The 144,179-nt window shown below is 37.8% G+C and overlaps 2 protein-coding genes across 3 annotated transcripts; both read left to right on the top strand.

Annotated features, from left to right (window-relative positions):
- Nucleotides 1-25,890: 25,890 nt before the first annotated feature.
- Nucleotides 25,891-83,819, top strand: LOC149817952 (callose synthase 3-like). Of its 2 annotated transcripts, none has more exons than XM_089985930.1 (43): nucleotides 25,891-25,965; nucleotides 26,459-26,647; nucleotides 45,024-45,124; nucleotides 46,367-46,488; nucleotides 46,615-46,708; nucleotides 46,892-47,002; nucleotides 47,096-47,212; nucleotides 47,330-47,422; nucleotides 47,558-47,649; nucleotides 47,908-48,034; nucleotides 48,242-48,379; nucleotides 48,484-48,560; nucleotides 48,647-48,740; nucleotides 55,709-55,831; nucleotides 55,923-56,040; nucleotides 60,616-60,947; nucleotides 61,087-61,139; nucleotides 61,207-61,267; nucleotides 61,402-61,483; nucleotides 61,545-61,594; nucleotides 61,680-61,766; nucleotides 62,051-62,185; nucleotides 62,308-62,408; nucleotides 62,537-62,621; nucleotides 62,708-62,868; nucleotides 63,007-63,130; nucleotides 63,232-63,329; nucleotides 63,429-63,555; nucleotides 63,638-63,789; nucleotides 76,127-76,236; nucleotides 76,342-76,461; nucleotides 76,578-76,646; nucleotides 76,737-76,926; nucleotides 77,001-77,145; nucleotides 79,275-79,394; nucleotides 79,477-79,595; nucleotides 79,683-79,766; nucleotides 81,051-81,163; nucleotides 81,252-81,481; nucleotides 81,563-82,360; nucleotides 82,455-82,505; nucleotides 82,752-82,937; nucleotides 83,338-83,819. In XM_089985930.1, exons 2-43 carry the CDS (start codon nucleotides 26,476-26,478, stop codon nucleotides 83,584-83,586), a joined length of 5,811 nt encoding a protein of 1,936 aa, XP_089842056.1. In that variant the 5' UTR covers nucleotides 25,891-25,965; nucleotides 26,459-26,475; the 3' UTR covers nucleotides 83,587-83,819. The 2 variants fall into 2 exon arrangements, with proteins under 2 accessions (XP_089842056.1, XP_089842057.1); XM_089985931.1 differs by lacking the exon at nucleotides 25,891-25,965 and adding an exon at nucleotides 26,044-26,207.
- Nucleotides 83,820-99,140: 15,321 nt separating this feature from the next.
- LOC149817951 (putative protein phosphatase 2C 25) lies at nucleotides 99,141-121,513 on the top strand. Its single transcript, XM_089985258.1, has 4 exons — nucleotides 99,141-99,665; nucleotides 112,819-113,183; nucleotides 120,426-120,662; nucleotides 121,095-121,513. The coding sequence occupies exons 1-4, from the start codon at nucleotides 99,374-99,376 to the stop codon at nucleotides 121,359-121,361; spliced, it is 1,161 nt and encodes a 386-aa protein (XP_089841384.1). The 5' UTR covers nucleotides 99,141-99,373; the 3' UTR covers nucleotides 121,362-121,513.
- The last annotated feature ends 22,666 nt before the right edge of the window (nucleotides 121,514-144,179 follow it).

Here is a 144,179-nt window from a genome sequence, read left to right as displayed (position 1 = left end):
AAGGGCGATGCTCGCTTGACCCCGAGTCCCTTATTTTGAGAGCCCATCGATCCGCTCCATGACTCAGGATCAACAGTTGACTTATCCTCTTAGAGAGTACTTCACTCACAATGCTTACACTTTGGCCTCCTGCATCGCGAGACCCGTTGTAGGAGCACTGCAGTTCAAGATAAAGGTCAGTATTATATAAATACTACCATCTTTCTATGACCTAAACAACGAAGACCCCTACCGTCATCTCAACGAGTTCCTCAAGATCTGCTCTACGGTGCAGATCAATAATTTTGTGAATAATGCATTGAGGCTGAGGTTATTTTTGTTCTCCCTCAAGGATAAAGTCAAGCACTAGCTGAAGGCCCTCGATACTGTTTAGATTACTACTTTGGAACGCATGCAACATGAGTTCTTCAAGAAGTATTTTTCAATTGGTAAGACAAAATAGTTGCGTAAAGCCATTAACAATTTCTCTCATATTGAGGGAGAACAGTTCCATGAGACCTAAGAGAGGATGAAAGATCTTCTCCGAAAGTGTCTCCAGCATCAGATGCTCCGTTGGCAACTGGTGCAGTACTTTTACGATGGCCTGACCGAGAAGGACAGGCAAATGATTGACTCTTCGTGTGGGGGCACGTTCATACTCAAGAGCAAGGATAAGGCATGGACATTATTTGATACATTGAGCAAAAATACTATGCATCATGCCATGTCCTCGTGACTTGATAGGATCACACATGTTTCTAGTGGTCCTAATAAGATAGAAATTTATGAAGTTGGAACCGAACATGATATGCAAATCAAAGTGGACTAGATGACCAAAAAAGTTGATCAATTACTAGCCAACCCAACTTCATCAAATCAAGTAGGAAAAGTGTGTAAGCTATGCGCTAGCCTTACACACTTTATTTCTGAGTGTCTGGCACCACCACTCTATCCTGAATTCGTTTAGGAACAAGTGAATGATGTCCAAGGTTTCGTCAGACCGGTGCATGACCCTTATGCACCTGCCTATAACCCAGGATTGCGAAATCATCGCAACTTTTCGTAGAGAAATCTACAAGATCCACCCCACATGCCTCCCCAGACACAACACAGACTGGGAAACCTCCCACAAGGTTACCCGCCTCCCACGTTTCCACAGGCTCCTCTCCAGCTTAGTTTGCCTTCTCTTGAGGAGCCCATATCAAACTCATCTTTTCAGGAAAATATGCTTGAGGTCTTTTCTGACATTAAAGCCAATCTCAGTTCCCACACACAGTCGATAGCGAAGTTAGAGACCTACATGGGATAGTTGGTTGAGGCAATGAGTGTTTGCTTGGCACTCCTCTAGAAAATAGCTCCTTTGACCAACAAAAAAATATAGCCTGACGTGGATCTGCGACTGTCTTGGCATCCCGCAAAGTCAGAATCAAAATACTCATTGATCTCCAACTGATCTGACTTCCTGTATGTGAGCATGTAACCTTTTGTTCTTTACAAATTCTGCATAACCCGTTTGGTTGCTTTCTAATGATCCATACCTGGGTTACTAAGATATTTGCTCAACGTACCAATAATGTATGCTAAATTTGAACACGTATATACATGAGCATGCATAAGACTTTCCATAGCAGATACATAGAGAATCTGTTTCACAGCCTTAATTTCATATTGGTGTTTGGGGCACTGAGTGAGACTAAACTTGTCTCATTTAGCAACGAGAGTATCCCCTGATTTGTAATCCTTCATGCCATACCTTTCAAGAATCCTTTTGATATAGTGCTTTTGTGATAATACAAGAATACCCCAAGAACGGTCTCGATGTATCTGGATCCCTAATACAAAAACGGCATCTCCAAGATTTTTCATTTTAAATCTCTTCGTCAGAAATCTCTTGGTTTCATGCAGTATGCATATCATTACTAACAAGCAATACGTCATCCACATACAAAATCAGGAAAATGAATTTACTCCCACTGAACTTATGGTATATGCATTCATCAACCACATTCATCTCAAAATTAAATAAGAGGACAACTTGATGAAATTTATGATACCACTGACGAAAAACTTGCTTAAGTCCATAGATGAATTTCTTTAGTTTGCAAATCATCTTCTTGGCATCGTCTGAGGCAAAGTATTCTGGTTGGACCATGCATATTGTTTCATCGATGTCTCCATTAAGGAATGTAGTCTTAATATCTACCTGATGTAGCTCTAAGTCATAATGAGCCACAAGTGCCATCATAATCCTGAAAGATTCTTTCATAGAAACTCGAGAGAAAGTCATTTTGTAGTCAATGCCTTCCCTTTGAGTAAACCCTTTTGCAACAAGATGAACCTTATATCTTTCCATATTATCCTTTGAATCCCTTTTGGTTTTAAATAGGGGTGGCAATTTCTGACCCGACCCGCCAACCCGCCTCTTAGGCGGGTTCGGGTTGGGCTTAAGCCAACCCGTTTAATAAACGGGTCGACCCGCGTAACCCGTTTATTAAACAGGTCGGGTTCGGGTTGGGGGTATGCCAACCCGCCAACCCGACTGACCCGTTTAATAAACGGGTTAGGTGGGTGGGTCAACCCGCCAACCCGTCTGCCCGACCCGTCAACCCGCCAACCCAACCCGTCAACCCGACCCGCCAACCTGCCTACCTGCCAACCCGATCCGTCAACCGCCAACCTGACCCGCGAACCTGAAAACCCGTTTACCCGACCCAACCCATTTATTAAATGGGTTGGCGGGTCGTGTCGGGTTACCCGTTTATTAAACGGGTCGGGTTCGTGTTTGCCACAGCTGACCCGTTTAATAAACAGGTCGGGTTCGGGTTGAGGTATGCTGACACGCCAACCCGCCAACCCGACCCGATTGCCACCCCTAGTTTTAAATATCCATTTACAACAAATGGGTTTCACACCTTCAGGTAATGAGACAAGATCTCACATGTCATTGTTCCTCATGTGGATTTAATCTCCTTATGCATTGTTTCAACCCACTTTTGAGAGTTAGAACTTTGTGTAGCTTGATGGAGATTAATTGAATCATCTTTCATTAGGCCAATATCATCCTAATGTTCTTATAGAAAGATAATATAATTATCTGAAATTGCCCTTCTCTCTCTAGTGGATTTTCTTAATGACACTGGTTCTTGAGGTTGTTGAGTTTGAACTCAAAGAGTAAAAGCTTGATTTTGGATAGGAAGATCTAAAACATTACCGTGATCCGAATTTGTGGGAACAATATCAAGAATGAAAATGTGATCATTGTCATCCACAACTGTAAGAAGAGAAAGAGACTCTTCTTCAAAAGTAATGTCTTTTACTTTATCACTCCTCCCAAACTCAGAACCCTCAAAGAAACAAGTGTTTCTGTTTCGAAAAAGAAATTATTCGCATGGTCATAAAACTTATAGCTCGTGGACCTTTCAGAATAGCCAACAAAATAGCATCTAGTCGTTTTGAAATCCAGTTTCTTTTTCATATGGCCTATAGGGCTTAGCCTCAACTGGACATCCCCAAATATGATAATGTTTCATACTAGGCTTTCGGCATGTCCATAATTCATATGGGGTCTTGGTTACTGTTTTAGAGGATACTCTGTTCAAAACATAAGTTTCAGTCTTTAATGCTTCTCCCGAGAGGGAATATGGTAAGGTAGAATGAGAAATCATACTCCTTACCATATGCTAAAGAGTCATATTTCATCTTTCAGCAACACCATTTGTGCTAAGAGTGCCTGACATGGTATACTAAGGAACGATCTCACATTTCTTTAGGAAATTAGCAAAAGGTCCTGGATGTTGTTCACCTGATCTATTATATCTGCCATAGTACTCATCACCACAGTCAGATCTAACAGCCTTAATTCTTTTGCGAAGTTGGTTTTTAACTTCGGCCTTATATGATTTGAACACATTCAAGGATTGAGACTTTTCATGAATTAAATATAGGTACTCATAATGAGAATAGTCATCTATGAGCATAATAAAATAATATTGACCATTCCAAGAAGCTATAGAGATGGGTCCACAAATATTTGTATGGATAAGTTCTAAGACATATGTTCTCTTTTCGATACCTAATTTTCTAATGTTTGTTTGTTTTTCTTTTATACGCTCAATACAAACCTGAAAGTCAGTGAAATCAAGGGAATCAAGAATCTCATTTGACACAAGCCTTTCAAATTTGTTTTTAGAAATATGACATAAGCACTTATGTCATAGCAAAGCAGAATTCTCATTTATGAATTTTTGTTTTGTACCACAAGAATTTAATTGCAAGGTTTCATTAAATGAGACAATAATATCAAGCAAATAAAGGTTATCAACTGTGGATAAAGAACTGGTGCCAATAAGATTTGAATCAATAAATAATTTAAATTTATTATTTCTAAATAAACAAGAATAATCGTATTTGTCCAAAATGGAAATAGAAACCAAATTTTGCCCAAAACAGTACATAATAAATGTTTCTCTCAAATTTAAATAATTTTCAGTCTTTAAAAGTAACCTAAAAGTTTCTATTACTTTAACTTCAACTGTTTTGTCATCGCCCAAATAGATGAATCATTCTACATCAATTGGCGACAAACAACTTAGGCGACCCTGCATAGACACACTTATGTAAGTGGTAGCACCAGAATTCATCCACCAAGTGTGTTCGGGTATAGAAGTCAAATTAACTTTAGAACAAACCAAAGTAAGGAGTGTACCTTTCTTCTCACGCCAGGCATGATACTTGGTACAGTCCTTCTTCATATCACCCTCCCCTTTGCAAAAGAAACAACTAGACTTTGGGTCCTGATGTCTTTTTTGTTTATTTTGCGATTTAGGGTCAACTACAGCTTTCTCAGTCCTTTTTTTTTAACTCGTCCTTAGAAGTTAATGCCAAATGAGCATTTTTAGACTTCTCTTGTTTTATCTTATCCTCTTCTTGCACACAGTGAAAAATGAGCTCATTAAGAGTCCATTTTTCCTTCTGATAGTTATAACTGACCCTAAATTGGCTGTATTGTGCAGGAAAGGATATCAAAACCAAGTGCATGAGTGAGTCCTCAGGCAATTATAACCTTAATGCCTTAAGTTTTGAAGCAAGATGAGACATCTCCATGATGTACTCCCAAATATTTTTTTTGCCCTTATACCTTATTGAGACAAGACTTGAAAGAAAGGTACTTATCTCAGCCTTTTCATTTTTTGCAAAACGTTTTTCAATTTCTTCAAGGAAATGGTTGGCATTTGCCTCTTCGAACATGGTGCCTCTGAAGGATTCAAGAATTGCATGTTTCATGATCATGAGACTCATACGATTACATCGATCCTACCGCTCGAAATTCTTTTTATCCTCAGTAAAACTCCTATCCGTAAGAGCAGGTGGTTGATCTTCTCATAGTGCAAGATCCAGATCCATACATCCAAGCGCAATCATAACATTTTCTTTTTGATTCTTGAAATTAGAACCGCTCAAAATAGGGATGAAATTGATGTTTGCATATATCATAGAAGCAGAGGTATTAACTGAATCAAGAATAAACAAACTCATGATTAACTTACATTTCTCACATACAATAACATATTTAAATAGTGGTGAACCCCATTACAAGATACCCAGCACAACATTGACACTTAGTCTTTAGACATAAGTGTCAACTTGTGAGTGGTACCCTCAATACAATAATCAAAACATGGACAATCAGTCCTGTCAAACAATGAGCCTTTATTTGGACCGACTCGTTATTCACATGAAAAAACAAATAATTGTCCCATATTTATTACTAAAAGTATATATTTGAGTTCGGCCAAATAGTGATCTTCCTTTAGGCCGATCACTATCCGCATGAACCACAAACATATAATCATTACAATATTTTAAAATGAACTAACCAACACAACATAGGTTACTTTGACAACATATTGATTCAATTAATTCAATTTAAAATATTGGACCTAAAATCAAAAATAATATCAACGTTCAAATATGTCAACACATGCACTTGAACATAATCAAGCATAATCAGTAAAGTGTATGGGCCAAAAAGGTAACTGAAAATAGACGCAGCAAAATGACCCATAATGCATGCCATATAGCCTTAGAAAACAATAAAATTCTCATGTTTTTTTTATTGTCTAATGCTAGTGCACGGGTCTGGCCGAACCCACCTGTAGGTCCTATAAGTGGTCTAACCTGGATCAGGTCGGTCCTTGATGGGTTTAGTTTCAGTAATCCATCGAATTGAATATTGGTCCATGTCGTAGGTCGGGTCTAACCAGGCCTGACCAGGCCCAATTCATGGCTTGATTTGGTTCACTCCCCAAACTGGATGGGACTAAACCGAGTAAGCAGGATTGCCACTCCTTGAACAAGACATAAGCCAATTTGGCCCCGACTAGGTGTCGAACCAAGCTTGGGTCACCTGAGAAGGCAGTACCCGGTAATACACAGAACCGAGTTAGTCTTGTGTGTTACTAAGGAATCAACCTAAAATGAATGCCCAACTCGACCCGAGGTTGGTACCCGAACTACCCTGCCTGACATACTCGGCAATGGGCGTTGAAAGAGTCCCTAACTCGATCGAGTGGAGGCCAAACCACCCTTTGGTTCAATTGACTTAGAACCAAGCCAGAACCAGACCTTATGGTTGATTTAGTTCCTCCAATCGAATCGGCTGAACAGGGAACCAGTCCAAACATAATGGTCGAATCAGCTTGGACTAGGATGGCCAAAATGGTTTGACCAAAAAATTATGCCTGATATACGAGTTACCATATACAGGCAGCTAAACCGCCTTGTTCCAATCCAACTCGGCTCTTAATCTAATAGTTGAATCAACTGGAACCCAAAAGCTTAATTGGTCATGCTGGATCACGAAAGTGCGTCGGATCGGTATGGAAGCTGAACCGATAACGACCAATGTAGGTCAGAACTATGGCTGATGCTGACCTCAAAACGTTCGACGATGGTGGCTGGCGAGAGCCGAATGCCATGTAGACCATCATCGGCCAATCGAAGACACCAACAGTGGCTTGGGGCGTGCCGTATGCTCCAGGTCACAATCGATTGCCAACCGATCGACAAAAAAAAAATCAATCGATCAGGCAGACAAAGTAGGGTGCAACAATGGTAGGCTATCCGATCAGTAATAGTACTCCTATTGGCCGACGATCCAAAGGACAGGGAAAACCCCTTTTCATCCGGCCAACAAATTGCTTCTTCCCCACGCCGACTCAACCGAAACCAAGAGGGTCGATCCCGACACTGAAACTCCTCTTGTCCGACAATAGAGTTGGATCCTAATGTCCAATAAAAAAAATTTGATCCAGAGCAAAAACCAACTCTGCCCGAGAGGTTGATTGACAACAAGACTGAACCTGATCATCAGATCGATAGAGTCGTCCAGGGATCGAAGCAGACAGACGCCCATCCAGCTATCAAACCAGGCATTTACCCATTTGGTAGTTTGAATAGGGTTAAACCATGTACTACCCGATGGCAGACTAACGATCAGCAAGTCGGAGAAGAACGACCTTTTCGTTTGATCCGTAGAGAGAGGAAAGGCCCAACGACCCTCCTGTCTCGCAAGGCTAAATGGGGGTAACTCCCTGGTCGCATGGCGGCGATCTAAAGATCACGATGGACCGTCACCGAAAACAAGAAAAATATATGTATATAAAAAAAACTGTATTTTCAATGATTCAATGCGAACATGTGCTCTAATACTAATTATTGGATTTAGAAATCCACCAAAAATTAAAATGACTGATTTATATGTTCTCGCTAAATCATTGAAATTAAAAAAAGTAGAAACCAAACTTGATGCAGAAATGTACTTGAATTCATTGGTGCTCTGATAGATCGTTGACGGTATAATCTTTCAGAACCTGTATATATGACTATTTTTCTTTATCAAAACTTAATGAGAGAGGGACTGAATTCTCTTTTTGACTTATGAAGAGCCTAAAGAGAGGACCATTATATAAGGTTTGTGAACCATAGCCTAATCTATTTAGGAGTCTGTCTCCAATTCAACCCATTACAGAATTGTAGACAGAGTATGTCTCTCTACATAGTATACCATACCATATGAGATACATCAGGGCCCATGCGGATTAGATCACATAAATCAGGCTTGAACTTGAGACCGTTTTACAATGTGTGGTTCAACATATGTAGGCCCACATGATTTTGTAACAGTAGTGCCTTTGCATGAAGCAAAAACTTAAGGGTTTTCAGGAGCTTCATAGTAGCAACACGAATGAGGGTTTTCTTTCCTCACAAAAAAGGAGCCATTTTTTCAACAGTGACCAATCCTGTTTCTCAGAATCGTTTTCACAGAGGGGGGGGGGGGTCTGATTCTTTTTTCAGCAGAGCCCTCTTCCTCAGCACCCAAACGCACCCTTTGTAAGTGCTCCTGCTACTGCTACCACTGACTCAAAAGCCCATGGAGCACTATACATCGGCCCTATACCAACGGGATTCCTTGTGCATTGGTATTTTCTTAATAATTATGAGTGCACTTTTTTGTGTAATGTCAAGAAGGAATCCTAGAAAGACGGTCGACCTTGCTTTTGAAAGAATATTTTAGTGGTGACTCAGCATATCTGCCAAGAAATCTTACAGCTGAGCAATGAGACCTATGCTTACCAAGCTAAGAAAACATAGTGCAACAGGACAAACCAACTTTAAAATTGTACTTTTTTTTATATTTCCACTCACAAAATAGACCATCTTTAACTATCCCACAGACAAAAAGTATGGTAGCTGCCTAGTGTTTTCTGAAATTGCTCAGTAGCTGCTTATGTTAATATCCATCCAAGTTAACTTTTAGGCACGTTTGGAAGTGAGAAAGATGCAGTTAAAGTGATGCAAAATGGAAAATCAGTGTCGCCCTTGTGTTAAAAGACTTTTTAACCGAAAGAGTTTTTTTTTAATTTTACTTTTTGATAGAAAAAAATTTTCATGCGAGTAGAGGAATGTTTTCCACCAAGAGAAATTTTATTTTTACACTTCCCACCATCACAACCACCATCCATCACACAACCACCCACCACCATCCTCTTCTCTCATTTTTTTTACATTTTCCACTTTGTTTTTCTCATGCTACACAAACAAGCTAAAAAAAAATCTTTTGAAAAACTTCTCATATAAAAAACTCTCGTACTCAAAACTTTCTTGTGTTATGAGAGTTTTTCTTTCTTCCAAACATGCCTTTAACCTTGCTTATTTAAATAAGAAAATGATCTTTTTGACTTTTGCCTTTGTTTGGACGCCCTAAGCAATAATGTTCCTTCCAAGGTTGTGTTCTTTGCAGTGGAGTTTTATGCCTCTTGGACGACGCAAGGTCTGCAATTTCAAATGCAGTTTCTTCAAGTAATAAATCATTAAAAAAAAAAAAGTAGTAACATAAGAAAGCCTTTTAACCCAATTTACAACCGTAGAGAAAAACATATAAAAGCACCAAAATACACACCCTTGTCATGCCAACACGTAAATGAGCAAATGATATCCATAACGTTAACATTTATATATTTTATATAAATGACATACATTTATATATTTTACATAAAATATAAAGTTAATATGACCCACAGAGCCACTGAGTTGACCCGGTCGAGTCACGGGTCACTCAAGAGAGAGCCGAGTGACGAGTCACCGGGTCTTAAAACCATGCTTATAACCAAAGGTTTTGATCTTTTGCCCCCGATGGAATGCACCTCAAGCAGGTAGGAGTGCGAGTTTTTGAAATATGAGGTGATTGTCTTAAAAATTTTAAACCTTAGGTGGTTAAAACTAATTTAACAATACTTTAGGTGCCTATAAGTAACTGACCTTAAAAATTAACTACCCTGTGCCCTTTATAACTGAAGCAGTGAAAAAGGACTCAGTAAACCGTACAACCACATGGGACTGCTGTACGTGGAAGAAGAGCAGAGAGAGTTTTTGAGTCATGGGTGACATGGAAAGGGCAAAAAAAGTAATCGATTTAGAATCTATGCTTTTGACCGGTGCCGCTTCGTCGGTTTCAATAATTTACACGCTTTGTGGTTGCGTGTAGTGGCTTGGACCCTGGGTAGCAATAAAAAACTGAGTCCATGCTTGCTCTAGCCCAGTCAGGACTACCCTGACCCTAGCTGGACTCGGTATGAGCGGCCATCCGACTGGGGCCCGTGGGCTGTCAGGTAACCCGGACCCGTTTCGGGTGGGCTCAGGCTGAAAAATGCAGCCTAAGCCAGACTAAATTCAGGCCGAGCCTGACATGATTAGATATTTGGGCCCAAATTGAGATGGGTCCACGTGCAAAACTCATAGAGCTCGACTGGTCTCTCCGAAGGGTTGTTTGATGGCTTGTCCAAGATTGTAGGAAATGAACCAACAGAACGAAAATTGGTACGGTTGGTTTTGTTTTTTTTGTTTATAAGTTCAATAAATGTTTGTTGTTTTATGGGGAAGAATCAAGAACAAAAAGACGCCTTAATCAATAAAATCAAATAAAAACTTAATAAAATCAACAAAAAAAGCCTAATATAAAAAACCCTTAGACGTGAAAACCTAAAAATACCTTAAAAAGAAATTTGATTCAAACCGAAATAAAAAGAAGAAAGAAAAAAGAAGTAAATAGAAAAAGAAAAAAAGAAAAACCTCGCTGGCAGCCTCATCAACAGTGGCCTCGCATCGCCTCGACGGTGGCCTCATCCCCGACGTCGATGACCCCTAGACGGCAAAGAAAAGAGAGAGAGTAGGGGACTCCTATCCCTAACTTCTTTTTTTTAATGTGTTCCCCGCGTCTTGTTCTTTTTGTAATAAGGGGAGGGGTGTTACAAAAATAACATATTTTTAAGGAGGTAAGTAACGTCGTTACGAGTGTCCGCATCCAACGTTTGTTGAAATCATTGTTCCTCACGTTCATTTCATTCTATTTTGGGCGAGAGACGGTGATTCAAACATACCCTGCGGGCCAAGTGTGGGCATCGATCCGACCTAACCCTAGCTAGTTTAGAGCTTGGCCCGACGAACTTTAAGTCTGGTCCAATGTGGAGATTCGGGTTTTGGCCCATTTTTTAACGAGCTTGGGTTTGATGAGCAACCCATGGCCCAACCGGTCAATGTGAAGTGGGTCGGGTCTGGCCTAGTCCAACTCAAATTCATTTGTAAATAGCAATCATTAGCAAATTCTTTCACTCAATTAATTATATTTTAGTTATCATAAAATTAATATAAATTAAGTAAACTGTAATAATTACCAAGTTACTATTCAATAGTTAATTTTTAAATTTCTATAATATTAAAAATTAATAATAATTCAGGCCCAGCCAGCCCAAGCCCAGCCTACTTATATAACTGGCTCGAGCCTAAAACCTTGGCCCAAACCCCGCTTATGACAGGCCCGGTGGGAGCCTTTGCCCACCCCCCTACCTGTGGTGGCCCGACCTTATTTTCAGCCCCCCACGTGTAAGTTGGTGATTGGTTATCCTTTCTTGTGGAAGCCAACTCATCTCCTCACACCGCTCCAAGTATGTGGCAAAGATACGTGGGTGCAGATTCAACCCTCAAGTTCGTAAATTTTTCAAAAGTGATGAACGAGGACGTAGAGTTTTTTTTTATTTTAATAAATAAAAAACTTTGTTTCATATCTCAGTATTTAAAACTGCTTTTCTATTAAGATGGTATTATTAATAATAAATTGTGGAAATGTTCAAATAATGACAGCACAATTTCATGTCCGCATTATTACGTCTGTGTCACAGGATGCAAACACTCAAGCTTAGGGGAAAATTGATCGGGTCGGCCCATTGCCATCATTGAAACAAATTGGTTCATTCAATTTCGCCTTATTTTAACTGAGATTTAAACTAAGTTAATGATTTATGGTAAGGTTAGGCTTCTATTTGGCAGTTTTCAGGAAAATAAAAAAGAGGCTGCTATCAGAAACTTCATATGCTCTTTTTTGGGATTAGAGGCAAAGGTTAACCCTGTAATTTGCCATTACTTATTAATCCAATCATGAGATACCACAAAATTGGATTTGGATCCAAACTCTTTTTTTAACCTTTCATGTTCAAAATGTTTCTCTCGAAATTACTTTTGTCGATATTTTAAGGACAGAACTTCATCTGATATTTACTTTATAATGTTATATTGAAAAGGTCCTGTTTTAAGTTTGCCAAATACGGGTCCACCCAATCATATCCATGATTCCAATGCTATATCTATGTCCGAAGTGGATATCTGGAGCCAAATTGTGTCCAGATACGTATTTCAACACCCGAATTCGGACCTCCCTCTCGACGAACAGTACTGATCTGATCACCCGTTGATCCTCCGAGATCCAACCCGTTTCGTCCCTATTTTCAAATGCAACAATACAGCGTGGAAGTGTTTTTGGAAAAATATGAGACGATAGAACCGGAAAAACAATTAAGGTTTTCGGGCTAAAAGATCAGGTGCAATTTGATGATTGTACAAATATTTGTGCATTAAAACACCTGAACACCCTCCATCTTGGGGACAGGGCCTGTCAGGTGTGGGGCCCATTTAATGCACAATTTTTGTGCAATAAAATTGGACTCGGTTTTCGGGGTTGGTCTGACACGTTGGTGTATGGGCTCCCACCTTAAAAGCGAGTGGTCGCTTTCTGATGCCTATGTATGGTGGGCCCAAAGCCACCGAAAGAAAAGCTTATTGGACAAGTAGTCAAGGCGGATTGCTTTTTAAGCTCAGACACCAAAATTACCAAAAATACATTTTTCTTTAGATAAAATACCCGAGGCATCCCACTCGCACGATTTCATTCAAGGTTGTCGGAATGAAAAACGGAAACGGAAAACGTCTCGGGAAGCCAGGTTTTCAGGCACGGAAAACAAGAAACAAATGTTGTCTTCGTATCAGAAGATACGTATCGTATCGGTAGAACATCGTTGGCCAAACGATTCAGGAGCGATACCCTGACGACATTGGGAGAAACAAACGAGTGGAAAAACGCATGAGAAATATTTTTTAAAAATAAGTGATATAATAAATTAATGAAATAAGAAATAAAAAACATACTTCAAAAAAAATAAATGTTTGGGGAATACCAACGCTGACGCTTGTTCGGTAGGAGATGGTTGTGCACGTCATCATGTGTTGGGACGTTGAAAGTTCGAAACCCAGTGGTATGGTGTATAACTGGTGGGCTAACCCCAGCCTGCCTAAGTCAAGAAACGTGTGTTGTGCGGGTTCAATATCACCAATTCTCGGTGATATTGAATATGACGTAAACTTTAACCTCCTTGGTTGGTAGAAAGTGAAATCAGCAGGAATTGATTTATCATCAACCAAACGCCACAAATAAAGAGATTTGGTTCCCATTGAATAAGTTACTTATCACATTCACTTGTTCGTGAGTTCTGCCACATTCCATTTTCAGCATTTCCAGAGATGATCCACGCGTTTATCTGGATGGATGAGAATCCAAGCACAGACTCTTTTAGGATATGTTTGTGACGCCATGTGACTTTTGGATTTTCTTTTTTCTTTTTTTCAACTTCCCGTGACTGCAAATCAGAATCACAACACTATTAACATGAGGGCACGTTGGGAAGTGAGGCAATGGTAAGAAAAAAAGTGATAACTTTTCCATCTATTTCAAACGATAGAAAGTTTTCTAAAAACTCATAGAAAAATTTTCCTCTTACCTAAGAGGGATAGAGGGAATTTTTATATAAAAGTCATATTTTTGCAATAAAAAAAAAAATAATTCATTACATTGGCAGTCATTCAGTTGCCTTTCTCCATCTTCATACGGTGCACCTTCATCTCTTTCTCTCTGGGCTGGTCGACCCACCCCTCCCTCACCCTCTTTATGAAACGGTCTGATTGATCTGCTTTTCCTTATCTTTAACATGATATTATCAGGTGAATGTATGAGGGACGATCACGATATTCTTGGCTGAATCGGAAGATAAGGATCACCATTATCGTGATCCCATCACATTAGTTGTCGAGGTTTCCATTTGTATTATTTATATTTTATTGCCTATCAATCTCAATTATTATGTGATCTAAATCTTAGGCGTAACTTATAATGCCTCAAAATTTCAAACTTATAAACATTTTCAAAAAGTTCAAAAGTCTGTCAATTTCTTTTTTTTTTTAGAGTTTTGTTTAATAAATCAGGAAAAACAATTTTCTTTGAATGAGAAAGATGAAAGGCAAGTTGACAACCTTGGACGCGTTAACGTAAAAATCCACATTTCTAAACAGAAGTAATTTGCAAACATTTTAATAAGTTATTTGTATTAGAATTAACTTTAAGTTGTACAAAATTAGGATTTCTTAAGGAAGCCCTTGCCAAAAACTAAAAAGTCCATAACACAAGATGCTAACATAAATAGTAGAATCTTGAGATCATCTTGCAATCGCGTCATTGCTTATCTCGTAACATATTCATCACTTGTGCCCATAAAATGAGTTAGTTTCACGAAAAAATGATAAGTGCATAAAAAACAGTAGAAAACAAAATTAAGTACTTGCATTTAATTCTATCATGCTTAGCAGTTTAAACAATTGAAAAACTACTATGAGGATTAACAATTAATCAACGCAAGAGAAATGCTACAGCTAACATTAACAGTAAATCAACACATAGTGCACATTCAACAAGTAATGTGAGCAGTATAACTTTTATTTCAATAATTATCTGGCCTGCGGGTACGCACAAGGCACGAATCGTAGAAACAAATGAGACTAGTTAAAGAATCTATTATGCCATGTATTTTCAATGCCCCAAATAGCTAGCTGAGTATGCTCTTAAGGAAATTGTCGGTAATCGAGAGAGAATTCTCCAAAGATATACGTAGACAACTGATGCATCCTACTTCTACAAAAGTCTATGAGATCTACTACATAGGATAATCTCTAGTAGTCTTGTCTCCTAACTTCGATGACTGGGGACACTGAGTCATTGCCCAAGTGGTAATTGTTAACAACTTGTCCATCAAAGTTTTTGTACCATCCATCCTCCCCCTTGACGAGAAACAACTGGTTGAATGGGTGCTTCAGGTTTTATTTAACTGAAGATTCATTTTGCATGCTTTGGTCTTTCAACCCAACTTGAGCATCTTGCCTGTAAAGGCAAATCATCACTTATTTATGCGATTTCAACATTGTGTTAGTAGCATGATTCGAGATCGCATGACAGTCTCATCCAATCATCGTAGTACTGATATTGTAATGCCCCAAAATTTTAACCCATTTTTTTGAGAATTTTTTTCATACAACAACAAAAATAATTAATACTATGAGATTAAGCATTTCAAAACATTATAGTAAGGAGCAAGCAACATCACTTATTTTATTTCATAATCAAATAAATAACAACATCATAGTTTCAATGACATGAACTAATAAATCAAAAGAAAATCAAATTATCCCGGGAACAATATATTAAATCTTGATCGAAGCCTCATCCCGTAGTTGCTTGTAAACTCTAATCTTCACCTGAAAAATGATAAATTTATGGGAATTGGACTACAACTGTCTAAGTAAAAAATACTGTAATTCTTCTTGTAGGTATATCATGTGTCAAGTATATGATGTGGGTACCATGTGTGATTTTCAATATATAAAGGATCACATAAAGAAACTACACAACAATAGTAACATATATATCATTTAGCTACCAACCACAACATTAACATGAATAACATTTAGCTAACAAATACACATTAACAGGATTCAAATATGTTACAATTTTTAAAGTATGCTAAAAGTGCAGAACTATATTCTGAAAGAGTTGTGAAGCTATAAAGCTATAAATTTACTCAGTGTGATGCCTAAAATGTTCTAATTAATGTTTATCTTTAATTATCTCGCAGACCAAGGCAACTGTAACAGAAGAGAACATTCAGGAGTTTATTATTCATTGGTGTTTTATTAACCCAAATATTCTAATTGAAATTGAAAATCCTAAGGGAGCGGTCAGTGACCGAGAGAACCTCCCAAAGGCCAAAACCAAAACATGATGTATCCTTAACTTTTGCAGAAGAACATGAAGCTACCATCTATGACACAATTTGGTAGTCCGGGTCCCCTAACTCTGAGAACTGAGGACCAATGAGCCATTTTTGCTCGAAAAACAAAACACTTATCTTCAAAGTTTTGTACCACCTACCCTTTCCAAGGTAAGTCTGAATCTGAGTGGGTTGATCTTTTAATTTATTTAAATCATCCCAAAGTATAGGGGCATTTCCCCAAACTACCTCATACTACCATAGTAGTAGGTCCCCAACCTTAGTCATTTTACCAAGACATACACATTCTAATTTTATTTTTTTATACTGATTGCACAAACCACTCAGAGTGCTCTGGTACCTTTAAATCAATCAAGCATTGATGCCCTGATACCTTTAAACCAGTCGGGCCCATAACATTTAAGATTAAGTTTTTCATCAGTTTTATTGTCATAGCACACAAGTTCACAACCCAAGTACTTGCGTCGAGTAATCAACCCATATTGCCCATTAGGTAGGTTTTCCCAAGCGATACTATTTGTAGTTTATTCAGTCCATTCTTGGTTCTATTTTAGTATAATATGTTGGTTCCAGTTAATATGATTGAGCATCGTTTATATCCACACAAACAGATAGTGAAACATTACAGAAAATGAACACGACAATCTAACTAGAGCATGCTAACTTTGAACCCAACATATGCATGAAATAAGTCTTCACATGTGCATCAAAAAGTTGAGGAAATTCAGAATAATAAAAAGAAGAACACAGTACCAACTACAATAGCTGGACCTGATAGTGGAATTATAATTTATGTCACACGTGTTTAGAAATATCAAAAGGAAAGGTTGCAGTGAAACAATAAAACTTTAGCATCAACTGACGGAATGCAAAGGTCTCCCAAGTCCAATCTGTTTTATTATCCTATGTAGGACCAACAAGCTTGACATTAAATAAAATGTAACTAGAGATTAATATACCTACTGGACATGAAGTAAAATATAACTGGCGATCTATATGCATGTTGGTCATGAAATAAACTATATTCAAAGGCATACCTATGAAGTACAATGTAACCAGAACTCTCTCTCTCTCTCTCTATCTATCTATATATATATATATATAAAATTTTACTTATTAATTCTTACTATATACTTGAATCCCCTTAAATGATTTTACTGTATATCTAGATTCAACACATGTACATAGATAAAAGCAGTTTTACTTTTTTTTTGTATGCCCGAATCAGCCCATAGGTAGTACAACAATTTCCTATGTGACTGAATTCCATGCATTATAATCAATCAAATTCTAAGTACATCCAGGTAGTCTAGCATAGTAAATTTTAGCCAAGTCCATGTGCACTTGCATTCAACGCACACCCAGGAGATTTAAAACCCTTCCCTATCCACTGACATTCAGCACAAGCCTTCACTTAAGCCAAAACACAGATTTGTTCATTCTAGAGAGTACACTAATCAAGATATTATGAAAAACCAAGCTTATTTGGTCTTTCTTTAAATCAGAACATGCAACACAGTTTTTCGGGTTAGAGAACACCCGCGGAACCAAGGTTCTGCGTTTGCACAATCCTAACCCCATACAATGGATTATGATGTAGGACTTGCATGCTTGAAACCAATACCCCCCCCCCCCCCACACACACACACACAAAAAAAAAATCATTGTAAAACCCTACATTACATGATTTAAACATGGTATATTCGGAACAACACATTCCTCTGGTGACATATGAAATCCAAGAAATTTAGCAGGTATTAAACCGACACACTACAAGAATCACAATGAACCTACTTTCAGAATCCAAATGCCCAAAAAAAAAATCACAAAACAGTATCACGATTTCAGAGACATATGTTAATGCTGAATGAATAAAATAATGTTGAATACAAGGGAAATCCCTTCAACCCCCCTTTATCTTAAGTTTTTTTTTTCAAATTGGGGTTTCACAACACCTAATCCCAAAATGTTTGAATTGGGTTTCCTTTCGTAGTAGCTGAAATCCCCATTTTTTGTTCAATTAGGGTTTCCTTTCATGGCAGCCGAAATCCCCAATTTTGTGTTTAATTAGGGTTTCCTTTCATGGCAGCCGAAATCCCCAACTTTCTGTTCAATTAGGGTTTCCTTTCACGACAGTCGAAATCCCTAAATCGATTGATTTGGGGTTTTCAGACGACCCACATAGCATGCATGACTCCATGCTATACCCAAACAAGGAGAAGCACAGTAAACCCTACCTTAATCGGTGAGAGGAGGAAGTGGTGACTGAGCAGGTTGGTTGTCGTTGACGATCCCACTATTGCGCACGAAAATGAGAGGGAGATAAAAAGCAAAGGGTGTCAACCACATGTGGGAGTGCTTCCACAACCCTCAATTGCTCTGGCACCACGAAAAAGGCTTAAGGGGGAGAAGGACAGAGAGATAGAGGGAGAGAAAGAAAACGAGAGGAAGATGAGAGACAAAGGGTGGAAAAAAAGGGGTTTAGGATCCCTATTTGAGGATGATGATCCCCAAAAAGGCAGAAGCACACCATCCTCCCAGCGACAACGCATCTCTTCTCCCCATTTCCATTAACCAATGGCATGTGTTAGGGTTCTGAACCCTAACACGCCCTTTTATCGGGCAGCCCGTATCGGGCCCCCTTTGTTTCATTTCACGGGGCGCGGCCCGGGTCCGAGACCCAACCGTGTGTTGGATCTGCATCTCCCTCACGATGTGGATCCATGAATTGGATCCAAATGGATCCAACTGTGGGTCCATGTGTTTAAATTTTTATTTATTTATTTATATATATATATAGAGAGAGAGAGATTTTAATTCTGTTTTTTTTTCTATTGGCAAGCAGGGGTTAGGCAGACCCAATCAATTACGCAAATATATACATTACATATCATCAAAACTTAGGAACCAATATGGAGGTTTGTCCTTCAAGATTCTATCCTATTGAGTAAAGAACAAGAGAGCAATGTTACATGGAGCTAAATTATTATATTTATTCACCAAGTGACATTGAAACCTATTGAAACTAAATAACATAGTTTCCAACTCATAAGACATCATGTGTGGCACTACACGACCCTCAAGGAGACCAATGGTTGCAACAACATCATGTCAGGATGATTAAATCTCTACAAGGATGAGGGTCAATAGCGGTGACTTTTCTCACCGTCATTGCAATATTTATCATTGTTATCGGTCTATAACGGCGACAAAAAATAGCCATCAATTTTTTATTTTAGTTGAACAATAACGGCGACATTTATAGGTCATCATTAATGTGTGACCCAACACCGTTGAAGAATCTCTACAGAATTGGGAACACCAATAGTGGTGACTTACCCTATAACAACAACATTTTTGTGTCATCGTTATTGCTTATAATTGAGAGAATTAACTCACAGTTATATTTGATAACAACAATAAGTAATTCATATAGACAATGGATAACTCATCGTAGTCGATAATGAGGAGAAGTAAAACATACAACGAGAATTAACATTTATAGGTCGTCATTAATGATCACATTTGATGAAGAAGGCAACAACTATAAGATATATTTCCAAACAAACCATTCTATGCTCAGATTTCCTTTGTCATATGGATAATGCAGCCCAAAACTAAACTGAACACTTCAAGATTACGAATAGTGAAACCCACAGACCAATTTGATATAGAGATGGTAAAAACAATGACTTTAAACCAGCCTATCAACATACAACGATGAAGATCTCATACTTATGAGGACATGCAATCTGATTTCATTGCGAAAGGTAAAAGGGATATGCCATTGCATTAAAACGATTGCTATAAGAGATGATTTTACACCGGATCTCCCAATTGTTGCGATCTAAAATCTAGAATAGGGATGACAATGGATCGGGTTGGATGTGAGGAACAAGGTCTCTATCCTCGCTTCGTCTCAAAAATTTGCCCTCCATCCCTGTCTTCATTTCCGCATGGATTTTGATTTTAACCTCCATCCCCGTTTCATGTCCTCCATCCCCATTTCAAATGGGGCGACATGGTGTGGGACCTTGTTTTCCCTTGGTCTACTGCCATCCCTACAGGAGGAGGTCAAACCATCGAAGACAATTTTAATTAATTTACTAACGGGGATCAAGAGCACGATGGGGCGGGGCGGGGCAGGGGAATGCGTAAGTCCATCCCCCCATGGGTTTTGATTTTAACCTCCATCCCTACCCCCATACCCATTTCATGTCCTCCATCTAAAGTCCAAAGGGGGCGAGGCAGGGTGGGGCCACATTTCCGTGGGTCCATTGCCATCCTTAATCTAGAAAGTGACTAGACATGCTTTTTTAACAGTCGTATATTTAAAAGCATTAAAAGACCACCAAAGAAGATCAAAGTTTAGAGGTTTTGAAGGCATACTACGCCTTCTAAATAAATGAACAACTCTTCAAACGATCTTGAGAAGGAAGCTTATAGCTTAAAGTAAACAACTCTAGGATCATGTTGTGGGAACCAAATTAATTTATATAAAGAGAAACTACTTTTCTTCGAACGAGTATATCAGAAATACTTGGATATCTGATTTTGTGCATGAACAAGCCTTGGTATGTTCTCAAAAGCCTAAATAAGAGGATTCTGCAAAGCTTGACCAGTTAAGACACCGCTGTTTGTATATGAATTAACCCTGGTTTTCTTATTACACACAACAATAGAAAAAATTTCATTAAAAAAATTGCCTAGTATAAAAACTTCTTATGAGAAAATTTTTATTTAGTTATGAAACAAGAAAGTGTAAGTTAGTGAGATTTTTAATTGTAAATGCTACTCAATTGAATCATGAGAAAGTTGGTCACAAGATTAGCTTGTAATAAATACTCAAGGTTTTTGGAAACAAACATGCCTTTGATTGTTATAGAGCTTCCACCTTTGTCTTGTGCGCAGAGAATATTTTTGAGTTGAATTACGGTTTGTTTGGAAACCAGTGCTAGAGGGATTTGTAAGAAGTTGAGGGAAGTACAACTACTATACTTCAACCAAAATGGATTTCAAGCATAAACAAGTCTTTCAAGTATTCATGCTTACTCTTGATTCTTCATTGTTCCGAACATGTAGCACGATATTTGAGTAGCAAAGAATGTGGAGACAAGTTATATCAGATTTAATTGCATCATTGACATTTAATTTTTTTTTCGTTTTACAAACAAGTGATATTTATCAATAGAAAATCCAGTGAAAAATATGACAAAAAATGATTTGTGGCTTATGATCAGTGTTGTGAAAAGCGTTGAGGCGTAGCGAGACGCTCCACCAAAATCTGAGGCAAGGCATAAAGCGTAAGCCTCAAAGTTTTTTTTAAACTTAAAAAAACTATAACAAATATCTAAAATTATAAATAAATAAGAAATTCTTTATTGATGAAGCAACAACCAACAAGAAATAAAAGTTCTCAAATAAATACTGAAAAATATGAGATTAACATGTAAAAATAACATTTATGCAACAACTTGATCTATGTAAGTATTTAAGAAATAAAACATAAGCATTCATTAAATAAAAAATTAACATTAACAAGGAAATGCATATTCACATTAACAATATCATGTCATAATTAGAAAATGCATTTTAGCATTAATAACCAAATATTAATATATATATATATATATATATATATATATATATATATATATATATATATATATATATATATATATATATATATATATATATATATATATATATATATATATATATATATATATATATAGGGTTCTGACTGCATGTAATTGCATGACTTGATTTTGCCACTAAAAGGGTTTAATGTCACATTCTAGAAGAGATTATTGCTTCTACGAAATTGAATACATTGAACAAGTTGACACAGTGATATTAATTTTTTGTGAAACGAAGCAACTAATTTCAATGAATTCATTAACGTGGTTGCTTTGAGTGTCTATTAGATTGTAAATTGGTGAACCTGTTACTAAGGGTGTCAATGGATTGGGTATGACCTGATCCTGACCCATATTGGATCTTATAGGGCCAGGGTTTGGTTGCAAAGAAGGGATTCTGATTAATTATTCAGGTTGGACCCATGAGGTTTGATTATTATATAGGTTGGGTATGGTTTATAAAATTTTATACCAAACCAGGTTTGACCGATGTTTCAGTTAGGATTCTAAAATTTCCAATGTAAAATAATTTAAAATATTATTTTGCCAGGTATGTGATGAGTTGTGGAGCCCGATTTAGAGTTTTTGTCCTTGCAGAAAAGGGGGTCCGGGAGCTCCCCTCGGTGCGGATTCCGCTACGCGTTCAACGGGCGGTCTTTGGGGGGCAGCGCCCCCAAGAAGGAAGTTTTTTTTTGGGCTTATGTTTGAGACCTGATCTTAGAGATAATGACAAAGACACTATATAATATCATCCATTGTGTGATTTTAGTGCATAGGAATTTTTACCTGAACATTGCATATGTAAGTTCGACTCCACAATGGCTCAAAAACAAGATTGAAAAATCTCAGAACGATACGATTTTCAATGATGTTTCTTCCCAGAAGATGGTCGATTCTGAAACAAGTTGGGAAAAGCATGAAAACATACTATATATATTTTAGCTTTTGTTGAATAAGGCTCCAGTTAATTCAAGCAATAATCTACTAGAGAGAAGATGGATAGGCACACTTGAAATAATAGCAAGCCAACAAGATATAAACTTGTATATCTGCTTCTCTTCAAAATTTGAAAGAAGGGACTGTGTCAACACAAAGGAAGACTGCAAATCAAAGCCAAAAGGCTTCTCAATTATTACTCTGTTCCAAACTCTTCTACTTTGAGCATTCTCAGCCAATGATGATGCAACATCTAGAAGTGTCTCTTGTGGAACAAATAGGTAAAATATATGATTGACTTCAGAGTGACCCTAGAAAGCAAAGAATAAACAAAATTTCAAAATTTGAGGCGTGTACGCCTCGGCTTGAGGCACGCCTCACCTTGAGGTGTGCGCCTCAAGATGCATGAGGCGCATGCCTCGAGGCTTTTGCACTTTGTACATGTGCCTCAAGGCATAAAGCCCCTTGCCTTGAGGCGAGGCAATCTTTTTGCGCCTTGAGACACATTTTTAATAACACTGCTTATGATATTGAAACAGGAAGACAACCAAAATGTCTAATGTATAAAAATCAATGTCACGGGTGATGATTTGGTGAAAGTGCTAAGTGCTGGTTGGCCACAGGTAGCCCATCCCATACAGACTTAGTTTGTATCCATTTTTAGCCTTAGCATGGTCAGGTCATGGCCAACAAATGAGATGGCAACCCCCCCCCCCCACCCCCACCAAAAAAAAAGTTGGGCCGAGCTCAAACCCATGTTTAGTCCCTTGGTCGGACCTAGACTGGACTTAGGCCCAGACAACCTGTTTCCCACCTCTATTTCTATGATTAGCAGTTTGTGACTCCGTAGTAGGGGTGGCAAAACCTGACAAGACGCGCCAACTCGACCTACCAACCCGGCTCTTAGGTGGGTTCGGGTTTGGAAAAAATGAACCCGTTTAATAAACGGGTTAGGCGGATGGGTCAACCCGCCAACCCGTCTGCCAACCCGCCAACCCGACCCGCCAACGTGACCCGCGAACCTGAGAACCCGTTTACCCGATACAACCTATTTATTAAATGGGTTGGCGGGTCGTGTCGGGTTACCCGTTTATTAAACGGGCCGGGTTCGTGTTTGCCACAGCCGACCCGCATAATAAACGGGTCGGGTTCGGACTGAGGTATGCTGACCCGCCAACCCATCGGGTCGACCCGCCAACCCGACACGATTGCCACCCCTACTCCGTAGGCAATGGTTATATCTTGTTCTCATATAAAAAATTCTTCCTATTTTGTATTATTTCACTTATAACAGACAGTTTAGTACATGAACTAAATCTAACTTTTAGTAGGTATAAGACTGGACACGTTGGTGTATTTTAAAACTAGTTTGAAATTTTGTGCTAGTTTCTCACAAATAAAATCGGCACACACTAGCACAAACATTATAAGCAATGGGAGCGGGAGTATCTGTTTGAAAGAGAAGCTACAGTGGGCAATTTATATGCAGCATGGACATGAAGTTGAATCAAATTATATAAACTCTCAGATTTTCAAGGACTCATTGAAATAGATCATTTACTGTGGTAAATACTGTTATTTTTTTAGAGAAAAATGCTGTAAACAATTTGCTGTGGTAAATGTAGAAGAGACGCAATGTATGCAGCATTGGGGAGAGTCAATATATACTCTTAGATTTTCAGGAACTCAGTGGAATAAAAGGCATTTGCTGTAGTAAATGTAAAAAAATTATTGTGGTAACTGTTGAAGGTACCCAACGTGATAAATAGGGCATTTACTGTGGTAAATGCTGTAAAAAATTCAAACCATCTGATTTTTAGTGACACCATAATCCTTGTGAATCAAACATGAGTTCAAATGGTGTACTATATGGAGTTGGAGTTGGTTGATTCCCAATCGTAATTATGGGTTCCCACCAACTCCTTATCTCAAGCAAAAATCAAATCTTCATCCACATTGCCAAGCAGGATAACTGTCTCCGGTGCTCACCCAACTCCGGTGCCATCTTCCCAAACACAGCTTTAGATCAACTTATTGGAGTGTTTGTATTGCTTGTAGCTCAAATCATTTTCGATTCTTAAAGAGCGTTCAAACTTGAGAAATAAGCTTGGTAAGCCGAACGCGAGCAACAACTGTTGGGCTTCGCTCAGTTCTTATGCACTCGTTAACTAGTAATAAATATATCTCACACATATATGGTTGAAGTGGTTGGCTTACAAACAATAAGTTATAGAGTTCAAATTCTGTTTTAGAACAATACATTTATTTTGCATATAAGCTAGTTTTGGTTTAATTGGTTGGTTTAAAGTCCAAATATTATAAATGTGTGTATTTTTTCAAATGATGTTAGCCTAAGCATGGACACATGGAGTTTACCAACGGTGGTTGTGGTGTGGTGGTGGTGGTGGTGGTGGTGGGGGGGGGCTCGCTTGTGTGGCAGGAGCAGTTAGTGCATGTCACCTTGTGTTGGGACGTTGGACCTTCAAATCCCTACGATATAAAATCCGGCTGACAAAGAACTCAAGCTCAACTCAGCTTGCAACAAAAATGAACAAAGCTTAAATGCCTGCTGTTCGGTTGATTCTTTAACCAGCCTTATATAAAAAAAAGATTACCAAGCTGTGGTAGGTTTTGGTCGATAAAGTTAACGAATTAATGAATCAACAGTACAAGTATAGATATTTGGTGATCCAATCGTACCAAAGTCCGGACTCTACCGACCTAACCCTGAGAATGGAGAGCAGATCGAGTGATCTGTCAAGTCAGTGATTTGGCCATCTCACTGTCCACAATGTGCACAAAGACCATGAGGTCCTTTGAGATGAAGCAATGGACGGTGAAGATGTCAAATCACTTTCTTAAAGTGATTCGACAGATCACCTGATCTGCTCTCGCTTTAAATGCGGTCATGCGACAAATAGAAGGGCTCGAGAAATTCAAATTTCAAATCACAAAAACTCACCAAATTTGTAGCGCGGATAAAAAAAAAGATAGGGGCATTATCGTCATCTAAATCCACAACGGCCAACCACAGGTAGAAGGGTATTATCGTCATTTATGAGAATCTGATACCCTTTCTACGTGAAGCCTCCAAATCTCTGATTAGAAAACGCATTACCGTGGAACGATCATCCTATGAGTCCACGCGATTAGAGTAAAGAGTCCTTTTAGTACCGTAATTACAAACTAACCCCTGCTTAGAGAACTAAATGCCCGAACATAACTACTTAAATGAAAAAACAGGGCGGTTTTCGAAGAAGGGTTTTTAAGTAAAATTCTCGATTGGATTGTTCGCAAACGTCTTTTCTGTTCATTCTCGCTCATGCAACCACATCTAGTGAAAGGGAAAGCGAGTCACTCTGCTGCTCAGGCTCCCTTTGCTCTTGCTCTTCATCTTTTCCCGAGCTAGGGTTTGCATCTTTTCCCCTTCCTTTCTCTTCTTTGCTTTGAGATTATTCTCCTTTTAGTTTTGGTTTTTGTATATTTTTGCTGTAGTCTATACGCTTTTTTTTTCACTTTGTGATTTCTTTTCTTTTTTTTTTTCGGAAGAAAATCTCCAAGGCTTTATTGTTTTGGTGTAATTTATCCTGATGGAGAGCTGAGAGTTCTAGGGTTAGTGTTCAGTGGTTGTTTCCAAGTGAAGACTCGCTAGGTATTTTCGATGAAAAGTTTCCCCCCTTTTGATGTCGTACTGGTTTCTGTATGTTTTGATGTGTTTTATGGGTTTTCTTGTTGTTTTTTGGTTGATTCGGTGTTTGTTTTCTGAGGTTTTTGTTGAGAAATCTCGATCTTGTGTTCAATCTCGTTGAGAGCTCGAGATTCGTCCTCTTTCTCTGGTTGTTCAACGGTGATTGGAACTGGAATGGAGAATATGGAGTTTGATTTGCCCTGTTTCTGTTTCAGGAAATTGTAGCGGAAAGATGTCGAGGAACGCGGATCCGCTTCAGCGGCGGTTATCGCGAACGCAGACTGTCGGGACCCTGGGGGACGCCTTCAACAGTGAGGTTGTTCCCTCTTCGCTCATCGCCATAGCGCCGATTCTTCGGGTTGCTAACGAGATCGAATCTACCTACCCCCGGGTCGCTTATCTCTGTACGTTTCCGTGAATTTGATTTGTGTTGTTCTGCTTCTGTTGGTACTGAATGACGGTCGATTGATCTTCTTAATTTCCTTTTCTCCATCCCATGCAGTTTAAGTTTTGGAAACCATACTTTTTTGTTCTTTTCTCTATAGTTTTAGTATTCTGGCGCTTTCATGTAACAACCAGTGTAATATTGTCCGTGAAATACCGAGTGAATGCTGATTAAGCTAATAGGTAGAAACTCGACGCTGCTCAAATACTGCAGTGTCACAGGTGATATCTAACATTGCTTTTCTGGATGTGTGTCTTGATGGAATATTTGAAAATATGGAGTCTTATGAATAGCAAAATGACTTTCGGTGTATGTTGGACATGGTCATACAGTGTGTTTTTACATGAATACCTCTTGGGATTTAGTGAAAGATTTTCTTTAGGGTGTCTTCCTCTTGGACATCTGTCATCTCTCTCCATGAGATGAAGCATTTCATAATAGAGATGGTCTACATGATATGGAAGGATCCTCTATATGACAGGCATACCCACTATCATAGGAAAATCTGAACTTGAGAGCAGAGACCAAAAGAATCAAAGATGACGATGGGTTACTAAGATTATCTATTTACATATACTATATTGTTTTAGCACCATTTTATGCCTTGAAACGTGTACAACTGCACTTAGATGCAAGAGAAGTTGGGGGTGGCTTGGTTGACATGATAAAGTCAAGTAATTCATATTATGTATCTTCCCGCATACAAAGTTTAATAAATCTCCCTATGTACGGCTTTCACAAACAGATACTCCTTTGTCAGGTAATCTAGCACTCAATAGTCAAACTTGGAGGTCATTGTATTGCAAGCATAAGCCTAAGATACGCATCTAACTCTAGAAAGACCAAACATACTTGCGTTACAAGAGTACTAGTATCTGTTGGGTGTCAAGAAAAGTGGCAATAATTGTACATCTATGTGCCCGTATGGTTCATTGGAAGGTAATGTGTATTAGGAGTTATATGAAATAGGGCATTTTATTCAAGCAACCAGGGAGGTGTATCTAGTTGAGTGTGGTGTGACAAGGCTAATTGCACATAGGAAAGTTGGCTTGGTATGAAGAAAACCTAAATATTCTTTGTGTGTTTGATTGAGACACTATAAATAATGAAAAGTTGATATATGCAATTCTAGTTGGATTTTAGGATAGTCCATAAAAGTTGCTCAACATGTTTACAAGGTGGAGAAATATATGGTACTATCAATGCCTCATAGGCATGGGTACAAGTACGGAGGATATGATGCAGAAATTTCTTAAAGGTATGGGTAGCAGGGCAGACTATATATCTTTACATTTCTTTTGAAAAATTATGTCATATACCTATTTTTGCATGCATATGCATATATGTTTATGTGTTGTAAATATCATATCAAAACCCATATTAGAAAAGCTCGAGATGCAAGTGTATTGTACCGTATTGTAAGATGCAAGAGATTTTTTTTGCAAAAATAAAAAAATTATCTAAAGATTGAGAAGAAAATCTAAAACTTATATAAAAAATCAGAAAACAAATCTAAAACTTAGAATACAAGAAAACATATATTTAAGCATGATAAAAATAAATGTAGACTATTGACATGTCATGAATACGAAATAGAGTTCAGTAGTTTATTACATAAAGTCAATAACATAGAACATGGAAGTTCACCACATAGTACATAGTTTGCTACATGACTACAAAAGCCAAATGACTTAAAACAACAAGACTCCACACTCGAAGTTCACTACACAAAGTCAATAACATACAAGTTCATTAAATCATGGTTTAAAAACTCGTTGACTTGTCACTCGGCTCTTTCTTGAATGACCCGTGACTCGGCCGGGTCAACTCGGTGACTCGACCGGGTCATGTTAATTTTATATTTTATATGAAATATATAAATATATGTATATATTATATATATATTTTATCAATATATTATATATACTATGTCACAGGGATTCAACTAGCAGGGTACCACACCCGTGTCGACGCGACGCGGGTGCGGTCAACCCGACCCTGGGTGCGGTCAACGCACCCAGGGTCATTTTGGTCCAATTTTCGGACTTAAAAAAAATTTGCCAAGGATTTTTTTTTGCCCTATATGTCACAGGGATTCTCCAACTAGGTGCCGCACCTGCACCCAATGCGGTCAACCTGACCTTGGGTGCAGTCAACGCACCCAGGGTCATTTATGTCCAACTTTTGGACTTTATATATATATATATATATATATATATATATATATATATATATATATATATATATATATATATATAAAATTTTATTTTTGCCGCACCCCCGCACTCGGGTTTTTTGAAAGTGCCGCACCCGCACCCGCACCCATGTGACATAGAATATATAATATACATTATATGATATTTTATAATATATTAAATGTATAATTTTATTAATATATGTTTAATCATATTTTTATATATAATATACATAACATTTAGATTATATTTTATATAATATATGTAATTATATATGAATGTTTATGCATGACTTGGTTGACTTGCCCCATGACTCAGTTGACTCGTCCATGACTCGGTCGGGTTTTGTTCAAAATGAGTTTGTACTCGTTTTTGACCCAGTAAAGGGCGATCCGAGTTGAGTCAACCGAGTCACTGGGTTGACCAGACGAGTTTTTAAACTATGCACTAAATAGTTCACTCTATGACTGCAAAAGTCAAAAGACTCAAAACAATAAGACTCATCATACGTTGTCGCTATCAAACATTTCACGTTTACAATTGTTCATTACATCTTGTTGGCCTCATCATTTGGTTCATCTCGTTGTGCCAGTGCATGAATCTTCTGTGCACGTGCCAATTCTTGTGATCTTCCATCCTCTTATATGTTTTAAGATTTATGATCATTACAACTTGTACATCATCTGGAACTTGAATACATAGTCGCATTGTTACCCCGAGCAATGTGTTAAGTAATGCGATGCAAACCCCAACAAATCAATGGCTGGGAAAGTCTACATCTCAAAACATCATGCCTGCATAGATCGTCAACAACCTGACAGAACTGCCATTCTGGGTCATCAAAAAATTAAGCCTTTGCTAAATCTAATTACCATTACGTAAAACACCTCTAGGTATCTTTGCACAAGTTGTTTTGATCAATTTCGACCTCATGGATGGATTTGACATGTTCAAAATAGTAAGTGAACTATTGAATCATGTTTTTTTTGATAAAAAACATGTTTTTATGACTTCAAAAAGTATATTGTAGGCCCTCGATTCAAAGCCTTATAAATACCTCCCTACTTGTCGTAAAATATTTAGATCACATATATAAGGTTAGTTTCATTAAAAACAACCAAACAATAAAAAAAGTCATTTGTACTTCATGTCACCATTACCAAATGTTACCCCATATATATACATATACATACATGTATATTTATATATCAGCTTAGTGATTTTCTCTGTTTCATACACCATCCATTAGCTTGAGATGTTGATGGTTCATCTCCATTGTTTGAATTAGGGACAATTGTAGTTTTTCTTCGACCGCTGCATGTGCTTGTGTCTTTATTTTAACATCTTATAAAAGTCTTGTAAGAAGTTCATCATAAACCTTTGTGGGAATGTGATGGGTACATACCAACGGGGGCTCCACTTGTTTGGTCGGAGCTATTAGTACACTTCACCTTGTATCAGGACATTTCAAGTTCAAAATCCAATGGTGCAGTTGTATAACTGGTGGGGGTCTACCTAACCCCAACTTGTGTATCGAAAAAAATGCTTGGTACATGATTGCATGGTGAAATTGTTTTGCCCCATGGCATTTAAATCTATAGAATCCACATGCATCACAAAATGACAAAAATTACACTTAACTATCCTCCCAAACCTGCCCCCCAAGTCCAACAACTATTTCCATGCTGGATCATTTGGGAGGCATCTTCCACCCTCCATGGACCTCTTACGACACAATTTTTAGGCTTAAGGACACAAAAATATGTGATTTAAGGTGAAAATATGTAGAAATAATTTTAAAAATATACCTGGGTCTAATAGAAAAGACATAAAAATTATTATGAAAAAATATCTTTAAATAACATCAAAGGAAATGAGTTTATACTTGGTTTTCGTGCTTTAAAACCTCCTCCAACTTCAATCTCACACAGATCAAACTGCTAGGTTTCGGGTATGAGGGTTAGAGGTTAAAAAGGTTGCTTAGGATGAAAATGAGTAACTTGGATCTAGCAAACACTCTAATTTTGAGGTTGATTTGATATAAAAAAAATCAATGGGTTTGGAAGAGGTGGAAAATGGGATTAAAATGACACCTAATGGATTAAAAAGAACAACCCTAAGTAGTTTTCACCACTTTTCTGGTGGCGACAAGGTAGAAACAAATAATGGGGACAATCAACTCGTACAATATGGGGTGTATCTCATGATATAGTATGATACACCCAGTGTTGTGAAAAGTGTTGAGGCATAGCGAGGCGCTCCACCAAAAACTGAGGCGAGGCGTAAAGTGTAAGCCTCAGATTTTTTTTTAAAACTTGAAAAAAATTATAAAAAAATATCTAAAAATACAAATAAATAAAGAAATGCTTTATTGATAAAGTTACCAACCAATAAGAAATAGAAAATCTCATATCACTACTAAAAAATATGAGATTAGCATATAAAAGTAACTAAGAAACTGATTACATAACTGAAAAAACTAATTATATAATTGAAAAATATAATGCCCTATAAAGCAACAACCAGTAAGCAATAGAAAATCTCAAATAAGTACACAAAAATATAATGTCCTATAAAGTAACAACCAATAAGCAATAGAAAATCTCAAATAAACTACTTAAAAACTAATTAAAAGCTTGCTAATTAAAAATAAAAGTAAAATAAACTAATTAAAAACTAATTACAAGCTTCTTCTACCAATAAGCAATAGAAAATCTCAAATAAGTACTAAAAAATATGAGATGAACATATAAAAAGTAAAATGAACTAATTAAAAACTAATTAAAAACTTACTAATTAAAAATAAAAGCAAAATAAAATTCTTCTTCTTCATCATTATGGGAATGCACACGCTTTAGAAAAATTACGTCAATCAATTGAGATATGGTCTGCTACAAGTGAATATTTGAGACAAGAAATGCATCTTAATTTTACGTCAATCCATTAATGTTCTATTCTGGAGCTAGAGTAAATGCATCTTAGGTCCACCAATTAGTAGGCATGAGAGGATTAATGTCAGATCCCCAAGGACAAATGATTGATTTACCCATTCAAGGCAATTTACGCGGACTTTCTTTAATAAAATATACCATTTCCTGCTTCGGAGCTCACAAAGGAGTTGTGGATATTGTTGTACGAACATAAGACGTTGGATACCTCACACGTAGACTTGTTAAAGTAGTTCAACATATTGTTGTGCGTAGAACTGATCGTGGAACTACCCAAGGTATTTCCATGAGTCTTCGAAAGGGGATGACAAAAATAATTTTTATCCAAACATTGATAGGTCGCGTATTAGCAAACGATGACTATCTGGGTCTACGATGCATTGCCACTAGAAATCAACATATTGGGATTGGACTTGTCAATCAATTCATGACCTCTCGGGCGTAGCCAATATATATTTGAACTCCCTTCATTGCTCTTGTAACTTAGAATGAACATTTTTCGGTGGAGAAAATAAATAGTGATTTATTCCTATGGATATTCCTATGGAGCACCTTGGAGCAAGAAGATTCAATCGACCCACAATATGTTGCGTGGTCCAAGGAAATCACATATCTGCTTCCACAATTTCATTTATATCGAATCTTACTGTCTGTCTGATATAGTCATGATTCAATGGGTCTGATCCACTTTTATTTTTCTCCATTTCTCATTTTTTTGCTTGATTTGATCCTGATTGGAACAAGAGAGAAGTATCAATACTTTGGTAATTGCTACTTGGGTATCTAGAATATCTATGTCCCCGGACAAAAAAATATGAATAATGAAAGATGAGTAGTATATTCTTTAGTAACATTGTAGTCTTCCTAATGCGGGACATCTTATTATCTTATCAATTAAAATATTCTATGGTTGACTTGGAACAATAAAATGAAGTATCCAAGCTCCGTTCAGAAAATACCAAATGGGTATATGTAATATTGATTACCACTTTTATCATGAATAACACCACAAGAGTGATTTGAAACCACTAATAAATGTGATGAATACATCGAATACTTGGTTGGTAGATGGCATGAACAAAAAAAGTTGTAAGAAAAAAAAGTGGTACTGGGGTCATTTGTCCTGTATGTGCAAATAGAATTTGGGCGAATCTTTACCTGAAGTAGAGAATACACCTAAAACAAGTGAAGAGGCCTATTAATCTTTTTTGTAGGTTAGGAGGGCAAACCGAAACTCATTACTAAGCTAAGATAAGAAATATCCCGATATCGATTTTAGATGTCTTTTTGATTAGTTTGCAATAGCTAAGAGAAATGAATAGATTCTGTGCCTGCCGTATGCATATATTGTCTACCCCTATAAGGTATTAGATGAAATAGAACGATCTTAGAAGGGATATAATGAAATTCCTCTGTTGGCTCCCCCGGGGCAACAATCTATTTCACGGATCCAACAAAACAAACAATTTGAGTGAATTCAATTAAAAAACAAATTCTTATTTGAACCACCCTGTAATCTTCAACCAATTCTGTGCTTCAATATAATTACCTAGAGTAAGTGCTATGGCTTGTTTTCAATACTCAGCAGCTTGATCGAACCGATATTATGGTGCCAGTATATACAGATATTCTATTATGATCCAATCATGTACTATAATAAATACTAGGACTTTGCAATATTTGATTGATGACAATTCTGTAATTTCCATTTACTATAGAGGGTCCCTAGCAATTCATTAGAGGAATGTTTCCAAGCAATATGGTTTGTTTCATATTTCTACCGGTTCTCCAAATTAACCCCATGGGTACATATAACTCAGAGGAATATGTCTACTCGGGAAAACTATCTAATTCTCCGGAAAGGATCAGTTGAAACCCCCTAATTGTTTCTGTGAGACCAACATATTTCCCTAGAGAACCAGTAAATACTTCTGCTATGAATATGGGTTGTGATAAGAAACATTGAATTTTTTGCGCTCTTTCAACGGTTAAACGATCCTCTTTGAATAATTCATCCAGTCCAAGAATAGCTATAATGTCCCGAAGTTCTTTGTAATTTTGTAAAGTTTGCTTAACTCTTTGTGTAGGGTGGGATTATTTAGCTACTATATTCACGGAGGCAATAACAGTTAACGCACTAGAGGAATTGGAATATATTCAAGTACCTAAAAGAGCCTGCTAAATGTCGACCCAAACTGTATCTTCTCTCTAGGACTCCGAAAAGGGACTTTTATGAAATCATCAATCCAACCAAGCCAAAGGGACTCAAGATTTATAGAATTATAAAGTAAAATATCAAAGGGGAAGGCCCCTTCCTTTCCTTTATTACCTTTGGGGGTAGGAAAATCATGATCGGGATAGCGGACACAGAGCTATGGAACTCGGGTGTAGCTCTTTTGTCGAAATGCAATGACTTTACTATTTATCGATTATAGTTACATATGGTACACCCTGTCCGAATCAGCGTATTTGTGTTTCTTGTCGTTACATTAACATTAATATGCTTGCTCGCGATAATTGTGACCTCTCGAGAGAATCAATGACTACATCTTTGATGCACTCTTAGTACATCCCCTGAGAATTCTTAATTGATGGGTTGTAAATATATCAACTACAGGCTAAATCTTCTAATCCATGAGTGGCCAAAGAAACACTTTCCATTTTAGAGAGTTATTTATGTATGTATCAAAATGCTTATCCCTATCTACAAATTTCTCAAAGCCCTGCTCATTAGTCTTAGCCCTGTTGAAAAATTCTGGATTCTTATTCACAACGTTTCTATTTCGGCAATTGAAACAACTTATAATTCTAAATTCTCTACGATGGTTTGGAGATAAAATACTTTTAGGAACAAGCAAATCATAATTATTATTGTCCCCATTCACACTTTCTCCTCTTTGGCGTGCAATCGAGCCATTAAAGTAAATTCTCATCAATATGTTTTTTTGCTTGGTCATAACCTAAATTTTTCGTGGGTTCATAAAAAATTGAACTATTTAAACCGTGATCATGAGCAAGTGCATAGATATACTCATGAAAAAGAAGTGGATATAGGAAGCGCGATTTTCGGTATCTATCTATTTCTAAATAGCCTTGCAATTCTTATTGCAATTTCTCCATTTGCAATGAAACTTGAACCGCATGCGGGGGAGGATTTCTTAGGTTATCAAATAATACACGGTCAGAGCTCAAATTATCCTCCCACTGCTTGGGAGCTCACAGTTTCATGTTCTATTTCACTCCCCGATGGGGGTTCTTTTCACTTTTCCCTCACGGTACTACTTCGCTATCGGTCACCTAGGAGTATTTAGCCTTGCAAGGTGGTCCTTTCTGATTCACACGTGATTCCATGTGTCCCATGCTATTCGGGTCAGAGTGTAAGCCTGTGATGCTTTCGGCTACTGGACTCTCGCCATCTAGGGTGCAGTACTCTGCTTCGCCTAGCCGCACGACTCTTGTATGCTCTCCCACAACCCCATTTTCACGGTTTAGGCTGCTCCCATTTCGCTCTCCGCTACTATGGGAATCACTTTTGCTTTCTTTTCCTCTGGCTACTAAGATGTTTCGATTCGCCAGGTTGACTCTTGCTTCCTTATCTCTGGGTGCTTAGGTATCCACCGTAAGCCTTTCCTCGTTTGAACCTCGTCATTAACAATAAGGCTATGCCATCCTAAGGTGTTGCTAAATGGGAGGATCTTATCAACGTCCATGAATGATAAATCATAGATCGAATTGTTGAATTGGAAAAATGCAATTTGGTGCTATCATATACCTTCGGCTAAGATCATGAGCTGGAGATAAGCAGGCTCGATCTGCTGACGTCCGCCACATGGTAAACCACTGCCTCTCAGGCCTCCCCAACTGATTCTACCATGGCGACCAACGATAGACAATAACTCCCCCCAAACATAGCTTACAACTTTCATCATACTCTGCACTCCAAAGAGCAACTCTTCTGAAAACAAAAGGTGTTGGGTTGGAATCCCATTCTAAGGATTCTTGTGGTTCCTGGGTTTCCAGCTACAGGAGAACCAGGAACGGGGAGCTCTCCCCCTTTTTCCGCCTGCCTCTTTGGTCTTGTCTTAAGAATGTTGGTTTTAGGAATGAGTAATTGCCCTTCTCCGACCCTTGCTGTCCAACCAGCGAGCGGATAGCTAATGCGTTCCACTTATTGAACAAGGTATATGGTCGGTCCGTGACCCCTGGATGTGTGCTTTCTGGCTTGTGCTTCTTGGCAGCTATCTGGCATTGGGTGTTTTGGGATCTAGAAATATTCTGCGATGAACGTATGGGAAAACCCTCTTTGGATTTGCCCAAGATCTTTGAAATTCATTTATTTTTATCTGTGGTGGCTTGCTTTGGGTTTGGTGTATTTCATGTAACAGGTTTGTATGGCCCTGGAATATGGGTGTTTGATCCTTATGGGCTAACCGAAAAAGTGCAACCTGTAAGTCCTTCGTGGGGCACAGAAGGTTTTGATCATTTCATTCCGGGGGAAATAGCTATCTTTGTTTCTATTGCATTCTATCTCATTGTATGACATTCTGTTTTGCGATATTTGAGAATCACCGTCTATACCTTGGTGTAGATCCGGGATAATCCTTTGTTTCTTAGCCCTGAGGCTATTTACAACCAGCCAATTGAGAATTCCCGGGTGATGTACTAGCACTGCAACAAAGATGCATTCATCGATTCTCTCGAGAGGCCACAATTATCGTGAGCAAGCATATTAATGTGATGACGAGGAACACATTTTTGCTATGCTACTAAGACTTACTCTGCTATTCTGCCTAAGCCTGGCTTAGGAAGAGTTACGGGGAGTGAAACACAAATATGTTGATTAGGATCGGGCGTAATATGTGTAACTATTATTGATAAATAGTAAGGCCATTGCATTTCGACAAAAGACCTACACCCAAGTTTCATAGCTTTGTGTTCGCTATCCCGATCTTGATTTTCCTACCCCCAGAGGTAATAAAGGAAAGGAAGGGGCCTTCCCCTTTGAGGTCGGTTGTGGGCGATGAGGGATTCGAATCCTCGACACCATGGTTCGTAGCCACATACTCTAATCCTCTGAGCTACAGGCCCCACCCCATCTCTATTTGATTCGTTCTCGGGAGTACCTTCTAAAAGGAACCTTTCCTCTCCGAAGCCATTTTATTTCAAATTAAGAAGATGTTGAAGCACATTTCTCTCTACTCTATAAGAACATTGCGTTGTTCTGAGGTGTGAAGTGGGAGAGAGGGGATGTCATAATTCGGCTCTCTTCAGCCCTATCTCTCCTATCCTTAGGGGGTATTGCTCCATTAGCAAGTTTTTTCGGAAAACTCTATCTATTCTGGCGTGGATGGTTTCTTGGTTTCAATAGGATTCCTTACTAGCATTGTTTCTATCTACTATTATCTAAAAATAATCAAGTTATTAATGACTTGACGAAACGAAGAAATAACCTCTCACGTGCGAAATTATATAAGATCTCCTTTAAGATCAAACAATTCCATCGAATTGAGTATGATTGTATGTGTAATAGCATCTACTATACCGGGAATATCAATGAAACCCCTTATTTGGTATAATCTCATAATTGAATTTTATTTTGCTTTGCAAGAAATCGGGATCTAATCCCATAGAGATGATAAATCCTTCTTCATAATTTTGAAATTCAATGGGATTGGATTAATTGAATCCTGATGATACTGAATCGGATTATAATATCATGAATAACAATATATGATCTATCAAATCAATTCATCGTCGTGAATTGAATAGTATAACATAGGAAGATCTTTTATCCATACCGAATCAAAAAATTCCATTCCTGACCCCAAAACAGATGGACAAGATCTTTGATTGATCTTTTGTATCTGTATCCTCCTTCCTTGATTGAGACGTATAAATTGAGAATCCAGTGTACAATTTGGGCGAGATAAAGAGATTGTCCCCAATCCAATTAGTAATTGAGCTTCCCTTGCCCGATGAGAAATGTGAAATAAGGATCCTTCCATCGGGAATTGAATCCTGCTCTTTGTTTCTCCCTCTTTGCAGAAGGTGGAGAGATGAATCAATTGATTCATAGGATCCCTGGGTGGGACGGGATTGACAGGGCTCGAACCCACAACTTCCGCCTTGACAAGGCAGTGCTTTGACCAATTGAACTACAATCCCAAGAAAATGAGGTGTACAACTTACATTGTTATTTATTTTGATTTCATATTTCATATTTCATATTTTATTTCATCGAACCATAACTGTTTAGGTGGTTCTTATATAAAAAAATAGATCGTAATCGATGCTTGGAACGGATATATAGATATACATATCCACATAGATAGAAGAGAAGATAGATAGTAATAGCAAAGCAATCCGTGGTTATTGCCAAATTGACTGACAATCCATCTTTCAATGAAAAAGGGCTCTTCTCTTTTTCATCTTTTTCATTTTATTTCCCGGATTAGCTTAAAAAAATTCATAGATCCAGATTGTTAGAATTATCATGTATTTTTGGAGTACGGATTGGTTATGTCATCTTCAAGGATCGGTGAATTCTTGGGTCGAGTTGGATTTGAACCAGCGTAGACATATCGCCAATGAATTTAAAGTCCGTCTCCATTGACCGCTCGGGCATCGACCCAGTAAGAATCAATTCTCGGTTTATTGATAATCCCTGGTCAACATCTCTTTCGTAGTACCCTACTACCCTTAGGGGAAGTCAAATCCTCCTTGAAGGAGAGATGTCCTGCGGGCGGACATTAAGATGGAATAGACCCACTAATATTCCCAAGGTGCCCGCTGCAATATGATGAGAAGCTATTCCCTTCAAAACAAAAGGATCAAAACCCTCTGCGCCCCACGAATGACGTACAGGTTGCACTTTTCCGGTTAGCCCATAAGGATCAGACCCCTATATTCCAGGGCTATACAAACCTGTTACATGAAATACACCAAACCCAAAGCAAGCCACCCCAGATAAAAATAAATGAATTCCAAAGATCTTGGGCAAATCCAAAGAGGGTTTTCCTGTATGTTCATTGCTAACTTCCATTTCTTATTGAATTAACCGATCAACTTGCTATCCAACATTTTTGGTTCTGTAATATTCGCAAAAACTTAAGACAGTTCAGTTTTTTTATGAGAATCAATCCTACTACTTCTAGTCTCGGTGTTTCAACAAAAAAACTAGGATGTATCGCTCAAATCATTGGTTCGGTATTGGATGTAGCTTTTCCCCCGAGGAAGATGCCTAATATTTACAACTCTTTGGTAGTTAAGGGTTGAGATACTGCAGGTCAGGAAGTTAACGTGACTTGTGAGGTACAACAATTATTAGAAAATAATCGAGTTAGAGTTGTAGCTATGAGTGCTCCAGCTGAGCCACCTATTGAATCATTGCAATTGTTGTTAGATCCCGAAACGAGGGATGAAATCTTTGGAAAGTAGGCTTTTACGACCCAATAAAGAATCAAACTTATTTAAAAATGTTCCTGCTATTCTATATTTACTTCAAAAAGGAGCTCAACCCACATAAACTATTCATGATATTTCAAAAAAGGCAGAGGTATTTAAGGAACTTCGAGTTAATCAAACAAAATGAAATTAACGAAATCAAAAGATGACTTGTGCTTCCTGATACTGTATTTGAGGCAGTTGTTAGAATCCCCTGCTGTTCTATATTTACTTCAAAAAGGAGCTCAACCCACGTAAACTATTCATGATATTTCAAAAAAGGCAGAGGTATTTAAGGACCTTCGAGTTAATCAAACAAAATGAAATTAACGAAATCAAAAGATGGCTTGTGCTTCCTGATACTGTATTTGAGGCAGTTGTTAGAATCCCCTACGATATGCAACTGAAACAGGTTCTTGCTAATGGTAAAAAAGGGAGGTTTGAATGTAGGGGCTGTTCTCATTTTACCCGAATGATTTGAATTAGCTCCCCCTGATCGTATTTCTCCCGAGATGAAAGAAAAGATGGGTAATCTTTCTTTTCATATTTATGGTCCTAATAAAAAAAATATTCTTGTGGTAGGCTCTGTTCCTGGTCAGAAATATAGTGAAATCATTTTTCCCATCCTTTCTCTAGATCCCGCTACTAAGAAAGAGGTTCACTTCTTTCTACAAAAAAGAAAAGGAATGATTAACCATTGCGAAAATGTCCAAATTTATAATCAGTAGTTATACCTAATTCATTTTTCACAATGAGATCTATCCATTTCGGACCCCCCCCCCCCCGCCGCCCGAAATGGCTTTTGATTTGCTCCTAGATAGGTTATATGTAATTCCTTCCTGTTCCTTCGAATATTGGCACATACAACGCATTCAATCTATTTCTTTATCTCCTCGTGAATCGTATGCTTATAACAATAGGGACAAAATTTCTTCAATTCCAATCAACCAGATGTATTGTGTCGATTCTTTTGAGTAATATATCTGGAAATGCCCGGTGATTCCTTCCTCTTATTGGCACCATTTCGGACTCAACTGGTACATTCCAAAATAACCGTCACTCTGAAATTTTTACCCTTGGGCATAAACCTCCTTTGTATTTTGGATTCCCTCAAACTCTTTCTTCTTCAATCTGAAGAAGAAGTATGGGGAAAGTAAAAAAATAGAAGTTGCTAACTGGAAATCCAATTATGAAAGATTTCGTTGCAAGTTGCAATCAATAGAATAGAGTAATGCGTAATACAACTATTTACTACAATTCAATTACCATTCCTAATCCCAGTATTTTATTTCAGTGTCATTTAATTTAAGTATCTTATTTAATGTTGAATATCCAAACCTAGATCCACATTTCTTCTTCTTCTTCTTCAGTCCGTGGTTTTGACATCTTGACCGAGTTCCGATTAAGACCCACAATTTTTTAATGTAATTATGATAACAAAATATGGTTTTACCCGATGTGGTCTGGGTTTGGTTCATGTAGTTCTTATTGGATCTGGGTATGGTTTTTCTTATAGTGGACCCAATTAGACCCAGGTCTGAACCCAATATCATACCTAGTGTTATGGCGAGGCGCTCCACCAAAAACTGAGGCGAAGCGTAAGCCTCAATTTTTTTTTGGAAAACTTAAAAAAATTATAAAAAGATATCTAAAAATAAAAATAAATAAAGAAATGCTTTATTGATGAAGTCACAACTAATAAGAAATAGAAAATCTCAAATCAGTACTAAAAAATATAAGATTAACATATAAAAGTAACTAAAAAACTGATTACATAACTGGAAAACTAATTATATAATTGAAAAATATAATGTCCTATAAAGCAACAACCAATAAGCAATAGAAAATCTCAAATAAGTACTAAAAAATATGAGATTAACATATAAAAAGCAAAATGAACTAATTAAAAACTAATTAAAAGTAATTCAAAGTAACTAAGAAACTGATTACTAAAAAGTATGAGATTAACATATAAAAAACAAAATGAACTAATTAGAAACTAATTAAAAGCTTACTAATTAAAAGTAAAAGTAAAATCTTGTTCTTGTTCTTCTTCTTCAACAGTGGCTGGGTTTAGAGGGAATAATGAATAAATAGAAAGTTTACAAAAACAAAAATGTAATAGTGCTTGTGCATGCTTCGGCCATAAAGAATAATAACATAAAGAAAATCCATGATGAATAGCTTACATTGAGTATTGGGAGTCAGATTCGCCTTATTGTAGAAACATAGGATTAGAAAATCACATTTAGACTAAAATGGATAATCTTAGCAAACATAGTTCTAACGGCACAAATCCTTTAGTTCATAAAATAAAAGACAATAATATCCAATAAGCATTACATGTAATAAACTTAGGAAGATAGTAGAGAAAACCACATAAACGAAGTGCAAAATACTTTTATGGAGGTCTTATTTTCGAGATTGGTAAAACTGGGGAAAAACATTATGTAGTTTCTATAATTTGCAAGGACATTCAATAACCTTTAAAGCCTTCCAAAATGTTGAAAATTACTTGACTAGTATAGTTCTAGTTACTCGGAAAACAATCCTCTTCTTATGAGTAGCAATCTTCACCATGAATTTGTGGAGATGCTTCAGTCATGATTCTTCTAGAACTGGCATCATCAGAAGGTCAAATTATCAACAAATTCAATAACCTTCTTTTTCTTCAGCTTCAATTTAGGTTTGAAACTGTAATGTTCCCCTTTCAAGCTATGTCACAGGGATTCGGCTAGCAAGGTGCCGCACCCGCGTCGATGCGACTCGACGCAGGAGCGGGTGCGGCACCGGGTGCGGTCAACCCGATCCTGGGTGCGTTGACCGCACCCAGGATCATTTAAGTCCATTTTTTTTTTTTGGATTTTTTTTTTAAAAAAAAAATTGCCCTATGAAGTGGGCTGCGTAATTTTTTTTTAAAAAATTCTGCTGACAGCTGCTGCTGCTCCTCCTGCCTTTTCAATCCTGTGTAAAGGATTTTCTCTCTCCATAATAGATGATAATGATGGTGCTGCTCCTCCTGCCTTTTCAATCATGCGTAAAGGATTTTCTCTCTCCATAATAAATGATAATGATGGTGGTAGCTTTGATCCTTTTTTTTTCGTAAAGGATTTTCTCTCTCCATAATAAATGATAATGATGGTGGTAGCCTTGATCCTTTTTTTTCGTAAAGGATTTTCTCTCTCCATAATAAATGATATAATGATGGTGGTAGCCTTCCTTTTTTTCGTAAAGGATTTTCTCTCTCCAAAATAAATGATAATAATGGTGGTAGCCTTGCTGGCTATTAGCATTCACTGTTCTCCTGACGAGGGGAGATAATTTTCATGTTGCCAGGGCCTACTGCTGCACCATTTTCATTATAGTTCCATGTCTTTTTGGACCTTTGGGTGTTCATGGTTCTTACCTCATCTGATATGTCAGTCAGGCGCCTGGGAATCTGGAGTCTGGCGGTCACCTTTCTTCTTGTTTTTCACTTTGACTTGTCGCCCTTTTTCCTTTTTGTTGGTAATGATCTCAATTTTTTTCCTCATAAAAGTATGTCAAGCTTCCCTCTGATGACAACTGTTTTGTTGCTTCTTAAATATATGGAGCGAATCCAATCCATTTTCCTGACGAGATGGGTGCGCTATCGTGCAGCTGTATATAAAATGAAATTTGAAAAAACCCGCGTTGGGGGAACCCCGGACCCCCTTTTATATATATATATATATTTTACATTTTTGCCCCTGCCGCACCCCCGCACCCCCGCACCCGGGTTTTTTGGAAGTGCCGAATCCCCGCACCCGCACCCGCACCCGTGCCCGCACCCACACCCGCACCCATGTGACATAGCTTTCAAGTAGTTTGGTACTCCTATTTTTTTCACTTCATCTTGCTGATTTAGTCTGACATTGATAAGGCTCTGTAAGTGTGCATGCTGGCTCTTCTGCTGGTGCTCTTTGAGACTAGACGTGAGCTTGATCTGTTAAACATTGTTGGGTCTACCAAGGAACTAATGTCTTTTTAGATAGACATGGTTTTAAAAGACTTCCAGGTGGTTGTTCCTGCAAGTTATCTTAACTGCTTTGCAAATTATAACTTTCAAGTAAAAATATTTAGGGAGGACACATGGAGTAATCTCGAGGCATTTTGTTGCAGTTTTCTTTAGCATCTATTATTTCAATGATATTAAATTCCTTGTAACAAGATTGCTGTCATTGAAAATTTTATTTCTGTACTCTTTGTATAGTTTTAACCACTTCCATTTTATATATTTTTGAGAACTTTCCCAAGTTTATTGTGGTGGTGGGTGATGTACATCACAAGGTTGCCTCGGTCATTCTTACTTGTCCGGACGAAGTGGATGGCTTAGCTTCCCCAATGTGTGTCTGGTCATATTTAGAACACTTACTTGAACTGGTGCGCATCATGTTTACGATTTCTGTGATTTTGGAACTTTCACAAGTTTTTTGTGAATATCAGTGTTGTTAAAAGCACACCCCAAGGCGCAAAAGTTGTGCCTCGCCTTGAGGCGAGGCCCTTTGCGCCTCAAGGTGCCTGTCTAAGGCGTGATAGTAATAATAATAATATTAATAATAATAATAATAATAATAATAATAATAATAATAAGAAGAAGAAGAAGAAGAAGAAGAAGAAGAAGAAGAAGAAGAACCATTTATTTATTTATTTATAATTTTAGATATTTTTTATAGTTTTTTTAAGTTTTAAAAAAAATTTTGAGGCTTACTTCTCGCCTCAGTTTTTGGTGGAGTGCCTTGCTTCACCTCAACGCTTTTCACAACAATGGTGAATATGATTCACAATCTCAGAACTTTCACATGGGTGTTGCAAACATGCGAAAATGCACCTTATTAAAGTGATTCCATTTGTGAATGTTATGAAAGTTTTACACAAGCCTAACCCTGTGAATAACTTTCATGAGCATTACATGCTTAGCTGTGAATATGATAAAGTAGTGACATGACATGACATGACATGCCATATTCTCACATGATAGATTATCACAAAAGTCAAATTCACAACCTAAAAGCAAACATGAGAAAGTTGTGTGAGAAAGTGAATCATGTGATAGATATTCACAGGGGAAAGACTTTCACATCCTTTCCTTGCTGTGCTCAAAACAAACATGCCCGTGGGGTATGTTTGTACTTTCATATAAGCCGCCACTATATCTGACATCATGGAGCTGTCCTGTGGTGAGATCTGATATCATGAAGCTCTATTTTGGTGCTATTATTGTGCTGTATCGGCGTCTTCTGCATATTCCATATACACCTTATGTATGTTGGTGTATACTGGTTGGTGAATGCTCTTTTTCCATGTTGACATACAACCATTTTGTTATGAATTCCTCTATTTAAGACCTTAAATGACCTATTTTGTATATTCGGTGCCGATGTCTTGCCTTACCTCTGCTTAAAGAATAAACATATGGTTGGCATAGGATTGTCAATTCAATCTGAAGAAAACAGAAAATGCGATTATACATGCAGAAAGTTGGGTTTATTGTGACAGGGAATGGTTTATGAGTTTAATCCTTTGCACCATGGTTTTTTTCTTTCTCTAGAATGGGGAATATATCATGTTCAGGCTTTCCATGGTTATATTCATGCATGTTATTATTATGGCTAAGCATAACCATGCTCTGTTTGCTTTCTTTTGAGATTTTCTGTGGAAACAGTGTGCTTGTGCAGATCTCTTGTAACAGGTCAGACTGATCCGAAATAATTTTGGCCTTCTTAAATAGGTCGATTCTATGCTTTTGAAAAGGCTCACAGGTTGGATCCAACCTCTAGTGGACGTGGTGTTCGTCAGTTTAAAACTGCACTTCTTCAGCGCTTAGAAAGGGTGATGTAGAAAAGCTTGACATTTGATATTTGCATTCTGTAGTTTTGTATGTGGTAGTTATCATTTCTTAACGCACATGTAAAACACATTTTGTCCATAGGTCACAAGAAATTATTTTGCTATGCATTTGGAACCATGGTATTTAATTGATATATTGACCTTTAATTCGAGGTTGTCAATGTGTGATCCACTAGTTTCCAGGGAACCTAATGAATATGTCTGCATATAGGGTTAGGCACCTTTATGAAGAGGAATCATGTATTTCCCTGCTCATTGTACTGGATATTTTCTTTGGTAGTTTATGCTGTGCATGTTTGTGTTTTAGGAAGTTAAGTAGCTCTCCAATCTGATGTGGCCAATTTTGCTTCAAGCTCTAGAAAAAAGGAAAAATGTGTGATTGATGAAACTTGGGGATCCAGGAGATAGCTCATTGAGTTGCAATCATCAGCTTCTTGATCATAACTTCCTCTAAATCCCCCTTTTTTTATGGGAAAGCTGGGGTTAGCCCGATCCCTACCAGACTACAGGATGATTACATCATGAGAATCATCAGTGCAGAACAGGAAACTGATTTGGAGGTTTGTCCTTCCGGATTTTATGACTGTCAATGATTGTGATTCATGTCAGGCTGTGAGCAGAAAATTTCTTCTCTTTATCCGCTTGCCCCACCCATTCACTATCAAACTTGAACATAGATTTCATGAAACCGTGATCAAATATCCCTTGTCTGTCCCTGCCTTTTAAAACCGATTAGTAACACTTACCAGGTCTTTCCTTGAGGTCTCAATAATGGTTTTTGAGCTGTCAGGATCAAGTGTAGAATCTCTTTCCAAATATTCCATCATATAGCCTGGTTGCATCCATCACAATATTCCTATCATGATCTCGAATGGTGAGACCAATCTTCCATTTACTATCTCTCCAACTAATGTATTCACCTTAATCCAGCTTTGAGGTGGAGGGTCCCATTTGTCTGCATAAAGCCATTTACCCTTAGGTTGATATGAATTCTTGCAGTTCTATAAAATGTTGTGTCTGGCCTTCAACACATCAACAGTAGCATGTTCCATATTCAATATTATGAAAATGATGGAGAAGTTTGTGGCGCTGCCTGATTTTCAGCATGTTATTTTCTTTGTACTTGCTTGTGACTGTTGATCTTAGTTATGATTATGCAAACAGATAAAAACAAATCACTTTTGTTCCTGTGACCTTATTTTCGTCACTCTACTTTGTGTTCAGGATAATGATCCTACTCTGAGAAGTAGGACCAAAAAAAGTGATGCTCGTGAGATGCAGACATTCTACCAGCAGTACTACAAAAAGTATATAGAAGCATTGGAAACTGCTGATAAAGCTGACCGGTATGTTATTTTGTTTTATGCTTTTTTATCTCTTTGCTAATGCTTATATGTATCTCTTGTAGTCCTTTTTGTTCAGGTGACAATGAACTTATCAATTTTTATCTTTAATTTTTTGGCAATGCCCAGGGCACAGCTTACAAAGGCATACCAAACTGCTGCTGTTCTTTTTGAGGTTTTGAAGGCTGTGAATCAGACACAATCTGTTGAAATGGATGATGAGGTAAAACGTGAAAACATGCTTTGTGAATTTCTTGTTTCTATCTTTCTTCATTCAAAGTGACATTAACTTAATGTGTTTGTAATCAAATACCCATATATAAACTAAATTTGATAAATGGTTTTTCTGTAAAGGCATTTTCATTTTAGAATATCATATTTATTGTGATTTTTTTAAATCATATAGATTAGGGAGACTGGTATTAAAGTTGCAGAGAAGAGAGAGATTTATGTACCTTACAATATTCTGCCCCTTGATCCAGATAGTGCAAATCAAGCAATTATGCTTCTACCGGAGGTCTGTTTATGAACCCCCTTATTTCATCGACATACTTGTTTCCTAACTCTTTGTGTGAATTTTGTTATTGAAGTTGCTTTATGGATGCCACAGATCAAAGCTGCTGTTTTTGCTTTGCGGAACACTCGGGGTCTTCCGTGGCCTCGTGATTACAAAAGAAAACCTGATGATGATCTACTTGACTGGTTACAGGCAATGTTTGGGTTTCAGGTATAACCTATATGCTCTTCTTATCAATTCAAAGAGAAGTTTGTCATGTACCTTGTTTTAAAATTCTTCCGATTCTGTGGGGGCTTATATCTGTTAATTCTGCTGAAAACTTTACAGAAGGATAATGTCTCAAATCAAAGGGAACACTTAATTTTGCTGCTTGCTAATGTTCATATCCGACAAATCCTGAAGCCTGACATTCAACCCAAGGTTTATAATACATAAATATACACATAAAAACACAGACACACAGTGACACACACACACAGACTCACCTTTGGGTCTTAATATTGTTCATGAACATTTGTGACTTTCTGTTTTTGTTGAATGTTTGTGGGGGCATAGTTGGATGATCGGGCCATAGATGAAGTTATGAAGAAGCTATTTAAAAACTACAAGAAGTGGTGCAAATATTTGGGTCGTAAAAGCAGCCTTTGGTAAGATTTTTGTTTCTGCCACCTTTTGTGTCTCCACATAAGTTATAATTTGATAGAGAGTTTGGTTTCCCTTCACTGTCTCTCTTTTCTTTTTTTTTTCCCTCGTAAAATATTATAAAGATTTTGTGCATTCTTTTGATATTATTTATTTTTTCCAGCTGACATTGTCTAGGAGGTTGTGTACCTTACACGTGACACACTCATATTTGGTTCCTTTTGTCTTCTTTTTCTCATTTGACTTGTTATTTTGACTTTCAGGTTGCCAAACATCCAGCAAGAAGTGCAACAACGTAAAATTTTATACATGGGCCTTTATCTACTTATCTGGGGAGAGTCTGCAAACTTACGGTTCATGCCAGAGTGCCTTTGCTATATATATCATTTTGTATGTTGTGGTCTTTGAGTGCTGTTCTGTTAATTTGATATATGTTGCTTCCCCGCATGCTTCGTGTTTTAATGATTTTGTATATGATTTGTTTTCTTCTTTTGTGGATTGTGGTTCTTACGTTTTTAAATTTCTTAACTTTGTTTACTCGCCATTTTAACATCTTAATTTTATTAACCATGAATTTCATATATGCTGTTGTTGTAGATGGCGTTTGAACTTTATGGCATGCTTGCTGGGAATGTGAGTCCAATGACTGGTGAAACTATTAAACCCTCTTGTGGTGGTGAGGAGGAGGCCTTTCTAAAAAAAGTTGTTACACCAATCTATAAAACTATTGCTCAGGTTCTGATATTATCTGGTTACGTTAGATGCTTCTCTTGGCCATTGATCTTTACCTTTTGTTTGGATCCTTGTTTGATTAGAGCCTTAAAGGTTTCTATATACAGGAAGCGGAAAAAAGCACAAAGGGGCAAGCGAAGCATTCACAATGGCGGAACTATGATGATTTGAATGAATACTTCTGGTATTTATTATTGTTATTATTTTTTGAATATGATGCACAACCTTTATTCTTCTGTTGGATCTGATATTCTGCAACATTTTTTACAGGTCACCTGATTGTTTCCGTCTTGGTTGGCCAATGCGTAATGATGCTGATTTTTTCTGCCAGCCTCTGGCAGAGATTACTTCTCATAGAACTGGGGTAATTTTTGAACTGTGTAAAATTGTCTAGTAGAATACATTGCAGAATTTTTTTTGCTATCCTGCTGCATTACATCTTTTTGGATTTTCTTTGTTTATCATTTTATTTTAGATGTATGCACCATAAATGATTATGGTGCCTTTTGAAGGACGCATGTTGGTCTCCTCCATAAAAAGCTGATCGTATGCTGTAGTAATTTCTCTGATATTGTTAATAATTGTCATTTGTATTGACTCCATGCATAACTTATAGTAGATGTGATTGTCATAAATCATGAGGAATCCATTTTTCCTGTTTTTGCTTATGGCTAGACTTGGTTGTGCCTGTAAAGTCATAGTTTAGTTCATCGAGCAAGTTGGCATCATATTGAATATGTGGACAGATAATCTTATTAGTTGTAATCCCGAGATGTGATTTTCAATTCCATTTATGATACTAGATTATGGGCCTTCAAGAAGTCTTGGACTATGAGAGTTTGTCTCAAACCAAGTGACACAATGTTTTACTAAAGACTGAGTTTTGACTATGAAATGAAAGGGATTCTTTGTGCATGCTACACCTTAAAGTCCTTTTTAATACCTGAACGCGTATTTGCTATAATCGAAGTGGTGTCTTGAACACCTCTTGCATTTTGATGTTGGCATAAATTGGCTCCTGCTTTTCTTTTCTAACAGAATTCCATGATAAATTTGATCCTCCCTTCCACTTGACCTTCATTTTTCTCATTTGGTCTCCATTTATCAATTAAGGTAAATATAACGTATTTACCCTAATCTCTTCTGCCTTAATTATTATGGATGGTACCGCTTGAAGATCTAGGTGAAAGAATTCCTAAAAGAATCAAGGAATCAGAGAGAGAGAGAGAGAGAGAGAGAGAGAGAGAGAGAGAGAGAGAGAGAGAGAGAGAGAAACTCGATATTTGGGAATCGGCAGCCACTATTTTCTTAGTAGCTGCAGTAATGCTACATTACTCTTAATAGGGTTACAATAACCTTACAAGGACAAAAATGCCCCTCATTAGTAACGCATGTTACATTAGAATACAAATGAAACAAAACACGTGATTGGATATGGAGCATTTATCTGATCCATATCCAATCCATACTCCATATTCTAATACCCTCCCTCAAGTTGTGCGTGGGGTTGAACCATGTGCAACTTGTTCTTCAGATACCAGAAGCGGTGACTTGTGAGACCTTTTGTGAATATATCGGCAACTTGGTCTTCTGAAGGCACATAAACTGGTTCAATCTCTTTGTCGGCTATCTTTTGTCTGATGAAGTGTTGATCAATCTCAATATGCTTAGTCCGACTTTGATGAATAGGATTGAATGCAATTTGTATAGCACTTCTATTGTCACACATAAGTGTTGAGTTTGAGATATCCTCTCCCATCTCTGTAAGTAGATGCCTAATCCAAGTCACTTCTGCTGTGGCAGCTGCCATAGATCTATACTCTGCCTGTGCTAGATCTTGCCACAACCTTCTGTTTTCTGCTACTCCATGAGACAAGATTTTTTCCAATGAAAACACAGTATCCTGAAACAGACCTCTTCTCATCTGGATCCCCTGCCCAGTCTGCATATGTATAGGCCAATATGTCATGTTTTGGTGTCTTCCATGAAGATTGAATATATGTGAGTCCATCACTCACCGTTCCTTTTAGATAGCGAAGGATGCGTTTGACAACATCCATGTGACCAGTCTTTGGTTCATGCATAAATTGATATACTTGATTAGCATACCCACTAAACTGCGATACTTGACTGCATCAGGATATAACTCACCATCACAAATACTGAGCCTTTGGTTGACAACACTGGGTGTGGGTAGAGGTAGAGGTTTACAATCTGTCATTCCTGCTTTAGCCAGAAGATCAAGAGTATATTTATGTTGAGTTAATGACATTTTTTTATCTTGTCTGTCTACCTCTACACCAAGAAAATATCTCAGCTCCTCAAGGTCTTTCATTTTGAATCGCATACTCAACAAAACTTTAATTCGCTGAATGTGGTCTGGAGCATTACCAGTGATAATAATATCATCAACATATATGAGCAAGAAAACCATAGTGGTACCGTTCCTATATATAAACAGAGAATGGTCAAGTTGGGAACGAAAGAAACCATGTTTCTGGATTTCTAAGGAAAAGCTTTCAAACCATGACCTAGAATCTTGCTTCAATCCATACAAAGCTCTGGTTAATTTGCATACATATTCTTTTGGGTCTCCCTCTGCATAACCTTGAGGCTGCTCCATGTAGACCTCTTCCTTTAAGTCCCCATGAAAGAATGCATTCTTAACATCAAGCTGACTAAGGATCCAGCCATGTTCAATCGCCAAGCCAAGTATAATGCGAATAGTTCCCATTTTTACCACTGGGCTGAATGTCTCATCATAATCCTGACCATACTCTTGGGTGAAACCCTTGGCTACAAGACGCGCCTTGTGCCGTTCAATGCTACCATCCGCTTTATATTTAATTTTATAAACCCATTAGGAACAAACAACATTTTTATCTGGAGGGCGGCCAACTATCTCCCATGTTTGACACTCATGAAGTGCCCTCGATCTCCTCATTCATCGCTTCAATTCATTTGTTGGATTGGATAGCTAGATGAAAACCAAGAGGTTCATCGTGTTTTTCAATCTGGGATAGAAAAATCTGAAAGTCCATAGAAAAGTTGTCATAACTAACCCACTTGTCAATAGGATGCCTTATCTTTTTGGTGCTTCTCTGTTATTAGATAATGCAATGTGTTCTTCAGCAGGTACATTTGTTTGCTCTCTAGGTCTCCTGGTATACACATTACCTTTGTATCTCCGACACTCTTCTTGTGATGTATCATCTAAAACTGTCTCACCATGTATGTTTTCAGGAGTCAAAATAGTATACTCAGCAACATGTGAAATAAGTTCAGTACTAAGCCATGGGTCATACCAATTAGCAACTGCACCAATATGTTCACAATTGACGTCTACTTCTTTTCCCAGAAAACTATTTTCATCAAAAACAACATTTCTGGAAATTCTAATCTTCTTATTGGCAGGATCATAACACCTGTAACCCTTGTGTTCATCTGCATAACCTACAAATTGGCATATAGAGGCTTTGTCCTAAAATTTAGTCCTCATGGTTTTGTCAATATGTACATAACATGTGCATCCCAAAACTCGTAACTCATTATAATCGGGATGTGCACCAAAGAGAACATAATAGGGAGATTGATTTTCAAGAATAGGCATAGGAAGACGATTTATCACATTAGTGGCAGTGTGAAAAGATTCAGTCCAAAGTGCAATGGGTAAATTACTCCCATGCATCATACTCATTGCACTTTCCACAATATGTTTGTGTTTACGTTCAACAATTCCATTTTTTTGTGGAGTGTACAGGCAAGAAACTCTACGATACATCCCATTATCTTGGAGAAAATCTAAAAATTCTTTGGAGGAATACTCACCACCTCCATCACATTGGAGAATTTGGATATTTTGAGAGAATTGATTTTTAACATAGGCATGAAAATGATGAAAAATGGAAAAAACTTCTGATTTGTGTTTCATAAAGAATATCTAGGTAAAACGAGAGAAACTGTCAATAAAAGATACATAATATTTACTTCCAGAAGAGGAGGGATTAGGGGCTGGGCCCTAAACATCTGAACATATTATCTCAAAAGGCATGGAAGCTCTTTTATTTATTTGATGAAAAGGGAGTACATGACTTTTGCAGACCTGACAACTAGGACATATTTTATCCTTCAATGAGGGTGAAACAGACTGAAAGAAAACCATTGGACACTAAATTTTCAATAAAGACTTGACTACAATGACCAAGACGAGAATGCCAGAGATCTGACTTATTACATTTGGATGTACTTAGGACGCTTTTAGAGATGAGATCAGACTTGGGCTTCAGGACACTGGAAGCTGGATCTTCATTAGAGACATACATGTCTCCACGTCGCTCTCCTTTAACGAACATCTCCTTCGTTTGAAGATCCTTGATAAAGACAGAAGTAGGAGTAAATTTCACAGAAGAATTGGTAGAATCAACAAGTTTAGAAATAGATACAATATTTTTCTTTATATTCGGTGCATGAACAACATCAGATAAAGGGATAGATGACTCAGACAAAGGAATGAGGACATTGCCTGTGTTTGAAATAGGGTGGTGAGTCCCATCTCCGGTTACAATATTAGATTTACCAAAATAGGGAGTCAAAGTAGAGAACTTACCTGCATTGCCAGTGACATGGGTTGCTGTTCCAGAGTCAACATACCATATTCCATCATCATTCTGCTTCAGATTCAAGTTGGTCATAGCAGATAGTAGAAGATCCTTAGCATCATCACTGACCCGAAATGTACCTGCAGTTCCTGATATACCAACATTTCTATTGTTTTGCATTCTATTCCGATTTTGTGGGTTGAACCACCAGTTGGCCTTGATATGACCTCGTTTGTTACACTGATAGCATGTTGGAACATTTTATGAAAAACTGACATTGGAAGTTGGTGTAGGTAGTAACCCGCGTCCACCCTGGATTGGATTTCCCTTGCCTCTGCCACGTCCTCCTCGTGCACGATCAACTATCACCCCTGTGGCAAGGACGTCATGCGTAGATGATTGTCCTGTTGAAGCTTCAGACATGCTTCTCAGTGTCATCTCATACTGGAAAAGTTTGGCGCGTAATTCCTCAAAAGAGAGCAACGTAGGCAAGCATAATAAGGATATAACAAGAACATGATATTCTGATCCCAGGGCATTCAGTGCTTGTTGCACCTTTTCTTTATTTGAGACTGGACATCCAACTATGGCTAATTGATCTGTGATGCTTTTGACTTGATTTAAGAATTCAACAATGCTCATTCCACCCTTTCTTAACATCTGAAATTCGCGTTTAAGAAACAACACTTTAGCCTCTGATATTTGAGAATAGGTCTGAGCTAAAGCACCCCACAAAACTTTAGATGTGCAATCATCAGGAATGAAAATCAAGACTTCTTGTGACAACGTGGAAGTGATGTATGCGACGAGTGCCTGATCACGTTTCATCCAAGTAACAAATGCAGGGTTGCGAATAGTATTCGGCAATCCTCCATCCTCTTTGGCTTCGGTGGTGATAAATTTTGGTGGCATTGGATTCGATCCATCTAAGTGGCCTGAAAGATCTTGACTCCGAATAAAAGGGGCAATATTCCTTTTCCAAGTCAAATAGTTGTTGGTAGTTAACTTTTCTGAAACTAACTGCCCCAGGAAACTCGAAGAGAGACCTGAATTACCCGAAGAATCCATTGATAGACTGTTTGACAGCGAAAAGATACTGGTGGTTGGGACAGAAAATAAAGGACTGACAAAGAATTAAAACAATGACAAAATAAGTAGGTGTGTCAGACAGATTTGAGGGCTGAAAGGGACTGATAGTAGATCTGAAAATATTTTCAGATCTGCGACAGACAGGGCTGAAAGGGGCTGATAGACTGTCTGACAGATTGATTACTAAAGGTTGTGACAAAGACAGAATAGCAGATCTGAAGGGATTTCAGATCTGCGAGGAATAGAAGAAAGACAAAATACCAGGAGAGACACGATAATAATTTCAGATCTGTCGCAACTTTCAGATTTGCGACAGAGAGAGAGACACGATTTTAAATCTGAAGTTATTTCAGATTTACGATAATATCAGACCTGCAAAATAATAGAAGGAAAGCGATGGGTGCAGAAAAGAAAGGGAAAGAAATAGGTGCAGAAAAGAAAAGAGGGATACCAACTTTCACGCTGAAAAGAAAAGAAGATAGGGAATCTGCTGTTCACGCAAAGGAGGCTGGGCAGCTATTTTAGCAGGAAAATGGGGCAGCTTTTACAGCAGAAAGAGTGATCTACTGTTCACGCAGATCAGGCACGTGATCTGCTGTTCACGCAGAGGAGTTGGAGCAGCCTTTTTAGCAGGAAACTGCAGATCAGGAAGAGGAGCTGCTGTTCACGTAGAAGAGACTGGGGTACCTTTTGCAGTAGCTTTTGCTGTTCACGCAGAAGAAGATAGGGAATGCTGCTGTTCACACAGAAGAGACCGTTCCTTTTGCAGTAGGACCAGATGAAGTGCTTGATCAGCTTTTTCAGCAGGAAACTGCAGATCAGGCACGTGATCTGCTGTTCACGCAGAGGAGACTGGGGTACCTTTTGCAGTAGCTTTTGCTGTTCACGTAACCTGGCTCTGATACCATGAAAGAATTCCTAAAAGAATCAAGGAATCAGTGTGTGAGAGAGAGAGAGGGGAGAGAGAGAGAGAGAAGAGAAAACTCGATATTTGGGAATCGGCAGCCACTATTTTCTTAATAGCTGCAGTAATGCGACATTACTCTTAATAGGGTTACAATAACCTTACAAGGACAAAAATGCCCCTCATTAGTAACGCATGTTACATTAGAATACAAATGAAACAAAACACGTGATTGGATATGGATCATTTATCGGATCCATATCCAATCCATACTCCATATTCTAATACTAGGATTATAAGGAATGGGCTTACACTTCATGCAACTTCAAAGCATGTACAAAATGATGAAGCTTGTCCTAAAATCTATATTTGACCTGTCCATAATTATTAAACTTCTCTTAGGTGAAGATGGGTTACTTGGGGGCCGATCGGTTCGCTGAGAAAGCGATTCTAAAAGCCTGAAATCTCATGTTCTTCCGAACTTGAGATTTCAGGCAGCCTGTGATTTCAAATCATTCTGATTCGAAATCACTGAGTCTCACGGGTTGCCCTGGAATTTGGAATCAATTCTGATTCCAAATCCCCTGCGAGTTGAGGCACCCAAACATCCCCTTGGTGTATTTCTTTATTTTCCCCTAATGTTTATAGATGTTTGTCATTATTTTTTTTTATGAATTCTAATATCTCTATATTGTTGTAAAATAAAACATGAAATGAAGCTTTTTGTCTTGAACTTTTCAGGGTAGTCAGCTGACAACAAGTAATAGGTGGGTTGGCAAGATTAATTTTGTTGAGATACGTTCATTTTGGCATCTTTTCAGGAGTTTCGATCGAATGTGGTTCTTCCTGATTCTATCATTGCAAGTAAATCCTTGGTTTTGGTAGCTTCTGCTTGCTTTTTTTTTATCTGATTTTTACCAATCTGTTAATTGCCATTGCTAAATATTTCTGACAGGCAATGATCATAATCTCTTGGAACGGGTCTGGGAAGCCAAGTGGCATTTTTGATGGTGCTATCTTCAAAAAAGTTTTGAGTATCTTCATAACTGCTGCAGTATTAAGGCTTGTACAGGGTCTGTTCAAATGCTTAACCGATGGTTATTTATTGGATTTTTTTATGGGATCAAAAGCAGTTTTATGTGATTGTCTTATCTGATGTGTATGCTTTGCTTCTTCTTTGTTATTTATAAACATTTCAACTTTATTTCCAATAAGTTTATGAATGTCATGATCTTTTTCTTGTTGATCTTAACTTATTTCTTTGTGCATGGTAACTTTTGATTAAGCTTTTTATTTCTAATCTTAGTGTTGTTCATAAAGGCAACTGGATTTCTTTGGGGCAGGCACCTTCTTGACTACTGAATATGTGTTGTCTATTGTTTTATTTATTCTTCTATTTGACACATGATTTTTTGTTTGTCGCCTTCCTTTATATTTTGACAATTTGATCTCTGCCTTGTTATTTGTATATATGTATGTGTGTGCCCGCGTATGTGTGCACGCATGTGCTTGCGTGCATTCGCCATCATTCTATGTACAATTGAACTCCTCAAGTGGTATGCCAGACAAATCTCCTTGCTCCAATAATGATCTGAATCTCTTCATATTGGCTGTCCTTGTAACTTGTTATTTTCCATCTTCTAAAAGCATTGCAACATTGAATACTTGGATCTCCACAAGTGCACCAGGAATTGAAATTTCCATCAAACACCTTCGACTTCAGTCTGTATGTTTTCTTCTTTGAGCTCTTTACTCGCCCATATACTGCTGTTGTAATAATGTGATAATCCTGAAACCCTTCCTAAACAGTTAAAAAAAGACTGTCTACCTATTGAAGCATAGCAGCCAACATAATGTTTTATCTGCATAATGAAACACATTGTTTGTATCCTCACTATATACTATGAATGTAAGCATATTGAAGTTGTGATCGTCAAAATTCACTAGAAATTATTGCTGGTTTCTGCCATTAAAGCCTCATATATGTCTTGCTCTCTGTCCTAATTTGGAATTCAAGTCTTTGTAACCCTTTTTTGTTACTTTAATTAAAAGGCTCTGAAGGGATTACTGGAATGTTTTTTTGTTCTGTATACGTAATTTACAATGAAATTTATAGATTTAAATGCCATGTAGGCTTTGATAACTCTTTCATACAACCATTTACTTGTCCACACATATTATCCAATGTTCGTGCTAAGTTTGTTGCTAGCTTAATAGAAGATAAAATAAAGACATGAGCTTGGGCTGCACTTGCCGCATCGACATTGTTAGGGTTTATCTATGATTCATGTTCGATAATGAAGATGACTCATCATAATTGCTGCCAACTTTAGGGATTTGAGAAAATTCTTGAGCTGAAAAGAAACATTAGAGAGAACTGCAAATGAAATGTTGTAGGTTTACATTCCAAAATTTTCAAAGTAGTCTAGGCTTGTAGGCTATATCGAATCTGTCCCTGATGTGTTTTGTGACTTTTGTAATTTAACTTTTATCATTTTTATGTAATCATTCTATCATGATCTTATGCATGTCTAACTCCTGTATGAAGTCTGAATCATCAATCCTTCCCCTATTTTTGAAGAACCTGGGTCTTTTTGAGTAGCCCACCGCTGCCGCCTTGGCAGGCTCTATTTCCCCTATTTTATCCTTTTCTGTCATCTCCTCATTGTCCCAACTGTGGGCATGTCTCTGGCATCGTTGATTCGGTCAAGTATAGGTTGGGTTACCCGAGTGGTAGGATCATCGACAAAGATTATAACAACCCGGTCTTCTCAATGGATCTTTAGGCATTGGTGATGGGTGGAGGAAACTGCTTTGAGGTTATGGATCCAAGGTCTGCCCAACAAGTTGTAGGACGCAGTGACATTGATTACATGAAAGAGCATTTTTATGGCTTATTGGATCGACAGTTACATCTTCCAAGATAGTTCCTTCTGTGGTTGTGGCGTTCCTGTCATACCCACTAATTTGGATGCAGTGGGTTCCAAATTTGGACCTCGGTATCCCTAATCTCCTAGCAATCATACTGGGACAGACTTTCATTCCCCCAGCCTTGTCAACCAGCTATGTCACATGGGAGCAGGTGCGGGGATTCGGCACTTCCAAAAAACCCGGGTGCGGGTGTGCGGCAGGGTTAAAAATGTAAAAAATATATATAAGGGGGTCGGGGGTTCCCCCCATGCGGGTCGGGGTTCAGTTTTTTTTGCTGGTGTGTTTGTTTGAAGACTTGTTACCCACGTTCTGCTTGTTGTGTACTTTAGCTCAACGTGACAAAATTGATGAACCGAAAGGATTGGCAATCTGATCGACCCAGCCTGCTGCGTTCTGCTGACTGTCATGATTCAATCATGTCTGAAACTCCCTGGTCTTCACGAAAAAAATATAAGCGAAAGGTTTGACGTGGTTTGTTGGAGAGAGAGTCTTCACGAGGCCTACGACGCCACTGCCTAGGGTTCTTCAAATTTCATTTTATATACAGTTGCACACAGATGACGGCTAAAAGAAATTTATTGGATTTGACAGGTGGAAAAGAGAGGTCTACACAAGGCTACGGCTAGAGCACCTCGTCAGGAGAAAAGTGAATACTAATAGCCACCACGGCTCTACTCTACCACCATCATTATCATTTATTATCATTTATTCTGGAGAGAGAAAATACTTGACGAAAAAGGATTTGGTTGGTTGAAGCATAAAGACTTCAAAAGGCTCTTGAATTTTGGTTTTAATTTTTGAGGAAGATGGATCATCATTTCCAAGTTAACAGTATGTTTTCCAACGCTGTGAATTAATTGTTTGGAGGCAGGAATAGCATGGGATGCCAACAAAGCTCTTCAGATGTTGTGGACACAAGTGCCCCTTTATAAAACAAGAGCAGCAGCAGCAAGCAGCTGTCCAGAGATTTTTTTTTTTTAAAATTCTGCAGCCCATTTCGTAGGGCAATTTTTTTTTTAAAAAATCCAAACAAAAATGGACCGAAATGATCCTGGGTGCGGTCAACGCACCCAGGATCGGGCTGACCGCACCCGGTGCCGCACCCGCACCCGCGTCGACGCGGGTGCGGCACCCTGCTAGCCGAATCCCTGTGACATAGTCAACCAGACAATTTGTACCAAGATGCCCCTATCTTGGACAGTTATGTGCAAGGCTTTGGTGTGAGGGAAGACAGACTTGGGTGCATCTGCCTCAGAGAAGGTTATAGGCAGAGTGGTCATGACTTGTGAAACCAGATTTTCTGGCTCAGTGGACCTGTGGACTTTAATCTTGTGGAGGATCTCCTCTAGTGCCTGGTGTTCAGGTGAGGACTTGATAAGGTCCAAGATGGGTATGTGAGCAAAAGTTTTTGATGAGGCTGCTGCGAATTTGTAGAGTATCATTGACAGTGCAGCATGAATTCCATGCTGCTGTCACATTTCTCAATGTTGACTTTATTTTTTTTTCTGTGTCAACTTGATTGAAAATATAAAAAGGAACATTGGCTGGAAGTTGGAACAAAAGGGATTGGCTAATGGTATTTGAGGAACCAATGAAGATCATAGACAATTGTTTGGGGAAGAAAATTCAAGTGTGGTACTATTGGCGTCGGATCTGTTATTGTAATGACTCAAAGCAAGATTATCTTATGGGAGGTGCTTGTGTGCGTTGAACAGACTGATGAATTACAAGAGGATGGATAGAAATAGAATTACTGGAAGCAAAGATCAGAAGAAAAAGACTGAAGAAAAGATAGATCATGGGAAGAATAAACAAGGAGCTTAAGAAAAAAAGATTCAGCAAAATACGTAGCATTTGCCAGCGATTGGTCACACTGATAGGACACTATTATACCAAGAAAACCTGAAGAAGATGAAAAATGAAGAATCTTAATGTTTCTCAATGTTGGGGTAACACATTTGATGTTTTATTTATATTTAAACCCTGCTAGTGCTGTCTACTGTCACTAATACTGGCACAATGTTTCATGATCTTATTATTTAATATGTTATAATTTGAATCACCAAAATATTTTGGTGGTCAATAATATTCATAATTTTCTAGGCTAACAGGGAATTCTGTTATTTATTTTCTAGGTTCCCTTGTTTTTATTTCATTAAATTCTCTATGTTTATGAAAATAGATTTGTTTATGGATATTGTTTTAGTTCTTAAGCTATGCTCATCTTTGTCCTCCTTGGTGTGACATGTATGCATGTATCATGCAGACATGCATATGGACAAACTTGTTTATATGTTGTTAATATCCCTGATTAAAGTTTGCATTGAGAAGTTAATCAGGGGTCAAATAATGTGCATGTATCATCTTTTGAGAAAGATGTCTATGAATAAAATGTTGTTACTCTACTATGGGCCTAGGCCGCTAGGCAGGTGGTCAAGATTCAAACCCCATGGGCGCCCCTTGTGCAAGCCGAAGCGTGATGATTCCCTTCGGGGCCAAGGGGTAAGTCCACGGGGTTTTACGCTGCCAGGACAGTGATCGTAAGTACGGTAGGCGGAGCCAGCGCGGCTTGGTCTCTGATCCTGGGGGCGGTTTCTCTGTGTAAATATATAAAAAAGTAACTGACCTGTAAATGATTGCAATTGTTGTTATCCTAATGTTTGGAATCACATCTTCCTTCCTCAGTCTCAGGTTGAATTTCTGTTGCTTCCATGCAGCTATGCTTGACTTGGTATTCAGCTGGAAAGCGATGAGGAGTATGACTTTCTGGGATATCCTCAGATATGTGTTGAAGATTATTTCTGCCGCTGCATGGGTGATAGTTCTTCCAGTTTCCTATGTATATACTTGGGAAAATCCAACAGGGCTGGGAAAGACTATTAAGAGTTGGTTTGGCAACAATACGAGTCCGTCTTTATACATTGTGGCGGTTTTAGTGTATTTATCACCTAGTATGCTTTCTGTGTTGCTCTTTCTATTTCCTGCTATACGACGAGGTCTTGAACAATCAAATTGGAAAATTATAACTTTTCTGATGTGGTGGTCCCAGGTAAATTTGAAAGTGCATACATTTCAAACGAGTTTCCTTTAATGTTTTAGGGCATTATTTTCTTTTGAAAATTGTATCATTTGTATTTCTTGGTCTTCTCTTTTAGCTTTTCTTGAGAACTACTGCTATTGTTTTGTAGCCACGGCTTTATGTTGGAAGGGGCATGCATGAAAGTGCAGTATCACTTATCAAGTAAGATCACTCTGGTGGTTGTGTCGTTGCCCTTCTATAGTTTTTTTATGTTTTCCCCTTTTGCTAGGTATACAATGTTCTGGGTGCTACTTCTGTTGACTAAGTTGGTGTTCAGTTACTACATTGAGGTACTGTTGGTACCAGTTTATGGGGTTGTGGGGTATCTACGGGTCGTTGTTTGTATATAATTCTTACGATTGCAGTTAATATTGATGCCAATTATATCTGAACTCTTAAATGCTTTTTGTTTTTGTTGTTGCAGATATTCCCACTTGTTCAGCCAACAAAGATTATTATGTCGACGCAGATAAAATCTTTTGCTTGGCATGAATTTTTTCCACAAGGTAGTAGATTAGAAGTTTATATGTTTGCTATACTGCAGCTTATTTATGATCATATTTGCAGCCAAAATTAATATTGGAGCCGTGATTGCCATCTGGTCTCCAATTATTCTTGTAAGTTTGGTTTTATGTTTAGATTTTATGATTTTGGATGAACTGGATGATCTGGTTTAATATTTGCCAACAATTCTGTTCGAAGGTTTACTTCATGGATACTCAAATCTGGTATGCTATTTTCTCGACCTTATTTGGTGGTATTTATGGAGCGTTTCGCCGTCTTGGTGAGGTTAGTGATTCATTTGTTAGTTCTTTTGATATATTTACTTGATGGTGTGTTAAATTCATTTTTTTTCATTTGGATAGTCAATTACAAAAAAACACTTTATGCTCACTCTCTCTCTCTCTCACGACATACACACCCACATAAAGATGCACATGCATGGACAGATCCAAAATAAGGTTTTTGATGTTTCTTACTGTGTGCGACCATATTTAGTGAATTACTTCAACAAATTTCAGTAATGGTTTATATTCATTTCATAATTGTTTTTGGCTAATTGCTGATACCAGATCCGTACACTGGGGATGTTAAGGTCCCGATTTCAGTCTCTGCCTGGTGCATTTAATGCAACATTGGTGCCTAGGGATAAGGAAGAAACTAAAAGAAAAGGGCTAACTGCTTCATTATCTCGCAGATTTGAAAAGGTTGTTTAAGTTTGATTTTCTTTTTCTTCCGTCTTTTTTATTGCCATTTGTTGTCAGGAGAAGGTTTCCTTTCAGTTTTTTTTCTGTGGCTCTTTCTTTCTGACATTTCTAATTGCTGTCAGAATGTTGAGCCAGTAAATAAGGGGCCTGGTGTTGCGAAATTTGCTCAACTATGGAACACAGTGATTAGTAGTTTTAGAAATGAAGATCTTATTAGCGACAGGTGAGGTTCATATTTATCCTTAATGACTGTAGGCCAGTAGGGTTCCCATACACGTCTGACACACTTGATTTTGTTGGCTTAGTTGGGTTGTTATGAATAACAAATCTAAAATGGTGTTTGTCTCTTAGGGAGAGGGATCTCTTGCTTGTTCCATACAGATCTGACCATGATTTGGAAGTTGTCCAGTGGCCTCCATTCTTACTGGCTAGCAAGGTGTGCCTTCCTGAGTTTTTTGTAGTTGTTGAGTAGCTTGTATTATGGTTCTCAAAAAATCATGCTTGTTTTCCTTTATGTTTTAGATACCCATTGCGTTAGATATGGCAAAAGATAGCAAAGGCAAGGATCGCGAACTGAAAAAGCGGATTAGTGCAGATAACTATATGTACTGTGCCATTCAAGAATGCTATGCATCTTTTAAGTCTACCATCAATCATTTAGTAACTGGTCAAAGAGAGAGGGGGTGAGAATTGCCTTTGGTTGGTATATTGGAATAAACGTTATTTATGTTGTCCTTTTGTTCTACTTTGAACATTATATTGTTGCTTTTATATTTCTTTTGTGCATACATATGTGGATCTTTTTATTTTTTATTTTTCAGGATCATAGAAACGATTTTCTCAGAAGTTGACAAAAGTATTAAGGAAGATAATCTAGTAAAGGAATTGAATATGAGTGCCCTTCCAAGCCTATACTCCAAATTCGTTGAGTTGATCGAGTATTTGGTAGATGCCTGAGTTGAAAACTTTTTCTTATTATTTATGTACGCTCAATTTCCTTGAATATTATGATATATTTGTATCATTTTTTTATATTAATTCTACAGCTGGGGGACAAAGAAGATAATCGGGGTCCAGTGGTCCTTCTCTTCCAGGACATGTTGGAAGTCGTAACAAGAGATATAATGGAGGAACGGCTTTCCAAGTATTGCATCTGATTGTTTCAACTTGTAATCAATGGCACACATGATCTACTTTTGTTTTCATCTTTTATTCTCTAATAGCTTTTGTGGTTTTTGTGCAGTATTTTCGATTCAATACATGGGTCCTATGGTAGACAGGAGGGATCTTTACATCTTGAGCAACCATTATTTGCCCCTGAGGAAGCTATAAAATTTCCTTATGGCAAGTCAGATTCATGGACAGAGCAGGTGATGTCATTGCTTTTAGAGAATATAATCCTACAGTGTTAGTGCTCTCTTCGCTGATGAGGTTAGTATCTATTTTCTGCAGATTAAAAGGCTTCATCTTCTTCTTACGGTGAAAGAATCTGCAATGGATGTCCCATCCAACTTAGAAGCAAGGCGGCGGCTTACTTTTTTCACTAATTCTTTGTTCATGGATATGCCTCATGCACCAAAAGTCCGTAACATGCTTTCATTTTCGTAAGTAATCTTGAACTGTTGTATTTGTAGTTTTCTTTTGCTTGTGGTTGAGGGATGGATATGGTTGTCTGCAGCTATTTTTTTCACCTGCAACTTCATATAAAAAGTATTTATCTTAATCGACCCTTTCAGCATGTGGATTGGAAACTTTGATATAAGGGTTTTGGTGGCTGATTTAGTAGTTTGATGGCAATATCTAAACTTAATTTACATTTGCTTTCTAGTTTATTAAGAATAAGTTCGTGAACTTTTAATAAATTGATAGATGTAATAAATAAATGATTATACATGCATATTTTTATGATGAAATCCTCTATTACCTGTCATTATGTTCAAGAGGCACTAAAAGGTATAATATTTGAATTGTTTCAGCATTTTATGACTCCCATTGACTATCCTTTTGTAAAGGATATTATTATTCACTGTTTAATGCTTATTGTGAAAACCTTAATAAGGTGCACCAGAACAGAGAGAGAGAGAGAGAGAGAGAGAGAGAGAGAGAGAGAGAGAGAGAGAGAGAGAGAGAGAGAGAGAGAGAGAGAGAGAGAGCACGTTAATTCCATTAGGGCTAATCTCTTCTAAGTTAAATAGAGAGAAGCCAATATAAAACATTACTTACAAGTCCCTCCTTATTTATGAAATATCCAATAACCTACCTTTTAAGAAAACTTAAGCTTAAAACCTCAATAGGACCATTAATCTTAACACTCTCCCTCAAGCTGGAGCATAAATATCAATCGTGATCAGCTTGTCACAACATTTTGCGAAATTTGGTCTAGCAATAGGCTTTGTAAACATATCTGCAACTTGGTCCTCTGACTTTAGATATTTGGTAGCAATATGACCAGCTTGAACCATATCTCTTACATAGTGACAATCAACCTCAATATGTTTTGTCCTCAAATGGAAGACTGGATTGTTCGCTATATATGTGGCTGCCTTGTTATCACACATCATTGTCATAGGAGATGAAACCTTCACCTGAAGATCATTTAGTATTGTTCGAACCCACATTAATTCAACAGCTGTTTGGGCCATAGCCCTATATTCAGATTCTCCTAGCAACCACATTTTGCTTCTTACTTCTCCATGAAATTAGGTTATCTCCCATAAACACACATAATCCTGTGGTAGATTTTCTATCCACTACAGATCCTGCATGGTCAACATCAGAGTAAGCCACTATTTCCAGGGTTCCACCTTTCGTGAATAATAACCCTTTTTCGGGAAAAGATTTTAAGTACTTGAGAATCATTATTGTTGCATTCCAGTGTACCTTAGTAGGTTTATCCATAAATTGGCTAACCTTGCTTACTGCTAAAGCGATATCAGGCATGGTCACAATTACATATAATAATAGCTTCCCTACTGGTGAGCGATAGCTTTTTCTATCAACAGGTTTCGACCCTTCTTTAAACAACTGAACTTTATGGTCCATGAAAATATTTGCTGGTTTAGCTCCTAACATTCCAGTCTCTTTTAATAAGTCAAGAACATACTTCCGTTGAGACAAAACCATCCCTTCACGGCTCCTGGCGACTTCTATACCCAGAAAATATCTAAGTGAACCAAGGTCTTTTGTAACAAAATGTTTCTGAAGATGAGCCTTTGTAGCTTCAATATCTTTCATATCATCCTTTGTAAGAATGATGTCATCCACATATACCACCATAACAATAATACCTGATTTAGTTTTCTTAATAAATATTGTATGGTCTGCCGCCGACCTATTAAAGCCAAAACTTGACATCACTTCAAACAACTTTTGAAACCATGCACGCGGACTTTGTTTCAAACCATATATCGCCTTTCTCAATCTACACACCTTCTGACACTCCCCCTCAACCTCGAATCCAGGAGGTTGTTGCATGTTTACTGTCTCAAATAGATCCTCATATAGAAATGCATTTTTCACATCTAATTGACACAAACTCCATCCGTGGTGAACGACAATAGAGAAAACAAGACTAATGGTACCCATCCGTGCAACAAGATAAAAAGTTTCAAAGAAATCAATACCATAAGTCTGAGTATACCCTTTTGCTACCTTTCAATAGAACCACCTGATTTGTACTTTATTGTATATACTAGAGTTATCGGAAGCACCTAGGTGTATGGGGAAGCACGCTTTCCCGATATGCGCTTCGGAAGTGCGAAACGTCGCACTTTCAAAATGCGGGGGGAAGCGTCCCCCTTTTTGGGGAAGCACACTTTCCTTTTTTGGGAAACACGTTTCCCTTTTATGGGAAACACGCTTCCCCCTCACTTCCCCATTTTTTCTTTTTTTTCGCTTTCGGTTCGCTTCCTAGGTCGCTTCCGAGACGATTCATAATTTTCTTCTAAGTGGTCCCACGCTTCCCCGCTCCCTAAATTTTTGAAAGTGCCTTGCTTCTCGCTCCCGCTTCCTGTATCGCTTCCCGCACCCGCTTCCTCGACTAGTAACTCTGTTATATACCCATTTGCATCCAACAATGTCAGCATCCACTGGGGAATCAACTAGATCCCATGTTTGTTGAGACAATAAGGCATCCATTTCTTCTTGCATAGCCTGCTTCCACCTGTTATCGAGCTCTGCCTGTTGATAGTTCAGAGGAATAGTTTCAGCTGATAAGGCTGAAATAAATGCTTTTATCTGATTTCCAATTCTGGCATCAGACACAAAATGAGATATGGGATATAAGGTACATTGTCGTGTCCCCTTCCGTAGAGAAATTGGTCTGTTATCATCATCATGAAGGTCTCTGTTATCAGTAGTACTTACCTCAGGAGAAGAAGAAGATGAAGGCACTGGAGGAGGTGGAGCTCTACGCACATATACCAATGGAGGATTATGAAACCGTGAGGAAGATAAAGTTTGGTTCGCTAATGGGGGCTCAGATTCCAAAGGAAAAAGAGGTATAGGAAGCGGAAAAGAAGCAACTGGATTAACTTGCATCTGAGTGCCGGTACTAGAGTAATATGGAATGGATTCTAAGAAAGATACATCCGCACTGACATACTCTCGCCAAGAAATTGGATCATAACATCTATACCCCTTTTGATTTTTTGGATAACCTATAAACATGCATTTTGTAGCCTGAGCAGATAATTTATCACGGTCACGTCCAAGTTTGTGCACAAAACAAACACACCCAAATATTTTAGGAGATAAAGAGAAGAGTGGGGCATTAGGATTTAGGATATGTAGCGGAATTTGATCTCCTACGGAAGATGAAGGCATGCGGTTGATTAGATAACAAGCAGTGATAACCACATCACCCCAATATAACGCAAGAACATTGGATTGAATCATAAGGGTACGTGCGACATCAAGAAGGTGCCCGTGTTTTCGCTCAGCCACACCATTTTGTTGAGAGGAATAGGCACAGGTAGTTTGGGGTAGAATGCCATGGTCTTGATAAAATTGCTACAAAGATTTTGTTTTAAACTCAAGAGCATTATAAGTGGGAACAATCTTGACAGCAGATTCAAATTGAGTTTTTATTTCAAGAATTAAGGATTTGATAATATTTGGAACTTCAGTTCTTTCTTTTATTAAAAACACCCATGACAACTTCGAGAAATCATTAACAATAACAAGATAATAACGACACTGAGTCCTGGTAGGAATCTTACTAGGACCCCATATATCTGCATGAAGAAGTTCAAAAACCTTATGACTAGACTGACTCTGACTAGAAGGGAACGAACTACGATGATGCTTGCCTAACTGACATGCTTCACGCTGAAAACGCTGAAATGATGTAGTAGAAGAAATTTCACGGAGGACATAACGAAGCATTGACAATGAAGGATGACCAAGACGACGATGCCACTGAATAGGGCTGGATGAGTGTTCTACTGCAGCATAAACATTGCCCACTGGATGATATAGGTAGTAGACTCCATTTTCTTTATAGCCTCCACCAATCTTCTTCCCCGTCAGCAAATCCTGAAAATGACAACCCATCGGGTCAAACATCATTCTACAATTTAGTTCTTTGGTAAGACAACTAACATAGAGTAAACTTTGAGGAAATGAGAGAGCATGAAGAGCATTTTTCAACTGCAAGGAAGAGGATATAGAAATATTTCCCTGACCAACAATAGGTGAGGAACTCCCATCTGCTAATGAGACTCCTCGATGAACAGTAATATCCTTTAGATCCGAAAAGAAAAGCGAATTCTCACACAGATGTCTGAATGCACCAGAGTCAGTAATCTACTTACTATCATTCAGATGAAGATGATCTCATGTTGAGTAGGCCACACCAACTACAGGAGAAGAGGAGCTTGAAGGACGACGAGCTATCAACTCATCATATTCTGCTCGACTAAGGATGATACTGTCATTTGCAGAAGTGTTATCATTTGCATTTTCTATCTCTAGTGTAGTAACATTAGCTTTTGGAACATTAGACTTTGATGCAGAAGAGGTTGGTCGTCCATGCTTATCCCAACAATGATCTTCTAAATGTCCAGATTTTCCACAGAAAGTACATTGAAGTTTGCCTCTTCCTCCCATACCTCTTCCATGTCCTCATCCTCTAATATTCTGAAAATTTCCACGTGCATAACCAGATGGGACAGCTAGAACAGATGACTGGGACATAGGTTGAGATTGTGGAAGAGAAATCACAAGTCTACTCAGACGATTGTATGCATAAGCAAGAGTAGGTACATTAGATCCAGTTAACATTTGGACTTTTGCAACAGAGAATTCTGAAGATAAACCTGTGAGAAACCGAGCAACCATAATCTGCGAACATCAAAGAGGCCTGTGGGCATTGAGTCTTTCAAATGTTGCATTTACTGAGGTATAATACTGAGCCAAGGTCTGATCTTCTTGTTGCAAATTGTATATCTCCTGTTCGACTTTCAGGATACGACTCACATTAGTCTCTTGAGAGTACGTATCTCGAAGATTGTCCCACATATGTTTGGCTGTATTATAGTAAATTAATCCATCTGCAATATGAGGTTCGACACTGTTCATGATCCATGACATAACTATGTTATCTTCGTCCCAAGTAATATATTTTCCCACCTTTTCATTAGGTTCAGTTTCCAACAAAATGTGTTTTCTACGATGTTCAGATACCGACATGACAAAAGTTCTGGACCACCTAGCATAGTTTGTTTCATTCAATCTCACAGAAGAACCATACGAGAAGGGGTTTGCAAATGCCTTATATTCCCCACTATTTTCAATTTTGGAATCAAATTTCGAAACTTCACCCATAATGAAGAGTACTCACACGGTGATACAACTGCAATTAACCAAAAGAAATTCACTGTGAATCTGGGATGTTCATCAACCACACACTTTCAGCTGATACAAGAACCGCATGTTTTATGATCACACAACAGCCACTTTCACGACACACTTTCAGCTGATACAGGAACAACATGTTTTTTGATCACGCAACAACCACTTTCATGACCACACAAGGCTATTTCACCACATCAGAATCGAATGCACGCCAGCAGAGATAGTGTTTTTCACGATCTCATTGGGTTTTTCAACCCACAGCAGAACCAATAATAAAAATCAGAAACGTAGATCTGAAAAACTAGAACATAATCAAACTCGGCATCCATTATGAGCAGCTGTACTCCCACAGTAATCCCACGACATAAAAAAAATGCTCCCACAAAACAGGATTTACATAAAAAAGTTTATTTGCTCGCAACACCCAACTCTGCCGCAACCCGATCCAGTTAACATATGTATCTCTGTGACCTTCAGATCTGATTACAGATCTGTGTCATGACATTAGTCATACATCAGATCTGTGATCAGATCTATTGCAATTAGAAGACAAGCAAAGATACGCACACCTGTTTACGGTTTAATTTTTTCGGGCCTTCTTTTGATGTAGATCGACACGTGCTCACGCTCCCGAGATCCACCGCTCTGATACCATGTGAAAACCTTAATAAGGTGCACCAGAACAGAGAGAGAGAGAGAGAGAGAGAGAGAGAGAGAGAGAGAGAGAGAGAGAGAGAGAGAGAGCACGTTAATTCCATTAGGGCTAATCTCTTCTAAGTTAAATAGAGAGAAGCCAATATAAAAGATTACTTACAAGTCCCTCTTTATTTATGAAATATCCAATAACCTACCTTTTAAGAAAACTTAAGCTTAAAACCTCAATAGGACCATTAATCTTAACACCTATCATGGTTAAGATTTAACTTTTAGGGGATGCAAAAATGTCATTTGTCGTAAAAATGCATCAAATGCTAATATTGCATGGATCGTGGCAGTAAAATCTTGTAGTCTTTTCTTGTTTTCAGTGGCAAGATATTTTAACTAATGTAAAACCAAATTCTTTTACATTTTTTGTGTTCTTTTGGAGTTTATTGGCTCTTATGGATTCTGAAGGGGGCAACTATTCCTTGCTAGGGGTTCAGTAAAGCATATTGCAATATTGTTTACTATGACTCATGTATTCTTTTGATCTCATTTATTGTGAATTTGTGATGCAACCTTACTTGATTTGAAACCTTGGCCTGTGGTTCATATTCATTAGTGATTGATATTTATTTAAAGCATAGGAATGCCTTTGTGACTCAGACTGGAATTGCTAAAATAGCCTCAGGAAGGTCTCTGATGGCTGGCCTTGCCTTGATATGTAGGATCTTGGGGTGCTTTTGCCTGCTGTGGAAACCAGAGGGTTTCCACGGAAACACATGAAAATCATTGCATTTGCACGGGACCCACTTTGGCAGTGTAAATGATGCCCTCTCTTTCCCCGCAGAAAGAGGGCCCTTTTGAGCGAAATCCCTCTATCTGCCCCCTCCCCTTCCGCAGAACGCTTTTCTGTTGGGGGTGGGGCCGACTCTGTTTCAGCGGATGAAAACTCCGCTGAAAACCTCACATGGTGTCTTCTTCCGCCGAACACCCCCTTGGTGTTGCGTTTCACATGTGACAATGGGGAGCTAGCGTGTTGAGATTATTCATGGTGTTTAATTTTGATGATAGATAAGGGAAAGACAGATAAAATTACATTGATGAAAGAAATTATTATCTTTTTCTTTTTTCTCGTAGAAAACAAATAAAAGGTCAATTAAGTGAGAGATGGAAATCATACAAATTGTTAAGCTAAGAAAAGATAACAAGGGGGGTTCAGGTTTGAAGGTTGTGGTACTAAAATTTGCTACTCTTGTGGGTAAAAAACTCCCTAGTTGGAACTCATAGGGGGAGATTGTTCAGATGAAAACTGACCCCATGGATGTGTTCATCATGATCAAAATGCGAGGAATATACCCTTAGATCATATTGTTTCTATGCAACATGTATATTTTTTTTTGAGGGTTGACAATTCAGTAAATTGTACATCATTGATTTTTCAACCCCAAGAAAGTTTGACATACATGTTGGAAAAACATGATCCAAGGTTCTGTTCTACTAACATGTAGATCACATCTGGGGGCTTGGATGTGCATTTTCCACTAGGGGTTTCCTAACCCACGAGTGTAGCAAACATTATGCCTATATATAAAACTCATGCAAATGCATCATGTTATGAAATCCTCTGCATATGAATTTGCTGTCAATCAATCATGAAGTAAAAGTCTAAAACATTTTCAAGATGTGTACTTAGCTGATAATCAAGAATCAATAAATATATTGGTAACATTGGACATTTTTTATCCTGCATGTAGAGCACAAGTTAACCCGATCATAAAAATGCGGTTGGATAATGTCTGAGCACAAGTTAACTCGATCATAAAATGGGGTTGGATAATGTCTGTATCCCACTTGAACCGAATTTCTCGGAGTACTCAGCAGGGATGTCAATGGTTCGGATTTGGGTCAGATATTTGACCAAATCCAAATGCTTTCAGTAGGATTGGTTTTTGAAAGTAGCATCGAATTGACAAAGCAGTTCAGATTCTGTTTGGATTTTTACATCAAGGTCCAACTAATGTTCGGATTGATTACTTGTATAAAGGTATAACTCATTAGCTATTTAAGGTAATTAGAACCTTGGGGATATAAGATTTGGTATACAGGAATAAATAGGAATAGGAATGGAGTAGGGATTGTTATGAGTCGTGAGTTTATAGATAATGTAGTTGAGGTCCGTAGGAAGGGTGATAGGATTTTACTTATTAAATTAGTATTAGGTACGAATATTATTAATATTATTAGTGTTTATGCACCTCAAGTAGGTTTAAATGATTCCATTAAGCGTCAATTTTGGGAAGATTTAGATGGAGTAGTACAAGGGATATCTTATGGAGAAAAGCTTTTCATCGGCAGTGACCTTAATGGACATGTAGGCATTAGTAGGGATGAATTTGAGAGTATCCATGGAGGATATGGTATAGGAGAAAGAAACGGAAGTGGAGAAAGGATTTTAGATTTTGGTTTGTCTTATGATATGATCTTAGCAAACACTTGGTTTAGGAAGAGGGAGTCTCAACTAGTAACATTTAAAAGTGGGGTTAATACGAGTCAGATAGATTTTTTCCTACTTAGAAAGAGAGATAGGGGTTGTTGCATCGATTTTAAGGTTATAGCGGGAGGAAGTGTAGCTACACAACATAAAGTCTTAATTTTAAATCTTAGAATTAGACAATGCCACAAAATGGATAGACATAAGATAGATCCTAGAATTAAGTGGTGGGCACTGAAAGGAGCTAAAACAAGGAATGTTTGTAGAGCAGGTAGTTAAGGAAGCTGATTGGTGTCTCGAGGAGGATTCAGAATCAATGTGGAATAAGATAACGTGTGACATGAGAAAGGTGGCTAAGGAGGTATTGGGTGAGTCTAAAGGCGGTGCACCGCTAGGTAAGGATACATCATGGTGGAATGAGGATGTCAAATTAGCTATTAAGGTTAAAAGAGAGTGTTAATGAGAATTTGGAGAAGTATATGATAGCAAAGAAGGAAGCTAAAAAAATAGTTCTAAACGCAAGGGATAAGGTATATAAGGAGATTTATGATAAGTTGGATACCAAAGAGGGCGAAAAGGACATTTATATTCAAAAAATGAGTGTTGCTGAGATGCGTATGCTTAGATGGATGTGTGGAAATACAATAAAGGATAAGATTCAGAATGAGGAGATACGTAAGAAGGTAGGAGTTGCACCCATTGAAAATAAGATGAGAGAGAATTAATTACGGTGGTTTGGCATATTCGGCAAAGGCCTAATGATTCTCCAGTTAGAAGGATGGAAAAATGGGAAAATATATTAGTTAAAAGAGGTCGGGGTAGGCCTAGGAAGACATGGATGGAGATGATAGGAAATGATATGAATGCTTTGAACCTCACCGAGGACATGGATTGGATAAAATGATTGGAGGAGAAGGATTCATGTGGAAGACCCAGAATGATTTTCTTTTTTGGTTCATATCGCCGACCCCAATTGTTTTGGGATGAAGGCGTAGTTGTTGTTGCTGTTGGATCTGGATTTGGTAGCAACTGTTTTATCTGATTAAATCTGAATTGTGCTATAAGTCCCTTTGTCATTCCAATTACGGAGGTTGCTGTAATGCCTACATCTAGACAATATCCAATCCATTTACATCTAAGGTACTCAGTGCTGCTACCCATGTTCACATTCTATGACGGACTTGACAGAAGTGCCTATTTTACATAGTCAGCTATTAAAAGGGGTCCATCTTCTTAGTAAGTCTGTCAGAGTATATATCATTTATAACTTGCCAAATCCATAGGGATGTTCTGTCCAGTGTTAAAGGAGGGTCTTTGTTCACGATGGATCTGTCTATGAAAAATATCCCAGCCAAATTGTATAGTTTTCTATCAACCGTGGTTCTTAGTCAGTCCTTCAGAGTATAAGTACCATTTATAACTTACTAAATCCATGCAAATGTTTTGTCCATTGACAAGTACCGCCCTCTGGTTCACAATAGATCTGTCCTTCAGAAATTTCCCACCAACACGATAAATTATTCTTGCACTAAAAACATGGGCTTTATCATTTTCAGATAATATAGCATTTTTGAGATTTGGAAGAATCGTCTTTTCTGGGACCTTTATTAGTTCGGTTCTATTTAAAATTGAAATAAATATGATCACAAAAAATCCATGCATTTTAAGTTTCCTCTCATTAAAGACAAGCCATTGTGAGCGTTGTTTATATTTTAGCAAAGATGGTCTATAATTAGAGCCATACCAATTGAGTAATAAACCTTCCTAAAGAGACTCAGGCCTTGTAGATTCAAATTCCAACGATGCCTCTAAACGGCCCACTTAATTGCTCTGTCCTTATATTCTCTATGTGCTTCACTTTGCATCCAGTTCCAACACAACTGTCATGGTAGGGAAGTCCTATACTAGCACAAATGAGTCCTAGTTTTTTTTTAACCACTTTATTCTTTTCATGTGTAAATCCCTCTATACCTGAGGTCCAGATCAGGTGCAATTACATTGTGCAAATGCAATGTACCACTGCACCCGATCACCCTCCATCTGCTTGGTCCAACAGCAGTTGGAGGGTGAACAGGTGCAGAAGCACATTTTTTTGTGCAATGTGATTGCACCTGATTCCGTTTTCTATACGATCCCATATGAAAGAACTTTTATGCAAAGGCTCAGCCAGCAGAACTTTTTAGAAATCTGTGCCTTTTTCCATAATATACTCTTTCCTTCTATGAGAATGAAACACATGGGCCTCCAGAGAATAGAAAGAGTGCACGTGTAACTGCTATCTATTTAAATGAGTTGGGGAAAGATGAAGCCGCATGAACTTTGAGTTATTTAAGTTAGATAAGTCACAGACAGAGGAAAAAGGAAGAGCAATACGCTCTCTTCGTGTTTTTCTGTGCGTCTAATGTCTCATAGTCTACAAATCACTACTTTAACACGAACCCTTCTCTAAATTAATTCTGTTTGACAGCCTTGCGTTGGAGTGGAAAAACCATCTCCACGTGTTGCCAAAATATGATTTTGCCAAAATGATGGAATTGCGAAAAGCATCCTCGCATGAATGGTGTTGACATGTGTTGGGGCTGCCAACTCCATTCCTAATGCAGTGCATCATTGCTTGCAAACAGTCAGAGCGCATGAAAGCTTTATCATAGATGAGTTTTCAAGGCTCCCAAACAGAGCCTAACCTGCTTTATCATAGACGAGTTTTCAGTAGTTTCAAGCTTTAGGATGATCAAGGTCTCCAACGAACAATAACAGAACCTTTTGGGGGCAATCTTCACATTGGCGTAGCCTGGGTTAGGTCCTGGCTTGGGTTGGACTTCCAAAGGGTCCCTTTCATCTTGAGGTGAAAAAGCCGGGCCCAACACTGTTTGGCCTTCAATCTAGCCTTCAATATGGCTTTGTTCAAATTGTTGGCTATCCCACACAGAATTGTCCAGTTACAAACGTAATTGACTTACACAGAGCTAGTCTATTCAACAAAATTTCATGCTTGGCCCAGGTCTATCCTGACTACTTGTTAGGCCATGTCTAAGCCGGGGTTAAGAAGCTAGAATTTTTTTAAAAAGTCAAAATACGAAGAAAAATTAGAGGCCATCCAGTGCTCACACTTTTTGGAATTTATTTTTAGGACTCTTTTAGATCTGAAGTGCAAATGTGCTATTTGTCTGCTCACTGGCTCATATGTGCGTTGCAAGATTTTTTTTTCGCCTGCGAGATTGACAGCCACTGTGTTTAGTCCTTCGCAAATACCTCAGTGATCCTTAATTAAAGCCTAAACCCTCAATCTCTACCTTTTTTCAGATCCACCTGCCAGGAACACATTGTTCTCATTATATTCCAAGTTGGGTTGTCATCCATTTGCCTCTCCCATAAAACCCATTTGATATTTGTAAACTATCTGATTTTTGTGAGTAGAATTTGGTGATCCATTCATTTTCCCTCTGAGAGAGGGATCTTTGAGAAACTTTGGGAGCTAGGTTGGTAAATTTTGGTAGGGAAAGGAGTGGAGAGACTTTACAATAAAAGCTGGGATTGGGGTTTTTTGGGGAGTTGATGTGTGTGTGGAGTGTGGGATTGGGTTTGGAAGATATGGGTATAAGAGCTGAGGAAATCAATGATTATGAGATCATATGATTTTCTGCTGGTGGGTGATGCATGTAGACAAAAAAATATTTGATTTGAGGTCTCCATGATATGGATTCAAGGATTGATATGATCACTGTGTTTATATGGCTTGAATCTTGGATCTTGGATTCAAGGATTCAAGTCACTGTGTTTATATGGCCATGCCAAAATCATTTCTTCGATTTGAGGTCTGAGCGATTCAAATTCCCTTGATGATATTTTCTCCATGTACTTTATATTATGCTTCTGCCTTTAATTGCTACTTCTATATTGATTTATTGATTATGTTTTCTTTTATGCATTATTATTTTTTTTCCTTTTTGCAGTGTTTTGACCCCATACTACACAGAGGATGTTCTTTTTTCTATAGCTAATCTGGAGGAGGAAAATGAAGATGGTGTTTCTATCCTTTTCTACTTGCAGAAAATTTTCCCAGGTTTATTATCTGCTTATCCCCATTAAGAAACTAGATTTTTTTTTATTTCACCATTCTTTTGGTCATTCACTGATTGCACATGGCTACTATTTCTTTGCCATTTAGACGAGTGGAAGAATTTCCTTGAGCGCAAAAATTGCAATTCTGAGGAAGATGTGCGGGAGAGTTTTCCTGAAGATCTTCGCCTTTGGGCATCATATAGGGGTCAAACTTTGACTAGAACAGGTGCAAAATATCTGGATTTTTAGATTACTAGCCTATTTGATCCTAAAGTTTGATCTTATCATATCCTTGTTCTTGCAAACCGTTTACTGTGATATTTCTTTTCTTCCGAACGCTAGTCCGTGGCATGATGTATTATCGTAAGGCTTTGGTGTTGCAATCTTTCCTGGACATGGCTAGAGAAGAAGGTTTGCCTGGTTTATTCTTCTGGGAATTATGACTCTTAATTATGTTTTTCAAGAGAAATGTTTTACCCTTAATTGTTATATTATCTGCAGATCTTTCGGAAGGATACAAATCCCTTGAAGCAGCCTCAGAAGAGCAATCAAAGATGAACAGATCATTGTGGGCACAATGTCAAGCTGTAGCAGACATGAAGTTCACATATGTGGTGTCCTGTCAGCAGTACGGTATTCACAAAAGAGCTGGTGATGCACGTGCGGACGACATTCTGCAGCTTATGATAACGTAAGTCAAATATGGTTCTTGGAAATGATAAGTTGCTTAGTCTTTAGCTAAAAGTTTCTGTTTTCTTTGTTTAGATATCCATCTCTTCGTGTGGCTTACATCGATGAAGTTGAAGAAACAAGTGAAACCAAAAAGGGTACTGAAAAGGTTTATTATTCCACATTAGCAAAAGCTGATTTGACGAAGTCTAATGACCCTGCTGAGCAAAAGCTCGATGAGGTGAACTTGGATCAAATTGCTTAATATGCACCGACATCTTGCTTGCAAACATTCTGTATCTTCTAGTGTTTTGTATATCATTATTTGTTACTCATTAGCTTTTGATGGCTCACTTGAAAACACTTTTCTGCCTCATAGAAGTACCTGTTTAAGCTTATTTTATGTGGTCAGATGAATTCCACTGTTTATTGGTGGTTAATTTGTAAGCGATATTTGGCTGTTAAAGGTTTTTGTTGTAAATGATGTATTATTATTTGACTTAGAATATTCCTTTTTGTCATTCTTATTTTATTTATGGGCAAAGCTAACCTATTTCAGTTTATTGTCTTTTATGTAATTTGGTAATAATATAAGGGCATTTTAGTCATAGAAGGATAAATATAAAAGGTGTCAATCCCTGTAAGACTTGTAATAACCCTAAAGAAATCTATAGAGTTTCTATTTCATATTTCTCATCGATAATGGGGACACTCCTAGTAAAAAAACTGTATAGAATCCTCTGAACTATAAACTGCATGCTGGAATAAAACAGATAGAATGCTGACTGGCATTCCCGCTAACCATTGCTTTCAGTGTTGAATCCAAATGAATAAGAACACATTTTAGGCTTTTTAACCTGTGGTAGTAATTTTAGTAAACTATGCCTAGTTTGCAGTGATAGGTTTCCTCTGATAATCCAGAACAAAAAAAGAAATCGAAAGATTTGTAGTGAACTCATTGTCATGGTATAGGTTTATAGCAGGTTTCTTTGTGATTGTCACACCACCATAATGTATTACCAAATTATATGCCTCTGCAATCATGATGTTTGGAAATCCCAATATGTGAGCATCCTTGCTTCCAATATTTGCCATTTCTTTTGCATGTTTGATCTATTTTCATGTTCTGGTAAATGTAACGCCTTGGCAATATTACAATTTTATCAAGGCTGTTTGTCTTGTGTCTACTTTAGTATAGCTTTATAGTATGTATTGGTAATTGGTTTGATTTTTTTTCTATTTGGCTTCTGTGCTAGCCTGTTTTGGCATCCACTATAGTCGATAGTATGAGCCATCCTCTCTGTTATACTGCTTCTGTACTCTTTTTGAATTCCGCATTTTGGTCTCTTGCTGCAATAGATTAGTGATATATTCTCCCAGAATAGAACCTGGAAGTCCAGCAAGTTCTGGATGTGCCATACAACCATTTGTACAAAATAAGGGGTATATTTGGAAAGTGTGAAAGATACTGTTATCTGCACTTTCCAGAGTCCCTAGTGTATACCTATGTCACATGGGTGCGGGTGCGGGGGTGCGGCACTTTCAAAAAACCTGGGTGCGGGGGTGCGGCAAAAAAAAAAAAAAAAATATATATATATATATATATATAGTCCAAAAGTTGCACATAAATGACCCTGGGTGCGTTGACTGCACCCAGGGTCAGGTTGGCTGCGGGTGCGACACGGGTGCGGCACCTAGTTGGAGAATCCCTGACATATAGGGCAAATTTTTTTTTCTTGGCAAAACTTTTTTAAGTCCGAAAATTGGACCAAAATGACCCTGTGTGCATTGACCGCACCCAGGGTCGGGTTGACCGCACCCGCGTCGACGCGGGTGCGGCACCCTGCTAGCCGAATCCCTGTGACATAGGTGTATACTCAGTCTCAGGATGTCATCTTCCCCTGCAATATTATTTGGTGTTTTGTCATCTTTCTTGATATGGTTTTTCTTTGTTTGCCATGTCTTTGCATTTGTGGGTTCACTTGTTCAACTTCTCATGTTGCTTAGCCAGATATTTGTGAGAGAATAAGCACATGCTGCTAACATTTTTTGGTGGTGATGGTAAAAGCTATGATAGATATTTGATACAATTTTGTATTGTTTCTGCGTAGTCGTGATGTTTTTCAGAGGTCTGATTCATTGACAGGGTGCATTGTCTACCCCCTTGACTCTGCCTCCATTTTTCTTTTGATTCAATATTTTCAAATTTATTCCGGCATCATGTATTGTTTAAAGGTTGGTTTGTTGCATCAAAATATGGTTCTCGTTCACTCTCAAAAACGTTCTTATCCTTTTATAGTTGTCTTTTTTCGACATGCCCTCCTATCTCAAGTCATTGTTATTTCTTGGCTTTTGATTTGTATGCGGCAGGTAATTTATAAAATTAAACTTCCTGGACCTGCTATCCTTGGTGAAGGAAAGCCAGAAAATCAGAATCATGCCATTATTTTTACTCGTGGTGAAGGTTTACAGGCAATTGATATGAATCAGGTACCAGATAAACTTTGGTGGCGTGAGACATCCTGTTAGATCTCTCATGTGGTAATTTCCTTGGTTAATATGTTTACTACAGGATAATTACATGGAAGAAGCCTTCAAGATGAGGAATTTATTGGAGGAATTCCTTCAGACACATCATGGTGTGAGAAAACCAACAATACTTGGGCTTAGAGAGCATATCTTTACTGGAAGGTTGAGAAAATTAGAGCAGTAGTCTTATATGCATTTGTCAAATGTTCGTGGCTTTTTTACTGACAGGCATTTGATTTTTTGATGCAGTGTTTCATCTCTAGCTTGGTTCATGTCATGTCAGGAGAATAGTTTTGTGACAATTGGGCAAAGATTACTGGCGAATCCATTGAAGTAAGTTGGGGTTCTCAATAACTTTTGAAGGGACGTCTCTCTCTCTCTCATCCATGGCATTCTCCTGCTAAAATATGAGAAATATACAGTAATAAATAGGAAGATCACCTTTTGGTTCTTGATTGCATGTTCTTTGTCACTTGATTGTCAAAAATTTGCTAATTTGTATCTTGTTGTTACCATCACAAACCTAGTGTAGTTTTGTGTCCTGTGCTTCTCTCTATGATTTGTTGCTGTTGATTCAGGCGTAGTGGAAATTATATTTTATAAGCCATTTGTGTGTGCATGTGCATACATGCCTTGCGTGCACTATCCACATGTGCATGTCAAGCCTTAAATAAATGTGATATGAAAGAAGAGCTGTTAGGTGCTATAACTATTAAGAGAACGTCAGTTTGCTCTGGGTATTGTATCCAGCTCCAATACCCAGATCCAATATGAAAGGAACTAGCTTTACATTGTTTTATATTCTTTCCTTGATTGCCTTTTTGTTTCAGTTTCTTTATTGTATATATGAATTCACTTATGTAAAGTTAGCTTTGTATGTTATGTTTAATATATAGAATACCTACCACACGATTTCCCATTGGGAATCGTTTCAGCAGCAACCCCCTCTATATTCTTTTCTCTTATTCTCCTTGAGGTTGTTCTGGACATCTACAGATACCAAAACTATTAATAACCTCCTTGAGGCTCCATGCCATTTATACTTATTTTAAATAGCTAGTTTTGGTGCATGGATCTTTTACTTTTATTTTTTTAATGAGTTTTTATAAATTTGATGAGAAATCACCTTTTTCAAAAACCAGTAGAGGACCTGCATTTTTTCCACTAATTTTCTTCCACTTCACCACCGTGACCAACTTCACTACTGCCATCATCAACAACACTACCATCAATACTGCTTCTTCTCCACCACATCCACCTCCGCCTCACAACCACCACCTCACCACCACTTCACCACCATCATCATTGCCTCTTCCATTATCACCACTACCATTTCCAACTCCATGATACACTATCCCACCACCTTCACTGCCACCACCATCACCACTAACACTAATGCTGATCTCTTTTTGTTATTCATTCTAGTTTAAATAATGTCATTCAAACATTCACTTAAATAAAAATAAAAGCAAGATTCTTCTTTATAAAATGCGCTTTAATTTATTTATGTAAACAATAAATAAAAACAGATCCAAATAGGGCCTAAATTTCACATGACCTTGTTTTTTATTTTTGTTGTACTCGTTGATTAATGATTTTTCTTTTTTGTCTGTTAAGGGTGCGATTCCACTATGGTCATCCAGATGTATTTGATAGATTGTTTCATCTCACAAGAGGAGGTGTCAGCAAAGCATCGAGGGTTATCAATTTAAGTGAAGATATTTTTGCAGGTATGTTCTTGTCTTTGTTTGTCTTGGAATGTGATCATAATGCTCAAATTTTACAGTTATAAGGTCTGTTTGCTGAACAATTTGGCAGGCTTTAATTCAACACTTCGAGCTGGCAATGTTACACATCATGAATACATGCAGGTTGGAAAGGGGAGGGATGTGGGCCTAAATCAGATCTCATTGTTTGAAGCAAAGATTGCTAATGGCAATGGCGAGCAGACATTAAGTCGTGACATATACCGTCTTGGTCATCGTTTTGATTTCTTCCGTATGCTGTCATGCTACTACACGACTGTGGGCTTCTATTTCAGCACATTGGTACCACTGTCATAGACCTGCATTTGCTCATTTTGTTTTCTAAACTTATGCAATGAACCCATTTGCTCTTGGCTCTTGCAGATAACTGTTCTTACAGTGTATATTTTCTTGTATGGTCGTCTCTATCTGGTTCTTAGTGGAGTTGAAAGGGCATTGTATGCAGAAGCAGCTGTTCAGAATAATAAACCACTTCAAGTGGCACTTGCTTCTCAGTCATTTGTGCAGCTTGGGATCTTGATGTCGCTCCCAATGATGATGGAGATTGGCTTAGAAAAGGGATTTCGAACTGCATTGAGTGAATTTATTCTTATGCAGTTGCAACTGGCTTCTGTATTTTTCACATATTCTCTAGGGACAAAGACCCATTATTATGGACGCACATTGCTTCATGGAGGCGCAAAGTATCGGGGTACCGGCCGCGGATTCGTTGTCTTTCATGCCAAGTTTGCTGACAACTACAGATTGTACTCACGTAGTCATTTTGTCAAGGGGATTGAGCTAATGATTCTGTTGGTTGTTTACAGTATATTTGGCAATTCCTACCGGAATAGTGTTGCATATATATTGATCACCGTCTCCATGTGGTTTATGGTTGGCACTTGGCTCTTTGCTCCTTTCCTCTTTAACCCCTCTGGATTTGAGTGGCAGAAAATTGTGGATGACTGGACCGATTGGAACAAGTGGATTAATAACCGTGGTGGGATTGGAGTGCTTCCAGAAAAGAGCTGGGAATCGTGGTGGGAGGATGAACAGTCACATCTCAAATCTTCTGGCATTCGTGGAACTGTTGTTGAAGTTGTTTTGGCACTGCGTTTCTTTCTCTACCAGTATGGGCTTGTTTACCATTTGAACCTAACAAAGCAAACAAAAGACGTTCTGGTATGTGTATTTAATACTATAATGTATCCGTGTTCCTGTACTACGTTATCATAGACTATTTATCATTTGAGCAATAAAAAAAATCCCCTTGCAGGTATATGCCTTCTCTTGGGTTGTGATCATCGGGGTCCTGCTAGTAATGAAGGTACCAAGCATCATCCCATCTTACTTTCAACTGAAGCCAGAAATTGCCTAACATTTCATTAGAGATTTTATTCTTAGAAGAGCATGGTCCTCAACTATTAAGCAAATGTGCCTAGATGGCTGGACCTAGATGAGAAAGCTCTGTTGTTTATCAGCAGCCCAGGAATAATCCGAGCAAGCATTATAGCTTCTATTTATAATCAGTTCATGTTTTTCCATATTGATGTTTTTCCATTTTATTTTGCAGACTGTCTCTGTTGGACGGCGAAAATTCAGTGCCGATTTTCAGCTTGCGTTTCGATTGATCAAGGGCCTCATCTTCCTAACCTTTCTATCCATTCTCGTCGTTCTGATTGCAGTTGCGCATATGACGATACAAGACGTCATTGTGTGCATCCTAGCCTTTATGCCAACTGGATGGGGAATCCTTCTGGTTTGTATTCTAAATTTCTAACTGAAAGAAAATCTAATTCATTCCAACTGCAGAAAAGCTAATTCATCTACAGAATAGTACTCTAGGGCTGTATATACGTGAAGCTGGGACATGCGTTGAATAAGTTGAAAGTCAGCAAACTTCAAGTCGTGTCCCAGTTTCATCAGTGATTTGGACCTCTCCAATTAGTTTAAATTGTTTTCTATTTCCAATCGGATCAGGTCTGAAGCATCCAAGTCCTTTATCACGTATCAGCTTATCATTATCCGCTGTTCCGCTTGGTTCCTTTCAATATGATCATTGTTTTCTAGGCTGTTCTGGAATACGTATAGCTGCCTAAAGTCTGTTCCCTGCGGATTCCTCATAACTGCATTTTCTCCTGCCATTTGTTGTTTCTCAGATTGCTCAAGCACTCAAGCAACCTGTACACAGAGCAGGGTTCTGGGGATCAGTCCGTGCCCTTGCTCGTGGATACGAGATCATCATGGGGTTGCTCCTCTTCACGCCCATCGCCGTTCTGGCTTGGTTTCCATTCGTCTCGGAATTCCAAACACGAATGCTCTTCAACCAGGCCTTCAGCAGAGGTTTGCAAATATCCCGCATTCTCGGAGGGCAGAAGAAAGATCGTTCTGGTGGCAACAAAGAGTAGGTCACCAGAGGGAACTGTCATCCATCCATCATCATCTGCTACCGAGGCGTATTTTTTGTGTTCGCATCCTTCTTGTATAAACCGGATATCGTGTCCCACCATGTAAATCGGAGGGCACTATTCTTGTTATATAAATTCAGTGCCCGTTTGGATGACGTTTTTTCAGAAATGCAGTTTGGATTATACATTTTATGAAATATATTTATTGAAAAAAAGTTTCTTTAAACTGAAAATTTGAAGTCAATGGTGTTTGGATGAAAAAATCCATGTTTGGGCACGTGAGCGCCCCACGTTCTCAGTTAACCAAATCCCCTTTTCTTCCTACCAACTCTCCCGTCCACCGCCCTTCACTACCATCGCCGGCCACCCATTTCTGCATCTCCATTCCCAGCACCGTCCCTTTGCCTTTCCGTCACAATTACCAGAACCACTACCATCCCTGTGCATTCCTCCACACCTGCCACAGCCACATATCATCTCAGTCCGTTTCCGCCACAATCACCTCAGCTGCCACCATCTTTGTGCTATTGTCGCACATAAATAGCTCCCATAACGTTGTTTTGTCCGTCGGCCAAATCGCCCCTCAAACTGTTCTCATTGTCTATCAACTTGTTGAATTAAAAGTTCAGACTTCGAACCAGGCTGGTTTTCTGGCTTAACATTGACTAATATATATATATATATATATATATATATATATATATATATATATATATATATATATATATATATATATATATATAGAGAGAGAGAGAGAGAGAGAGAGAGAGAGAGAGAGAGAGAGAGGTACGTGCTTAATCCTTGTGTGCTGAATGCAATTTAAAAATCCAACGGCTAGAATGGGTTAATATTAATAGAGGAAATCATGTGGCCCTTTCAGTCTCCCTCTGTCTCTCGTTACCCTGAATCAGTGGAGTGCGGTCGTTCCATTGGTGGAGGAACCCCTCTCAGATTCTTCTCTCTCTCTCTCTCTCTAGCAACATCAGATTTTCTTAGGCTTCTCTAAGACCATAGACAACCTCCTGTGCTGCAACCTCGCCGACACCGAACGTGTACTCATAGAGCTCTTCCTGTGCTGCAACCTCGTTGACAAGGATCGTGTACACATATGAGGTCGAGGAGACACTCACTCTTCTTGGATTTTAGTGGTCAGGGTTATCAGACTTGTTCACGGGAGATAAGAGAGAGAGAGAGAGAGAGAGAGAGAGAGAGAGAGAGAGAGAGAGAGAGAGAGAGCAATTCACAAAAGGCTGGGGCGGCACTACAATGCTCGACCTCCAAAACCCTAAGCATTATAAATTGAAAACATATGCATATTACAATAATGCCATTAATGAAAACCTATTTAACATGTGTACATATATAATATGCGTATGGATCTGGATCCAGATCCATACGCATATGCAATGCTGTATTCTAACACCCTCCCTCAAGTTGTACGTGATTTTGGAGCATGTACAACTTGCTCTTCAATAGCCAAAATTGACGTCCTGTTAGTCCCTTGGTAAATAGGTCTGCCACTTGATCTTCTGTTCGAACATGACGTAGTTCTATCTCCTTCATCTCGACTTTCTGCCGTATGAAATGTTGATCAATCTCAATGTGCTTCGTTCTGCTATGCTGGATAGGATTACATGCAATATTTATTGCGCTTTGATTGTCACAGAAAAGAAATGATTGAATAATTGTCTCCCCAAGATCACTCAATAAGTGTCTAATCCATGTGACCTCTGCCGTGCCTGCAACCATCGATCTGTATTCAACCTCTGTACTCGATCGTGCCACTGCTTTTTGTTTTTTGCTACTCCAGGACACTAAATTGTGCCCAATATAAACACAGTATCCAGAGACAGATCGTCTCTCATCTGGATCCCCTGCCCAATCTGCGTCTGTATAAGTGATGAGTGCATGTCCTCTATGCAAATTATCGTTCTTGCGATAAACAAGTCTGTCTCCTATAGTTCATTTTAAATAGCGTAGAATGCGCTTCACAACTTCCATATGACCCTCCGTTGGAGCATGCATAAACTGGGATACCTGATTGACAACATAAACTATATCAGGTCTGGTAAAGGTCAAGTACTGTAACATCCCCACGAGACTTCTATATGTTGTAGGATTGACACAAAGATGACCATCTTCAGAGCTCAACCTTTGATGTAATACACTAGGAGTGCTGACTGGTTTGCAATTCGTCATCCCGGCTCTTTCCAGAAGATCAAGAGTGTATTTTTGTTGCATGAGAGTCAATGTGTCTTGTTGTCTTTCAACTTCCACACCAAGAAAGTACCGCAACTTCCCTAAATCTTTCATCTTGAAAGTTTTAATTAAAAACTGTTTCACGTCTTGCACATGACTATCTGAGCTCCCAGTGATCACAATGTCATCAACATATATAAGAAGAAGTATAACAATGTCAGCCTTTTGGTAAATAAAGAGAGAGTGATCCAGAGAGCATCTTCTAAAACCATAACTTTGAATCTGCATAGAGAAACTTTCAAACCAGGAACGGGAGGCCTGTTTCAACCTATACAGAGATTTCCTTAGTTTGCACACCCAAGCAATAGGATCCTTCTCGGCATAACCATGTGGTTGCTCCATATATACTTCTTCCTTTAGAGTTCCATGCAAAAATGCATTTTTAACATCCATCTGGCTAAGGCTCCAACCTTGATCGACTGCTAGGGATATGATAATACGAATAGTACCCATTTTGACTACGGGACTAAAAGTTTCGTCGTAGTCTTCACCATATTGTTGTGTGAATCCTCGAGCAACAAGTCGCGCCTTATATCTATCAATACTTCATTCAGGCTTATATTTTATTTTATAAACCCATTTTGAGCCAGCTACATTCTTTCCTTCTGGCCGAGGGACTATTTCCCAAGTCTGGCATTCATGAAGAGCTTCCATTTCTTCATTCATAGCTTCAGTCCAATGACGGGATTGAAGAGCTTGATTAAAACAAGTGGGTTCATCCTGTTTTGTGAGCTGAGACATAAACAACTGGAAATCAAGGGAGAAGGTCTCATAACTCACCCATCGTTGAATAGGATGCTTAATGCGTGACGACCTTTGAGCCAAATCATTGGCGATGCTTTCCTCCACATTCCTCGACTCTGTATTTTTGCTCCGTCTAGTGTATATCTGTCCAGAGAAACGTTCTACTGGGGGTGGCTCAACTGGAGATAATTCAACATGCATTTGTGAGTCATTCAATTCCCTACTCAAGCCAAAGGAAGAGCAATTTGTTTGGCATGTTTCTCCTGTATTAGCAGAGTTCTGCGCTCATCCATGGATCATATACTTCTAATTCTCGAGGTGGCAACACTGCAGAGTCATTGACCTGAAAATTTTGTTCGTCAAAAACAACATTTCTGGAGGTCCTAATGCGTTTTGTAGTAGGCTCATAGCATCGATAACCTTTGTATTCATCTGCATACCCAACAAATCTGCACTTGACAGCCTTATCCTGAAACTTATTTCGCAGAGATGAATCAATATGTACATAACATACACAACCAAAAACACGCAGCTCATCGTAAGAGGGATGTTGCCCAAATAAAGTATAATAGGGAGATTTCCGATCCAAAAGTGTCATAGGAAGACGATTTATGATATGAACAGATGTGTGAAAAACTTCTGTCCAGAGACTAACGGGCACATTGCTATCATGTAACATGCTCATCGCACTCTCAACAATATGCCTGTGTTTCCTCTCCGCAACCCCATTTTGTTGAGGAGTATGAGGGCAAGAAACCTGTCGACTTATTCCTTTATCCCGAAGAAAGGCAAGAAATTCGTTCGATGAATACTCTCCTCCACCATCACATTGTAAATGCACAATATCACAAGCAAACTTTGTTTTGACCATCGAATGGAACTCCCGAAATATTTGAAAAACTTCATACTTGTGTTTTAAGAAATATATCCAAGTATAACGGGAATAGGAATCAATAAAGACAACATAGTAGCGACTACCAGAAAGAGAAGGAATAGGTGCAGGTCCCCAAACATCGGAACAAATAATCTTAAATGGCTTTGAAGCTCTTTTATTTATAATATGAAAAGGAAGGACATGGCTTTTGCAGAGTTCGCATGAAGAACATTTATTATTATTATCAGAAAATGAACATAAACTAGATTCTGGAAGGAGACCATCAGATACAAGATTTTCAACGAAACCTCGACTACAATGTCCCAAACGACTATGCCAAATATCTGGCTTATTACAATGAGATGAATTAAAAACTTCCAATGAAGGAAAAAACAAAGACTCTGAAGGCGAAGACACTGAAGAATGCTTGGACGACTTCAACTGGAGGACTGGTACTGAGGGTGAAGACACTGAAGGAATCTCCTTGAAGACGTACATGTTTCCTTGTCGCTCCCCCTTAGCGAACGTCTCCTTCGTTCGTAGATCCTTAACATAAACAGATTAGGGAGTAAATTCGACGGAAGAATTCATATCGTCAACAAGTTTAGCTAAAGAAACAATGTTCTTTTTAATATTAGGAGCAAGAAGGACATTGGACAAGTGAAGTGAGGACTTTGACATAGGGATATGTGCATTGCCAGTATGACTAATGGAGTGATAAGTTCCATCTCCCGTAACTATACTACCTTTTTCAAAATAAGGCAATAAGTGAGATAACTTACCCGCATTACCCGTAACATGTGTGGCGGCACCTGAATCAACATACCATTCGCCTTGTTCATTTTGCTTGATCGACATTTGTGACAATGCTGACAACAAAAGTTGTTATACATCTGTGGATGGCACTTTTGTGTCCACAACAGTAGCTGATTTATTCTCAGTTTTGTTTATTTTTCCTCTATTCTGTAGATTGAACCAACAATCAGCTTTCACATGTCCTCTTTTGTTACATAAGAAACAAGTGGGCACTCTCCTCTGATTCCCTGTATTAAAAGTCCCTGAAATATTAGGTGTGGGCAAGATACCACGTCCTCCCTGCCCGAAGCGTCCGCGGCCTCTGCCTCCTTGATGCCCTCCATTTCCTCGTCCAAAACCTACAGAAGTGTCCATGGCCAAAACTGAATGAGGACGAGCTGATTCATTTCCTTTTGCCCTTTGCTTCATAATCATCTCATGCTGGAGAAGTTTCGCTTGGAGGTCGTCAAAAGTGGGCAAGTGAGGAAGGCAGGATAAAGCTGTGGTAAACATGTCAAAATCAGGACCCAATCCATTGAGAAGTTGTTGAACTTTATCTTTATCTGCAATAACACTTCCAACAACAGCCAATTGATCAGTAATACTCTTCAAGCGGCCTATGTATTCCATGACTGTCATGTACCCTTTCTTCAAACTTTGAAATTCATGTTTTAAGTACATAACTCGGGCTTCTGATATCTGAGAGTATGTCTGAGACAACTTACTCCATAGATCTGTCGCAGTGCAATCATCTGAAAGAGTAACCAACACTTCTTGAGAGAGTGTTGACGTAATATAAGCAATCAAAGACTGATCCCGCTTCCTCCAAGCTGTATAGTCTGGATTCTTAATGGAAATGGTAATTGTGTCACCCTTCTCATCCTTGGTTTCCTGCAAAATAAGCCGCGGTGGTATAGGAACTAAACCATCCAAATGTTCATCGAGATCCTGACTCCGTATAAAAGGAAAGATTTGCCTCTTCCAGGTCAAAAAATTAGAATGAGTAAGTTTTTCTGTAACGAGCTGACTCAAGAAATTGACAGAGGGACCGGATGACGAATTGGATGACGAAGAGAAATCCATAGCAATGTGAAACAGTGAATAAGTTCTGTACTACCAAAAGTGTTGCACAAGGAACACTGAAACAACAATTAAGGAAACAGCAATAGAGGAAAGAAAACTTGTGGAATCAGAAAAAAAAAAAAACTGGTTTGTAATAACTGCAGTCGGTTTGGATCTGGGTTGCTGTTCACGCTGGAAGATGATCACGTGGATCTGGGTTTGTTGTTCACGCTGGAAGAAAAGTTTTCACGATCTGAATATGATCACGCAGGGGAGTTGCTGCTCACGATCTAAAGATGATCACGCAGGGGAGTTGCTGCTCACGATGAAGATGGCTCTGATACCATATCAGACTTGTTCACGGGAGATAAGAGAGAGAGAGAGAGAGAGAGAGAGAGAGAGAGAGAGAGAGAGAGAGAGAGAGAGAGAGAGAGAGAGAGAGAGAGAGAGAGAGAGAGAGAAAGGGAGAGAGAGAGAGAGAGAGAGAGAGAGAGAGCAATTCACAAAAGGCTGGGGCGGCACTACAATGCTCGACCTCCAAAACCCTAAGCATTATAAATTGAAAACATATGCATATTACAACAATGCCATTAATGAAAACCTATTTAACATGTGTACATATATAATATGCGTATGGATCTGGATCCAGATCCATACGTATATGCAATGCTGTATTCTAACAAGGGTTTGGGTTTGGCATTTATTTCTTCGATTCATCTCTTCCTTTTCCTTCTCTTCTGAGTTCTATCAATTCACCCTCATGATGTTTAACATTGTTCTGTTTTAGGTGTGGCTGGTTGCTTATTTCGGGCCAAAATTTTGGATCGAAATCATTTGAGGTGTTGCTGGTTGTTTGATTGCTCTGAATGATAGTGTGCTTGATTTGTTAACAAGCAGAAAGGAAGAAGACAGATCTCCATTAGGATTCATGTTTATATATTTATTGATTACTTGGATTTTTTTTTTAAATTCTGGTTTAAGTTGCACTGAGGACTTGAATTTTTTTTTTGTTGTTGAATGAGTTTGCAAGTGGATTGAGTTTCTTGGTTCTGATTTTGTTAGAATTATTTTTATTTAATTTTGTGCTGTAATTGGTGTTTCCTGATCTTAGGGGCAGGTTGCATGTGAGTTAGGGATTTTTTTTATATGCATTGAGTTATCATTGATATGCTTGTATATGCATTGAATTTTTCTGTTTCTGAACAGAGCCTAACTGATATCAACCTTGATAAGTCTGACCATATTTGTTATGTTGTGCTTTATTGTTCTTGAGATTATGAGTATATTGAGTAATTTTAATTATGAGTACCGATATCATGTCACTTGCTCATTCTGATTAACTATATAGATTTTAATAAAAAGAGTAATATTAAATCTTAAAAAGTATTTGCAAAATTTTGAAGTACTCGGATGGAAAAGCATATGGACACATTTCAGTATAATTTTAATTATGTGTACTGATATTATGTCACTTGTTCATTCTTAAAAATCAGGTATAAAGGTTGTAATATATGCATTGATCATCTGGTGAGCTAAGTTTCAGTTCTTTTTGTATATTTTTATTGCCACTAAATTACTGTTGAATTAACAGTGTATAAGGGTATATAACTGATATTTTTCTGATTTTGAACAAATTTATATACATAGATATCAACCCTATTAAGCCCACCAACATGATGCAGACAGCTTTTTGGGTGTGAAATTTCGACAAATTCGACACCTTTGAAAATCTTCCTTACACATTGCAATAATATGATCCAAAACTTGTTTTTTATTAAACAAACCAATTAGATGACATAAAGTGGCTGAACCATGTAACTCACTCTCATTACGCATGAAAAATGAATGTTTGGTTTTTGTTAGATTATTAAGGGATTTATTTCAATTCATGTTAATTTATTCTGTTTTACTTGTAGTGTTGAAACTTTTGTTTGATTGGATTGTTTTACCTATAAGCTCTTTTTTTCAAAAGGTTGAAGCTATGGACCCAAGTTGTTCTACAAATCATAATGTGACAAAGGAGCTGGACTTGTCAGTTAACATTGAAAAACCAGATATGTGTTACGTGAAAATGTGAAGAAATGTGATAGTGTGGATGTTTGTTTGGTTGAACATGTGGGGAAATGTTATAATGTAGACATGTGTTTGAATGTGGATGATGATGAAAATTTTGTTGTAAAATTAGATTTAGAAGATGATGTTAGTCTTTAAGTCCCACACATACAAATAAATGTGGTGTTATTGGAAACCAAATAAGTAAAGAATATATGCCAAGTATGTCGTTGGAGACAATACCTAGTAAGGGCATGAAATTTGAGACCGATGTCAATGCATATGAGTTGATGAATGACTTTGATACTAAAATACATTGTTGTAGCAAGTATGTCGTTGGAGACAATACCTAGTAAGGGCATGAAATTTGAGACCGATGTCAATGCATATGAGTTGATGAATGACTTTGATACTAAAATACATTGTTGTAGCAAAAAAAAAAGAGGATAGTTGTTTGAAAACAATTTGCATGCATAAAAAAGGCTTTAAAAAACCAAGATGGGAGAGTTAAAGAGCTAAAAGGTTATTAAGATATGTTGTAAAGCAACAATGACCATTTAATTATGTTTTAATAAAAAAAAAGTGAGTTATTCTTAGTATTCTATTGGGACACGATCATGTATTGCATTTGCCATATAAAATAAATATGCACATGTCAGCAAAAATAATCAATGTGCCAGACAAAAATGTGATAAATGACGGGATGAAAGCTGGTGTAAAAGCTTCTCAAATGATGCATGTCTTAGCCTTTGAAGAAAAATGAATATTTTTTTTATTAACAACTAAGGGTGCATATTCAAAAGGATAAAAAAATATCATGACAAAGGTTGTCAAATTGCATTGATTTTATGAAAAATAAGGAAAAAAGCACAGATTTCTACTATGCTATTTAGTTTGATGAAGATGGTGATGTTGACAATTGTTTTTGTGTTGCTAAATCACTTAAAGACTACTATTATTTTTGGAAATGTAGTTGCATTTGACACAACATTTAAAACAAACAATTATCAGATGTTGTTTGCCCCCATTCACTGGAATTAACCATCACAATCAATTGATCATATTTGGTGTGCATTGCTTATAGGTGAAAAAAAAAAGAAAACTTTTGTTTAGCTTTTTCTAGGATGGTTGTCACATGTTTAAAATTTTTAACATGAAACATATTCGTGAACTACCATCTATGTTCATACTGAAAAGATGGACCAAAGATGCAAAGAGTAGTGTCATAGATCAATTAGGTTGTTCATGAGTATCGAGTGAATCATCCACAATTATGAAAAAGCATGCACTTTTGATAAAGACAAAGAATTGTATAACTGATGCAATGGTGTGTGATAATGGTTTTGGACATGGCAGCAGATAAGTTGATCTAAATTAAGGAGTTTCTTGCTAGTGGTGAGAATGTTAGTGTTAATAATGAAGGAAAACTATGAGGAGCACATGTAGTAAAGGTCAAAACATCAATTTGTTGTGTTCTACTAATGATCTCGTTGATAATAACATTGTTTTGAGAGATCATGAACCAATGCATTCGAAAGGAAGTAATCATGGTAAGAAGAACCTGAGAGGGGGTTCCTCCGCTGCCAGAACCACCTCACTCCTTAGTTGGTTCAGGGTAACGATAGACAAAGAGGGAGACAGAAAGGGGAAAGGGAAAAGTGAGAGGGACTAAGTGATTCCCATTTAGTCCTCAGTTGTTGGAAACTGCTAGATTTTTTAAGTTGCATGTTTTTTTTTTTTAATTTTGAAGTTTTTTCTAAATTCTAGCCTTCATAGGTTTCTATACGTGGATAGGTTTTTATAAGGTTCCAAAATCAACCGTCTATAATTTTTTAAGACTTTTAAGGCTCTAAAAACCATATTTTCATCCAAAATGCGTGATCCAAGAGTCTATTTCTATGAAAACAAGCACGTAGAACACATCAGTAAGGTCGAATTTTGAAACAAAGTCCATCGAGTACGGGCTCAGTCAGGAATGGGTCATGTATATTACCATTATATATATATATATATATATATATATAGTAAAGTGCTTAAACATTAGGTGCTTGGGATATGCGCTTCATGGATTTTAACTTTTTATTTTATTTTATTTTTAAATTTTGACTGTACAGATGTGACCTATGGACACATGGGTGGGTTTTTATAAGGTTCAAAAAATCAATGGTCTATAAAATCTTTGTAAAATTTGGAAGCTACAAATATCATTTTTTTTATTGAAAACACATGTCCCAGTTGTGCATTCCTCATAAATTGACCATGCACAACACATTTATGGGGTCAGAGCTGCAAAAAAAAAAAACACTAAAAAATTAGAAAAACCCATCAAGCACATATCACAAGCACTTCCGTTCTACTCATAATAATGGGTAGGTGCTTAATAATGTGCTAATGGGTTTTTCAAGTTTTTCTCGTTTTATTTTTAAATTCTAACATGTTATCTATGTGCTTAATTTTATAAGGATCAGCTATTGAAGTGTTTGATTCTAACACATGGATATGAATGTGTTTTTATAAGGTTCAAAGAATCAACGGTTCAAAATCTTTGTAAATCTTTGAGGCTCCAAATATTATTTTTTTTTATCAAAAACACATGATCCAATTGTGGATTCCTCATAAATCCCCATGTAACACATTTATGAGGTAGGAACTGTGAAATAAACATTGGAAGAGTAGAAAAAACCATTAAGCATAAACCATATTTTATTAAGCATATAGATATATATATGGAGAAAGTGGTATATGCCTTAGGTGGGTGGTGAATCCGGTCCAACGGTTAGAATATGTATTATTTAAAACAGTCAAAACACATGATTCCCCAACACCCAGCTTTCTCCTTTGCCCTTTCCGTCTCCTTCCTCTCTCTCGTGGATCGGAGGAGCGCATCGGCGACGGCGGGGGAAGAGCACACGACATTGGGGATGTTGTTACCTGCACGGAGCACACCCGTCAGAAGATCGTCACTACCATGGACGTCATCTATGCCCTCAAGAGGCAAGGCAAGATGCTCTACGGGTTCGGTGGTTAAGATTTTTGATCCAAAGTCTGAAAGAAAAGAAAAGTTCTTAGTATGTCAGATCGGATTTTTGAGAATCTTGGGGTTTTAGACTTAGGGGATGGAATTGATGTTGAGGTTAGATTTTGCTTTCTCTCTATTTGGTTTTCCCTTATTTTTCAGTTGAATGTAAAGCTCGCTTTGTTTCATCATCGATTACTTTGAAATAAATATAGTATTTCATCATTTTGATGAAACAAAATTGTATTTTTTTGTTTGCGTTTATGTTGGTTTGGTGTTTCCTTGTTATGTGTTGATGTGAGATTGCTGGGCGTGGATACTGTGTTGTGTGTATAATATGTGGGTTTTTGTTGTTTTTAGTTTTCATATTTTTTTCCTGTATATCTATTCTTACACATTGTGTTTTCAGAACTGAGGAAGATGCTGAGTTTTCTTTGTAATTTTGGTTTTTGGAGCTCAGGGTATTGGGACTTTTATGGTGTTTCTTGGTTTTTTTATATAAGGTGGGCTTGTGGCTTCTGGTTTCTGTTTTTAATGTAGTTTTTATACCCTCAGTCTAAAAATATGTTCTAAATAAGCAGCAATTAAGGAAAATCTCATTCAACAATTGTATTTCAAATTACAAGGACAATAAATACCACCAACATTCAACAAAATCTCCCCCACATTCAGCAAACAACTACCAAAAAATCTCCCCCACATTCAACACGGTTACAAAAACTTTTTGGGCTGTTGTAAAAGCAACACTGAACTGGCTCAAGCATAAACACTGAGCCACAAAATCATAACCTGTACATCATGAAACACATGACTTAATTCTTTAAGGGTTTCGATTTGCAAAATATGCTAAACTCATAACATAAAATAAGAAGTTAGTGGTACCTTCACTATTGGGAAATAAGGGGCAGAAAGGAGCTGATAAACAATTTATATGTTGCTGCCAAAAAAAAATCTAAAAAATCAAGCGCATCCTGTTATCTCATATTACACCCTTATAAGACTAATAACAAAAAGCATACAAACAAATAAACAATACGATTCAAGCTTTATGTACTGTTGCAGGCACGTTGAAGTGGCCTACATACTAGAAGAGTAGACACCATGAGTAATGGGTCCTATGTGTTGCTTCTCTTGCAAACAAAAATTACATAGGAGAAGTGAAGGGGCTGTAACTATCAATAAGCACATTAGGCAATGGCTCTGCTAACACATCCACTCCTTCCCCATTGGGGACCCAAAACTATATGACTATATAAACCTCTAAGTAATGAGTTTGTTCTCCACCTGCTTTTCAACAATATTACAAAGAATGGATGAGGGGAGAAGACAGAATGTAGCAGTACATAGGTTAAGGGAGTGAAAAAGGCTAGGTTTAGATGGGCTCAGATTAGCAAAAGAGTGGAGTCATGGTCGTGCTTACCTGAGAAAAGGGCTCTCTCGCAGGCTCAGGAAAAGCCCAGACGCCCCAGGGATTCACACACACACAACCCCAGTTAACACAAGGCTTGATCCTACTCAGTCATTTCAATAACATATAGTTGATACTTGTCAATGGAGCTCTTTATTATCATGGCCATCTCAATGGAGTTTTTATGCCTGATTTTGAAATTTGCTTCCGTTGAAAATATAGTAATTGCAGATCTTATTATGATTTGCAGTTCAATATTTTCTGCATTGTACAAAACACTAACGTTAAGCAAGAAAGTTAAATTCCAAAAAGACTTTCAGACCCCTCATAAACAATCCTCAAGTTTGATTAAGTCATTCAGTCACAGTTCGAGTCCCAGACAGACGCCAGCGAAAAATGTCATCATTTTACCAAACTCAGCCATAATATTATATTTGTTGGCACCGAGTTATGAACTGATTCTAGATCTATGTAATTCAAGCTTTAAAATTCATTAATGACTTCCAATCGTTAACACATATCCATCCTAGTGATCAACAAAATCAGGGTCCAGTACTGTATGAAAAGAAAAAACTACATAAAAAACAAAAACCAGAAGCCACAAGTTCACCTTATATAAAAAAACCAAGAAACACCATAAAAGTCGGAATACCCTCAGCTCCAAAAACCAAAACTACTAAGAAAACTCAGCACCTTCCTCAGCTCTGAAGACCAGCCTCAACATTCCTCACTTTGTAAGAGAACACAATGTGTAAGAACAGAAATACAGAAAAAAAATATGAAAACTAAAAACAGTAACCCACATATTATACACATAGCACAGTATCCATGCTTGACAATCCCACATCAACACATAACAAGGAAACACTTAACCAACAGAAATGCAAAAAAAAAAAAAAAACAATTTTGTTTCATCAAAATGATGAAATACTATATTTATTTCAAAGTATTGGATGATGAACCGAAGAAAGCTTCACATTCAACTGAAACATAAGGGAAAACCAAAAACAGAGAGAGCAAAATCTAACCCCAACATTAATTCCATTCCCCAAGTCCAAAACTCCTAGATTCTCTAAAAGCCAATCGGGAAATACAAAGAACCATTTTTTTCTTTCAGTCTTTGGATCAAAAACCCTAATTGCCGAACCCGTAGAGCATCCTGCCTTACCTCTTGAGGGCATAGACGACGTCCATGGTGGTGACGATCTTCTGGCCAGCCTGCTTCGTGTAGGTAACGGCATCCTGAATGACATTCTCCAGGAAGATATTGACCATGTTTTTTCGACGGTTGCAGGGAAAGAAAGGGGGAGGGAGTGAGAGAAGGAGAAACATAGTGGTTCTCGGTGATGGTTCGGGAAACCAAAGACAGAAAAGGGGAAGGGGAACGAGAGGGAAAAGGTAAATAAGAGATAGTTTAGTCGTTGAATCTAATGCAGATCTAATGGCCAAAATTTTTAAGTAGGATTCAAAACCCAACTATTAAGCAATGAAATATGCTTAATGATAAGTGTTTAATGGGTTTCTATGCTTTTTAGGTAATTTTTTTTTTCAGTTCCGTCCCCATAAATGTGTTGGGCATGATCGATTTACCGTAAATTCACGCTTGAATCATGTGGTTTCGATGTAAAAAATGGTATTTGGAGCCTCAAAAAATTCTAAAAATTTTAGACCATTGAATTTTTGAACCTTATAAAAATGGGCAGAATCTAACACTTGATCCCTGTAAAATCAAGCACACTTCTGGATTTAAAAATAAAACAAAAAACCTGAAAAACCCATTAAAAATGTATCATAAAACATATTTCATTAAGCACCTAACTCTCACCCTCTCTCTCTCTCTCTATATATATATATTATATATATATATTATGACTAAAGAAAGAACCTAGTCACTTAATGGGACCGCCTGATCCAATTCAGGTCCCACAAGGATTGGAATTGGATTGTCATCTTGTATCATTTTCAGGACGGTTGTGAGCCAAAGCTCAAGCCCACTTGGATTTGAATATTCCACAGATTCCTTTGACCCTGGCATACTGCATTTAATCCAACTACTTTTACTCGTTTATGTCAACTCTCTGGGGTAACCAAACGCATAGCCAATTATCTAGAATGCCCCCTCATATTGATCAAAATTACGAAAATACATCTGATTGCCTCGGATCTCACATAGATCCTAAATGATAGGAAATCTATGTAGTTGAGGTAACATAATGGACCCGAATTCGGGGTATTGGTTACCTTGTGCATTATGGGCTCAATGGATCTTGAGCTGAAAGTTCATTTTGTAAGTAGTCGAAACTAGATAGCTTATGTTTTTTTTTTTTGTTATTTATACGGAGAAACTGAAAAATCCGGGGTATTGGTTACCTTGTGCACTAAACTTCATTTGAAGCTAAAAAAAAGTATAGGTAAACTAAAGCCTCATTTGCATGACATTGAAAAACTAAAAAATAAATAATAAAATTTAGAAAAGGCTTAATGTTCAAGTTGAATGACTATATTTGTTCAGCAGTTCGAATAAAAAAATTGGATTGGAAAGGAATTAAATTACATGGAATGATAAAATGGCCTCAAGTTTAATTCATCATGAGTAAGAATTTTTTATTCATGAATTGAGCCATGAGGATTTGTGTTTGGATAGGAACTTTGATAAGAGGGATCGGATCTGAATCGGATGACAAGAACTGGATCCGATCCCATCCGGTCGTGCTGGAAAAAGTCGGAAGTCTTTCCACATGCCACATAATAGAGGTGGGCATCGGGCTGGCTCGGCTCAGGCCCGGGCCCGTTTAGAGCTTGGCTTTATGGGCTTTAAGTAAGATCTAGACCGGTTCTTAAAGGGCTCGGGTTTGAAGAGCAGGCAAGATCCTGGATGGACCAAATACATTTGTAAATAGTAATAATTAACAAGCTATCAATTTTTCATGTACTCAACTAATTATCTTTTCAATTTTTATAAAATTAATGCACCTAATTAGGTAAATAATAATAGTTTTCAAGTTACCATACAATAGTTAATTTTTAAAAATTTTATGTTATTAAAAAATTAATAAATAACTTAGGCTCATCGGGTAGGTCCAGTAGCTCGCGAGCCAGCCCGAACCCGGCTCACGAGCCGGGTTTCAGCCTGGTACTTAATGGGCCCGGTCCTAAAATTTTGGCCCAAACCCGGCTCGGTCAGGTCGGATTAGCCATCGGGCTGCCCGGCCAGTTGCCCACCCGTATCAAGCAGGCAGAAACGTCGCTCCAAAACAAGAACGAGGGTGTTATAGTAATTTCCGACTCTCTATAAATATATTTACTCTGTCCACCCACTAATTAGAAAAAAAGCAAAAAGGTGGAAAACCGCGTCCTTCGTCTTCATCCTTTCGTGTCTTTCCCTTTCTTTTCTTTCTTTCCTCTTAAATCTCCGGCCGGACTCCGGCGAAACCCTACTTTAGAAACGAATCAATCCGGATTCCTCTCGATCGCGTGTTCTTCCTGCGGTCTCTCCTTCCTCGTTAGGTTTCTGGCTCGATCTCGCGCGTCGTCGGTCGCCGCCGGAATCGGGCGAATTGCCGCGAGGAAATGAGGGATGTTTTCATGGCTGGCGAAATTCGCGGCGGCCTGCATCCGGCCGGTCCTTCGCTACGCGCGTTCGAGCAAGGATGAGGAGGATTGCGACGATGCACTCCTCTGGCACCGGGATCTCTGTCGCCACTCCGCTGGGGAGTTCTCGTTCGCCGTCGTCCAGGCGAACGAGTGCATCGAGGACCACAGCCAGGTCGAGACCGGGTCCGCCGGGACGTTTGTCGGGGTATATGACGGGCACGGCGGCCCTGATGCCTCCCGCTTCATCTTGGATCACTTGTTCCCCCATCTCATGAGTGAGCGCAAAACTTTTTCTCCTTTTTTAGTAATTATTTTGTTTTTAAATACTGTTTTGTTTCATAACTGTTTTGCTTGTCTTCTAGTTTGTGATTAAGTTTCGATGATAAAATTTTTTGTTGTTTTCTTAATCTTTAAATTGAAAGGAAGAAACTTCAGATTATTGGTCCAGCCAGATTTTGGCAAAACAAGTACGTTCTTGGTGATAATGTGCCAGATTTTGCAACATAATAACTATTCATTGATTGGAGTTTCCTATTAAGCAAAAAGCATGCCTCGATGATTTGGTATTCTGCAAGATGATTAATAAAGGTCATGCTCGTACCTCCTCTTATCACGGAAGGCGACTCATACAATTTCGATGTCAATCTGTGTATTATTAGTGCGTTGGTCGTTATCTATATCTGGTACTCTCCGGAGTCCGGAATGTTAGAGGCAAACGTGATTTGTTATGGAAACTGCTGAAGTAATCAATATAGTGGATTTCTCAACCCAACCTCAAGGAAGGTACCTGAACATGTACTTGCTCTGGGTTCTTTTGCATGTAACACTCCTGGAAATCTACGCAGAGGAACATACTTCTTGCATCTAGATGATGCGTTGATAATAGGTGAATAGCTGTATCCTCAATTTATGAGCGAGACACAGTTACATGTGCAAATTCTCATAGTTGAAACCGTATTGTGGATGTCTTGTGGTTACCTGATCGACTTTATACTTTTGCAGTATTGCATTTGCATGAATCTTGATAGCCCATATGCTGTTTTGTTTGGTTTCTTGTGAATAGCTTGAGAGTCCCAATCATGCAATCATTGTAAGCAGCATGACTCACTTATCTACTTGGGTAACTAGCACTATGGTCCATAAGAGTTCCAATCATGCAAACATTGTAAGGAGCATGAGTCACTTGTCTACTTGGGCAGCTAGTACTATGGTCAATGGCACAAGTTGACCATTTTGGGAAGGCTTCAGCAGAAGAACCCAAGGATGGTTCCCAAGACTGTTTGTTCATCATGATCACCTGTAAGGGGTTTTGCAGTTCTACTGCTAGAAAAACTTTCTGTAATCAGCAAAAATAGATAAAAGAATAAAAGGGAGAAGAAAAGAGTGAGGGAGAGAGAAAGAAGGATATCGTTCTATTAGGTCTAATCTCTTTAGTTTAAATAGAGATTAGCCAAAAGTAAATTACATTTGGGTCCTTCATTATTCATAAAATACCATATTCAGCCTTAAGAATAAAGTAATTCTAAAGTAATCAACTGCTCTTAACACTCCCCCTCAAGCTGGAGCATAGATGTCAATCATGCTCAGCTTGCAGCAACATTTAGAAAAACTCGAACTAGCAAGAGGCTTTGTAAAAATATCTGCAACTTGTTCCTCAGAGAACACATGCTTGGTAGAGATATGTCCAACTTGAACCATATCTCGTATGTAGTGGCAGTCAACTTCAATATGTTTTGTCCTCTCATGAAATACAAGATTATTGGCTATATATGTGGCTGCCTTGTTATCACACATCATCAACATAGGAGATGGAACCTTTACTTGAAGATCTGTCAGCACAATCCGAACCCACATTAATTCAGCCACTGTTTGGGCCATAGCCCTATATTCTGATTCAACACTTGACCTAGCAACAATAGTCTGCGTCTTACTCTTCCAAGTAATTAAATTACCTCCCACAAATACACAGAATCCTGTAGTAGACTTCCTATCCTCTACAGATCCTGCATAATCAACATAAGAATAAACAACTACATCCAGAGAGCCCCCTTTTTTGAATAACAATCCTTTTTCAGGAGAAGCTTTCAAGTACCTAAGTATCATCATTGCGACATTCCAGTGTACCTCAGTCGGTTTGTCCATGAACTGACTAACCTTGCTTACAGCCAAAGCAATATCAGGTCTGGTCACAGTCACATATAGTAACTTTCCTACCAATGAGCGATAACTCTTGCTATCAACAGGCTTTGACCTCTCATCCATTAAATGAACTTTGTGATCCATTGGAATATTTGCTGGTTTAGCTCCCAACATTCCTGTCTCTTTTAATAAATCAAGAACATACTTCCGTTGAGACAAGCCCAAGCCCTCGCAGCTCCTGGCTACTTCTATGCCAAGAAAGTATCGAAGAGAACCAAGATCTTTTGTAATAAAATGTTTTTGAAGATAAGCCTTCGTAGTTGTAATATCCTTCATATTGTTTCCTTTAAGTATGATGTCATCCACATATACCACCATAACCACTATGCTTGAGTTAGTTTTCTTAATAAATAATGAGTGGTCTGACGCTGATCTATTGAAGCCAAACTCTGACATCACCTCAAACAATTTTTGAAACCACACACGAGTCTGCTTTAGACCACATATCACCTTTCTTAATCTACACACCTTCTGACACTCTCCCTCAGCCTCAAACCTGGGAGGTTGTTGCATGTAGACTGTCTCAGAAAGATCCTTATATAGGAAGGCATTTTTCACGTCTAACTGACACAAATTCCAGCCATAATGAACAACTATAGAAAAAGAACAAGGCGAATGGTTTTCATCCGTGCCACTGGAGAAAATGTTTCAAAAAAATCAATTCATATGTCTGAGTATAACCTTTTGCTACTAACCAGGCCTTCTACCTCTCAATTGAGCCATCTGAGTTATACTTAATGGTATATACCCATTTGCATCCAACAATGTCTCCATCCGATGGAGGATCAACTGGGTCCCATGTCTGTCGAGAAAGTAAAGCATCCATTTCATCTTGCATAACCTGTAACGCCCCAAAATTTCGACCTGTGATTTCGAAAACATTATTGAAAAACCTTCCAAAGATTTAAAGTTTTAACTTTTAAAAACGACAGCGGAAGACATTTAGAAAGGAGCACAAGTCAACAATCCTGGGTACGTTCGTTGAAAAACCATCATTCACATGAACACCAACTTAAAGGAATTGATGAAATAAGGCAATAGATTAAAAATCTGCAGTTTATTACAAAATGAGCATTTTCCCAAAGTTCAATAATCTAAAGAAAAACTCAAAAAGACTCAGAGCTAAGCCGCCAACAGAAAGAAGATAACCACGCCATCGGTCGCCTGTGAAGTCCTACTCCTCACTTGCCCATGAAATGAGTCAGTTTCATAACAAACCAGTAGGTGCACAAATAAATAAGTAGAATGAAAATAAAACAGGACATTCATGAGATAAACAATTATGATATTAAAACAATCAATACAATTGTAATCTATTCTAACAAGTGTAATATGTGCAAAGAGCTATTGTTCGAAGCAGTTCAAGCAATGTAAGTCTCAATCAGCTACAACTATTCAAAAAGATATTCTTTAAGTTCTGATATTAACTGGCCTGTGGGTACGCACAGACGCGAAACATAGAAACAGCCGAGATCGATCCAGGGGTTTATTATGTCAGGTGTTTTCATTAACCCGGATGGCTGACTGAGTCCGCTCCTAAGGGGACGGTCAGTGACCAAGAGAGTAAATCCCCAAAGACATTCGTGACCCATGGATGCATCCAACTTCTGCAGAAGTACCTAGGAGTTACCACCTAGGATAATTTGTAGTAATCCCAATTTCCCTAACTCCGATGACTGGGGAAGCTGAGTCTTTTGCCCGTGGGGTGGTTGTTAACAACCTGTCCATCGAAGTTTTTGTACCATCCATCATCTCCTTTGATGAACCGTGAAGGTCGAATGGGTACGACGGGGTTTTTTTAACCGCCGCCCCATCCTACATGCTCTGGTCTATTAGACCCACTCTGTTAAATATGTATATGTAAATGGATATATTTCATGTACTGTATTGTACCACTATACTGTATTGTACCACTGTACTGTATCGTACCACTTGTACAGCATACTGTACTGTATTGTACCACTGTACTGTATTGTACCACTTGTACAGCATATAAATATCAATAGAAAGGGGAGAAGATCCTACTGCCGCCCAACATTTTTTTTCTCTCTTCCCTCTTACCTCTCTCTCTATCTCTTGCTACGATAGTAAGGTGACTCCCACATCTGATTTCTCACATGGTATCAGAGCCAAGGGCGTGGTAATCACGATCATCTGGAAGGCCCCTAAGGACCTTGACGTGCGTTTTTGGGCGTTCTCAAGGAAAGTGTTTTTTCTATCTTTTCTCTGTTGTTTCTCCGTTGAATCACTATATTTCGACGTCGTTTCTTCATTTCCTCATATCGTGCATCTTTTCCTTACATATTCTGTTATCCCCAATTTTATCAACCCTAATTTCTGTTTTCCCCAAATTTGGGAACCCTCATTTCTCAAAAGTGCCTCTTTTCTCAAACTTCTTGTGATTTCTTATCTATTTCTTGCAATATAGTTGATAAATCGTACATTCTGCACGATTAACTGAAAAATCGTGATTTCCAAAACTCAAAAATTTCTGTCCGTACGGTTCTGTCCGTACAACCTACGAATTTCTGTCGTGCTGTTTGATTCATCCTTGATCTTCTTCCTTATGGATTCTAAAATCAGCCCCGGATTTCTTTTTCAACTTGTTTCTCACAAATTAACTCATGATAACTACTTACTTTGGAAACGCCAAATTCTGCCGTTTATCCGAAGTCATGGTCTTTCCGGGCATCTGGATGGGGGATCACCCGCCCCACCTATGACTATTACGCAAGAGGTAACTGGTAATGATGGGAAGGTGAGTTGCATTGCTATTCCAAATCCTGCGTATGATGTTTGGTTTCAGAAGGACCAATCTGTGGTTGCCTATTTGACTGCCACGTTATCTGATCGTATATTACAAACTATCTCTGACCATTTTACTGCTGCAGAACTATGGAGACATCTTGCTCACTCTTATTCATAGGTTTCTGAATCACGTGCACTTCAACTGAAATGGCAGTTCCAATCTATGCGAAAGGGAACTAAGACCATTACTGAATTTCTAGGGGATATCAAAATTATCATTGATCAGTTGGCCGCTATTGGATATCCTGTTTCTGACAGAGATGTTGTTCAGCAGGTATTGGGAAGCCTTGGGCCCCAATATCGTATGTTTTGCACTGTATTACAGGTTGCCTCTACACTTCCATGCTTTGAGGATTTACAGGCCAAACTCCTACAGTATGAAGTTAGTTTGACTCAAGATCATCTTATTGATGATCCTCATCCTGTCATGTTTACATCTGGGTCTACCTCATTTCGTCCACCTGCTGCTCATATGGGCCGTGGAGGACTCCTTCCTACTCCTACTGCTCCACCTGCCACTAGAGGTACCCGTGTCCCTACTTGCTTCCATTGCAACAAGCGTGGCCATGTGAAAGCAGATTGTTGGCACAACCCACAGAATCGCAACAAGGCAGGGAGGCCAGGACCAAGAGCTGGACAGATGAATGTTAGACAGTTTCAGGGGCAGCCGCAGGGAAATTTTCGAGCACATCAGGGTACTGATCAGGGACAGAGTGCAGGGTTGCCACATGATGTGCAACAAATTCTGATGACTGCATTTAACAACATGAATTTGCGTCAGAATGGTGATGGAGTTTGGTATATTGATTCTGGAGCAGCCGCACATGTTACTTCTGATGCAGGTAAACTTTCCAACATGGTTCCTTATATTGGCACTGGCACTATTGTCACGGGAGATGGTTCCCACCACCCTATTTCTCATACTGGAAATGCATCTCTCTCTTTGTCACAATCTACACTACCATTGAAAAATGTCTTACTCACTCCTGCCATTGAGAAAAACATTTTATCTGTTTCTAAATTGGTTGATGAAACAAATTCATCCATGGAATTTACTCCGTCTTCTGTTTGTCTTAAGGACCTTCGAACCAAGAAGATGCTCGCTAAGGGTGAACGACGCGGAAACATGTACGTCTTCGAAGCAGCCCCCGGGACTTTGAAGACGTCATCTACCGTGACTCCATCTTTTCCTGCTTATTTGAGTCAGTCTTCTTCTGTTATGCAATGTAATAAGCCAGTTTCTTGGCATCGTCGGTTAGGTCATTGTAGTCAAGGGTTCCTTGACAAATTGTCTTCTCAGGGTTTTATTCCCAAAGTCAAATTAGATCATAAGTGTCCTAGTTGTAATGTCTGCAAGAGTCATGTACTTCCCTTTCAAAGTATCAATAAAAGAGCTTCCAAGCCATTTGAAATTATTCACTCTGATGTTTGGGGCCCAGCTCCTGTTTCATCTCTATCTGGCTCTCGTTATTATGTGTTATTTCTTGACTCTTTCACTCGTTACACTTGGATTTACTTTATGAAATCTAAATCTGAAGTGTTCAAACTTTTCAAACAATTCCATGCTCTTGTTCAGAACCTTTTCAATTCAAATATCACTTATTTCCAGTGTGATGGTGGTGGAGAATACATACCCCATGATTTTAGTGAATATTTAAAGGACCATGGCATCACACGTAACTCCTCTTGTCCTTACACTGCACAACAGAATGGAGTAGCAGAACGTAAGCATCGGCATATTGTTGAAACCGCGTTAAGTATGATGCACAATATTGATATTTCTTTCTCTTTGGACTGAGGCCTTTCACACTGCAGTGCATATCATTAACAGGTTGCCTATGGAATTATTAGGAGATCAGTCTTCTTATTATTTGCTTCACGGTTCTCACCCTTCTTATGATGATTTACATGCTTTCGGATGCATTTGTTATGCCCATGTGGATCATTCTTTACGTAACAAGTTTCAGGACAGAGCAGTTCAGTGCAGATTTCTGGGATATGCCGATGGGTATAAAGGATATAGATGTTATGATCCTATTTTGGGTAAGATTAAGGTGTCTAGAAATGTTGTTTTTGATGATGACCATTTCAGCACTTGTGATACTTCTCAGGTATATGAGCAAACTACTTATGATCCATGGCTTTGTGATACTTTGCTATATGACTCTATCAGAGATCCTGTTGTTGATGAACCAATTCAGTTTGAAGCAGACAACTCCATCATCCAGGATGCACCTTCACGGTTTTCAGGTTTGGTTTATGCCCGTCGAGGAGCCCCTCCAACTCCATCTCACGAGGCTCCCCCTCTTCGACGATCCACACGTGAAAGGCATCCTATCCATCGTTGGGTTAGTTACAACAATTTTTCTCTTGACTTTCAGTTGTTTCTAACCAATGTGGCCAAAGAGAAAGAGCCGTCTACTTTCCATCAGGCAGCCCATTCTCGAGCTTGGGTTGAAGCTATGAACGAAGAAATGGCAGCACTTCATGAATGTCATACATGGGATATTGTTTCTCGACCTGTTGATAGAAATGTTGTTGGTTCCAAATGGGTTTACAAGATCAAGCGTAAACCAGATGGTAGCATTGAAAGATATAAAGCTCGCCTTGTTGCACGCGGATTCACACAACAATATGGGCAAGATTATGAGAAAACTTTTAGCCCTGTTGTCAAAATTGGCACCATTCGTGTGATCCTCACTTTGGCACTTCAGCATGGTTGGTCTCTTAGCCAGTTGGATGTCAAGAATGCGTTCCTACATGGGGACTTGAAGGAAGAGGTGTATATGGAGCAACCTCCTGTATATAGTGAACATGATGCGGCTACATGGGTTTGTAAATTGAGAAGGTCTCTTTATGGTTTAAAACAGGCATCTCGGTCTTGGTTTGAGAGTTTCTCCATGGAAATTCAGCAGCATGGCTTTTCTAAGAGTATACTTGATCATTCTTTATTTATGTATAAGAATGATCATGTTACTACTTGGGTTCTTATATATGTTGATGACATCATTATCACTGGGAGTGATGATGCACATATTGCCTTGGTCAAGTCTTTACTCATGGCCAAATTTAAGATGAAGGACTTAGGCCCATTGCGATACTTCTTGGGAGTTAAAGTCGATAGGCAAGATGATCGACTCACTCTAAGTCAACACAAGTATACTCTTGACATTCTTCACACCACTGGTATGATTAATTGTAAACCTCTCAGCACCCCATCTGTCTTAAATCATAAGTTTAGTGCAAAAGAAGGCCAATTATATCATGATTCCACTTTATATCGCCGCATTGTTGGTATGTTGCAATATCTTACATTTACAAGACCTGACATTGCTTATGCTGTAAATCAAGCATCTCAGTTTATGCATGCTCCCACTGATTGTCATATGGAATGTATTAAGCGTATTCTCAGATATCTGAAAGGGACTATTGGAGATGGATTGCTCTATCACAAAGATGAAAGCTTCACTACAGGACACCGTTTACTTACATATTGTGATGCAGATTGGGGTGGGGACCCTGATGAGCGTAGGTCGGTTTCAGGATATTGTGTTTTCATTGGCCCAAATATTGTCACTTGGAGTAGTAAGAAACAAAAGGCCATTGCTAAATCCAGCACTGAGGCAGAGTACAGGGCAATGGCAGCAGGGACAACTGATGTCACTTGGGTACGGCATCTTCTTCAAGAGTTGAATGAATCCATCTCTTCCTCTCTGCTTTTATGTGATAATCAAAGTGCCATTAATATTTCTTTTAACCCTATTCATCATTGTCGCACGAAGCACATTGAGATTGATCAGCATTTTGTTAGACAAAAGATTGAAACAGAAGAAATTGAGGCATCGTATGTCAGATCAAAGACCAAGTGGCAGACATCTTCACCAAAGGATTGGTTAGTCATCAATTTTGGTTACTTAAGGGCAAGTTGAGCATGATTGAAGATCATCCTCAACTTGAGGGAGGCTGTTAAATATGTATATGTAAATGGATATATTTCATGTACTGTATTGTACCACTGTACTGTATTGTACCACTTGTACAACATATAAATATCAATGGAAAGGGGAGAAGATCCTATTGCCGCCCAACATTTTTTTTCTCTCTTCCCTCTTACCTCTCTCTCTATCTCTTGCTACGATAGTAAGGTGACTCCCACATCTGATTTCTCACACACTCGAGCATCTTGCCTGTGAAGGCGAGTGTCACCATTTATGTGATCTCAGCATTGTGCTAATTGCACGCATCGAGGTTGCTACAACCTCATCCTCCAACCATCGTAACCCACATGGGACGTACTTGTCCAAAAAGTATGATTGTACCTCCCTAGAGGTACGACTACGATGAGCGGGTAACAATTAATGTTTTATGATTCTTTTGGTTCATACATGACAAGTATTGCTCTTTGAGCAATTGACCTGTGGAGGCTGACATTATCTCATTAATATCTATAGGGTATTGATTGCACACTTCAGGGTACTTCATTACCTCTTGTAAAACTTATACCGTTCCTGTCATAAGGTCCGGTTATAATAGCAATTGCGGTGGGTTTCTCCCTAAAAATGAGTCTATTTACAAAGTTTACATTAAGTATGCAATTTCAAAAGAATAAGCATGCAGAACAGACAATCACAAGTTAAGAAATCCTACAGGTAAGCAAGTATGCCAATTAAACTACTCGATTCTCTCTAGAATGAGTCTACCCATAGAGCATGTAATTTCAAAAGAATCAGAACAAATAAAACACTGACCAGCCAATCATAAATTAAATACTTCTTCAGATAAGCAAGTATGTAAAATAATTATTCTATCTCAGAAGTCTGGTTTTATTTTATTCATCCAAAATCCTCGTGCGACTTTTCCCTACCTCAGGATGTCGTGCAACTGCGTGCGTCTACGGGTGTAGATGATACAAGGCTTAGGCCGCGGAGCCAGAGCGGGGTTCGATACGAAGTCTGCAAAAGTATGAGTATTCAACGCTACATTATTTATCATGCGAAGAAAAGAAAATCAGGCCTGTCGATCGAAAAAGGGAGCGGCAGCAGGGGTGTGCCCCTGTTGGTCGAAAACGGAAAAGCGACAGGGGGCGAGCCACTGCCGGCTGACAACAACGGGGCGACAGGGGATGAGCCCCTGTCGAAAACAGCGGGGCGGTAGGGGGACAACCCCTGCCGACAACAACGAGGCGGCACGGGGCCTGCCCCTGCCGACTGCAGCGAAGCGGCAGGGGTGGAGCCCCTGCCGACAGCAACGAGACGACAAGGGGGGCCAGCCCCTGCCAACGACATCGAAGCGGCAGGGGCCCCAGCCCCTGCCGACTGCATCGAAGCGGTAGGGGGCCCAGCCCCTGTCGACAGGACGAGACTGTAGCACCCACGTTTTACAAAAAAAAAAAATTTATTTTATCGGACCCGGGCCGGGTCGGGTCCGGACCCGACCCGAGCCCGCCTGCGATAGGGTTTTAAGATAACCCGACGCAGGAAGAGGATTTTAAATCCTCTTCCCGAGCGCCCCCCCCCCCCCCCCCCCCCACCACGCCTTCGGCCTGATAGGGAAACCCATCGGGGTTTTCAAACCTTATGTGAAAAATACAAACAAACAAGTTTATAAAGTTGCATCATTAGAAGAAAATCAAAACTAATGAAATCTTTTATACCAAAAGATGCAATAGACACACTATGCATATTAAGATTCTATATAGTGTGAGAAGTTCTTTTAAAAGATCTTTCTTAATGAACACAATGGTTCATACAACATATTTAACACAAAAAAAAATTCAAAATTCTTTAAATAAACCAAAAACATTGAAAGACCTTTAGGAGTTCTCACAAATAGTTATTATTAGCAAGAACTACTTAGGATTCATAAAAAAGTGAACAACAAAGATTTAGATATGAGAAATTCTCATACAAGAATCATATCAATTTTTCACAAAAAATGCACTAAAAACTATAAACAAGAGAGGACCTCAAAACAAATTAGGCTTCATATGAGAGTCAAGAGCTTTTAAGCAAAGATCATTAATTTAGCAAGAAAACATATATAATTTTAGAAGTTAACTTATAGGTTAATCATGAAACAATTATGTAAAAAATCATAAATCTCACATAATTGAAGACAATTTTGAAAAACATAAATTACTATTATATGTGATGGGTAATCGATGAATGCGTAGAGAAGTATGTGAATTATCACAATCCTTAATACAACAACAACAACAACAACAACAACAACTACGCCTTCATCCCAAAACAATTGGGGTCAGCGATATGAACCAAAAAAGAAATTCATTTTGGGTCTTCCACATGAATCCTTTTCCTCCAATCATTTCTATCCAACGCCATGTCCTCGGTGAGGTTCAAAGCATTCATATCCTTTCCTATCATCTCCATCCAAGTCTTCCTAGGCCTACCCCGACCTCTTTTAACTAATATATTTTCCCATTTCTCCAACCTTCTAACTGGAGCATCATTAGGCCTTCGCCGAATATGTCCAAACCACCGTAAACGATTCTCTCGCATCTTATTTTCAATGGGTGCAACACCTACCTTCTTACGTATCTCTTCGTTCCGAATCTTATCTTTTATTGTATTTCCACACATCCATCTAAGCATCCGCATCTCAGCTACACTCATTTTTTGAATATGATGTCTCTTGGCAGCCCAACATTCCGTACCATATAGTAAAGCGGGTCTAATAGTCGTCCTATAAAACTTTCCCTTCAACCGCAATGGCATTCTACGATCGCACAGCACTCCAGTAGCACTTTTCCATTTCATCCACCCAACCTTTATCCTATGATTTACATCTCCATCAATTTCTCCATACTTTTGAATGATGGATCCCAAATATTTGAAATAATCATTCACTGGTATATCTTGCTCACCAAGCTTCACTACACTCCCATCACTACTTCGTTGCTTACTAAACCGACATTCCATATATTCAATTTTATCCAAACTTTCTTTAAGAACTTTTTACACATACAAAAAGATTTTTATCACAACCATGTATGCTCATTTATAAAAAATCTCTAAAAAATATTCGTGCATAAACACAATGCTAAGAAGTGTGCACAAGGGTACAAGGAGAACTCTCACAAATGCACAAAGGCACGGATAATATGAACTTAAAGCTTTTAATACTTGAAGTCAACATAATAGAAAACACCTAAAGCCATACGAGTTCAAGTAGGATTGACATCAAAATTTTAAAATATAATATACGACCCATTTTTGAGAAATCATATATTTGAAAAACAAACAAGTTTACCAAATTTTAAAAGGAGATATTTTAAAACATGCGAACACGTGAAATGTGAAAAGAAAGGATTCAACTATCATAAATACTAAATATACAAAATATATGCAAGAAAAATAGTTTCATAATGCATAATACTTTAAGAAAGATGATACATACCGAATAACTTCAAAAAAGAGAAGAACAATGAATACTTCACCATTTCTTGTGCGACACACTTTCCGATGCACCAAAAGACAACCCGATAGTGACCTCGCTTTGATACCATGTTAGAAAACAAAGGGTTCGATAATGAATCCATAAATGCACACTAAAGATGCAAATACACAAACCCACTAAGGGGCAACCAAAAGCACATAAAGTGCTAAACCCACAAAGGGGTTAAGCCAAAAGGCTAAAAGAATATCTCTTTATTATGAAAAATAGGGTAAAAACCCTTTTACAATGGAGCTAAAGCTCCCTTAATAATTATGAAATACAAGGGGAAGACCCCTATTTATAACCCTTTAGAGGAGCCACATAGGGGGCTCCCAAAGGAGTCGTTGGGAGCCCCCAACGGTCACATTTGTGCCCCTTTTCCCATCTGACTTTGGTCACCCAAAAAGAGGACTTCTGCCCCTTTTCTCTTCATTTCTTTTCTGGGTTTTACATGTGGAAAATAGAAGAAATGACTGAAAATTGGTCACTTGTTTGTTTGCCAGAAGTGCACTAATCTTATGAAACTGATATCAGGAATACGTCTAAGCACTAATCTTATGAAACTGATATCAGGAATACGTCTAAGCTAGTAAGAAGATTGCTGAGTAGCTTTTTGTAGCATCCCGAATGAATGTTATGCTGTGTTCTCCTGGTGTGTGTGTGTGTGTGTGTGTGTGTGTGTGTGTGTGTGTGTGTGTGTGTGCAAGTCACAATCTCATTGTCCAAAAACTGGTTTCTTCTAAACTAAACATTATATCACATCTTTAGGGTCAGATATATAAAAAAACTCAAAAAGATGTGGAAAATATAGTGCTCTGAACTGGATGGTATTTAGTCATCTTGGATCCATTTTTTTTCATTCTGATGCTTCAAATGATTTCATTTTCTTTGTTATGTCATTAGGTTTTTGGAAGGGTTATTTAGCATGAAAGGATTTCACTAATATCTGTAGGCTGTGTATTACAGGAATTGCTCAAGAAAATGGGGCAATAAGTGAAGATGTTCTTCGTAATGCATTTTCTGCCACTGAAGCTGGATTTCTTACTCTTGTTCGTCGAACCATGGAAATAAAGCCATTGATTTCAGCCATTGGATCTTGTTGTTTGGTTGGGGTTATATGGGATAGAACACTATATGTTGCAAATCTTGGTGATTCACGTGCAGTTATAGGTTGTTTAGGTAGGTCTGGTAATATTATTGCTGAACAGTTGACTAGGGATCATAATGCAAGCATGGAGGAAGTTAGACAGGAGTTGAGATCCTTACATCCCGATGACTCACAAATTGTTGTTCTAAAACATGGAGTATGGCGTGTCAAAGGCATCATTCAGGTTTGTTTGTTTGTTTATTTTTTTCTCCTTTTGTATTCTGGAATGTATTAAATTATGGGTTATCTGTAGGATGGTTCTCTTTCTGCTATGTTGTGAGTTGGGTCCAGGGCGTTTGTTATGCCTGCTCAAACTCAGCCTGGACCTGTGGCTTCATTGTGGCTACTTGGAAGTTGAAAATGGGTTGACATGATGTTGTATCGTGAGTTTCATGGGATATGTTTTCTTGGTTGAATAATTTTTCCTCTGTAAATGTTGTTGCTGGTTAGAACTATATTGTATTGTTATTTTATGACAAATTAATCTTTGCTTTACAATAAAAATCTTTCTATTTGACATGCATAAAGTAGGGTTGTGGTGTGTTAGGTTTTGAGCTTATTAATCTACTGACAAGCCTAATGCTTGTTATGACCCTATGGGCTTCTACTCTAGCTGACACCCAAGCAGAAGCCGAAAGTGCAGTCCATGGGGGCTGATTACCAACATGTATATGGTTAAAAGAATACGTTATTTGGTGAAAAGATTCTCATGATCTATCAATGATTTAAGTGGAATATTTAATCTAGATTTATGGCTTCTAGAGGGTTTCACTGGTGCAGTATTGACCACTAATTCTCAAAAAAGGCTATCTTGTTATCCAGTTGCTTAATCCAAATATGTTAGTGTCCATGACTGTGATAATCTTATCTTATGGGTCCATTCAACCTTTTTAAGACTAATCAAAGGGATGCTATCCATATATTAGATAATATATGAATGATAGTTTTGTAATGAAATCAAGCGGAAAGCAACAATACAAAAACATCAAGGCACTACACAAGCACAAAATGCATACAATGACTACAAAGAGCTTTAATATGCTCAAGCACAAGTCTACAAAAGGACAATGCACAAGATCACAATAACTCCTAATGGGGATATAAAAGAACACAAAATACTTAAAAAATATGATCTTTATTATGAGAGAATACTTAGAAAAGCATTAACACACGAGGGTTTTTTAAACCCATTTATATAGGCATTACAAGAGGCCATATAGGCGTTGAGATGAAGGTTGTAAGAGTCGTATCGATACCCGTATCAGTAGGGTCCAAAATAAGATACATACCGTATCGTATCTTAATTTTTTTTCAAAAATTCTAAAAGAAAATGAAAAGTCAGAAAAAATTAGCAAAAATTCTAAAAAATCATAACACATGAAACAATGATGAATTGTACAAAATACAACCATAAAATCACATATGAAGCATTTATGTATCTATGATCTGCATAAAACATCATAACCAAGTTTTCGAAAAGTAACACATGAAACAATAACCAAGTTTTTTAAAAATATATCATCAATCATCATCATCATGGTTATCTTCTTTCCTCTGACATTCACATAATCTTCAATGTACGTGTGCTCTTCATCATCTACGTCTTGAGCTCCTTTCACTTTTATCCACTGAATGTCTTCTTAATTCACAATGTATGCTTCTTCTTGAACCCATGCATCCAATACATCAAATTTTTTAAAACTAATGGGATCAAATTGCTCTTTATGCATCCTTTATGATAACTTTTATATTTGCCTAAAAAGATGACATTAAAAAATTATAATTACTTGGGTTTTGTATGATATAAAAGAACTTTAAAAAAACACATGAAAATAACATAAACTTTATAAATTTATATACTTTTGCCTTAGTCGTAAGTTGTAGCAAACATAAACGAGCTCATTGAGCTTTTTGTGCTCCAATCTACTTCTCTGTTTTGTATGTATTTGCTCAAGGACACTCTAATTTCTTTCTCATCCACTTGCACTACACGTTTGACTAAGAATGCGAATAGTAAAAGCTCTCAAGTTTGGAATATCACTTTCAAACGTGGTCTACCACACATGTCTGAAAAAAAAACAAGAAAATGAGAAATCAATAAGACAATAACAAATATAAATTATAATCATACAAAACATCATAACTAAATAAAAATATGCAATTAAAATTGAAATAGACAAAATAAATTACCTGGACGCGTCGTGGCACGGTTTCGCACTACTACATGTCTCTCCATATCATACAATGCATTATCATTTTCTTATGAATTTGATAATCAAGGTTCAACCTTTCAATTCAATCCAATATTTCGTTGTTGACTCTCCTATCCATTTTAAACGTAGGGAGTATTTAAATGCAAGATTTAGATAATATGTTGTAGCATAAAGATGTTGATGAAGTTGCCCATTCCACCTATGATCAATGATGTTCCATATAGGGATGTTTAATTTTTTCTTTTTATTCAAATTATTTCTAATGGCCTCTTTTGCCTTATTCGTGGCCTCAAAGAGATAGCTCATGGCTGGTTTGTCTTCACTATCAACCAATCAAAATACCTTCACCAAGGTTATAATTATTCTCAACAATTTAACGCATGAATCCCATAATTTACTTCTGAATACGATATCTACAATTTCTCTGAGCTTTCTTTTTTTGTGCATGTGGATATGCATTCCACTCATCTGATGAAAACATTTTTTAGTGTACTATTCTTTACTAGACTTAGCACTATAAAAAAATTCGTAGCAAATCTATCCACTACACTACGAATCAACTCGGCACTACTAGTGTACTTTCTTATCAAGTTCAAAATCCATGTATAATTGTAAATGAATCTAGTAACTTCTTAGCAACATTCAACTGTGTGATTTATCTTATCCATACCGCCGATGTCCTCAAACATGAGGTCTATGCCATGAACAACACACGGGGTCCAAAAATATTACCCATAATTTTTTGCCAATTCTTTACCTGCTTCCTTATAATTTGTTGTATTATTAGTAATGAATTGAACACTATTTTGATGTTGAACCTATTTTACAACCTGATCAAATACCCTGATGAATACATGTGTTGTTTTGGGCGTATTAGACAGATCAATTGACTTCAAAAACATAATTCCTTTGAGGCAATAGACACGAAAATTTATCAAGGTCCTTGACTTTCTGTCTGTCCACCCATCTGCCATGATGCTATACCCAGGTTCTCTCCGTGACCGCCTCATCTTATCATAATATAACTTTCCTTCATTCACATTAGTATCTAAATTTTTTTCTCTCAAAACATTATATGAAGGCATTTTATATCCAGGCCCGATACTGGTTATGACATCTGCAATGACCTGAAAATAAAAAGAGTTTGTCACATTGAAAGAAATGCAGGCATCATAGAACCATTTTCCAGCCGGAACATTCCGGAACATTCGCTTGCTCGACTAAATGTTGAGGAGTCATAGCAGTATGAATGTCGGGTTACACCCCAGGGGTAGTCCTAGGAGGGAAAAAATTCTTAATATAACCTCTAGCTCTACCTCCTCTCGAAGAATTCTCTCCTACTCCTCTTTCTCCTCCTCTTCTTTTTGTACCCGTGACACTACTACTAGCATCAACCGCACTTTCTCTGCAAAACTTCTTACTTCTGATGCTATGCTAGGGGTTATAGGATCAGAAGTAGGGAGCTCATCTTCGTCCTCCCAGGTCTATGCATACCCCTTTTCTATCTCTTTTTTTTTCTCTCAGACCAATAAGTAATTGCTAGCATTGCCATTTCACGACATCTGGCAAATTCCTTGATGTGTAGGCCATAATATTTAGTTGTGTCCAGTCTAAATGATGTTTCAACCGAGGGACACCACTCAAAATAAAAGTATGGCAATAGTTGCACTCGCTTTTCAATCGGTTTTCACTAAATACTCGAGTGCCCCATTGCCATGCCAGATCATTTAATGCTATCTTCCCCCCAAAAAACTCAATAAAAAATAAAGAATAGGTTTTTTTTACCTTAACCACTTTTTTGAGAGAAAAAATGGTAAAAATACACTCTTGAACAAAGTGAAAAAACCCTCTCCCTTACGCACGGATCGGCCCCTAAATTGCTCTCACGGGTCCTAGGGTGCATGAATACCTCTCCAATGATTTTTACATAAATTGGAGAGTCAGCCTTCAAGAGGTCTTTAAAACCCAAAACTGAAAAATTCTGATTCAATGTTTTAGTGCACCGACTCTCTGTCGTAAGATACTAGACGATATATACGATACACACTCGTATCGTGATATGAGTCCGTATCATATCAATTTTCTTCATAGTAATGATACATATTGTTCTGTATCATACGTACGACACAAACAACCTTGGTTGCTCCCAGTGTTATTAAAAATGTGCCTTGAGGCGAGGCCCTCTGCGCCTCAAAGAAGAAGAACAACAACAAGACTCACCTCAGTTTTGGTGGAGTGCCTCGCTATGCCTCAACGCTTTTCACAACACTGGATGCTCCCAATGGCCCCCAACGACTATATTGGACAAAGTCTAATAACTGTTAAAAATATACATATACATTCATATATGTATATATATAGAGAGTAATGGGTACGTGCTAAATGAAATATTCTAATGAAACACGCTAAATGGGTTTTTCTGCTCTTCCGGTGTTTTTTTTGCAGTTTCTACCCTATAAATGTGTTGGGCATGGTCGATTTACGAGGAATCCACAACTGGATCATGTGTTTTCGATTAAAAAAATGATATTTGGAGCCTCAAAAATTTACAAAGATTTTATACCGTTGATTTTTTTCGAATGTTATAAAAACCCACCCATGTGTCGGAATCAAACACTTCAAGAGCTGATCCCTGTAAAATCAGTACATAGATCACATTCAAAATTTTATTTTCAGAAGGGGGGATTGGTGGGGGATGGCTTCATAATCTTCCTTCTGGGCATCTTTTAAAGGAACAAGCTGGTTCTTTAATTGAACTTTTCTCTCTTAAAGAATTAAAAGTGGCAGTGTGGCCACTTCTCTCATGTAAGTTCCCTGGACCTGACACATTTTCTTCTCATTTCTAAAAGTATTTTTGGGATAGTTGTAAATTTGAATTGCTGCAAATGGTTTTGGAATTTCACGATAATGGTTCTCTACTAAGAGAGATTAATAGATCAGATTTCTTATTAATTCCTAAGGATCGAAATGTGGACGATTTTTCAAGATTCTGACCTATTTTTTTGTTGAATAGTTTGTATAAGAACCTCGCTAAGCTTCTTGCAAGTAGATTAAAGTTGGTTCTGCCCTGTATCATTTCTCATTTTCAAACGGCTTTCCTTAAAGATTGTCTGGTCCATGATGGGGTTCTTTTGGCCAATGAAATAGTGCATTCTCTAAGTGCTTTTACGTATTATTGGAAATGTGCATCTTGACACAGTGTGTGCCATATTAGTTTTAATATGATCTGGTATCTGTATCAAAACATGGCGAGGACTTATTTTCTCAATGCTCCTTAACATATTGTCATATTGTTTTTATACTTTTTATAATATTTGTTTAATAATTTTATCATTTCCTGCGTTTTGGATTAATTTTCACTGTTACATGAGAGGGCTGTTTTGTGTATTTGCAGATTTAGATGCAAATCGAGTAAAAGCTTTAAGCAAGCTTCTTCTGTATGTGTCATGCACACTGTTTTGGGAAACCATTAGTGGCTTCTTTTCTCTCTACTACTAACAGTTCTTTTTTTTTCATTTGAAGGCAGCATTTTATTCGTTTGGGCAAGTAATATTAAGCAGTAAGGATAAAAATGCCTGCATCCTTAACTAATTCTCAAGTATGTCAATGTTAGATGCAAGTGCTAAAATGGGTGAACATATACAAATCAACTTTGAAAATTCAAACTTGCCTGTAGACAGGAAGTGAAATGGCCAGGAAAAACCTCTATATAGGAAAGAATTACCATGAAATATATTTTCGTAAGTTCTATCACTTCTGAATCTGTCTATGTAACACAGTCTCTTCTAACAGGGCACCGCGCCCGCACCCATGCGGGTGCCACACTTGGACACGGCTTCCTTTGTTTCAGGTGAAGTCAACCACACTGAGGTCCGTTTTTGTCCAAAAGTAAATTCAGTTAACGCTAACCAAGTCCATTTTTTATCTATATTATATATATAAATACATAAATGCACGCATACACGTAGTGTTAACTTAAAACTGTTAAAATTTATATATATATACCCTTCCTGCAACCCCCAAACCCAAGTTTTTTAAAGTGCCGCATCACACACCCACACCTATGTGACATAGCTCTTAGTATGTCAAAGAAGATCATCATGTTCACTTTGGAAGAACTGCAACCCTGGAACTTCCTGACATTTGGTCACATTGGGTGATCAAAGCTGTCAAGAGTTGAATGCCATTGATTTCTGATTAATGTATTTTCTGCAAGTTTGGCGGACTGGAAAGTGGAAGTGAGACACTTTGAAATTTCTAAGAAGCAAGGAGCGAGAATTGATTTGTAAGTGAAAGGGGAATCAAACTAAAAACAAAACAGGCATTGAACCACGAGCAAAATGAGAATTGAACCAGATGCAAGATGGTGATCAATCTGGAAGTGAGAATGGAATCATATGTGAAACAAAATAACAATTGAACCAGAAGCAAAATAAGAAAGTAACTACAAGTAGAAATAATAATTTAACAAGAAGCAAAACAAAAAAGGAACTAAAAGTAAAAATGATCAAGAAACAAATATATAAATATATTTGTCACCATCGCTTGATCTTCATCTGCTAACTTTTGACAGAAAGGTGAATTGTTTTTCTGGATAACCAACAAAAACCTGCCTCACTCTCTGAGTTCATTAGCGTAAAACTCCAGTTCCCCCATGTCCACCAGGGAAGTATACCCAGCTTCAGCCTCCCGGTAAAGGGACAACACACTCCTAGGTTTCAAACTTGTTATGTTTACCAGTGGCCCCTACCAGATGAGCAGAGCCCTAATGGGCCTAACAGTAAGGCGACTTTGTGTTCAAGGCACTGAGTAGCACCCAAATCCTTATGTTGTTGATATTAAATGGAGAGAGCTTTGAAATGCTTAGGTGCTGTGTATGTATGCCATGTTAGGAGGATCATCATTTTACTGAGTGCTCCTGTACTTTTTCCCAATGACATTCCTGTAGTATAGCCACATGAACGGCAAGTGCCAATTGGCTGAGAACATGGACTCCTGAGTCCCAGTGACGTGTTGTTCATTTATTGGTAACGACGGCCACTATTTTCCCCTTTGTACCATTTTTTGTGGATTTTTTTTTTCGCTTGTGCATTTATATCTCTGAATACACTATGCTTGTAATAATAATGTTTTTGTAGTAGTTGTAACTTCTTATGCTCATTGTGCTACTAGTGTACAGTCGCTTATCTGTCTGCACTCTTTGGGGCCTTTAGGTTTCTAGATCTATTGGGGATGCATATCTTAAGAGGCCAGAGTTCATTCTTGATCCATCATTCTCTCGTTTCCGGCTCACAGAACCACTCTGCCGATCTGTGCTATCTGCTGAACCATCCATTTATACCAGAGTTATAAGACCTCAAGATAAATTTTTGATATTTGCATCGGATGGCCTCTGGGAACACCTGACGAACCAGGAAGCTGCTGAAATTGTGTACACTTACCCTCAGAAAGTAAGTATGTACTGCTTATAGTAAATGCTTGATTGGCCTGTATTTGGTTGTTGATTTCGTCTCCTTGTTCTGATCGGAGAAAATCAACTTGAGCGGCATATTACATGGATACTCCATTTTAACTCCCACAGAGTATCCCCTTATATGTTGTGACATATTGGAAATTTCATAAACATTGATGTATCCCCGTATCCACAACCATATCCATGTGTTATAGCTTGAGCTGCAGCTGCGGACTTGGTCTTTGTACTTCATCAAGTTGAGTTTAGTGAACTTGGTCCAAGTTGGTCGATTCATTGTCTTCTATTTGCATTTAATTTGCTGAAGACGGTGGCTCTTCCTAGTGCACCTAGCCCAAGTTAACTAAGGCAACCAACCTGCTTATAATTTTTGATGTTCTGAGTTTTGCCTTTTGGTGTTTGAATATGATAGGGAATTGCAAGGAGGCTTGTCAGAACAGCTTTGCAAATAGCGGCTAGGAAGAGGGAAATGAGGTATCCAGATCTGAAGAAGGTTGACAAAGGTATTCGGCGTTTCTTCCATGATGATATAAGTGTTGTTGTGTTATTCATAGATCATGAGTTGCTCGGAAAAGATGTTGCCTTACCAGGTCTCTCAGTGAGAGGATTTGTTGACTCAGTTGGATCCTCGGGCTTCTCTGTATTGGAAGGGATTAATAGGCATGGCAATGGTCTGTGAGGGCATCCCAGAAGATGGTGGCTAGTAACTTGTAAGGCCCTTTCTACATGGATTGTAGCTGTCCTTTTTTCATGTCAATGGTAGGCTTTTCCCCTGTTCATCTTGCAATATACGTTTTATTTGACGTCTCAATGATAGTATTCACATTTCAATGGTTTCCCTCTTTCTTTTTTGGGGACGCATGCATGTGTGGGTGCATTTTTGAACGCGTGCCACTCATGCTTATGGTTGTGTAAGTGCATATGCTTATGGTTGTGTAAGTGCATGCGTCCATATTCATGTCCAGGCTCTCTCTCTCTCTCTCTCTGGGCTCTAGACGAGTCGGTGAGCCTGTAAACGGAGGGGTTAGATGCATTGCTAGTGCTATCTAAAATCGAGGCACTTCCCCCTCTTCTGTGTCTCGACAAAAGCAAAACTTGGAATTCTCCTTGTACTTTGCCTACAGTTTGCTGGCCCAACGAAAGGTGTTCAGGGTCCTTATTTCTCATTGTTTTTGCACTTCCCTTCTAATTGACAGCGCCAAACCTACAGACCCATAATAGCATCCAGCTTTCTCTGAAAATGATTGCCTGATCACAAAGCAAAGCTGCCAATATATATATATATATATATATATATATATATATATATATATATATATATATATATAATGCGCTCATTCTGCTCTGTTAGGCCCCTTAAAAAATCATTGTTTTCGTTATTTTTTTCTCACATTTAACACCATAGATGTGATTTATAGGTTTTGTTTAGTGTGTACTGGCTTTTGGATCACCGGAATCTGACCTGTATACAGGTTTTTTTGGTGATACAAAATACATTTTTTCGTCAAAAAACGTGATCCAAGAGTTGATTCTCAGTAAATCGAGCATGCTAAACACATAACGGTTCAAATATATCGTAAAACACTTCAAACTATGGAGCCTAATGGGGCAGAACGAGAAAAGAATGCCTCATATGCTCTCTCTCTCTCTCTCTATATATATATATATATATATATATATATATATATATATATATATTCAGATGGGCTTAGGTGTGATCTGCATACAGACGGGATACTTTCAATCGTTTTGGTCCCAAATCTGACCCTGGAGATGTATTTGGCATGGTTCATTTGTTAAAAAGCGATTGTTAAAATATTTATGACTTTTTAACTCAAGTATTTATAAAAAAAATTGGCCATTGTTAGTCAAACCTTATAAAACTTATCATATATTGAAATATTCTCATAAAAGCAAGCGCATATATCACATTTGATAGTCAGATCTTCAGAAAAAAAAGAATAAAAACTCCTGAAAATCTTCATTCGTAGTCGTTCGCACCTACTACACCCAATTCTATATATAAGATGAGCATAGTAATTGCCCGTCCATCTCATTGAACACTATTTATGCTACGCTATTCATGGTTGAGGGAGGGGGCTACCTTGGTTAACATTACATATCTCAGTGGTTTCTCTTCGGCATTCATTTTTTTTAATGACAGAAATCACTGATCTTTCGGTCATCCCTGTTAGGGGGAGAGGTGTCACATTGACCGTGCCTAATCAATCTTTTAAACATTGAGCCACTCTGTTTTCTACTATCAAAACCTTCACCATAAGGTTCTTTTTCTTGTCCTACAATTTATTTGAGTTTTTATGTCTAAAATCAGATTTAGTGGGAAATGCCCTTTTGGGGGTGTTTAATTGTTTCTGGACAAAACTGTAAGTTGAAAGTGATATATCCACAATCAGGTGAGGTTTTAGTTGCACGCGATTGAAAAAAATGGTAGTAATATTGGTTCAAAGAATATCTCCTAGCCTCACTGCTCCTGACAATGAAACCTGGGGAAGTAATGTGCCTACTGTGAAAAGGCTGTTTACTGGATAAGTTTGTTGAACTAATGGGCCCTTTTGAAGTAATGATATGTTGTGGTTGGTAGGAGCTGTCAGTGCACGTCTCCTTGTGGTGGGACGTTGCAGGTTCAAACCCCAGTGGTACATTGAATAATATCTAGTGGGGGTCTGCCTAACCCCAGCTTGCCTTTCAAAAAAAAAAAAAGATTTGTGGTTGCAGACCTCCATGGGGATTGATCAGCATGTTGCAACTTCTGTTTTAGCAAAGCAATTTTCTTTTCTATGAGAGTGCATCATTCATATTTAAGTCAGTTTGGAAATGAATAATAGTTTCCAAACTGAAGTGAAGATTTACATGAGACGAGATCCAGTAATCAGACCGAGTACCTTTTAAGGTAAGCCCAAACTCGTTGTGCATGCACATGCTTAAGCCAATTAGGGATATGAATGTGGTAGGAACCAAAACCAATCTAACACAACAAAGGCCTTATTGAAGTCAGCCAAACCCAGACTCAGGTTGGCAACTTCAGCCCAAATCTGGCCAAATTGGAACAATATTGTTCAAAAATCTGTCATTGTTTGTAATATAGAATTTGGAACCAGATTGGGTTTTGAGAAACTCTATGCTATCACTGTGTAGGACGCACCATATATGTCCAGCATTCTTGCACCTTACCTAACAACTATGCGCCAACCCATCACAGACAACTGTATATTTCCATAAGCAAAAAACATTACTAAATCATATTGGAACTTCTGTTTACGATCCTATTTTATGTGCTAAAGTTCAGTTCAAGCATGATGTTTTGAGCCATCTTTAAACCATCCTTAATCTTCATGAATTGTGCATGACTGATCTTTCACCATCTTAAAATTTGAATAATAAGTTATACTGGTGATAATTAAATCAACATGGTAAATAAACCATGCTAAAAACACCTATATGGTTAGATCTTACATTTGATGGTTAGTCACTCAAACAAGGGAATGTACCACCATCTAGCATAGACTCTCTCTCTCTCTCTCTCTCTCTCTCTCATACACTGAGGCACACAATGACTTGAAAATCATTAGTATGGCTTAGTCTGCACCTATATATAGTAGGTAAGATCTCTATTCGTATAACATTGTCATGCATGTTGAAGTAAAAGTAATATATGTAGTCGCCCTTAAGACTGCACTACACCTGGCTAGGTGGGTTGGCTCAAGGCATTAAGTTGAAGGACAAGACAAGTTCCACCCAGGTTATGCTCATCCCTTTCTGCATGTTCAAGCCTAAGGAAAACCTGTGACAGATGTCCAAATCATAAGAGTGGTTTCTCATTAAAACAGAAAGGGGGAAAAAAGTAATGTAGCTGGTTGCACGTCCACATGATCTACCGAAGACCACTTGCCACTCGAGTTGTGGAGGGACCGACATCAACATCGACCTTTTAAAGTTTACTACATTGCCCATGACAGAAGAATGAATAAGTATTTGACAGACACATCCAACCATATATATACTTTTTTATCTCATCACCATGCATGGCTGGTGAATCAGCTGCATCAGCTAAGCTTGCATTGTTCAGGGTTAGCTTGCTTTGTTCAAAGTGAACTCGATTTCAAGTTTGAGACTGAGCTGAGCTCACCCTATGGCAAATTTGACCTCAAAAATTGACCATTAGTGTAAGGTTATATGGCCATAAGGTGACTATTGAATGCCATTCCAAGAGTCATAATGTTCAAAATACAAAGATAGTGTTTTTTGGGGTGAAGGGATTTTCCCTGTGTCTTAAACTCGAACTCTTTACAAGTTTATAAATGCAGTGAAATGGTATAAAAAACATATAGTTATAAGAAAGGCATTCAAATTGTAAGTTAATTGAGAGTGTTCAGGCGATTTCGGGCGTAACAACGTGTTCGAACCCCACATCAATTCTGCATCTGAGCATCTAAGTTCCTACATTGGTATCAGAGCGGGTTCCACAGATCCCTTATGGTGTCGAAAATAACCTGTGCATGCGGGTGTATGAAAATAGGAATCGGACGCCAGTGATCCCAGACCAAAACACCCCTTTCACGACAAGGATTCTTCACCAAAAAAGAGGCACATAAAAAAACTGAAAAGAGCAAAAAGGCCAGATTTATTTTCTGTTTTAGACAAATCAGTGAACAAAGGGTCCCCCATTTGTGAAAACTTAAAAAAATAGAGTAAAGAAAGAGGGTTCAGTCCTCTTCAATTTTTGGGTAGAGAAGAAGAAATCACCACCATCAGTGGTGATCGAACACATGTGGTGGCCCCATTGTTTCCTCCCTCTCTTTGTGCGTCGGTCGGTAGGATTCTTCTTGGCCTGAACCGTCCAGTTTCATGGCAGGGGTCGCATTGCCAATGAAAAAATGGTGGCTCCCTTCATTATTGTCATCGGGGGTGCTGCCTGACGCTGAGAGCAACACACTGAGTGTGTCCTCCATTTTCGGTGGGTCATTGCTAAAAATTGCCTGTATCAGCATCGGCTGAGCCATTGAAATAAAACAAAAGACAAAAAAAAATAGAGGGCCCAAAACCGTGGTCATCTTTTTCGATCAAAGGTCAGATTCACCGTCAGAGGTGCCGATAGTGGCGCTGTTGTTGACGACTGATTGGCCGGATTTTTTTAGCCCTCAAAACCTCACCGGCGGAAGCTTCATTCTCTGAGGTCATGCGGTGACTGCCGGTCACCTCGTTTGGTGCAGCTTGCTTTTAGGACTCCTCTGGAATTTTTGATCAAAGGGTCTGTTTTCTGGAAATTCTAGAAAGAGGCCTACTTTTCGGTTTTTAACAAAAAGAAGCCTTTGCATATCGATTTTTTGCATAAACAAATTTTTAGTTTTCTGAAATTACAGAAAGTGGGTTGAATATTTCTGTTTAACTCAGAAAATTTTTAGTTTGAAGTTTTTGTTTTTGCTTAGAAAGGCTTCTACTTTTCTGAAAATTGTAGAAAGATGGTTTATCTTTTATGATAAACTAAAAAAATTTAAAAAGTGTTCTGCTTCATTGAACTTTTGTAAAACAAAGCATCTAATATTTTCTAATATTACAGAAAATAAAAAGGTTAAAAACTTTTTGTTTAATCAATAAAGTTGCCAAAAGAGGTTTATGTTTTTTTGCTTACATAAAGCCTCTTCTTTTGTTTTCTAAAATTGAAGAAAAGTAGTTCTGAGTTTTTGAAAACCATCTGGTGCTTGTTTGTATTAAAAGTATTTAGAATTTAGCATTTTTGTGGGTATTCTTACACATTTAAGTATCTTATTATATAAATTTATTTAGAATGATCAAAATTAGTTATATTTATAAATATTAATTGAAATAAGCTTTATTAATTCTAATATTTGTTTATAATTAAGAATATGGCAAATCAAATAGTCATGGCTGAGTTATCCAAAATTAAAAAACTCAATGAAATAAATTTTGAAATATAGAGAAGGAAGATGAAATATCTATTAACACATGACAAGACTCTATATGTATTGAATAATGTAAAATCTTCACTAACTAATAAATTGAGTGAAGAAGAGAAGAAAGCTCATAATATGTTTATCGGAAATGATAAACTTGCTCGAGCAACACTTCTAACATTTATGCAAGATGATCTCATCCAAGTATTTGAAGACTTTGACACTGCAAAGAGAATGATGAAATAAGTTAGAAGAGAGACCCACATTTAACTTTTTTTGAAGCAATACAACTCATGCAGGATGAAAGAGTCAGACAATATAGTCAATCATGTGAATCGAATGCTGGTAATGGCTAAGGACTTAGCCATAACTAGAAATGATATTCTTAAGCGAATGTAAATCTTTATCATACTAAACAGCCTTCTCTAACTTGAAAGATGGTGTCAATTGCCATTAGATTAAACCAGAAAAATCTTACTCTAACTGAGCTCCCTCTGCAATTAACCCTTGAGCAAGAGCACATGTCAAAAGACATGAAGGGAGAAGTCATGAATACCCAAGAATCCTTCCTAGCAACCTCTAACAAGGTCAAGCCTAAAGGCACATTCTTAAAAAAATTAAGAAGAATAAATTCAACAAGAAGCGTCCAGTGCAAACCAAGAACTCCAAGACTGTAACCAGATGAGCATATTTTTCTTGCAAGAAAGTTGGGTATTTCAAGAATAATTGCCCAAATATAACAAAGAAAGAGAATCCAGGAAAGCAAGAGAATGGAGAACGATAAATAGTATGCATTGTGTCTGAATCATTGATCATAAATAGTGATCTCTTAGGGTGGTGGATTGATTTAGGGGCGATGCGACATATGTCTAAGTCAAAAGAAGAACTTATGAAAATGAAAGACTTGAAGCTCGTAGATCATAAGATGTATATGAGAAATAACACCTATAGTGATGTGGTCAGAATATGGATCTACAAGCTTCAAGTAGAAGGGACTAGTCTCCTACTAACAAATGTACTTTATGTACCTTCTATGAGAATGAATCTTTTAGTAGTAGAAGATTTTGCTAAAAATGACTTCAAAATCCGCTTCCGAAGTGACAAGGTCACTATTGAGAAAAATAAAAAAGTGAAGTGACCATGGTCTTTTTTATTTAAATATATCTCCTTATATAAACAATGCAATGAATAGTTCTTGTTATATTGATTGTACATTTGATGTCGATGCATATTTATGATATTTAAGGTTAGGACACATAAATGTCAATAAAATAAAAAGAATAATTCACATGAGATTATTACCTTCTCTTAAAAATATAAAATTTGAAAAATGTGAACATGCATATCAAGTAAAATAACCAGAAAACCTTTTCGTAAGGGAAATAAATAATGTGACTTACTAGTTTTAGTACACACAGATATATGTGAACCCTTAATAGTAGAAACACATAAAAATGAATCATATTTCATCATATTTATAGATGACTACTAAATGTATGAATACATATACCTAATATCTAAGAAATCTGAAGCTATAGAAAAGTTTAAGGCATATAAACATGAAGTTGAAGGGTTACTAGGAAGAAAAATCCAAGTTATTTGATATGATAGATGAGGTGAATATAACTCTGATGAATTTAAGACCTTTTGTAATGATAATAATATAAATTCGCATACAACTATGCCTTATACACCACAACAAAATGATGTAGTAGAATGAAGGAATAGAACCTTAATGGATATGACAAGATCCATGTTGGCACATGCAAATCTTCCCAAAAAATTCTTGGGAGAAGAAATTTGTACCACCATGTATATCCTAAATAAGATTTCTTCTAAGATTGTAGAGCTTAGACCCCATGAATTATGTACTGGTAGGAAGCCAAATTTGAGTCATTTACGAAAGTGGAGGTCACTTGCTCATGTGTTGATTTCTAGTAAGATGAGAGACAAGTTAGATAGCAAAACTATCAAATTCATTTTCATGGAATACCCAAAAGGATCAAAGAGATATCGTCTATATAATACTGAAAAGAAATTTATAGAGAGTAGAGAGAGAAAATTATTGAAAACTAAAGAAAGCAATTTTGATAATGAAGATTATGGTGTCTTTTTGGATATCATAAATGATTCTGGGGTACCAAATCAAGAGTCAGAGCATAACGATCCAGTTGTGAATAATGAGCAAAAATCATAACCAGTAATTGAGCATAAAAGAATAAGAACTCCTTCATCCTATTTGAATGATTATTATACATTCTTGAGTGAAAAATTATATTATTCTATGGATTTGGATGAAACTCTTGACAACTTGAGTTTTGAAGATGCAGTTGCTTCCGATGAATCTAAACTATATAAGGAAGCAATGAAAGCTGAGTTGGACTTTATAGAAAAGAATGAAGTTTGAGAACTAGCCACTTTGCCTAATGGATATAGGGCAATTAGTAGTAAGTGGGTTCTCAAGAAAAAAACTCTAGGCAGATAGATCTATTGATAAATTCAAGGCAAGATTAGTAGCAAAAGGCTATTCTCAATGAGAAATGATTGATTATGAAGAAACTTACTCTCCTGTAGCCAAATTGACATCTATTCAAATTATTTTGGCATTGGTAGATTATTTTGATCTTGACCTATATCAAATGGATGTGAAAACGACATTCTTAAATGGTGAACTAAATTATTATTTTCATACAGCAACCAGAAGGTTTTGAAATTAAATATTAAGAGGATAAAGTATACAAGTTAAATAAATCCTTGTATGGACTTAAGCAGTCACCAAGACAGTGGTATTTAACTTTTCATAATGCTATAACCAAATTGGGTTATGCGGAAAATAGTCTGTACCACTGTGTATATGCCAAGAATAGTGGAAGTAAGTTTATTGTGTTATCCCTCTATGTTGATGATATATTAATTGCAAGAAATGACATAGACATGATAAATATGATTAAATCATGGTTAAGTTCTCGATTTGAAATGAATGATATATGTGAAGCTTCATATATCCTTGGAATTAAGAAACAAATATATAGAAAATCGAGATTGCTATGTTTAAGTTAAGAAAAATATCTTGACCACATTATAAAGAAATTTAGAATGGAAACTACTAAGGCAAAGGGTACTCCAGTAGTAAAAGGCTAAAACCTAAGTAAGAATAACTTTCCAAAAGATAGACAAGAAAAGTTGGATGTTCCCTATGCTCAGGCAATTAGAAACCTAATGTATCCAATGCTTTGTACTAGACCTGATTTAAGTTTTGTTGCAAGTCTAGTGAATAGATATCAAAGTAATCCTGGGCTCTCTCACTGGGAAGCAGTGAAGAGAATTTTTCAATATCTAAAAGAAATTAAGCAACTCAAGTCATGCCATCAGTCAGATAGTTTAAAGCTTGTAGGCTACTCAGATGTTGACTTTGCTGGTGATAGAGGTGAAACAAAGTCTACCTCTGGTTGTGTATTTGTTTTAGGAAGTGGAGCAATTGCATGATCATGTAAGAAACAAGGGTATGTGGCACAACATACTTAGGAAGCTGATTATATTGCCTGTAACATGACAACCACATTTGGTGTGTCGATAAATCGTTTCTTAAATGAGTTGAAATTAAAATTTTCAAAAGATCCATTTCAACTTTATTGTGACAATAAAGCTACTATAAGACTAATACAAACAAGAGTTGATAGCTCTAAAAGTAAGCATATTGAAGTTAAATATTAATATATTCATGATATGCTTATAAAAAATGAAATAATAGTGGATTATATTCTTTCAAGTGACATGGTAGTAGATTTGCTAACCAAGGCAATCACTGAGGATGTTTTCACTAGATATGTGAGTCAAATGAGACTCAAATATGTCTAAGTGGTGAGTGAGTAAAGATCACTCATAAAGTATGTATGCAAAGTTCCAGTTGAGAACAAACATATAAACAGAGAAAATCCCTTATGGCCAAGTGGGAGATGTAAGGCTATATGGCACTGTTAGGGGTTATTCCAACAATCACAATGTTCAAAATACAAAGAGATATGTCTCTTGAGGATGAAGGGATTTCTCTCAGGAATGTGTTCCAAACTTGAACTCTTTACAAGTTTATAAATGCAGTCAATATCGCTCAAATCATTTCTTTAAGCGTACGATTTCTTCTTTCAGCTACATCATTCTGGTAAGCACTATCAGGCATGGTATACTGAGATACAATACATTTCTCTTTTAGAAACTGCGCTAATGAATCTTTTTTTTATCCCATTTTAATAAAATGATCATAATATTTGTCACCTCTATCAAACCTGACAACCTTAATAACTTCACTAGTTTGTTTCTCTACTTCTTTCTTAAAGTCTTTAAAAACCTAAAAAACTTTTAGTTTTTTAAATAATAAAAAAAGATACATATATCGTGGGTAATCGTCTATAAAGGTGATAAAATACTTTTCACCCATATAACACAATGAAAAAAAGTCACAAACATTCATATACACTATCTCTAACTTTCCATTGTTGCGTTTGACATATTTCTTATATGTGTTAGACTGCTTAGCCTTTATGCAGTTAACACATGACTTTATATCTGTGAAATCAAGGGATCCAAGCATTCCTTCTTTCACAAGTCTTTGGAGACTCTCTTTCGAGATATGTTTTAACCTTCATTGCCAACGCAAATATCATTGATCTTTCTTTAGACCACATTTATTGTCAATCATTGTGTTCTTAATAGAATGAGATTCTTGAATTTGGAATTAGGTTTTTAACCGATACAAACCATCACACACATATGCATAACCTACATTAATAAATTTTTGATAATAACAAGCTTGGAGTTTTCAAATTTAAAACTAAAACCAAACTTATCAAGTTTCAAAATTGAAATCAGGTTCCGACTATAAGATGAAACATAAAATGTATCAACCAAATCCAAAATGAATCTTGATTCCAACATAATTCTGCAGGTCCCAACGTTCTTGACATATGAACACATCTTATTTCCTGAGAAGATGATTCTTTCATGATCTGTTGGTTCCCTTTTATTCAGAAATGCCTGCAAAGATTTGGCAATGTGCACTATGGCACCAGAATCAATCCACCAACTATGTAATAGAATATGAATCAAATTTCACTCATGAGAAATAAATTACTTATTACCTTTATTTTTGAGCAATTTCTTATGCTTCGAGCAGTCCATCTTTTTATGTCCCTTCTTTTTGCAGAAGAAACACTTTATAGAAAAGCCTCTTACCTGGGATTTGGCTTTCGCCTGAGAGTTAAAACTCTCCACAGAGGCCTTCTTGTTCTTTCTTTTGAAGGAGTTTTTTTTTTGCTATGACCACTGTTTTTCTTTATGAGAGGCCATATGTGTACTCGACACCCTCTCACCCTTCAGTCTCTCCTCCTCTTCAACACACTTGGTCAAGAGGTCATTAAAAGACCACTCATCGTTATGTGTGTTGTAAGAGATTTTAAAAGGTCTATATTCAGTAGGCAATGAAGTCAAAATCAAACAGACCAATAAAGAATTGAAAATGACAAACTTCATGTTATTCAGTTGAGATGCAATGTTCTACATTTCCAAAATGTGTTGTCGGATGTGACTGTCAGCAGTATATTTCATAGATACCAGTTTGAACATTAATGTGCTGGCCCTTGCTTTATTAGAACTGACAAATTGAGTCTTAATGGTTTTCAAAAATTCTTTTACTGTCATGCAGTGAGGATTGACGCCTTGAATATTCTTAGTCATTCGAGATTGCAAAAGCAATAGGCAAAATCTATTTGAGCGCTCCCACTTCTAGAGACAACCTTCTAATCGACAATACTCTGCTTTGTAAGTGTCGAAGGTTTATCAGTCCTAAGGGCCAAATCTAAGTTCATATAATCGAAAGTGAACAATACTATTTCTTTTCAATCTAAAAAAATTAGATCTGTCTAATAGGAAAATATTACTAGAACCGTCGATAAGGAAATAACATGATACAACAAGGAACGAAAAAAAAAAAACATTATTGCTCAAACGAGACTCATAATGAAAATATAAAAGTGAGACCCTTTATTATTCACCTTTTCTGAAATAGGCATAGTTGAGTCATTATCATTCCACTTTGGTGGAAACGATAATACTCATATTTGCTCTGTCTCTTCAATTAAGAAAGAATTGACTTTAGTTGGTGAAACTAGCAGATCATGTAACTAGAGACAATTTAGTATTGTACCTTTGGGTACAAACATGCTTCATGGGCTGAAATACACATCTACTATTACACCCTGTGTGAATTTGGAACACAATAACATACTTTTGGGTAGAATCATTTTTTTATAAAGTCACACACAATCATAATAATGAATCTTAATATAGTCTAAAGAATCCTTAATTAATATAGCTCAGATTACTTTAGTGATTGCATAAATCAGTCAATCAAGATCTTTTACCAAAAACATATTCGTATTATAGATCATGCATATGCACACTTGTTAATGCATGCATATTCATAACAAAACATATATTATATCATCAAAATACAAGTTCATGCTTTAACTTATATGCATAAACTAATTTTGATGATAAAATATCATGAATTTAGTCATAATTCATGCTTAAAAATAGTATGCATAACTTAACCAATATAAAACACATGAATTAACATGCATAAGTCATGCTTTCTTAAAAATGAACATAAAAAATAACAAAAACATGCTCATATGGGTAAAACTCGGGGTTCTTAAGCCGAAACTGGTGTAAAAACACCCTGAGCCGGTTTGAAACAACTCTGAGGATCTAAACTAGTTATGTACCAAATGAACCTGTGCAAAAATATGAACAAAAGCTCATAAAACCCTATAACCGAATAAGAAAATCTCAATCTTTTCATGAATTCATAAAAATATGGTCTTTATATCTCAGAACTGATGAAAAACTGAAAGAAACTGGTAAAAAATATCTTCAAATCGGTCCCAGAAAGGGCCGTATTGGTCACAGATCCGGTTTAGGTGTAAACAGTGTTTGGACCTTGTTATGGATCCGATTCGATTCAATTTGAATCTAAATCCGATCCATAACAGAAACTCGGGTCTGACCCGATCCAAACAGGATTCAGGTCTGACCTGGTCCAAACAGAACCCGGATCGGACCTAATCTGAATAGGATCCATGTCAGACCCGATCCACACAAGATTTGGGTTGAATCTGATCCACATAGAATCTGGGCCAGACCCGATGCATATACGATCCAAGTTAAATCCAAATTTGAACCGGTTTAAACAAGACTTGGGCTCTCCATATCAGACCCATACTCAAAACCATTAATGGGTCCGGGTCCGATCTTGGGTCAAGACCGACCTGATAAGATTCAGGCAGACTCGATGCACCCAAAATGGTCTGGATCGGGCCCTGCTACCTGATCAGAATACCCGATTCGGCTTACCAAAGCAATGCCGATTAATAAGGCTAAGGGTTTTCGGTTTCTGAGATGGTTTCTCAGAAACCGAAAACCACCACCACGTTGCCTCTCGGCGACCCAGCGGTCATCGACACCGGTGACGGCGACTCCCACTACTCCCGACAGTCTGACACCCCCAGCCCCGACGACATCTGCAGTGACACCGACACCGACACTCCGACGAAGGTCACCCCCGCCCCGACGACATCTGCAGTGACACCCCCAGCGATAAAGGCAGCTCCCACTCCCTGGCGACTGCCCGATGATGACGGATTCAGAGAAATCAAAAAATTGAAAAAAGGGGAATCTGTTTCTCATGATCGATCGTTGTGCATGTCGATGGTGAATGGAAGCACCCCCCCCCCCCCCTTCTCGATTGACGACCCATGACCAGAACCCCTCTGATAGAAAACCCATCCAACGAGGGTTATGGGGTTTCGGCTAGCTCGGTGGTCCAGCGATCAATTTCAACTGCCAACAGCGCCGGTGAGGCCGCTGACGATCGTCGCCCTTCTCATCTCCTTGCCGAAAATGCCACCGACAGGTAAAAGGTTACCCTATTTTTTTTATTCCACCGGGTTGCCGACCCAAGCAGACGGGGCAGAAGCACGTCTTTCGGTTTCTCAAAAACTGAAAAACACTTCGGATGCTAGGCAACCACTGTGGCAGTAGATCCGCCTGCGAAGGCCAATGGTGATGGCGGCAACGTTCATCTCTCAGCTTTCCCTTCAATCCCACTGAAAATCGATTATGCGAAGGGGTACACTGTCGTCCTCTATTTTTAAAATTTAGCAGAGGTCTAGAACGCTGCTAGTCACCGGGTAGCAGAACGGGCATGCACTCATGTCGGCCTTGATTCTGCTACCCACCTTACCGGTGACTACTGTTGTCGGCAGTATAGGAAAAGCGATAGCAGGCTTGAGTCTACTGTCATCAGCGAGCGTAAACCAAACACTGCCATGCACCCACACGCATAGCGGAATGCACGATGGGTGGGCCCATAACCCAATGTTGGTGTATTTGCCGAAAACAAACCATAATGCAAATAAGGAGAGGGTGGTATGTTCGCCCCCGATGATTCACTGAATCCCACGTCTGTGTTCGGAGCTTTGAATGAGCACCACGTATACAAGCACATGGGGCTCGTATTCCCGTGTATGTTGACATAACTTTGCATCGGATTCTGGTGTTGTTGCAAAGACTTAAGTACCCTTTCTTGCTATTCTTCTCATAAAATGATGGTTTGAGAAAATGACAAAAATGTCTTTCATTCAAAAAAGAAAAAAACAAACAATTCAAAAAAAGGACAAACATGTCCTCCATCCAGAAAGTCGAGGATGATTTTGACTCTTCAAAGTCTTCTTCTTTTTCTATTCAAAAAAAGGACAAATATGTCTTCTTCTTCTTTCTCCGTAAAACACTGTAAAACCCTCTCTCTCTCTAGAGAAGAAATCAAGGGAAACAAAGAGTTCTTCCTGGAGAAGACCATGAACATCAACCCTCTCACTCTCTCTCTCTTCTCTCTCTACTTCTGTGCACATCCAACAGACGATCCTACATTGCTCCATCGTCATCTTCTTCTTCTTCCTTCTTCGTAAAACACTGTAAAACCCTCTCTCTCTCTCTCTAGAGAAGAAATCAAGAGAGGTAAAGGGTTCCTCTTGGAGAAGGCCATGAACACCAACCCTCTCACTCTCTCTCCCTTCTCTCTCTACTTATGTGCCTGATTTAGAGTTTTTGCCCTTACAGGAGGGGGGTCCGGGGGTTCATCCCAGCGTGGGTAGCATCATTCAACTAAACGAGTTGTAGATCCTGATTCAGAGTTTTTACCCTTATAGGAGAGGGGTCTGGGGGCTCCTCCCAACGTGGGTAGCATCATTCAACTTGAAGAGTTGTGGAGTCTGATTCAAAGTTTTTACCCATTCATATTTTAAGGCATTAGATCTCATGTTTGAACATCCACGCATGTGCAGTTTGCTTTCATCATGTTCAGTTGCTTTCTAGATTATACTTTGAATTCTTGTGCATTTTAGATCTATTGATTTGTATGTAACCAGAGCTCATTTTAATCTGAAATTTTTACTGAAACTTCATGCATATGTCTTCATGCTCTCCACCAAAAATCAGATCATTTTGAGTTTGTTTGACCCACTTTAAAATTCGAGATTCAAAACCTGTTATTTTGCACCGTCAGGATTTTAGCAGAATCAGGACCAACTTGCAGAAGTGATTTCTCCCTAACCAGAGATGATCTTTCCGATCCGTAAAAAGGGTTGTTTTCTAAATTGAATTTAGTTTGTTCATACCAAATTTCAGCGATTTCTATGGTGTTTTAGTACCAGTTTCAGGTCAAAAACCATAACCCTGTCACCCTGTGTCATTTTAATGACTCAGATTTTGATCCATTTTGTTTGAATTTTATTTTCCTAATGGAAGATCATTTTTCAATTCTGTAAAACGGGTTCTCTTCGTTTATGTGTCTAGTTCATCCCTGTAAATTTTCAGAATTTTTCATGGTCAATTACTATTTTATTTTGATTAAATACCAGAACCTTGTATCCAGATTTTATAAATGTTCTGATTTTGGCCCCCATATCATGACTGTTGTAGCACTTCTTCAAAAAATCGTTATTTGATTGGCAATATTCTTCAGTAAATTATTGTTATGATTTTTTTGAGTCTCTAATGAGTCTGTACTATGATTTGTAGTATTTTTGGGTCTCAAACGAGCCTCACAATGATTTATAGTGTTGTTCGATCTTTCTACTATGATTTATAGTGCTTTGGGGTCTCCAACGAGCCCCACAATGATTTGTAGTGTTTTTCGGTCTTTTAACTATGATTTATAGTGTTTTCGGGTCTCTAACGAGACCCACAGCGATTTATAGTGTTTTTGGACCTCGTTATAGCGATTTGTAGTGTTTCTCGCTAAACACTACAGCGATTTTGTGATATAAATCGCTATCCGAATCAGGACCAACTTGTCAGGGTCATATCTCCCTAACCAGAGATCGGATTTCAAATTCGTAAAAAGTGGTGTCTTCGTTATGAAGTCTAGTTTATTCCTGTAAATTTTCAGCGATTTCTATGGTCATTTGATACCCCATTTGGATCTAAAATCAGACCTCTATCAGTCTGCCTTATTTGAGTGACATAGGTTTTTATTTCATTTTGTAAGAGTCATATCTCCCCAACGGAAGATCATTTTTCAAATCCGTAAAAAGGGTTTTCTTCCTCTATGTGTTTAGTTTATATCTGGAAAGTTTTATAACTTTTTATGCTTATTTGATATTTCGAACCTGTTAAAAACCGAGAAATGTTATAAAACTTAAAAAGTTTAAAACTTCCTCTATGTGTCTCGATTTTTAACATGTTTGAAATATCAAATGAGCATAAAAAATTATAAAACTTTCCAGAGAAAAACTAGACACATAGAGGAAGAAAACCCTTTTTACGGATTTCGAAAATGATCTTCCGTTGGGGAGATATGACTCTTACAAAATGAAATAAAAACCTATGTCAGTCAAATAAGACAGCCTGATAGGGGTCTGGTTTTAGATCCAAATGGGGTATCAAATGACCATAGAAATCGCTGAAAATTTACAGGAATAAACTAGACTTCATAACAAAGATACCACTTTTTACGAATTTGAAATCCGATCTCTGGTTAGGGAGATATGACCCTGACAAGTTGGTCTTGATTCAGATAGCGATTTGTATCACAAATCGCTGTAGTGTTTAGCGATTTGTAGTTTTCTCGCCTTAAAATATGAATGGATAAAAACTTTGAATCAGACTCCACAACTCTTCAAGTTGAATGATGCTACCCATGCTGGGAGGAGCCCCCAAACCCCCCTCCTGTAAGGGCAAAAACTCTAAATCAGGTTCCACAACTCATCAAGTTGAACGATGCTACAGTTAGTGTGCTGGTCAGTCGGTGTTTGATGGAGAAATGTTTGATCGTTTGTTAGATGTGCACAGAAGTAGAGAGAGAAGGGAGAGAGAGTGAGATGAGGTTTTACCCCTCTCTTGTAAGGGTAAAAACTCTGAATCAGGATCTACAACTCATTTAGTTGAATGATGATACCCACGTTGGGAGGAGCCCCCAAACCCTCCTCCTGTAAGGGTAAAAACTCTGAATCAGGCTTCACAAGAGTCAATGTATAGGTCAGTCGGTGCTTGATGGAGCAATGTATGATCTTCTAATGGATGTGCACAGAAGCAGAAATAGAAGGGAGATAGAGAGTGAGAGGGTTGATGTTCATGGCCTCCTACAGAGGAGATTTCTTTCTCGGATAATCCTGCAGTGCAGAGACTGGGTCTTAAATAATCATCTTCGGGGCACTTAAGTCTTTACAACCACTCCTTTTCAAGAACCGTCATTTTTTTTTGCACCAATGGAGGAGAGGGTACTTAAGTCTTTGCAATCTTATCAAACTCCAACGCTAATTAATGCTGACAAACATGGGGATACGAGACGCACATGCTTACATACGTGGTGCTCTTTGGGACCCCCGATCATGAGATGTAGCTAACTGCCCTGTTCGGGGGGGGGGGGGGCATATAACCTGCTTTGGCAAATAAGTACCAGTAGATGCCATGGATGCGACGTGCAGGTGCTCAGCCTTTTCCTCAACTATCAACTTCTACAATGACCCTAGGCCTTAGGTCGATGGTGAGGAGGAATCTAAACCATGTATATGAAAAAAGAGGATGCACTTTATGGTTGTTCTCATCATGCAGCCAGACTCTTCTTATAGCCTTCTAAGGAAGGCCGAAAGTGGGAGGAGTGTGTGGTTACTATGCATGGACAATTGCAATAACGGCCCTGTATTTCTCATGAATCACGCACCACCCTATGATGTACCCATATCAAACCATCAGGTTGGAATTCCAACATCCCCTACATCTATCATGCCAAATATGCTGATTTTTCTTCTCTTGATCCATTATGTTGCAACCATTGGCACTGTCGCTGCTGCACCTTATGACACCACAATAAATTGCAACTCCCTTGAGTGTCGTTTGTATGATGTTGTGGAGAGCCATAATGACTTTGAGATAATTCTTCATATTAGCATGCGTGTGTGCCCGACCAAAGCTCCAAATTAGATTATCAAGGTAGGGTAAAGCTCCTGACTCAATTCAGGCAGGAGTTAAACGCCTTCTATCACCTACATTAATGATGGTTAACCTCTCAAGGATCATATATTGAGAGGGTTACTTAAAAGATAGGGAACCTTTTGGATAGGAATGATAGTGGACCGGGGTGGAGGCGGGGGACAAGGTCTCCACCCGTGCCCAATCTCAAAATCATACCCTCCATCCTTGTTTCATGTCCTTCATCCCCGTTCCAAATAGGGTGAGGTGGTGGGGGCCTCATTTCCCCTTGGTCCACTGCCATCCCTAAAAAGGATTAGGGATGGGGCAAGGCGGGGATCGGAGGGGGGAAACCATAAGTCTATCCCCGCTTCCATCTCCGCACAAGTTTTGATTTTAACTTTCATCCCCACCTTCATCTTCGTTTCATGTCCTCCATCTCTGGTCGAAATGGGGTGAGGTGGGGTCCATCTTCCCCCGGTCCACTGCCATCCCTACTTTTGGAATTAGCCACAAGGCAAAGACAGATCCGCCTTTGGTTCATAAGAGAGTGATGTATATGGGGAAAAACCTTAAAGATAAAAGGTTCAAACTTCAAAACGCAAAAAAAATGTGCTTTTGACTTATCACCGGATCCGAGCTCTTTCCATCTTAAATGTTAGTTGCACTGCAGTATCATTCCAGAGTATTACCAATGGGTTTTCGCCTTGTAGGAGCAACTAGTGCACATCACCTTGTGTCGTGATGTTTTAAGTTCAAATCCCAATTGTATCGTTGTATAACTGGTAGGGGCCTGCCTAACACCAACTTTCCTTCCAAAAAGAATCATTTCAGAATACTATTTAATTAAAAGTTAGAACAAATAGGCTCATCAGAAGATTGTTGGTGTGGCTGAGGGGATTGTAGAAAACAAAGAGGGTATGCCATTAGAGGATGTAGGAAAATAGTACCATTATTGAGCTTGTATTGAGGAGCTTATTAGACTTTGGAAAAAAGGAGGCCTTAGAGTAAAAGTGCATATAATACACTATCTTTTACATGAATCAGTTGTACCCACATAAAAAAAAATCAGAATTTTTGCTATGTTGTAACCATGGTTGGCATTCTCGAGACTCGGTCTCAGATCGGCTTTAGACTCGTGCGAGTCAACTCGGTGGCTCAGATTAGTTAAGATTTTTTATTTAATGTATCAAAATAACTATTAAATATATATTTCATACATATAAAAAGCTTTTTCAAAATTTATATTCACTTATATATAAGCGCATATAAACTTCAAACTTTTTGTTTAAAGTGTCTTTTTGATAGAAAAAAGAAATGAAAAAGCAACTTGAATTTAAATAGGCCATTAAAGAGGAAATGCCTAATTGGATGTAATGGTCTTCAATTCTTAATAGATGGGGCATGAAAAATCATTAAAAAAGAAGATTTTTTAATTACTTAATAAAAAAGTAAAACTACTTAAAAAATCATGAAATTCATGCAATAAAAAAGGTAAAGTCATTAAAGAAGTTGTGTTCTATTGGGTGTGAGGGCCAGTGCCTAGATTTCGAATGGATTGTTTAAACTTAATTAAGAAAGTAATTCTTCTTAAAAATGAAAATTGCATGCAATGAAAATAGGAACTCATCAAAAGTGAGTGTTTAATTGGGTGTAAAGGACAATGCCCAATTAAACTTCTTATATGCATTTAATTAGTCATTATTAAAAAAAGTAGATGAGACTCGACTGACTCTAGCGAGTCCCAACAAAACCTGGCTAACTTGGTTGGTTCTCTGCCGACTCGGTCGAGTCAAAATATTGTCTCGTCCAGGTTTAGCTCAAACTGAGTTTTGCTGAGTTTTTGACTCGGTTAAAGGGCGATACCAGACAACTTGGGTGAGTCACGAGTTGACGCGCTGAGTTTGCCAACTATGGTTGTAACAGAGCAAAGTCAGAGGTTGGTGAAAAAATTAGGGGACTTTTATTGCACTCCTATACAAAGGAAGTCTCTTTCCTTTGAAAGGGCCAGAGGGAAAGAGCTTTCCCATGGGAGAAGGTATGAACCCATTTTGACAGAGAATCTGCATTTTTGCATTTATTATGTGGGTGCTACCACATGCTTCACATAAACATTTTGTTTCACCCTTTTTAGGAAAGATGCTCCATTTCCTATAAAAAGCATGTTTCTATAAAAGGGTAAGAAACAAACTCCCCCCTTAGGCATGTTTGGAAACAAAAAGGTTATCATAAGAAAAAAAAATTCCTATGAGAAGTTTTGATATGATAATTTTTCTAAATGAAAATTTTCACTTGTTTGCATGCATGAGAAAAATAAAATGAAAACCACCCCTCTCCTTTCTCCTCGTCTTCCTTCTCATTTCCTTCTCTTCTTCGTCTTTAAGCGATTAGACATGGATGATGGTGGTGAGATGGGGGGGGGGGGGGGGGGAGTGGTCTCAAAAAGAGAAGTTGAAGAAGAGGGTTCAGTTGAACCCTTCACTTATACCCAAAGAGAGAGGGCTCACAAAATTTTCCTGCTGGAGGAATGTTTTTTATTACACGGTATATTTTTTAGAAAAAGCTCTCTCAGAAAAAAAAATTCTCTCGTATGGAAGGGTCAAACAAACCTTAAAGATTTTTCACTTTGCATCACTTTTCCTACATCTTTTCCACTTTCAAACGTGCCCTTAAGCATTTGTCACTCTAAAATGGCAGTCATGAAGGCATTTCATTGTTCACACAAGAACATCAAAAACTCTACTTGCATGTGGGAAACGTTTTCAAAAACTTGAAATCCAAGTTTTGTTTTCCCTTGAAACCTATTTACTTTTGTACCAAAAACACATTTCATATGTGTTTCGCGTGTTTTTACTTAAATAAGAAATCCTTTTCTTTTATAAAAAAGTTGAGACATGTTTTTTTAAAAAATTTAGTTAGTTTTTTCTATTTTAACATATTTTCAATGTCAAAATTATATAATATAACAAATGAAATGGGAAAATCTCATAATTTAATGCAACAAGACTGTTTTTTACCATGTTTCATGAATCTGTTCTATCTATTGTATTTAAATTTTGTATTCATGATCGATGTTATTTGATTAAAAGCAACATATTTGTATAAAATATAAACATGTCTGATTTTTTTATAGTTCTAATCGACGTGCTTCACATACTTTTAAAAAGATTTATTAATTCTTATATCCACCATGTTTTCAGCTTTACATGCACCTAAAAAGGTCTCATTTTTTTTTGCATTTCCCAAGGCACTTCTCCTTTTTGTTTTTTTTAGTGGCAACCTTATCTTCACATCTCTGCTCTCTATTTATGTTTGGTCTAGGTAGACTCCTTACTCCTTTGGACCTCTAGTTTTCATGTTTCAAATTGATTAGGGCATTAGCGTGGTGACTCCCTGACGTAAGGGTAAGTCATCAAAGTTTTACGTTGTCAGGACAATAATAGTAAGTATGGAAATCAAAGCCACGGCGATTATGTTTCTGATTCTGAGGGTGGTTTCTTTGTAAATATAAAAAAAAGTTGATTTTGGCATGTTAAGTATGAGTCTTTTGAGAAGCATGAGTAACTCAAGACTTATTCCTAAATGCAAATCTTAACATGTTAGAAAATGTGATGTCTAAAATGTTAGATATATTACATAGTAATGTATGTAATTTAAAAAATACTCCAACTCATGAGGTAATAATTATTTTATAACATTTATTGATAATTTCACAAAATATGCTTATGTCTATCTCATGAAAACAAAAGATGAATCATTTGAAAACAAATTAAGATTTTTAAAGTTGGGGTAGTGAATATCTTTCAAATGAATTCATTGATTTTTGTAAAATTCATTGAATATATAGACAAAATACTGGTCAAGAAAAAAAAGTTTGCAAACTATTAAGGTGATTGTATGTTTTAAAACAATCACGTAAACAATGACATGAGAAGTTTGATGAAGTAATCATTTTATATGATTTTAAAATTCATACTTTGATAAATGCATATATAGTAAAGTAAAAGATATTTATGTTATAATTATTTGTCTCCATGTGGATGATATGTTAATCATGAATAATAATGCATAAATAATATCAAAAGACTTCTTTCATCTAAATTTAACATGAAAGATATAGGTTTAGCTGTTGTTATACTTAGTATTAAACTTATTAGACACGAAAGATGTTATGAATTAACTCAATCCTACTACATTGAAAAAATATTGAGAAAATATAATCATTATGATTGTAAGCCCGTTGCTACACTGATCAATCATAGTGTTAAGCTATCGATTAAAACTGGAAAAAGTATATCCCAATTGAATTATGCAAATATTATTGACAGTCTGATGTATATTATAAATGAAACAAAACCAAACATAGTTTTCAGCATGAGCAAGTTGAGTCGATATACTAGTAATCTAGGATAAGAGCATTGACATGCAATATATCGAGTCGTAAAGTACTTGAGAGAAACTTTAGAATATGAAATATTATATGGAAGAGAACCCACTGAACTAGAAGAGTACAATGATGTAAGCTGAAATTCTGATTCCAATAAGTCATTATTCATAAGTGATTGAATATTTACCCTTGGATCTGGAGCTATTGCTTGGGAATCTAATAAGTAAATTGTGATAACCCATTTTATAATAGAAACAGAGTTGATAGCACTAGCATTAACTAGTATGGAAGCTGAGCGGCTAAAGAATCTTTTAGTAAAGATATTACTAGGAGATAATCCAATAACCCTGATAGCTATGCGTTGTGATAATCAAACAGTTATATACAACGCAAAAAATAATATTTATGGTGAAAAATCTAGACATATCAATCTAAATCACAATTATGTAAATAGTTTACTCATGCAAGGAGTAATCTCAATTGAATATATGAAATCTTATTAAAACTTAGCATATTCGTTGACAAAGAAACTTTCTCAAGATATCATTTTTAAAATATCGAGAAGAATTGGGTTACAGTCTATAAAAACAATCATTATTGATGGAAACCCAACCACATAATAAAGGTCAAACTATGTTGAATGATTCAATTTTAA

The sequence above is a fragment of the Nuphar pumila genome, chromosome 13 (genome assembly GCF_984573655.1).
Source record: "Nuphar pumila chromosome 13, dmNupPumi1.hap1.1, whole genome shotgun sequence".
Lineage (NCBI taxonomy): Eukaryota > Viridiplantae > Streptophyta > Magnoliopsida > Nymphaeales > Nymphaeaceae > Nuphar > Nuphar pumila.
The sequence above is the reverse complement of the archived record's forward strand: the minus strand, read 5'-3'. Positions and strand labels throughout refer to the sequence as shown.

Coding starts and splice junctions, on each gene's coding strand:
- LOC149817951 (XM_089985258.1), top strand. CDS start 99,374: ATGTTTTCATGGCTGGCGAAATTCGCGGCGGCCTGCATCCGGCCGGTC. Junction 99,666..112,818: donor CTTGTTCCCCCATCTCATGA/GTGAGCGCAAAA, acceptor TGTGTATTACAG/GAATTGCTCAAGAAAATGGG. Junction 120,663..121,094: donor TGTACACTTACCCTCAGAAA/GTAAGTATGTAC, acceptor TGAATATGATAG/GGAATTGCAAGGAGGCTTGT.
- LOC149817952 (XM_089985930.1), top strand. CDS start 26,476: ATGTCGAGGAACGCGGATCCGCTTCAGCGGCGGTTATCGCGAACGCAG. Junction 63,556..63,637: donor CAGATTCATGGACAGAGCAG/GTGATGTCATTG, acceptor TATTTTCTGCAG/ATTAAAAGGCTTCATCTTCT. Junction 79,767..81,050: donor TTACTGGCGAATCCATTGAA/GTAAGTTGGGGT, acceptor TTGTCTGTTAAG/GGTGCGATTCCACTATGGTC.